A 144,179-nucleotide genomic window follows, 5' to 3' on the forward strand; every position below is an offset into this window, starting at 1 on the left:
GGTCTACACGTAGGCTACCTTCCGTAAAGTTATACTCTATTTCAAAGATAGCATAGTCCTAGAAATTTATTGCAGACGAAGATACGCTATTTTTCGGGAACAAATATCGACTGAATCTCGACCGCGCAAACACTGTAGGCCCTAAACGTCGTGCCTGACCCTGTTTGCAATGCGTACGGAGCCCACAGTATACGCACCCAGCTTCGGGTTCGTTTTTTTCCGCAAATTATTCACGTAATTCCTTCGGAATAAACAGGCGGTACACTCTTGTGTTTACATTGTTCGGATTAGTAATGTCGTAGTCTGTGAAAATATCGATTTCATTACATGACTTTTGATCGTGGGAGAAACATCGGCCGCCATGTTGTTTGTTTACATGTTTACGAGCACACCGAAGATCGACCAAAAAAAAGGTCTGACGCACCAAAATTGATGACATAGATGCGGGTTGTCGTGACGTAGAACGACCAGAGAATAATCCCGTATTTTTTGTTCGGACACGACAAACTTGGCTTGTGCATGTGATAATCTAATTTACACAGCATTTTACATACCAAGATTCATGCTTTTTCAATGTGTTTGGAAAAAGATTTGTATCTAATTTATGCAAAAAGTCCCTATTATAATCCCCTATTGCAAAAAAAGTAGAATATCTCAGCTCTCAAATGATGTATCAATCATTGTATCACATGAAATAGCTCCATCAAAAATAAGAAATAAAGTTCCCTCTCAACCAGTGAGTGTAAAATTTTTGCAATAGCGACCCGGCCCGCCGACAATCCTGTGGTCAAGGATTTACCCTACCTATCATGTTGAGTGAAAATAGAATGACATTGTGACAGATATATACTAATTATCAGCTTGATAATTATGTTGATTATTTACCTGTCTTTGTCAATGAATTAAAATATCAATGCTGCATACAGTGGGCACAAGTTACATGCCTGGTACTCTGTGCTATAATGTTACGTACATCACTGTATTCTAAAACAGGCAAGTTTTGCAGCCCGTACTATACTGGAACATTGTAGCACGAGCTGGTATAACAGTATCATGCAAAAATATGAAATTCTAGGCTATCAAGTTGGGATACAGACCATTCCAATCTATGGTGATCATTCTAGGTTGTCACACTGATCGTACAAAACCAAAGCAATATTGAAATGCAAAGGTCATGAAACATGTCATCCTTGTCATCTGTTTTTGTACTGTGGTCATACCAGTGAAGCATATTGCTAAAGATTCAATAAGAATAGTTTGCTGTCAATTTAATTCATTATTTCTATTTTTAAACCACAGAATGTCAGCCGATCACGCGCGTTATCAATTTCCATGGCTTGCAATTTGAAAGTCGTTGTCATGACTATCGCCATTACAATCTAGCAGACTTGAAATCAGGTCATGTAATGTGAAAATATGCTGTATCTGTGAATTTGCTCTCAGTTACATCTGGCTTGTACTCGTAAGTGAATACTTATGGTATAAAATTTAATAAAGAATGAGGAACGGGTTCTCAGTTTGATACCCATGGATGGGACTCATTCTGTTTCTCTGAGTTTGCTGCTCAGGGTTTGTTGGTATGAGTAACAACTTTCAAGTGACGTGGAGTGTCAATACATGACAAATAAGTCTAGTCAGAAGGTAGGGTTTCCATGCACCCCATGGATATATTTTTTAACCTACATTTTTGTAATCCTTAGGGTCTATAGTTAATGAATTTTGATGTTCCCAAAATTAAATATTGTCCCATGGGGTTCACTTGGTGCCATCTTGGCCGCCATCATGGATTTCAACAATGGGGTAGGGGTCACACATTTACCGCTCGACGGAAACAGAAACAATAAAATACTAAAAACTTACATTTTAGAAAGCCCAGATCATGGCCTTTTCATTGATGTATAACTTAACCCTTTACCTGCTGAACTTCCCCATTGGAATACATGTTATACACTGAATAGCCTGGTAAATTTAATGTGGTACAGGTGTACAGAATTAAAGGCATCCATGTACATCATTTCTTTCAAATAATGTCATCATATTATACATCAAATCGAAGCTCAGGAAATTTTCAATTCCACTATGATGTCATTTTATTTCAACAATGTAACATTAATCATAATCTCCAAGGATTTTGACCCAAAGTCCCGAAAAATTTTATAATTTTACAACAGGCAGTTACAGAATCAATGGACACTCACTTGCAGGGGACTCACATGCTAAAATTTGGAAGTCCAATCACATGAACACATTAGATGTGAATTTTGGGGTAAATTCTGCATTTTTCCCTCTGAAAGTAAGCTTTTAAAAACTGCCAGTTTTGGTCAAAAAATATCACGTATTAACCTTTATGTTCAACATATAGATATCAAAATCAAAAGATTCATGTACATCAGTTCTTTCAAATAATGTCATCATATTGTACATCAAATCGAAGCTTAGAAAATGTTTAATTTCAATATGATATTAATTATTTCAACATCATAACATTAATCATCATTTTCAAGGATTTTGACCCAAAGTCCCTAAAATTGTATATTTTCCAAGACTTGGAGCCACATTATCAATGGGCTCTCACTTATTCTAGAACCCATGGGTTAAAATTTTGAATTGCATTCACTTTAACACATATGTTTTGATGTGCATTTTGGGGTAATTCTGCATTTTCTAATAAACAATGAGTTAACTCTAAAGAATGGGCGGTTTTGGTCAAAAATAACATGTGTACGTGTTCACATCTTAGTCCCATATACATACCGGTATATACAACAGGTCAAACTGCATAACTATTCACCATAAGATTGGCTGCCAAATATAATTCCGGCAATTTCTAACAAAACAGAGTATTCTGGTCTGACTTTTCAATAACAGAATCATGCAATCATTGCCTAGCAACCCCTTGTGATTGACAGGAATGACATAAATACAACGGTTTTCACATCTCACAAATGTTCTCACAGCTTGTAGCTGTACAGCAGTGGAAATTATTTACACTCAAATTAAAGTCTGGCAAGATAGACTGATACATTGACAGTATTGAGTATGAGAAAATATACTGATAATAAAAAGAATAAAAATATTTTAACTAAAACAAAATATGATATGATTGTTATGCAAATGTATGCAAATGAGCAACCATCTCCAATGGTGCAAGTTCAGAGACTCAGCAAAGTTAAGGGCACAGGTTATTGACACGTCATTGCACAGGTTATTGAAAAAGCTTCATAATTGGAAATCAAAGTGCACAGAAAAATGAAACAGGTTTATAAATACAATTCTGAAGCAAATAAAATGACTGAAAACACTTCATAAAAAAATATCTTTCAATAAACTTCACCTCTGATTCATCAACATTCTGAAACTGTCACTGGCACACTATCATTTGATGACCTTGTGAAGTGTAAATAAAAGATTCAATTTCAAAAGCAATGAAGAGATTTAAACTTATGATACAATCATTAAAAATGTAAATATATGGTAAATGAATAAAGAGAGTTGTGACAAGAGAAAGGGATGGACAAGTTGCTTAGCAACAAAAGGATTGTAATCTTCACAGCTGATCTGAATGACAGTGATATTTTGAAAATACTGGTTGATATCTCTTGATGACCTTGAACCTTGTACTATTCCAAGAAGCTCAAATATTATATAATGATGTAAATGTAAAAAACACAAAAAGAATTTGGAAAAATGTAAATGGCATAACTACAAATACAAGGGCTACTGGCAAGAATAACACAAGGATTGGTTACTTACATACATCAACAAAAGGTTGCACGGCTTACCTGAATGGCAATCATGACATTTCAAAATGGACAAATGATATCTCTTGATGACGCCGAATGTCTTATTTCAGTAAAAAATTCAAATAATGCAAATAAATATAAAGAACCAAAAGACTTAGAATTGTAAATAAATTATTGGTAAATAAAGAGGCTCGTGACATATGGAGGACAGATTGAATGTTTAGCCACTATGTTATGTAACTGTGAAACCTTCATAGTTGATCCAATAGCTTTCAACTGACAAAGAGTTTTGAAAAACTAATGTGCAATTATTTGTATGAGAACTTTCTGGGTTCACAAATTCAACAAAACTTACACATGGTCATTTGTATCAGAACTTTTTGGTGAACACAATTCCCAAAAACTCACTTGTAATTATTTGTATCAGAACTTTCGGTGAACACCATTCTAAAACTTTACATGTGTAATTATCTGATATTGACAAGTTGGTCGGCTGTTGGAGGTTAAAAGCTGTAAAAATAAATGTATGCATGTCTATCTGTTTGTCTGTCTGTACATATGTATGTATGTATGTATGTATGTATGTATGTATGTATGTATGTTAGTATGTGCGGATGTATGTCCGTCCACATTAAAAACTCCTAAATCGCAGCACTTACCATCTTAGTATTTGGTGGACAGGTGCACCCAGGGGTGGAGATGTGACTTTGTTGAAATAAACATGTCAAAGTCAAAAATATGCAAATGAAGGGGAAAAAGGAAAAATCCTGCAAATTGCTAAAACTCTGTAACCGCTGGCCAGATTTGGTTGAAACTTGGTATGCAGGCTCTTTATAGTGACTTAGTTGCATTTCTTCAAATTGTGGTGAATTTCGAAAGTTGTATTTTTTGGGCCATTTTCCCATTTTTTGTCAAAAAATCTTTTCTGAAAGCGCTCATCCCATTGCCCTGAAATCTTTAATGTATGATCCTAGGATTGGCCTTTGTCAGATTTGTTCAAATTGTGGTGAAATTTTCATATTTGTATTTTGGGGCAATTTTTCCCATTTTTGTCAAAAATCATTTCTCCCAAAGTATTTGTTGGATTGCTGTAAAACATGATAGTCTTGATCCTAGGGTTTTTTTCCTGTCAGATGTGTAAAAGTCATTATGAGATGGAGCATTTCATATTGCTGGGGTATAAGATTAATTTGGACTTGCAATGGAATTTTTCTTAGTAATCAACCTGTAAGAATGCAATGTCATGTGTGTACTACTACTTAGTATCTCTGTAAAATGGGAGTACAGTGTCATTGACACTATTTTCGACTTTTTGGACCCAATTTAATTCAGTTTTTAACAAGGTTGTTATGTTGACAATCATACAGTATTTAATTCAGTGTTCACTTTGAGTCCCGCGAGGAAACAAAGTGTAAACTTTGATACCTTACTGTCGTTGTATTACAAGGTCGGAATATAAACTGCCAACGATCGGACAATGTAAGAATTCAAGCTACTGGAAGAGATGTCTGTGTAATTTTGAGACAAAATAACAAACAAAAGATGAGTATTTAACGAGGTTTTATGAAAACAATCACACAGTATTTAATTCTGTGTTCATTCGAGTCTCGCGAGGAGACAAAGTGTAATTTTTGATACCGTACTGTGGATGTTTTACAAGGTCGGATTCTAAACAGCCGACGATGGGACACTGTAAGAATTCAAGCCACGGTAGAGATATCTATGTAATTTTGAGACAAAATAACGGACAAAACAACAGTTTTTAACGAGGTTGTTATGTTGACAATCAAACAGTATTTGTTTTTCTGTTTTCATTATGAGTCCCGCGAGGAAACAATATGTAAATGTTGATACCGTACTGTTGTTGTTTTATACGGTCGCATACTAAACTGCCGACGATCGGACAATGTAAGAATTCAAACTACGGGAGGAGATATCTGTGTACTTTTGAGACAAAATAACGGAGAAAATAAGAGTATTTAACAAGGTCTTTGTGTAAACAATCATAGAGTATTTAATTCACTGTTCACTTTGAGTCCCGCGAGGAAACAAAGTGTAAACTTTGATACCTTACTGTCGTTGTATTACAAGGTCGGAATATAAACTGCCGACGATCGGACAATGTAAGAATTCAAGCTACGGGAAGAGATATCTGTGTAATTTTGAGACAAAATAACAAACAAAAGATGAGTATTTAACGAGGTTTTTATGAAAACAATCATACAGTATTTAATTCTGTGTTCATTTCGAGTCCCGCGAGGAGACAAAGTGTAATTTTTGATACCGTACTGTGGATGTTTTACAAGGTCGGATTCTAAACAGCAGACTATGGGACATTGTAAGAATTCAAGCCACGGTAGAGAGAGCTGTTTAATTTTGAGACAAAATAACGGACAAAACAACAGTATTTAACGAGATTTTTATGTTGACAATCAAGCTGTATTTGTTTTTCTATTTTCATTATGAGTCCCGCGAGGAAACAATATGTAAATGTTGATACCGTACTGTCGTTGTATTATAAGGTCGCATTCTAAACTGCCGACGATCGGACAATGTAAGAATTCAAACTACGGGAGGAGATATCTGTGTAATTTTGAGACAAAATAACGGACAAAACAAGAGTTTTTAACGAGGTTGTTATGTTGACAATCATACAGTATTTAATGCAGTGTTCACTTGAGTCCCGCGAGGAAAGAATATGAAAACTTTGATAACTTACTGTGGTTGCTTTACAAGGTCGGATTCTAAACTGCCGACGATCGGACAATATAAGAATTCAAGCCACGGTAGAGATATCTGTGTAATTTTGAGGCAAAATAAAGGACAAAAGATGAGTATTTAACGAGGTTTTTATGTTGAAAATCATACAGTATTTATTTTCTGTTTTCATTATGAGTGCCAACGGGAAACAATATGTAAATTTTGATACCGTACTGTCGTTGTATTACAAGGTCGCATTCTAAACTGCCGACGATCGGACAATATAAGAATTCAAACTACGGGAGGAGATATCTGTGTAATTTTGAGCAAAATAACGGACAAAACAAGAGTTTTTAACGAGATTTTTATGTAAACAATCATACAGTATTTAATGCAGTGTTCACTTTGAGTCCCGCCAGGAAAGAATATGAAAACTTTGATAACTTACTGTCCTTGTATTACATGGTCGGAATATAAACTGCCGACGATCGGCCATTGTAAGAATTCAAGCTACGGGAAGAGTTCTGTGTAATTTTGAGACAAAATAACAGACAAAGATGAGTATTTTACGACTTTTATGTAAACAAGCATACCGTATTTAATTCAGTGTTCACAAAATGTAGAACCACACTGCATGCACCAAATGAACACAGGGACTGACGTTTACGAGCCTAGTTTCCCACCGTTGGTGGCGCACCACAACTGGACGTGCGGGTATATCTCCCTCGGCAATAAAACACGTGCGTGTTAAAATTACTGCGTGTGACACTACCGCACTCGCGTGTACCATTACACGTTACACGCATTTCACACCTTAAAAACTTGCGAGTACATATATATATATATATATATATATATATATATATATATATATATATATATATATATATATATTATATATATATATATATATATATATATATATATTGCTTATGGATACTCTGCTGTGCCGTGTATGTTATATGTCATTTAATGCTAATGTTATATAATTATATTTTCTGATGCCTTATTAAATTCCACAGTACCACAGTCAATCTCAGAAGTTCCAGTTGAATACATTATCATAGGGGTATTCTGTGGCATTTTAGTTGTGGCAATTATTGTGTTGGCAATACTAATAAGAAGAAATATATATATATATATATATATATATATATATATATATATTATATATATATATATATATTGCTTATTGCTTATGGATACTCTGCTGTGCCGTGTATGTTATATGTCATTTAATGCTAATGTTATATAATTATATTTTCTGATGCCATATTAAATTCCACAGTACCACAGTCAATCTCAGAAGTTCCAGTTGAATACATTATCATAGGGGTATTCTGTGGCATTTTAGTTGTGGCAATTATTGTGTTGGCAATACTAATAAGAAGAAATTGTCTGCAAGCAAGTAAGTAGATCCTATCATGTAATTCTCTTTTAACAATAAAATCACACTAGTTATCCACTTTTGCATAAAAAACATTGTAATATACATCAATATACAAGTAATATTCCGATTGGAAGAGAGCTCATTTCACTGGATGCTGAAATACTGCTTTAGCGGCGCTGAAGTAGGCTGCTTAACAGCATACAGCATAAATGGGGTTGGCATTTAGCTAGCAGGGAAATAAACTTAACTCAATGGTTGAATATTTTGTAAACACACGTGTAGAATTTTCATCTTTCTTTCAGAAATGCCTCCATGTACTTTTGGCACTGCCATTTATTTATACAAATTACTTTTTGTCATCTGCTAAAATTCTCCATTTTATTTGTGTTGTAGCTTCTGATATATTTGATATTTAGTCAATTGGTTTCAAAGGATGCCCTAAAAATCAAATTGTTAACAAATTAGTGATGACAATTAACTTTAATGATGCTGCTTGTTATTGGTGGAAAATGTACAAAAAACAGTTTTACCTGACTGTGGTGGGGTTTGTTGCTATCAACTTGCATTTCTCTATTGTATTATTGAGGTATCATTGTCACTTTAAGTCCTAAATGCAGAAAAACAGACATCAATGAGAAATACCATACACCATTTGAAATTCAGCGTCTGAGACCGAACAGCTTTATAAGTTGGGATTATGCTGACAACATGTGCAGACAGTATCAAATGGTAACACATGCATTACGTTCATTAACATAGCATTTTCTTCACATTACATTCGAAGCAAACATTAACTTGATAAAATGACCTGCTACAGACACAAAGAATGGGTCCAGAGTAAACCAAAAAAACAAATAGCATCAATGACCATTTGCTCACATTTGATTTTGATGATATGATGATACTGTTATGTAGTTATTTCCCCCACACTCATGAGCTGAGTTTAATTAGTCTAGAACATTCTCAAGGTCACTGTCCTTCATGACCTCACAACCTTGAATTCAATTAGTCATGTTTGGAATGTTCTTGAAATTTAATTAGTTGTGTGAGAGAGATAATTTTAGAGCAGTAATTAGCATGTCAATAAAAGTTCTAGATTGTTCTTATATGCTCTTATATAACCACATGAGTATAAATAGGGGACCGGCACAGCTTGCAGTCAGAAATTCCACGCTGGATTTATACTGGGGACTTTGTGCAACGTCAAGCCTGCAAGCCAAAGGACTGTTCATTCATCTGACTTACTGATACAACTCTGACACTGGAGCTTTGCTGTCCCAGCTGCAATAAGTCGCCTGTATGAAATTATTACAAAAATAAACTAAACTAATCGCCAAGTTAAGGGACAGACTACAAACTGTAAAAGTGTTGTTTTATATGGAAACTGCTGAGTTCACTTTTTGTTCGTTTTCTCTCACGTAAAAAAAAATTGGGGGCTTGTCCGGGAGACTAGCATTTTGAGCCGGTTGACAACATTTTGCCAGCCTTTTCCAAACTACTCTATATTGTGAACTCAGCAAAATTTAATCATGGTGGAAAATAAACCAGACAAATTTATGGAGGACCTTGATCAGGACGCATTTATTCCCTCAGAAAAGACAACCTCATTGCACTGGCCAATTTGAGGAATCCACCTTGAAAGATTATGAGCCTGAGTCTACCTTTCAACTCACAAAACTAGAAATACAGGCAAATTTGGAGCTTAAGAACTACAATTACAAATAACAGAAAGACACGAAAAATTACAAATGGAAGAAAGACAAAGAGAAAAAGAATTAAAATTACAAGAGTGTCAATTACAGGTAGAAATGATACATTTAGAGCTTGGGCAGTCAGGGAAATTCTTTGCTTCATTCACTTGTCAGTAGAGCTGGCTTCAGATTATGATTCTGTGAAGGAATTATTACTCAAGGGCTATTAGTTGGTGCCTGAAGCTTACCCAGGCCTAGGTAAGAAATATTAGCAAAGCGTACGGTCCATATCGTCAGGATGGAATTCTAGATAGCTAAGCTACGAAGTCCCACCTATGAGATGTAAAACACAGATAGTTGATGACAAAATCTAGGTTGTCAAGACGCAATTTTGACGATTTTTCCGTCATACATGCCGTTTCAACATGGCGGCCTAAGATAACGTCGATGCGAAGGCAGCAGTCGTGGTAAGTTTTTACCGTTATTTTTAGTTTTGAAGTGAGAAATCGTAAAAAAATGTATCGCCTTCCGGGTCAAATATCATGGAAAATGCCCTCGTGAAGTATTTTTGTCGAACGTTTGGTATTTTTAGAGAAGATAGATGTTAATTGCGGACTGCTGTGGGTCTACCAGCAGATCTGTGCGATTTTGCAAATACTAATAGGAAATAGAGCAAACTTTGCATGAGTACCATTTAATAAGCTAGACCCTGCACATACGGTAATCTCAAAGATCAGATGGTAGAAGTCGCATGTTGTATACGACCAAGTCACGAGTTGAGATCTTAAATTGCACTGCACTGCACCATACCGTGTACCATACTTGTACTGATACGCACGTGGTTTTCTATGGATATCGCACAGATCAGCTTAGCAGACCCACAGCAGTCCGCAATTAACATCTATCTTATCTAAAAATACCAAACGTTCGACAAAAATACTTCACGAGGGCATTTTCCATGATATTTGACCCGGAAGGCGATACATTTTTTCACGATTTCTCACTTCAAAACTAAAAATAACGGTAAAAACTTACCACGACTGCTGCCTTCGCATCGACGTTATCCTAGGCCGCCATGTTGAAACGGCATGTATGACGGGAAAAATCGTCAAAATTGCGTCTTGACAACCTAGATTTTGTCATCAACTATCTGTGTTTTACATCTCATAGGTGGGACTTCGTAGCTTAGCTATCTAGAATTCCATCCTGACGATATGGACCGTACGCTTTGCTAATATTTCTACCTAGGCCTGTTACCGGCAGAAATTCAGTGATTGTGAGAAAGCAAACGACCATACTTATGTGTCTGATTATGGTATAATACCATAATCAAGGTTAATGCCAAGATGACCATGCCTCTTACCTTTCTACGCCTGCCTATCTGCTCGGCTCTGTCCCTAACCGTTTGCTTTTCCACAGGCTCACTCCTCTCATTTTCTTGACCTCTGACTTTTATTTTTCTCTCCTTTGTGGCACATGCCTTTGTTCCCTTATCTCTGAATGTAGTCTGTTCACGCCTTGACCTCTGACCTCCACGCTTCCCAGGCACTATAAGCCTTTCCATTCCTTCTCTCCCAGTGCTTTGCCTTATCCCATGCTTACCCTTTATGTCCCTCAGCTCTGTCACCTTCCACTCATGCCTTCCCCTCGTGTTCATATGACCTCTGACTTTTAGTTCTCGTCCCCCTTGCAGCTTATGCCTTTGTCTTCCCTTACCTCTGTTTATATTTCGCACATGCCTTGACCTCTGACTTTCACTACCCCTTCAGCTTTATATTCAGCTCACTCGCCCTCCTATTTCAATCCACCACTGCTTGCTGCCACAGAGCACATCGCTACGCTTTCTCGATCTTCCGGTACGTTCGATTCAGTCCAGATTCACGTCGCGACCAAGATGCCTCCAGCACGACCAAAGAGATCTGCCCACAGACCAGCCCGTCTCCAAAACTGTGTCACGAACACCTCAGCCCAAAGAGGTCGCAGTGGTAGAACCATGGCAAGCACCAGGGGTCGGTCCCAGAAAACATCGGCTCCAGCCAGCTCCGCTGCTCAGCGCACAATCACCACAGCAGACATCAAAGCTATAGTATCCCGATTACGATCCACAGATCCCGACGCCATACAGGTTACCGACCACGCCGAACAGACTGGTCCGGCCAAATCCACCTCTCATTACAGACCGTCAGCCAGAGCACTATCACCGGCGTCCACCGTTCCCGAAAGCTCTGATCAAACACAGCAGTTTCTTAGTCCTATCACAGAAACTCCGCTCACAAATAACATGCCCTGCTTTACCGCAGCTACGAACTTAAACCCTATCACCGTACCACATCCGGCTACAGAGGGCGCACACACTTCCGGATCCATTCGACCAAACATGGCTCCTCCATCAAACATGGCGCAACACACGAGTGCACAGCACGGCGTTTCTCAAAGTCGCATCCAAGTGCCTCCTAACGTTCCTCCACCAGACCGGCACCTCCCCTACATTGAGCAACATATGCTAGCAAGCCTATCCAATCGAGGTAAGTACATCAAACTCTCAGACCTTCACCCTGATAACCTACGACCAAATTCACTCAAATCTATCAACACATGTATATCACTGGATCTAGAGAATCCCTCCTTGCCACCGTTGTATCACAGCCAACCCGGAAGTCCATAAACACTCTCAGCAGCTGGTTAGCTACATTCAGGACTTTTGATCAATGCTTACCGAGCGTACTTTTTTCCTGAGGAAGCAATCCATCTGATCAATTACATGCGCTTCATTGGTATGAAGTCAGACTCCTACAAACCAGAGGCGTGGCTCTCATATGACAAGGCATTTCGGCTAGACGCTTCCAGGTACCCCGACCTTAGAAGCTGGAGCAGCCCAGACCCAGCGCACGACTATACCTTCTTCCAACGAAATCCCCATTTATTACTGCCACTTTGCTACGAATGCAACAACAGAGGCCATACCAGACCTGACTGCCCTCTAGCATCTAAACGTCAACTATCTTCCAAACCAACCAACTCACAACCACACGACGGTGCAGCTTACGAGAGAGTCTACAACCAGATTTGTAAGGACTACAACCGCGGCATTTGCAGAACACCTTGCTCCAGAGGTAGAATCCATGCCTGCAGCATCTACCATGCAAACGACCACATCGCCACCTACCATCAAGCCCAACCACAACAACAGCACCAATCTCGACAGCCCTTTCGTACCAACTAACAACCAACACCACAGCCCTTTTGACCAGCTGATCAAAACCCAAGACAAGTATCAAAACAACATTTCCAACAACACCTCTCAGAACTGAGGCCTTCGCCAGGGAACTCCACAACCACCCAGATAAACAATTTGGCAACGCAATCATTAGCGTACAAGACCATAAAGCTGTACCTGGGTGCGGTATTACGAATGAATACCGAAGCGGGCTACGGAGAACTAACGGACAAACCTTTATTACATGGAGCTCTCCAAGGTATCAAACGACAGCTAGGCGACCAGTCTCGACGAAGACTCCCCATCACCATTGATATCATGCGGACTCTAAAACACGCCCTACGGACATCCCGCGAATACAACAAACAAGACACCTTAATGCTATGGTCAGCCTTCACCATCGCCTTCTTCGGATTTCTACGAATCAGTGAATTTGCGTCTCCCACCAATACAACTTACGATGTCAACCGCACGCTAATGCCATCCGATGTTACGTGCTCCCTAGTCGTCAACATCAATATAAAGGCCACAAAAAAACGATCCCTACCGGCGTGGTCAGCAGATCAGCATCGCCCCATCAGGATCATCCATCTGTGCCGTAAGGGCATATCGCAACTACCTCGCAGCATGGAGACAACCAAGCCCACGCAAACCACTGTTCACTTTCACTGATGGCACCTACCTGACACGACAAACCCTGACAAGTGTCATCCGCTGCCTCCTACGACGAGCTGGGATACGTAACGCTAACCAATACTCCACCCACAGCTTCCGTTCTGGCACTGCCACGACCGCCGCCGATGCAAATCTTCCAGACTGGCTAATCAAAACCCTCGGCCGTTGGCGAAGTGACGCATACCAAGTTTAAATCCGCACACCAGAAGACATTATCCACGCAGTACCAAAAATCCTTACCATGTGCTAACGGACTCATTCATTGAACTCAAACCCACTTTGTCATTGCCGCACTCCCAGACTTTCTCCTTTTTATTGCTAGTAGTCATATACTGACCAGGTTTCACATACTTTTATTTTTGTGCTTTACACGTTACAAGGACTCATGAACTTGTGCTCTGATCCTGGAACACTAGACCACAGACATTTCCGTTTCGACCATTTTTTCTCTGATTTGTATTTCATTATACCCACTCATTATGAAAACTAGCCGTATTGCATGACATTGATCCTGCCAAGTAAAATTCTCTGCCAGTACTTGTTTTATCATCTGACAATCGTTCAGTCAATTCCACCTTTTGCAGTGTCTGCAACACTTGTGACTTTCAGTCACTCCCACCTCTACGTCTCGGTGTACTTGCCTTGCCTTCTCTGCCATTCTTAATTTGGGGGATATGCTGACCAGAGCACACGTGTCCCACTCAAGCACCAGCGCCTACACCATGAGGGAGTCAATCAAACATGTCTCCCATCATGGGGTCTTGGTTGCCATGACGCTGCTTGTGGGGCTTCTGTGTTCGGCAGGTATACTCAGGTAACACGCCATCACCTCATGATGCTACCTGAAAGCAGGGTTTCATCATGAGGGAGACCGAGGCTAAGACGCCTGCTTGTCATACCTAGATTCCCTCGACCTTTAACGGCATTACTTGTCTCTGTGTCATCATTCAGCATTAAGTTGAATTTGCTCAAAAGAACAACTGTTTGATCGTTGGTGTTCTTCTGAGAAAATCTGTAAGGATCATGGAAAATTACGTCAACTCATATTAATTGAGGAATTTAAAAGGTGCATTCGGAGTATCATCAAGACATTTATCAATGAACAAAAGGCTGATACATCGGAGGTTGCTGCACGTTTGGCTGATGATTCATTGACCCATAGAACCTCATTTGTCAGCAAACCATCCCAGTCCCTTTCATACCGAAACAATGCAGGGGAATTTAACTCCTCAATCTCATCTAAGAATTTCTAAGGAGAGTAGAAAATCAAATGACAACAGTTTACAGAATTCAACTAACACTCCCACATCATCAGATCCCAAGTCTCAATCTCTTTCTGACAAACAATTTTGTACACTTTCTTGTAATTATTGTAAGAAAGATGGCCATTTAATGTCAGATTGTTTGAAATTGAAAAGAAAACGTGAAGGTCATAGTGGTCAAAGTTGATCTAAGCCCACCAGATTTTTCTTCATAATCTCAATTAGGGTCTAATGATGTGTGTAACACATTTTCTGAGGTTAAACCCCTCTTATCGCCAATTAATGAGGTCAAAGTCAATTCTTCTCAAAATTGCATTATGGGTATTTTAAAACCATTTATTCACGATGGTTTCATATCACTTTCAAGTAATTTGTCTTCCGCTACCCCTGTCAAAATTTTCAGAGATACCGGGACGTCCGAGTATCTTTTGTTGGCAGATACCCTACCATTTTCTGAAAAGTTATTTTCAGGTTGTAAAGTTCTCATTAATGCGTAGATTGTCATGACTACATTCCTCTTCCTCTCCATAATGTCTATTTGTCTTCGGATTTTGTTTCTGGAACTGTGACTTCAGGTATTAAGCCTTTTTTGCCTTTTGAAGGGATTCACCTTCTCCTTTGAAATGGAGCTATGTAAGCGGACAAAAACTTGGCCCATTTGCCAAGCACATGGGTCTATGATTGCATGAACGACCGTACTCTATGCATTGGGAAGATATTCATGTTGCAGTCTGCCCGAAAAAAACAAACCCGAGGATGTTTAGGCGATAACAAAGTTGGTGACTCAGTTGAATAAAACAAAACTAAACTTTCAGACATCATATTTTATCTTGGCGTACACTTGTCAATACGCGACCATACGCAGATCGCCCATATTCTCCATAAAGCTAGTCATAACAATTCTGCGACAAATCTGTGATGTTTTCCTGTGAACATTCTTGAACCCGTAGCCGCGACCATTGTTTTTTATGTGTTCCGTGCTTGATGATTGGTAGAATGTATCAAAATTTGAAGACACACGTGACTGAATCCTGTGATTGTTAGACAATTGACGGTCCAAGGACCAAGCTAGGGAGCATCTTGCATGCTTTCTAACAATGAGCCGCGTGTTTCCATATCTATATACCATACGAAATCCGGCTTTGACCAATGTTCCTGTCCTGTTTCGGAGGATAACTTTCGAGCTGCGTAACCAATGTTGAGGTTCAGATATCCGAATATCTTTCAATGTGTAAAATACAGGCACCACCACCATACTTAAAATTGGGCTTACAACTTTCACTGATGCCACAAAAGGGGACATGATATTCTCAGTGTCAGTAGAGAACATTTTGATAATAATATACAAAAAAGAAATATTGTCCTCAGGCTTAAGGGACTGGTGTTATAAGATGAAGGGGAGGGCTTTGTTTATAATGTGTAATATACAGGCACCACCACCATACTTAAAATTGGGCTAACAACTTTCACTGATGCCACATAGGGGGACATGGTATTCTCAGTGTCAGTAGGGTACACTTTGATAATAATATACAAAAAAAAGAAATATTGTCCTCAGGCTTAAGGGAATGATGTTATAAGACGAAGGGGGAAGGGGTTCTGTGTACAATGTATAATATACAGGCACCTCCACCATACTGAAGACATGGCTTATAACTGTAACTGATGCCACGAAGGGGACATGATATTCTCAGTGTCAGTAGAAAACACTTTGATAATAATATACAAAAAGGAAATATTGTCCTCAGGCTTAAGGGACTGGTGTTATAAGACGAAGGGGGGAGGGGGCTCTGTGTACAATATATAATATACAGGCACCCCCACCATACTGAAGATATGGCTTATAACTTTAACTGATATTCTCAGTGTCAGTAGAGAACACTTTGATAAAAAGATGCAAAAAATAAATATTATAGTCAGCCTTAAGGGACTGATGTTATAGGGCGAAGGGGGAGGGCTTTGTGTATAATGTATAATATACAGGCACCACCACCATACTAAAAATTGGGCTTACAACTTTCACTGACGCCACAAAGAGGGACATGATATTCTCAGTGTTAGTAGAGAACACTTTGATAATAATATGCAAAAAATAAGTTATCGTCGTCAGGGTTAAGGGAGTTATGTTATAGCACCAAGGGGGAGGGCTTTGTGTCTAATGTATAATATACAGGCAAATGGTTATGATTGTCGAATATACACCATTTTCAATGCAATTAGTGTCATCACAGGAAGACTGTATGACATTATTGACAGTATTACAGTTAGAAGATGGGTGTCGACGCTAGTAATACGTCAATATGATCATATTTTTAAGTCCCTTAATCTATATCCAAAGAGCCATACCACAACCAATAAATTATGCGATATGTACACGATACTGACGGAGCTATTTCGTGTAGGAGAAGAGCCCAGAATTATAAATAGGCCCTAAGGAAATAATTCACCTGTTGTAAAGAAGACCTTGTGCTGAATAGAAATTTGTCTGTTTGTCATGCAACAATACGTCAAGGGAAGTTATCGTATGCAGAGGAGAGTATATGTTGTTCATGCAGAGAAGCTAAGATGTCATATTAGTTGTGTTTCGTTGAATCTCAACAATTCACCAGTGTATTACAAATGTATGTTATGTACTTGTCAATATTTTTGATGTAGCAAATGTAAATAGTAATATAGAGCAGCGTAATCAAACTTATTACATTAGTTAGAGTACTGTAGCCAGTCTCCATGTGAGAGCATGAAAACATACATTAAACTGATTCTGTATAAACTAATGCATAACTGTGCATTACATGTATGCACTATGTGTACATCTGTATTTTTCATAAAAAAACGAGAGACCACAACATTGTGACAATGTTGTGACTGTTATTTATATTAAGTACAAATAATGTAAATCTTTGTATGCGCATACACAAAATTTATAAGTAGGTATTCCAAGCGAAATTTTAAAATCACTAAATTGCTTTTTTGATGCATTTTCCAAAGAGTGCTTTGGAAATGATGAAAAATACTTTTTATTGGTCAAAATCGGTTCAGTCATTCAAAAGTTATGAAGATTTTTGTGTATGTAAAACCTCGCGGCCGAAGGTCATAGTATTGGAAAAAAGTTAAAATTGATGAAATCATAGATTTTAATAGGCTTGTTTTCCCTGAAATACATGACTCTGTAACAAATGTGATGCTAAAAGTATTTAAAAGTAAATTCTTTTTACAAAATAATTTAATCTTTGACCAAAGGAAATTTACTTTTTGATGTAAACATATGCAAATATGGCAGTTTGTCCAATTCTGCATCACGGAAAATTTATAAAATGACTGAAAAATACAAATTTTGGCAGATTTACAGTCATTCTGATGCAAAATAATTGGTGAACTTACAAAGCATTCTTTTTTTTTTTTTTTTTTTTTTTTTTTAACGTTTTTATTGGAGTTATCAAAAATTTTCAAATACATGTCTCATTAAATCTGAGAAAAAAAAAGACAATACAGAAATCAATAAAGTAGTGATCATACATCATTATTGTGTAAGTCTGTTGTGCTAGGGTCTTGGTGGATATTAGTACTGTAATTCTCCACTTTTTATTATGGGCAAAAATTTTGTCTTTTCTCAAGGCAATGTGATACTCAGTTTTTTGTATAGAGTTCACAAATCTTTTGTATGCTGTAAAGTTAGGCAAGGTCTTTTTACAACGACAAATATAAATGTACCTTTTACCAATAAGCAGTAGGAAATTCACAATACTAGAAAGTTTGGGATCACCTAGTATGATCTGCCATATTTTGGTCTTACTCTCAATTTTAACTTTTGTCCCCATAACATGAAAAATGCTTCCCAAAATAGTTGCACATGTTGACAATCATGTAAAATATGGAGTAAAGTTTCTTCTTTGTTCTTGCAGAAAGAACAAAGAGCATTATCAACTGTGGGTATGTTCATTTTACTCAGTCTAGCATTCGTATACAGGATATTGTGTAAAATTTTCTACATTTCCTACCATTGTGTACCTGGCAACCTTATCTGGACCTTTCCATAGAAATTGAAATAACATTTTGTTAATTCTTTTAGTTTGTTTTTAGGAACCATAGTCATACTCATAATATATTGAATTTGGGACAGGGCTAATGATTTAATTATCTGAATTTTACCCAGTAAGGTGAGATCTCTAGTTTTCCACATGTTTAAGGTAGTTTGTAGTTTTTCTATTGGTCCAACAGTATTCAGCTTGCCAGCTATCTCATGGTCGTGTGATACATAAACACCAACAATTTTTATAGGGCCTTTTGGCCATTTTACCCGGAGGGGAGTTTTCTTCGATTTTTTCATAGTACCTAGCCACATGGCTTCAGACTTATCATAGTTGATCTTCAGACCAGAAACTTTATGGAATTTTTCAAGAAGACCAAAGAGATGTTTTGCAGATTTTATGTCATGCAAGAAACATGTCAAGTCATCTGCGAATGTAGCATTTTTTATCTGTTGATTATTTATATTTATACCTCTGATATTGTTATTGTTACGAATTGAAATCAAAAACAATTCCGAACTCAGAATAAAGAGAGCCGGAGAAATACAGTCTCCTTGTCTGACACCTCTGCCCAATGAGAAGTACCCAGTAGATGTACCTCTATTCATTACACAACTGGAGATGTTTCTGTACAGTGATTTTATCCATTTTATGAAACTTTCTCCAAAATTAAAAGACTTCAATGAATTTATCAAAAATTTCCATTCCAGACTATCAAATGCTTTCTCGAAATCTATAGTTAGTAGAAGTCCGGGTAGTTTCCTCTCATCTGTATATGTCATAATACTTTCAACCAGTCTTATCACATCCCCAATGTATCTATTTTTAACAAATGCAGACTGTGTCTCGTGAATTATTTTTGGTAACACTTTATGTAATCTTTTAGCCAAACATTTTGTAGCAATTTTATAGTCTGCATTGAGTAATGACACTGGCCTCCAATTTTTTATATATCTACGATCTTTTCCTTTTTTCTCCAAGAGAATGATCACTCCTTGTCTTTGTGATGTAGAGAATTCCCCTTTTTGATAACTGTCATTTAAGGCATTCACTAAGTGATTGCAAGTAGAGGCCAAAATTGTCTATAAAAGTCTGCCGTGAGACCATCATTGCCTGGCGTTTTATTGTTGGGCATTTCTTTCAAAGCTATCCATGCTTCATCTAAAGTAATCAAACCTTCACAAAGATCAGACTCTTCCTGAGAAAGTTTTGGAATATTTGGATTGTTTAGAAACAGATCCTCAATTTCTGCAGTAGCAGTGGGGTCACCAGTCTGCGATCTAGATGTGTATAATTCTTTATAAAAACAACATTTCACTGTTTATGGTTTTAATATCGTTCAGAGGTGTATCATCTTCCATGGAAAACAACTTATTTATTTCAGATTTTTTCCATGTGCCCTCTCCAACCCTAGGAAGTATTTGTTACTTTTTTCCCCATACTCATACCAGTTACATTGGGATCTAATTATGCACCCTTCAATAATATGATCCAACTCAGTCTGGAGGTCATCCTGTGTGCTTTGATATTGATCAGTAGTATCATCAGTGGGGTTTGTTGCCAAGGTTTCTGCCAGCTTTTTCAATTTTTGTTCAAGATGAAAGATTTTTGCTTTCTTTCTCTTGCTTTCTTTTTGCTAAACTTCATAGTCATTTCTTAATTTTAAATTTAACCCAATCCCACTTTGTTCCCAGGTCAACGATTTCTTGATCATTCACCCACTGAGGAAAATTCTCTTCTATTAGTTTTATGTAGTCTGCATCTCTCAGCAAGCTATTATTGAATTTCCAGTAAGATGGACCTCTTTGGATTTCTTCCTTTGTAATGTCAACACAATGGCTGAATGGTCCGAGAAAACACAGGGCTCAATTGTGGCATTACTTATCACTGATTGCAAGCTATCATTAATAAGAAAATAATCTAGTCTACTCTGAACTAGAGTAGGGTTGAAACGTTTCCATGTGTAGGCTTTTTTGTGGGGTTTAAAACTCTCCAAATGTCAATCAAATCAAATGCCTCTAGGATTTCCTCCAATGCTTTCATTGAATCATTCCAGGGAGTGGGATTCCCTCCATATCTGTCAAGATTGATATCTCGTACAAGATTATGGTCCCCTCCCCAAATGATAACACTCTCTGGATCTGTAATAAAATCCTTTAGTTGTGTGAAAAGTGCACCCAAGAAGGCAATGTGACTTGTCTGGTCATTAGGTGCGTAAGAATTAATCAGTATGTGGTGTTTTTCATCTATAACAGCATCGATAATAAGAAATCTCCCCTCTGGGTCTGAATAAAGTTTATGTATATCAAAATTAATATTCCTAAAGATCGTAATAACTCCCTGCTGAGATTTGTACCATGTGAGAACTCCATATGTCCCCGCAATTGACTGGACCAGCGTTTCACAGTTTTACATGTGCTATGGGTTTCTTGAAACATTATTATGTTGGCATTACTGTCTCTCACCCATTTAAATACCTTTTCCGTTTTTTGTACCCACCGAGGCCCCTAGCATTCAATGATATTACTTTGATTTTAGACATACCAAATCTAGTTTTGTTTCTTTCATGTTTTCCCAGATTTTAGTATTCATAACTCCTTTTTTGTCATAAAAACAGAACAAACACAAAACAGGACTAAACGGACAAACATAAATCAGATAAATACCTGACAAAACTACATTAGAAAAACAACACAAAGTGTCTGTGGTTGATGGTACCACAGACGTGACCCATAAACACCTTTGGGTCTATATACCATGTCTCAGACACAGGCTCCTACCCTGATCATCATTACAATAGTAAAATTTTGTAAAAAACAGCAATAATAAGAAACTCTTTCAATAACAGTTTAACCTCGATTAGAAAATCTGCGTGCATCGTTTTAAAGGTTGTATTCGACCGGACGGCGTCGATCGAAAGACGAGCAAATAAATAGGAAACCGAAAGCGTTAACAACAGTTGGGTTTCCACACATTCTTTTCAAAGTTACATAATCTGTTGAGCAGCTACAGTGTAAACTACACAAACTACGCAATACTTTCCTGAAGTATCACTTTCATGTTCTGGCGCAAACTATTCAGTTCATGTTGTAAATCAGATGCAAACAGTCAGTTCTACATTTCTGCTCCGCGGCGCTGTAGTTCAATCGTATTGCTGACCGTTGATATAGAGTTTGCCGTTTACGAATCTTGGCCTTTTACCTTGTTCATAGGCTTTTTTCATCACTTCTCCTAGTTCACACTTTCGCTTGTAGTCAGAGGGGCACAGATCCTCCGTGACAAAAATGCCTGATCCTTCGAGTGCACGTCTTGCTTTCATCAACACCTTCAGTCGCTCTGGGCGCTTCATGAACTTTACGATGATGTGGCTCGGTTGACCAGCACCTCTCCTACTGTTTGCTGTTGCCTTTCCTGTGCGCGCTCGGTGTGCGTTTTCCAACATGGCGGTGGCGTTTTCGAATCCAAGTTTATCTTCAAGTAGATCTGCTAATATTTGTGTACAGTTCTCTCCCTCTCTCTCTTGTATCCCTCCAAAGCGGAGATTGAAACTTCTGGAGTACCTCTGCAAACGGATATTTTCTTCAGTGGTTGTTTTTAGCTTGGAGTCAAGAGCCTGGATAATGAGTTCGAGATCGTTGATGCGTTTCTCTGTGACCACGTGGTCGTTCTTCAATTCGTCGATGTCCTTGGCCGAGTGCTCTAATGACTTTTCAAAGTTATCTTGTTTTTCCTCGATACTTACAAGTCTTTCTCTGAAGTGTTTCTGTTCATTTGCGACTTTATCTATCTTTTCTTCCATCCTTTGGAGGGTGGCCTTGACGAACTGTTCGAATTCACCTTTGCTGTGGTCGTGCATCTTGTCGGTTGTTCTCGACTGCTCTTCGTCCTCCGTCCGATCCGAATTATCCTGTTGGTGGTCACGTGCTCTGGCAGTGGCATGGCTGTTGAAGTTGAGAGTCTTCTGTTGAGTTGTCTTTGTGCTCTCTTTACCTGATTTCCTTTCGGTGGCATGGTTTTCACTCCTTCAGTCGATGCTTGCTACTTTTATATGTCCTTTAGTGGTAAAACTGTTCTGGATAATACTGGTTGTGCTGTATATTTTACTGGGTATTTCGGAGCAACACGATCAGTGGTGCACGCTCATGTCGGTGACCCCTGACCTCTACAAAGCATTCTTAATCTATATGCAGTGCTACTGAAGTGTAATTAAAAAAAGGGAAAGTTCATGCAGGAAATGTAATTAGATAGTCAGAAATGTAGTGTTAAGTTTGACTTTACTGCAAAATTGTGCCTTTGCGGGCCACCAAAACATAGGGTAAAATATGAAAATTAGCTATGTTTGGTAAAGTCTACTCAAGAGCATTGATGTTTAAAAAGTACAACCAAAGCATATCAGCAAAGAAAAAACAATTTTTCAACAAGTTTCAATATAAATATGGTAAACTTACTTCCAGATCACTGTAATTTGACCAAAAATGTCACTTTGTACAAAAAATGACATTCACATCGGATGATGAAATATGAAAAGTTACCATGTACAAATGTATACGCAATGTCTGAGCAAGTATTTTATAGTGTCAAACCATCTTTTCTGGGTTTTTATCTCTAGAAAACCCTTTGTTATGAGCACCAATGAACATTCAGCAACAAAACTACTCTAAATGATAAAAAGTGAGTGACAGAAAACCATTTATGCAAATTTCTCGCTTTGAATGAGTCGCCACTGGCCCTGAGATCGAGAGCCTGCATGAATGTACTTTTGTTGGTTAACCACCGGCTACGAAAATTAGGAAATTTTTGAAAATTCATGAAGTTCATAGCAAAATTTTGATGAAGGAATATCTACTTTATTGAAAATAACCTATACCAAGTGTTTCCATGGCAACCATTCTTTTAATTAAATTTTTAGTTATCAACAAATTCCTTCGGTATGCCAATACAGCTCGTCTCAGAACCAGACATACTTATATACACACATGATTTGGCAACACCCTGAAAATTAAATAATTTTCAACAGCTCTGATTTACATTTTCATAATTTCCTAAACATTTCTTGTTTTTTATTAACGCCTCCAATTATATAATTAGATATTACTGTACCTTTAGAATATGTGAGGTTTTAATCTTACCATGATCCACAATACTTTTTGGTTGTTGGAAACATTCAAATTGAAAGTAAGTGGAATTTGAAAACTGTTGATGAAATGCTTTTAATTATTCTATGTGAAGTACTAGTTTCGATTGCAGATACTACAACAGAAGAGTTCAACACTGCCAAGATACGAGTACAGCACACTGAATTTTGAACTTCAGAGTTATGAAAATGACTGAAGTGTGTCGCAATAAAGTTTCTTTATAAATCAATCGTTTCATTCTTTTCAGAGATTGTAGAGACTAAGGACTATTAAAGGATATTAGTAACTTTCAACCAGGAAAAAATACCAATACGTGGAAAGGATCAAAAACAATCAAAACAAATCAACTTATTTATTTCGTTACATATTACAAAACCGGAAAGTAATAATTCTCATTTAAGTGATTAGGGCTAATTTTATACTTGTTGATGTTTGATGATGGAAAGGAACAGAATCATTATAAAAAATAGCGTCAATGACACTTAGCTCCCATCCTGGACTATTTAGTGTTTGTTCTCTGGTCAGATATTTGAACATGTGTGAAAGGGATAAAGTGCATGAAGTGAAAATACTTAAATGGAATGTACTGGAGACAGTGAAATATGTTTAATGTAATTATTCAGAATATAAAATGGAAAAAATACAGAATTGGATATATCGAATACTGTGATACAACCATTAACTCAACAAGTCATTTACAATGACATAGTCCCCACTTGTAATAGGAGTATTAGTCTTGATGGGGCAGGAAAATGTGGTCATTAAGAAGTATCACTGGGGTGTATATGTTGAGATCTATGGGCACATAGGTCTATGTTGTTGTTCCCAATTTGAAACACATGAGGCATGTCTAAGTTATGGTTCTAAATCGGGAAAAAAGATAAGACCTCTAGCAGTATTGGCCAGCCAAGAAATACATATGCGCATTATAAATGAGGTACAAGATGTGACATCTTAAGGTCTAATATCCTATCAAAATTGGAGGGTATAGAACTTGTGGTTACTGAAATATGCATATATATGTATAATCAAGGTCAAAGGTCATCGAGGTCACATGACATTTTGAAAAAAAAATTATATTGCTAATTAATCCCTATATGCCAAAAAATCAGATCTCTAGCTCTATTCGCTTGCCCAGAATTAGATGTGTACATAATTAATGAGGTAAAGCGTGTGTTGTCATAAGGTCTCCCATCCTACTAAATACAAAGGACATAGCACTTGTGGTTACTTATTTATTGACATAAACATATTTTAGGTAAAAGGTCATCGAGGTCACATGACATTTGGTCAAAAAATTTCTCTCCTATAGTTATCCCTATATACCAAAAATCAGACATCCAGCTCTATTGGCTCGCTCAGAATGAGATATGCGCATAATTATTGAGGTACAGTATGTGGCGTCATAAGGTGTCCAATCATACCAAACATGAAGGGTGTAGCACTTGTGGTTACTGAGTTATGGAAAAATATGTATATTTGAGGTCAAAGGTCACCGAGGTCACGTGACATTTTGTCAAAAAAAATTGTTTTGCTAAGTTATCCCTATATACCAAAATCAGACCTCTAGCTCTATTGGCTCGCTCAAAATTAGATATGTGCATAATTAATGAGGTACAATATGTGGCGTCATAAGGTGTCCCATCATACCATACATGAAGGCTAGAGCACTTGTGGTTACTGAGTTATGGACAAATATGTATATTTGAGGTCAAAGGTCACCGAGGTCACGTGACATTTTGTCAAAAAATTGTATTGCTAAGTAAGTTATCCCTATATACCAAAAATCAGACCTCTAGCTCTATTGGCTCGCTCAAAATTAGATATGCACATAATTAATGAGGTACAATATGTGGCGTCATAAGGTCTCCCATCATACCATACATGAAGGCTGTAGCACTTGTGGTTACTGAGTTATGGACAAATATGTATATTTGAGGTCAAAGGTCACCGAGGTCACGTGACATTTTGTCAAAAAAATTGTATTGCTCAGTTATCCCTATATACCAAAAATCAGACCTCTAGCTCTATTGGCTCGCTCAAAATTAGATATGCGCATAATTAATGAGGTACAATATGTGGCGTCATAAGGTGTCCCATCATACCATACATGAAGGGTGTAGCACTTGTGGTTACTGAGTTATGGACAAATATGTATATTTGAGGTCAAAGGTCACCAAGGTCACGTGACATTTTGTCAAAAAAATTGTTTTGCTAAGTTATCCCTATATACCAAAAATCAGACCTCCAGCTCTATTGGCTCGCTCAAAATTAGATATGTGCATAATTAATGAGGTACAATATGTGGCGTCATAAGGTGTCCCATCATACCATACATGAAGGCTGTAGCACTTGTGGTTACTGAGTTATGGACAAATATGTATATTTGAGGTCAAAGGTCACCGAGGTCACGTGACATTTTGTCAAAAAAATTGTTTTGCTAAGTTATCCCTATATACCAAAAATCAGACCTCTAGCTCTATTGGCTCGCTCAAAATTAGATATGTGCATAATTAATGAGGTACAATATGTGGCGTCACAAGCTGTCCCATCATACCATATATGAAGGGTGGTAGCACTTGTGGTTACTGAGTTATGGACAAATATGTATATTTGAGATCAAAGGTCATCAAGGTCACATGACATTTTGTCAAAATATCCGAGATATCTGCGTGAACGGATGGACTCACGGATGGACGAACAGACGGACATGACCCAATCTATAAGCTCACTGGACTTCATCCATGGGGACTAAAAATTGTGTCACTGCATCCTTTTTGCAATATGAATACGATGAGAAACTAAATTTTATTTTTTGTGGCCTTATACATGGGAGTCTATGGAGATCTGCCTTATACATGGGAGTCTATGGACGTGTAAACTAAAAATATGCAAATTTCACGACGATTTGCCCAAATTTCGGAAAGGTCACTCCTATGCACTTCCATACCAAGTTTCAAATCAATCGGACTTGTGGTTTCAGAGCAGGAGATTTTTTGACCAAAAATGGGAGAAAATTACAAAAAAATTCATGAAAAATAGCAAGTCCAGATACTGACCCAAGATGTGCACAATCATTTCATGTCAGCCCAAAGTACTTACATAATAATTTTCATGTAATCTGCTCAGTGGTTATTGAGTTTTTTCAATTTTGACTGTTTTTACATTTTTTCACTTAATTTGCATATTTTTGGCAATGACAACTTCATTTGAACAAAATCTCATCTACAGCCCATCATCCATGTACACACCAAATATCAAGATGAAATGTACAGCGGTTTTGGAGTTTTTGATGTTGACGGACAGACATACAGACATACAGACATACAGATATACAGACATACATACATACAGACATTTCCCTAGCCTATAAGAATAGCTTCCATTGCCATATATACATATGGCTATGGGAGCTAAAAACTACGAATGAACCTCAATTGCAACAAAGTTCCAAGCATAACATTCCACTATGGTTCAGAATGTTAATATACAAAGTTCACTCAAAATGTACTTTGAAAACGATAGTATTTTGACAGCCGTACCGGCAGCTGTCTGAGTCTTACTAAAGTTTGTTGAAAAATAGTACTAAATATCGTTGTTTTCAGGTCAACAAGTGATTGAAAAAAAATGTGTCATGAAATGGTAAAACAACAACTGATAAATAAGTAATTTTTCTCGAGAGTGTCTTGAAACGCCTCGCCTGAAAGAAAATTTCATCCCAATGTTTGACAGAAACTGACTGCGTTTTTCGAGCGCCGCTGCAGCTATGAACAATAGGTCTGGGGAATCCCCGCGAAAATCGCTCACACTCGTCCAAAACATTGATCGTTCGCTTTTGAGCTGCATGATTCACCTTGTCAAAAATATTTTTATTTTGTAGATACTTAATTTAATTTCTTATTTTTTTCTTTCGTTTGTTAATTAAAAGTCATTATAATGTCTTTAGATGCTTTAGAAAAATTCAAAACCCGCTAAAAAAGCGACTATTTGGCCAAAATTCAAACGAAAAACACGAAAATAAAGGTCGAATCATGGGCTATCTATCTATGAATACTTTCAGTGTCTTACGCTCAGGCTCAACTGCGATAGAACGCTGTGTATGCACAGGCTCAGTGGGCTAAAAATAGCGAGTTGAAAACATGGCCGCCGCTCTCGCTGATGCACGATTTTTGCATCGAAATTTTTCACTCATTTTCGTTCGTATGACTTTGAAACTCCAGGAAACGATTGAGAAGAAAGGGGACCTTGAAGTATTGAGGTATTTGCTGGTAATTTGCCAAATTAAACGAGAAAAAATGCTTCGAAAATTCCCACATGCTTACACACTGAGCGCTTTCAGAAGCCGTAGCATGTTCGTGTGGTATACCTATTATAAGTCCCTTCATTTAGGTCACTTTACACATAGAGAAGGTGACAACCTTTTGCCAAGAACATATATCCCAGAATCGTAAAAAACCATACTTCCGCATTCGTAAATTTCACATATTGATCTCTAATACCTCTGTATATACCATCTTATCCGTCAGATTATAACTGCAAGTCATTTGCCACCTACAGTCTTGCTAATATATAGTGGGCACAATATTTCATTCCTGCCTATTGTTATCAACACGATCTCCAACATAACTTTGAATATCATGTTCTTCAGGGCATTGATAGAAAGTTATTGCTCTCTTTGGTCTGGCAATTGTATATCATGCATTGTCCCTCACATCAGAGGACAATGTTTCGTTTTGGAATCTTGTTATTAAAGTGTTCTCTACTTAAACATTAAAGATCATTTCCCCGTTATCGCATCAAAGATTGTTATAGGCCCCACGATCTGTATGGTGCTAGAACTTTTACATATTGCATTGTATGTAGCCCCACCTCTTTCGTCCTGCACCATAAGTCCATTAAGCATGAGGACAAAATTTTTCTTGTGCAAGTTGGAATCAACCTTTTCTTTACTGACACTGTCAACATCATGTCCCCCTTCATGGCATAATTTATAGTTTATGGGCGCCGCAATTAGCATGGTGGTGGTTCCTAAATATTAGACATAATACACGAATACCTCCCCCTTTGTCCAATAAGATAAGTCCCTTAAGCCTGATGACAATAATTTAACTTTGCACAGTTCCCTATTAAAACTGTGAATATCAGGTCCCCCTTCGTGGCATAAATGAAAGATATCGGTCCCATCCTTAGCATTGTGTGGTGCCTGTATATTATACATTATGCACTAAGCCCTCCCCTTTCGCCTGACAACATAATTGCATTCAGCCTGAGGACAGAAAATATCTTAACTTTGAATATTTCTATCAAACAGTTCCCTACTGACACTGAGAATTCATGTCTCCCTTCGAGGTATATTTAAAGTTATAGGTCCTGTCTTCAGCATTGCAGTGGAGCCAGTATATTACACACTATGCACTTAGCCCTCCCCCTTCGTCACGTAAGATAAGTCCCTTAAGTGTGAGCACAATATTTCATTTTTGAAACTTTTATCAATATGTTCTCTACTGAAACTGAGAACATCATGTCCCCTTCATGGCATAACTGAAAAATAATCGCAACCATACCAATCCCTAATCCAATAACACTAGGTCAGAACCTGTAAGACAACAGTTGTAAGCATAGACACAAAACACCACAGAACAGACAGCTAATAGACGGTACACAAACAAAGTCAAATTCATGAAAGAAAGATATATGGACCTCTGGCCAAAAGACCAAGAAGTGATGTCAGGTGAAAGTTATAGGTCCTGCCTTCAGTATGGATGTGCTTCTTCAATATTATATATTATAAACATAGCCCTCCCCTTCGTCCTATAAGATATGTCCCTTAAGCGTGAGCACAATATTTCTATATTGAATATTGTTATCAATATGTTCTTTACTGACACTGAGAATATCATGTCCCCCTTTGAGGCATCAGTGAAAGTTATAGGCGTTGTCTTGAGCATTCTGGTAATGCCTGTATATTGTACATTATACACCAAGCCTCCCTTCGCCCTATAACATCAGTCCCATAAGGTTGACTACAATATTTCCTTTTTGCATCTTTTCATCAAAGTGTTCTCTACTGACACTGAGAATATCATGTCCCTTCATGGCATCAGTTGAAGTTATAAGCCATGTCTTCACTATGGCGGAGGTGCCTGTATATTATACATTGTACACAGAGGCCCCCCCCCCTTGTCCTATAAGATAGGTCCCTTCAGCGTGAGCACAATATTTCTGTATTGAATATTGTTATCAAAGTGTTCTCTACTGACACTGAGAATATCATGTCCCCTTCGTGGCATCAGTTACAGTTATAAGCCATGTCTTCAGTATGGTGGAGGTGCCTGTATATTATACATTGTACACAGAACCCCTTCCCCCTTGTCATATAACATCATTCCCTTAAGCCTGAGCAAAGGGTGCTCAGGCTCCGATGATGATGAGTTTGTTTTTTATTATTGTTGTTGTTGTTGTTGATAGTATTTGCAGAAAAGAACTAAGTATGCGCTGCGAAATTCAATACAGCCTAACTATACATGTGCGTTGCAGCCTAAACTATGCGTTGCAAATTCAATACAGCCTAACTATACATGTGCGTTGCAAATTCAATACAGCCTAACTATACATGTGCGTTGTTGCCTAACTATACATGTGCATTGCAAATTCAATACAGCCTAACATTACCCAAGGGTTGTCACTTCATTGCCACACACTTTTTTTCAATCGCCAAAAATGCACCTAGCAAGCATCGAAATCGGTAAAATTCGACGTAGGGTCAAAGCACATTAGTCCTTCTCAATCATACTCAGACATTTTTACTTCTTGCCGATGAAAAGTCGACAAATCGGCAGGTTTTTCAATGCATCTAGTCGTCTCTTGATTCCAGATTTAAAAGGCCCCGCGAAAGATCTAGTCACGTGGGCGCATTTCAAATCGAACCAATAGCAGAGCTGGATGGGCCCAGCGTGAAAACCCGGCAGTAACGTAAGTTTCTTATGTCTTTTGAAGACTATGGGTGACACTGTCTGCGTTCGTCTGCGTATGAAATTCTGGTAACTTTAACAGTTCCAGTTCACCCATAGCAAGAGAACGTTCTTTCCAAAGACGTGAGAAACTTACGTTACTGCCGGGTTTTCACGTCGGGCCCATTCGTTCAGTACGTGCTCTGCTATTGGTTCAATTGAATGCGCCCACGTGACTAGATCTTTCGCGGGGCCTTTTAAATCTGGAATCAAGAGACGACTAGATGCATTGAAAAACCTGCCGATTTGTCGACTTTTCATCGGCAAGAAGTAAAAATGTCTGAGTATGATTGAGAAGGACTAATGTGCTTTGACCCTACGTCGAATTTTACCGATTTCGATGCTTGCTAGGTGCATTTTGGCGATTGAAAAAAAGTGTGTGGCAATGAAGTGACAACCCTTGGGTAATGTTAGGCTGTATTGAATTTGCAACGCACATGTAAGTTAGGCAACAACGCACATGTATAGTTAGGCTGTATAGAATTGCAACGCACATGTATAGTTAGGCTGTATTGAATTTGCAACGCATAGTTTAGTTAGGCTGCAACGCACATGTATAGTTAGGCTGTATTGAATTTCGCAGCGCATACTTTGTTCTTTTCTGCAAATACTATCAACAACAACAACAACAATAATAAAAACAACAACATCATCATCATCGGAGCCTGAGGACCCTTTGGCTGAGGACAATATTTCTTTTTTGTATATCATTATCAAAGTGGTCTCTACTGACACTGAGAATATCATGTCCCCCTTTGTGGCATCAGTGAAAGTTATAGGCGCTGTCTTGAGCATTTTGGTAATGCCTGTATATTGTACATTATACACAAAGCCCTCCCCCTTCGCCCTATAACATCAGTCCCTCAGGGTTGACTACAATATTTCTTTTTTGCATCTTTTCATCAAAGTGTTCTCTACTGACACTGAGAATATCATGTCCCTTCGTGGCATCAGTTAAAGTTATAAGCCATGTCTTCACTATGGTGGAGGTGCCTGTGCCTGTATATATACATTGTACACAGAGCCCCCCCCCTTCGTCTAATAACACCAGTCCCTTAAGCCTAAGGACAAGATTTCTTTTTTGTATATTATTATCAAAGTGTTCTCTACTGACACTAGGAATATCATGTCCCCTTCGTGGCTTACGTGAAAGTTATAGGTCCTGCCTCAGTATGGATGTGAAGCCTCTATATCACACATTATACGCAAAGCCCTCCCCCTTCGTCCTATAAGATAAGTCCCTTAGCATGAGTACAATATTTCACTTTGAATCTTGTTATCAATATGTTCTCTTCTGACACTGAGAATATCATGTTCCCCTTCGTGGCCTAAATGAAAGGTATGGGTCCTGCCGTCAGTATGGATGTGCTGCCTCTATGTTATACACTGTACACAAAGCCCTCCCCCTTCGTCTTATAAGATAAGACGAAGTGTTTGATCCCCAGTGTTTGATCTAGAGTGCGCCATTGCGCATTTTGCGCAAAAAAATCAGCTATGGCGCTATTTTCACAGGCCATGGCGCCATTTCAGGCGCAATATTTCAAGACCGGCGCCTGATAGTTTGTTTCTGCCAGGCCACTATGTTTTACGCCCCTGCTCTACGACAACACGAGGATTTACCGTAACGTGGTATATATCAATCACGACTTTTTGCGACAATGACGTAAGTTGGCATGATGTCTTTGATGGGACGTGTGCAGAAGGCCATGCGTAGCTCTATGCCAGGGTACGATGCCAGCGGTACGATGGTTACTATGCCGTGGCTATTAATCTGTAAAGCTGTCGGGTTGTCTCCTCACCCACGCCCGACGATGAAGGAGGTACAACGATGGAAGTGTCAGAAACTGACACGCAGACCGATGCTGCCGGTTCGCAACACAACCGCACCCCGCAGGTGAATACAATTTTGGGAATTTTACCTTTGACTTCGATATGTAAGGCTACCATATGTAAGCTTAGACTGTAGTACGTTATGATCAAATAGCAAGCAATGCTTATACGGTATAACTATTTTACATGATGGAGTGGCCGGGACTGGTATTCAGTGCATGGTGTCGTGGACGCTAATTCTGACATTTCTTGGGTGATCAAAATATCCGAGTGACAGGGAATTGTTATGTTTGTAAACTGGCTGCAAGTTTCCGAGGACAAGTCACTTGTTTATTTATTCGTTTGGTAGTGATTCGCATACCAGCGTGGTAGCCACGTGGGGTTTCCAGTCGTACAAAAACGGTTTAGATATTTCATATTTCTGTCATCAAACAAATAGAGAAGAGAGTGAGTGTTTTTGTCTCAGTTTAATTTTTCTCTAGTATACGTAAATCTAGTATTTTACAGGTTTGATAATTTATTTTTTTCAACTTATTTACGTGAACCCCCAAATTTTATTTTAGTCCTTTACTCTAAACTTGAAATTTTGAAGAAATATAAGATAAAGGACACACTCTCAAATCTAAGTTTATTATTTCTCTGGATACCAAAATCTAGTATTTAACATTTTTAATAGTTTATTTTTAATTTATTTACCCTCTCTTTTTATTTTATTCCTTTACTATTTACTTGAAATTGATTCAGAAATGGTACATGTTAGGGTGAAATTTTTATTAAAATCAGATTTGGCATTTCAGTGTTTACAGCTCAATAAAAAAAATCATATTTTCTTCTCTCAGGTGAAGTGGCTGTCACAATGGCACTGGCTGTACTATGGACATGATGAATGGTAGCTGATGGTACATGTCTGCAATAAAACATATGCATAATCATCAGTATGTATTGAGTTGAGAAAATGGTCAAAATTTGAAAAAAAAAACGAATAAAAGTGTGTTATTAAATGTTGACTCACCTGTACGTCTGTCTTTTTGAAGAGATCCTTCTTGTGGGTGAACTGCCAGTCACTGCAGTAACTTCATATTATTTGATTAAAGGGACAGTAGCTGTCACTTTTAATAGGCTGCTTTCAGTGTTTTTATTCTGAGTATCAAAATGTTTTTCTTAAAAAATCAAGTTTGTCAACAAAGTCTGTGTATCCACTCTATTTCTAGCAGTGGTATTGTTGACAATTGAATCCAAATTAAATTGTGAACAATAAGGGTTTACTTTACAACTAAAACATAAATAACTAAAACGTAGTTGACAAACTGAATGCTAGTGAAATAACTTCAAGCTCAATAGAAAACTTCCATTGTTGGATGACACACAGAAAGAAAAATATCAACAGTTGCAGCTACTGCACCTTTTTGTCAATTCCTTTAGCACGCAGTGGAATCTGTCTTTGCAAATGTTGCCTGACAACCCAATCTGTCCATTATAAGCCTTTTAAAAACAATTAATTGCAATTTGAATTTGATTAATAATTCTGGGGGACCACTTTTTATCCGCTGGTTGGGATCAACAAGGGCCCTCTTTAAAAATTGCAAGGGGCCCAGCATGGCCCCCTTTTTTTGCCAATGGCCCCCTTTTTTCAAGGGAGTGGGCCCACGATGGCCCCTATTTTGAAGTCCTAATCAAACACTGAGTCCCATAGCAGTGAGCACAGTATTCTGTATTGAATCTTGTTATCAATCTGTTTTCTACTGACACTGAGCATATCATGTCCAGCTTCATGGCATCAGTGAAAGTTATGGGTCCCATCTTCAGCAATGTGGTGGTGCCTGTATATTATACATTATGCACTAAGCCACCCTTCATCCTATAAGATAAGTCCCTTAAGCGAGAGTACAATATTTCACTTTTAAATCTTGTTATCAATATGTTCTCTTCTGACACTGAGAATATCTTGTCCCCTTCATGGCATAACTGAAAGTTATAGGTCCTGCCTTCAGTATGGATGTGCTTCCTCTATATTATACATTATACACATAGCCCTCCCCTTCGTCCTATAAGATAAGTCCCTTAAGCGTGAGCACAATATTTCATTGTATAAACTTGTCATCAATATGTTCTCTTCTGACACTGAGAGTATCAAGTTCCCCTTCGTGGCCTAAGTGAAAGTTATAGGTCCTGCCGTCAGTATGGATGTGCTGTCTCTATATTATACATTATACACATAGCCCTCCCCTTCGTCCTATAAGATAAGTCCCTTAAGCGTGAGCACAGTATTTCTGTATTGAATCTTGTAACCAATATGGTCTCTACTTACACTGAGCATATCATGTCCAGCTTCAGGGCATCAGTGAAAGTTATAGGTCCATCTTCAGCAATGTGGTGGTGCCTGTATATACGTATATTCAACCCTTCCCCCTTCCCCCTTCGTTTTAGTTTTCCCTTTTAGTTGTGAATTTCGGAAGATTTCTCCAGGTTTTGGGTTTTTTCTATGAAACATGCGGAATTCGTGTCATTTTTCACATAGAATTCACTACTTTATACAAGAGATACTGAATTTGAAATTCATAACCCAGTCTACTAAATTGCCTGTTTGTAAAGTCCCATTATGTTGAAGGATCCACTCGAAAAATTGATCAACATGTGAAGGAGAAATCTAAGCTGAGATTCAAAATATTGTCCTTGGATTCACACATATTGTCTGATCGCTCAAGTAAAAGAATCGTTCAGTAAAAAAATTCAAAGCAAATTAAGTTTATAAATGAACAGTAACGGCCAAGTTATCCCGACATAAAAATAACAGAAACTATGAACTCGCAAATACTAAAAGGTGTCGACAAGCATGTCTTATAATTTACTCCAATCACAAAAGGAAATGGTCATAACATTCGCTAATTTTAAGGGGGTAAAAGACCTCAAGTATAAAACACTGCAAACACGTATACCATTCGCTCATGCAAGTGCCGGTCAGAACACAGTTTTCGCCAAACAAAACACACAACCACACCTCCCCCCGAAACAAACAAAAAAACCCCCAAAACATGAAGAATCGAGTCACTGATAAATTTACCCAAAGGCTAAAAAAAACTGACCACTCTCCCATACGAGTTGCGGTATAAATGTTGTCGCGAAAACAAGACAGATCGAAGATAGCTTTGATAAATCATAGACCCTCGAGGGTCTATGGATAAATCAGCGAAACCTGGTAGTTCTGCAATAGGGTATAAAACTATGAAGTTGCTATTTTTGTAGTCATGGTCAGTTGATTTCCCACAAATAATACTCGTAGTTCGTCACTTTTTCTAAGCGTATCGTTGCCTTACATAGCTTATATTATATCCTCCCTCAGTCCATTCTAGGCACGGTTGTTGATAGTACAGTTCTCGCGATGATAGGTTTGGCCACCTCACTATAAAACAGCGAAAAAGCATATTAAGTATGTCAGGGGGTCGGTGCAATCGCGAAGTCGAGGGTATTTTTGAGGAATATCAAACGTTAGTGGGGCAAATTTTATACACCAAAGCAAGAAAGCTACCCGAAGCAAACTCTCTTTGCCCCTAAGTTTCATGGAAAACTAGCAGAACGAGCAAGGGATAATCAGCAAAACATAGATTTATTCAGTGCACACCTCCAATCGCAGCATGCAGATAGTACGACCATGCTCGTAATGTTAAAGATTTTTAAAGAAGTGAAATTTGGGTGTTAAAACTTTATATTTATTCCCCTCGGGAATTAAATGAACTGGATACACATTTTGTGACATAGTATCCAACGATGGTCGGATAATACGACTGTTTTGAGAACGGGGAAAAATCGCCGTGTAAGTATCGGTACATTCACCACCAAAATAGCTTTAACCCGATAAAAAGACGATACGACGATGTAACATTTAAAAAGAAAGTGACTTTAATAGCGAACAAGGCGACATCAACACTGGGACGTAAAGTCCATGTCTCTTCATCGACATCATACATTTACCGTCTGAAAAACAGAAATTCGTTCAGTAGAATCATTTCCTAACAAAACATACGTAAATGATAACGGCAGTGTCCCGACATAGAAAAGTAATAATAAAAACCAATGGCATGTACTTACCCGTAAAAACATCGACAAGCATATCTTACAATGTATTCCTATCACAAAAAAATAGCAAGACACTGACAAACTCAAAAGATCTGTGTAAGTCGGGACTTTTTCACCTCAAAAATTAAAGGTTAGGTTATCGAAAAGTTCACCCAAAGACAATCAGACGGCAAGAGTAAGCGGCTTAGTGCTCTTTGAATATTTTTCGGTCACTACGCAAGTAAGCTCGTTAAAATATATTTTAAAACTCAAGGACTTGTCGTGTGACTTTTCAATTTCAAATGCCCAGGGAAAATTACTCGCCCTCGATATAACTGTGGCAATTCGTTGCTTTGATTATTATCATGAAGTTCCAAAGGTTAAAATGAGCATTAAGGCGCACTTGAAGAGAAAAGAAACTCAAACACAAACTACATCGTGTCAAAATGGATGTCAGAGAAGTCATCACAAATTTCTTTGATTTTTTCTGTTCTTATCTGTAAATCTGTGATAAATTTGTTCAACTTTTCAAAGTAGTTTTTAAGTTTTTTTGTTTTTCAATATTATGTAATCTCTTTGATGAGCTATGTTCAAGCTGATAAGCTTATATGAAACCACACCGTCCCTGGAGGGACGGTGATGACACAACCCATGCCTCCTCCGCACTCGGTGTCAATATAAGTAGGCCGCTGTTAAAGTTCAGGGGTCACAGTATTGTGGACCTCTGAGAAAGCACGTATAGAGCCGTCCACAGAAACTGACCGCTCCATGGGTGCAGGTTACTTCGACCCTCGTCCTTTAAAACACATGTAAATCACAATCTTTTGGTGCAGGTATATTGTTTTCGTCGTCCTCAACACAAAATAAATTATTGTCATAAGCGTCAGGCTCTAGCAGCAAGAAGTTCCGAGGGTCGGAGACTCTCGCTCCATGTCCACGCTGATCACGCACAGACGCTGTCATGGTGCTAGACTTGGTTCAAGTCTACATCAACCCTCCCAAGCAAGTTTAATATTGTGAAAGGTGACAAGGTCCAAGTGAATCTTGTACCGGGGCTTGGTCGAGGTGACCACAACCATGACACCAGTATACTTTGGTCAAAACAGACAGGGCAGTTTACTAGCCCTGCGTACGATGCTGTGTCTTACATTCCAAAATTGGACGAGTACAAAACTGAACACTTTCGAGAGGACAACAAAGTATCCAAGTTGTAAAATAAACAAATTGTTTAACAACGCCGGGAACATACAGCTACAGCATCGTAGCCAGGGCTGTAGTTACCTGCAGTGCTAGTGCAGGAGCAGCGGGCCTCGAGCACAAAACACGGGGACCGTACATCGCTGCATAAAACTCATCAGTCGCCATGTTTAAAAGTAAAGTTTATGTCTTGATCACTTCATTTATTACGTTTTCTATGACTAGTAAAACATATGATTACTTTCTTATCGTCCTGGACGTACTGTCGATGCAAATTGGAGGCCTCTAAGCTGTATGATCAGCCTAATCGTCTACGTCTTCAATTGTTCAAGTCCGATAATTAATGCATCGTTAATTTAACACAAAAATTAGGTAAACAGCGAAATCCAACCAAGAGGTGAGTTTGCTTTTGGGCTTGCCAGCTCGATGCATACGGATAAAGTTTTTCATTTTGCCTGTGGTACGTACTGTGATCGCTGCACATGGAAGCTGGGTTAGGTTCAGTGGTTGCAACGTAGCGAGGCCGCGCCGGCCGGCCGGAGTCTATAAGTCTTGCGTGGAGATTATTGAGGTAAATGTACTAGGTAAGTTTTACCATGGACGTCTTTCTTACCGTCCATGGTTTTACCTTTATGTAGAGATCCGATTCAGCTTACGCATGGCAGGGCTGTGTGCTGGCTATGCCACACGGCTTGCGGGACAGCCGGTAACAGTAACTCAGTCCCTTCAAATCTTACTGTCGGGTTCACAGATTTTTTTTTGCACATGAAAATTACAGGCGATCTTCAACAGGCCGTCCCGACGCCCGGGTCGCTAGAATCATATTGAAACGACAATTACAAGGCAATAATCTCCACTTGCAAAGTTCAAACTAACACACACATACATAAACTCCTATTCTCCGTGTATGCTCGACTGACAAACTCCAAATGCTGTGTTTCCGACCAGTGTAGAGGGGTTGATCATGATGATTGCAAAGTAGTACCAAGTAGTTGCAATGCATCGTACATTTAGTTTTGCTGATGAGGGCGCATTGCGCACGGGAATTATAAAATTTAACTCGAAAATTACCCTAGGGGGAAATGCCCGGTAAAGGCATGGTCGAGTAAAACATCCTCGCGTTCGTGTAAAGGCGCGCGCGTACACGGGTCGAGTACTCGAATTTGCCACGCAAGACTGCCGCGAGCGAAGGTTAAGTTTCCCGATTCCGGTAGGGTAATTGTTTTAAAGTCCGAAGCTCTGCATTCAAGATTACAGAATGGTAGGTATTCTTTAAACTTTGAGCAAACAGAACGATGAATGTAAGCAAGGAATAAACTAGAAATATTTATGTGTTATAACACGACACCAATGTTATGTCTTGTGTTGATAGCATTGTAGTTTTTTACTGAGTGATAGAGATATTGCAAATCTAGTTGGTGTGATCACTATGAAATATATAATCAGGAAAAATATAAATTATATCGACGTAGTTTACGGCCCTGCACGTATCGATAACCATAGCCGCCACAGGGTATGTGCTGCCTACAGACCACGCTTCTCTAGATAAAAATCGCTCTGCATTTTGATGATTTGAATGAATGAGTCTGTGGCTATTGTAGCTGCAACAGCCATAAAATGCCGACGTTTTGTCAAGCGACGCCGCTCACGGTACCATTTTTTGTATATCCATGGCGGTACGTAAGTAAGCCCACTGCAAGCACTGAAAATTCTGTGTAACTTGATTGTTTAAAGTCCCGTCAGCGTGGCTAAACTTGGCTGACGTACAGTTCCTATACGTTCATAATGATTCTACATAAATCAGACTTGTTACCCAAAGACTTTTGGTGTTGAAAGGTCAATTTAGACGTTACATTGACCTTGAAAGTACAGTGCGACTTTACCGTACATATTTTTTGAATATCAGCATCCAGCTTTGATGTCCAACATATTTCTGTCATAAAATCGATACTTGATGTGATGTTCGGTCTGTAAAATCACCAATATATGTCCGAAATTTGTGACTAAATGCCTTCCTTCTATCTGTCTGGAATGTATTAATGCCGAATGTTGGCCAAAACATAATTATATATCGAGATAGCAGTTTATGTCAGTGCCAACATGAAAGAGGTTGCGCCTTAATATCGTAAACATTGTAAAAAGCTGCCTTTGTGTTGTTGTATGCCGTCTGTATCTTCAGCACAGGCTTTGAAGTAGAGGTCGGCTAATTACAATTAACAAACGACAATCTTGTCAATCGAGAACAAAATAGTGCTGGTATATGGAAAATGCTGCATTGTCAACATTGTCAACCGTGATTTTCCATCCATTTGACATCACGCATTGCCGCACAATGTCTTATCATGCCAAATGTTTCAAAATAAAGCAATGCGAAAGAACGTCTTTCACCGGAAAAAGTGAAAGTTACAGCACTTTTTTCGGCTTCAGGCATAAGCTTATGATTGGCTCAAAACTTTCCAGCCTCGGTCAACCCATAGAGGTGTGCTGCCTCAATGGTAAACCACACCGGAAGGTTCGCAAATTTTAAAATCAAGGGCATCTTTATAAAGGATAAGTCGTTTTAATGGAAATATCGAAATACATGCAAAAATCGAAGCTTGTCTTTATGGAAATGACCAAAATATATTGAACCAAGAAGCGTAGCTCAAGGAGTGCTTCTAATTTGTGATCTGGACCGAAGGCCCGATGGCTTGTCAGTTTCGATGGCTTCCTGTGAACTCAACGCCACCCAGGATGCTCATTGTCAACCACTGCATTATTTTCTAGGGGGATTTCAAAACTGCTCTTGCAAGGAAAATATCAAAATCTTCTCTACAGTCCTAGCTACTGATTGAAAATTTTTCTGAACCGTTAGTACATATGATCCACGAAACCTCCAATCTCTCAGTATTTAGCAAACTTGACTGTCAGTTGCCGGAGATCACTGCTTGTTGCCGTTCCTTATACAGAAACTGATATAATGATATAAAATTATATAGAAAATGGTATGGCCTAGTTGCAGGGGTCCGCGTTCCGAGAAAGCCATTATGATCATGAAATGTAGGCCTACGATATCTGTTCAGTGTGACTCGGTAATGGTTGTAATTATCAGGGGGTCTTATAATCGAGCCATCCCCTGTTTTGAACTAACACTGCTAATTTATGCTAATTTATTCGCGCCAATTCAGCATTACTCGAGACATTCACATATTTTTTGGCAGAATGTACTAAAGCTTACTTAAAATAGCAACATCTGACAAATTATTCTCAAGAACACAAAGTTGAAAATACATGTAAATGGCAACCGTTCCTTCAAAGATAAAACACAGCGATCTAGCGATGACTTCCCAACCTAACTGACTTGTTGTTTTTTAATCGCTGTTAAAATTTCAACTGTTCAAACAATCCCTGTCTGATCAAATGACTTGTGAGGTGAAACAAAACTTTGAAACAATTCTTGAAAGACATAGACAATTCAAAACAGAAAGTCAATCATGTATTCACCGGATTGGCATCATGCAGTACGTGCTGGTATGGTGACAGTTTCATTTGCTATAGCCGCACATACATCCGGTATTAACTGGCTTTTATGCAAAAATGGAGTTGACTCGCCATAGATCCACAACATGCCATGTGCACTGTCTACATTACCAGCATGCTGCCTAAAGAAGTCCCAACCAAGTATAACTGGGTTGATCATATCACGAATAACAAACATGGTGTGATACAATTCATTGTTGCCTATGCGCACTCTGGTTTGTAGCGTCCCCATTATGTCCAATTCTGCCAAGAACTGAAGTTGCAACCATATTTACAGCAGTGTTCAAATGTCTCTTTCTCAAATATGGACTCTTCATCCGAAACTTTGCATTAATTGCAACACCATTAAATCATTTGTGTGAGCAAGAAGTAAAATTTCAATGGTCAGATGAGTGTGGAAATGCTTTCATATCTTAAAGACTGCTTTAGCCAATCCACCAGTACTTGGCTACCCTGACTTTAGCAAGCCATTTTACCTGCACACAGATGCATCTTACTCGGCAGTCGGAGTGATTCTGTCTCAGAAATCTATCAAGGGTGAGAGAGTGGTAGCATATGGAAGTCACAGTCTGAATAAAACTGAAAAGAAATGGGCCACGTATGATAAGGAACTGTTGCCATTTTATGGGGTATTCGCCATTTCCGCCCATACTTGTGTGGTGCTAAATTTGAAGTTGTGACAGATCACAAACCCTTGGTCGGACTGAGAGATATTAAAGCTGGTAATGACCCTACAGGACGAAGAGAGAGATGGGCAATAGAATTGAGCATGTATGATTTTGTCGTAAGACACAGAGCTGGAAAATCACACTCCAATGCTGACGCTATGTCGAGATTAAAACCACAGTGTGAGGCAGAAGATGTTTTCCCGGGACAAGAGGAAGATGATGAACAGGAAATCGGCTGGTGTATTCCGAGACCTGTATCAGTAAAACCAGTTCAGAAACAAACTTCCAGCGTTTACCAAATCAGAGTTCACATCCCTCTACCGGTATGTCACACGGTACAACCTTAGTGAATGACAGTGATTTAACTCAACTGAGAAAGGAGCAACAGGAAGATGAAGTGTTGCAGACAGTGTTCTCATGGTTACAGATTGGCAAGAAACCAAACAGACATACTCTAAAAGGGAGAGACTGGCAGTTGAGAGTTCTGTGGCGCAACTTTGACAAACTGAGAATTCGGCATGGTATAATGTACAGACAATGGATTTCATTGTCTTCCAGTCCAGTGAATCTAATACTGTTACCCAGTAAAATGATCAGGGGTGTGTTAAGAGAACTTCACGAAGGTGTTGTGTCTGGCCATATGGGAGTAAGAAGAACATTGGCTCGGTGTAGACAGAGATTTTATTGGCCAGGGATGAACCAAGACATTCAAGAGTGGATTCAGTGTTGCCAAATCTGTCAACGTAGAAAATCGCCAACACCAAAGGGAAGGGCACCCATGCAGAGTATATCAGTGACACGACCCTTTGAGATGGTAGCAGCTGACCTTAATGAGCTTCCACAATCTAAAAAAATAAATAGATATGCATTGGTGATCATAGACTATTTCACTAAATATGTAAATATCTATGCACTCCCAAACCAGACGGCTGTTACCGTGGCCAGGAAGATCTTTGAGGAATATATTACGGAGCCTGGAGTATTTGAAAGATTTCATTCTGATCAAGGACGCAATTTCGAAGCGCAAGTAATGAAGGAACTGTGTCAACTGCTTCAAATTACCAAATCACATACTACGGCTTACCACCTTCAATCGGATGGGATGGTGGAAAGGTTTAACAGGACGAGAGAGAGGAGATGTTGGCTAAATGTGTAGCACAGTATGGGGATGAGTGGGATGACCATTTGTCCAAAATTGCATTGGCATATAATACTAGTGTGCATGAGAGCACTGGGCAAACTCCGTATTTCCTTACTCATGGGAGAGAAGCTCGTCTACCCATAGACATAGTATATGGTAGTACACCTGATCCACCTACAATGCCAAATACTTATGCCAAACGTGTGGTTGATAAGTTGAGAACTGCCTTCAAACACACCGCTGAAACACTTGGTCAATCTCAACGAAGGCAGAAGACTGGATATGACAGGTGGGCAAATCATCACCCATATAGTGAGGGTGACAAAGTTTGGCTGCACGATCCTAGGGCAAGATGTGGCAGAGTTCAGAAACTAGGACTACCGTGGGTTGGTCCATTTACAGTCAAGAAACGCATTCCAGGCCCAGATGGAAACCCAGGTGTCATATATCGTGTGCAAGAAGACGGTCCAAGGCGGAGAAGGCTGGTAGTCCATCATAATCGCTTAAAGCCTTGTAAAATGGGATGTAATAGTGCTGTACAGATGATGTGCCATCAAGAGAGGCAGACAAGTAAACCAGAAAATAACTATCGCAATGTGCCGGCTGAGAAAGTTGCAGAAGAAATGTCCTACTTGCCAAATAGGGGAGTTGTAATTATTCCAGGTGGACAGCAAGAATGTCAAGAGGAAAACCAGGAAGTCGAGACACCAGGAGTGAGTGACAATGACCAACAGGAAAATGATGTAGAGATTGAAAATTTACCAGAAAATGTGTTCCAAGAAGAAGACAGTCTAGAGGAGGAAAATGACCAGCCCTTATTGCGCCCTCAAGTTACTCGATCTGGTAGAATCACAAGAGTACCTGCCAGATACACAGAGTAGAAGAGGAATGTGTTATATGTTGCAGATATGTGGAAAAGAAGAGGAATGTGGTTTATGTTGCAGATATGTGGAAAAGAAGAGGAATGTGGTTTATGTTGCAGATATGTGGAAAAGAAGAGGAATGTGTTGTTTGCAGATGCAATTAACAGTAGAGGAATAGGTGCCAGTGTCTTGTGATAGCAGTAGAATTGTGAAATAATTACTGCAGTGAAAATTTTATGATGTGTTTGATAACTGAAACACTTGGTACAATGTTTGTAAACTTTGGGACATGACTTTTGAATATTGATCTTATTTTTGAAAAGATATTTAAAAAAAAATCTATTTAGGAAAAGTATTTATTTCTGCATTTCAATTCAGTTTGATGACTTTGCTTTGTGGTGTGTCCAGGAGGACACTCCTTCATTGGGGAAAGTGATGTAACAAACAAAAGTTTATCAGTGCCTGTTTGAGGGCGCTCTTTGAACAGCCTCGCTCTGAGAGAGAGAGTGGAAAATTCCAAGAAGCTGTGTTCTTTTGTTGTGTTGAGTTTAGGCCGTGGCTTCTCTGTTTTGTCGATGGAATATACTTTACTGTGAGCTGTATCCTGGCAATAAAGACTTTAAACTGAACTTGGATGTGTTAACAACGGAATGATACAGAAAGAAAAGTACAAGGATAAAATTTAGTTTTGCCTGCTGTTCCAGTAAACAAATGTCAATGTCACATCATTTTAGCATCTCTAATGATTTTCCTAGGTCTTATAGGAAATTTTAACCATTAAATAATTTACAACACTATGCTCATGCTTACACACCGTGCCTACAAATACAAATAGTATCTCCATTACAGCTTTTCAATAGGCTCAAACAAAGGCCAAACGACCTTGAAAGTGTCAATGGGCAATCAGCAACACCAGCCGTCGTTCCAAATATGCATGGTGAGGCTCTTCTAAATCGTTAGATGGCCAGTCAGCAACAACTTCGTATTAGTGATCGTTGAAGTCATAGTTTGTCAATTTTTGAGTTGTTATTTGTTGGCTTTTTGAACTAGAGTAGGCTATGGCCACGGCCGGTCGACCACATAGCTGGCTGGATGTTCCTGTTGGATGTATGAAATAAGCCTCCCACTGACGCTTGGTCAGTCCACGGTCATTCGTGGAATTACCATGATCAGAAGTGACGAATGTCATTTATTGAGAAGTTGAGACAATCACACTGTGGCAATTTAGAGGTGAGAATGACGTCATTTGACCTCGCTCTGCCTGCCATTTGTAAATTCACGTACGTGCACACTACAGATAGTGATTGACATTGCTCCATCGAGGTCCGTCAACTAAGGAACTTGACTCCTATCTCTTATTCTTTTTGACTACGAAGAGTAAACTGTAATTATGAATAAACTGTAATTATGACACCAATATTGGGCCCGTAATTGTAAACATATTTTTATTCCCCAACTGACAAATCGTGCACTATCCAGTATGCGCTAACTGAGCACCCATGCAAGCTATATTTCGCATATTCGCTACATTTTAGCACTCGTACTCAGTTCAACACTCAGATCTTTATTTTCCCCCCAGTTTGACACTCACTTCGTAATATTCAAGGCTGTTTGACGCTCACTTTGTCATTTCCAACGCTCAGTTCAACGTTCACTTTGTCATTTCCAATGCTCACTTCGACGCTCACTTTGTCGAATTTGAGACCCTTACATACCTGCTCCGTGGCCCACTTAAGCTCTTTAAAGAGAAATTCCTATCAGACGATAATGATTGTATAATATTTTACGATATGTTTCAGATTTTCGTACAAAGCTCTCTAAGGCATGTGAATTGGCCAGAGAAAACCTTGAGTCATCTCAGCAGTCCATGAAAATCAAATACTATAAAAGTACCCCAAAACAGAAGTTTGAACCAGGTCCAAAGGTTATTGTTGTTCTCCTGGTTCCTGGCAAACCACTCCATGCTCGTTACTTTGGGCCATATCTAATTGATAAAATATTAGACAATTTAAATTACATCATAATAACACCAGACAGGCAAAAACACAGTTATGCCACATAAATATGCTTAAGCCATATTGGATGGGAATAATCCAACTGTAACACAACCTGTCAGTGCAGTGTCAGTCTCAAATCAAAGTAGCAATAGTGAAACTGACTTGAGTGAAAATACTCTAAATTCAAAGCTGGGCTCGGTCAAACTCCAGAATTCAGAAATCCTGGAGAATCTTGAGTCTACAAAGTTGGCACACCTCCAGCCGTCACAACAACAACAGGTGGAAGAACTGATCCTCGAATATAAACACCTGTTCCAAGATGTTCCAACGAAGACAAACGTCATCTATCACGATGTTGATGTCGGTGACAGTAAGCCTGGTGAAACAACATCCATACAGACTGTATCCAATGAGAGCAAAATACCTCCAGGAAGAACTCAAATATCTGCTAAATAATGACCTTATTGAACCAGGAAAAGTGACTGGAGTTCGGAGTGCATACTTGTGCCAAAATCAGATCATAGTTATTGTATAAGCACGGACTACGGGAAAGTGAACATTCTAACAAAGACAGACACCTTTCCCAATCCCGAGGATTGATGATTGCATCGATCGAGTGGGAAAAGCTACGTATGTGACAAAATTTGACCTACTGAAGGGATTTTGGCAAGTCCCTCTGACGGTATGTGCTCATGAAATATCCGCCTTTGTTACACCAGACAGATTGTTCCAATACAAGGTGATGCCATTCGGAATGAAGAACTCTCCGGCAAAACTTCAAACAGATGATCAATGACGTCATATCCGGACTAGAAGGATGCGGAGCTTACATAGACGACGTCGTCCTGTACAGTGACACCTGAGAGGAACACATCGAACTCATGCAGAAGTTCTTTGAGAGATGAGCAAAGCATTGTTGACAGTCAAACTTGCCAAATCTGAGTTTGGTTGGGCGAGGGTGACTTACCTCGGACATACTGTAGGACAGGGCGAGGTAAAAACTGTTGATGCCAAAATCAGTGTAATTTCGAGTTTTCCCATACCAAATTGCAAGAGACAGCTGATGAGCTTTCTCGGTATGGCTGGTTACTGCAGAAAATTCTGTCCAAATTTCTCTAAAATTACCGAGCCTTTCACTACCTTACTTAAAAAGAAAGTAAATTTTGTTTGGTCAGAACAATGCTAACAGGCATATGATACACTCATGGCCATACTTCAAAGTGCTCAAGTCTTGTTTGAACCAGATTTCAGTTTGCCATTCAAATTAGCTGTAGATGCTAGTGATACGGCTGCTGGTGCTGTTTTATTGCAAGAGGTAGTCATGGGATAGATCATCCTGTTTGCTACTTCTCATGCAAATTTAACAAATCCCAGAGAACTGCTCTACAATTGTAAAAGAGTGTTTATCTTTGATATTAGCTTTACAGCATTTTGAAGTTTATGTTACTTCTACAAATCAGGCATAGTGGTTTATATAAATCACAACCCTCTTGATTTTCTGCAGAAATTGAAAGGTAAAAATCAAAGATTGTAAGACGGACTTTAATGTTACAGGAGTTTAACCTTGATATTAGACATATCAAAGGCAGAGTCATATTTCGAGTATATTGTTGTTCACACTTTTAATATCACATTTGTAAAAGACAAATTTTTCTTTGAAAAATTTGCTTTTTTGAAGAGGGGGTGTGTTATGTAGGTCATTTTCCCCCACACTCATGACCTGAGAGTAATAAGTCTAGAACATTCCCAAGGTCACTGTCCTTCACGACCTTGAATTCAATTAGTCATGTTTGGAATAGTCTTGAAATTTAATTAGTTGTTAAAGAGAGATAATTTTAGAGCAGTAATAAGCATGTCAGTAAAAGTTCTAGATTATTCTTATATGCTCTTATATAATCACTTGATATAAATATGGGACTGGCACAGCTTTCAGTCAGACATTTGGGATCGTGTCTCTTCCATGTTACATCAAGACTTTGGAAACTCCAGCAGTATTAATTTCAAGACTTTTCAAGACCTCATTTTATACTGTGGACTTTGTGCAACTTCAACCCTGCAAGCCAAAGGACTGTTCATTCATCCGACTGACTGATACAACTCTGAGACTGGAGCTTTGCCGTCCCAGCTGAGATAAGTCGCCTGTACACTTTTACAGTTTGTAGTCTATCCCTTGTTATGTAGGTCATTTACCCCACACTCATCATGACCTGAGTTCAATTAGTCTAGAACGTTCTAAAGGTCACTGCCGTTAATGACCTTACAACCTTGAATTCAATTAGTCATGTTTGGAATGTTTTAGTTTATTTTCGTAATAAATTTTGTTTAAACGTTAACTGCTGAGTTCACCCTTTTGTTCGTTTTCTCTGCACGTAACAAATTGGGGGCTTGTCCGGGATACGAATATTTTGAGCCGTTTGACAACATTTTGCCTGCCTTTTCAAAACTACTGAATAGTGTGAACTCAGCGAAATTCAATCATGGCGGAATTCAAGCCAGACGAATTTATGGATGACCTTGATCAGGACACATTTAATTCCCTCAGAAAAGACAACCTCATAGCACTGGCAAATTTCCTTAAAGTAGATGTCAAAAGATCTATGCGCAAGCGAGAAATACAGTTCAAGATTGCAAAACATTTAGTTAATTCTGGCCATTTTGAGGAGTCTGCCTTAAAAGATTATGAGCCTGAGTCCTCCTTCGAACTCAAAAAATTAGAATTAGAAATACAGGCAGATTTGGAGCTTAAGAAATTGGAATTAGAAAAGGAAAAGTTACAAATGGAAGAAAGACAGAAAGAAAAAGAAAGGCAGGAAAAATTACAAATGAAAGAAAAAGAATTGCAAATGGAAGAAAGACAGAAAGAAAAAGAAAGGCAGGAAAGATTAGAAATGGAAGAAAGACAGAGAGAAAAAGAATTGCGATTAGAAGAACAGCGATTACAGGTAGAAATAAAACGTTTAGAGCTTGGACAGTCAGGAAAATTCTTCCCTTCAGACAAGTTTGACATCACTAAGCATTTCAGGTTAGTTCCCCCTTTCCAAGAAAAGGATGTTGACAAATATTTTCTCCATTTTGAGAAAATTGCTCAGAGTCTGAATTGGCCTAAGGAGTCCTGGTCTATGCTTTTGCAGAGTGCTTTGGTGGGTAAAGCCAGAGAAATTTACATTCAGTTGTCAGTAGAGCAGGCTTCAAATTATGATTCTGTGAAGGAATTAATTCTCATGGGCTATGAGTTGGTGCCTGAAGCTTACCGTCAGAAATTTAGGGATTGTGAGAAGGTGAAGGATCAAACTTATGTTGAATTCGCTCGGACAAAAGAACAACTGTTTGATCGTTGGTGTTCTTCGGAAAAGGTCAGTCAGAATTATGACAAATTACTACAACTTGTTTTGATTGAGGAATTTAAAAGGTGCATCAAGAGTGACATCAAGACATTATCAATGAACAAAAGGCAGATACATTAGAGGTTGCTGCATGTTTGGCCTATGATTATTCATTGATCCACAAATCTTCATTTCTCAGCAAACCATCCCAGTCCTTTTCATACAGAAACAATGCAGGTAAATTTAACTCCTCCTTTTCATCCAAGAATTCCTCAAAGGAGAGTAGAAAATCAAATGACAGCAGTTCACAGAGTACAAGTAACACTTCCACATCATCAGATCCCAAGTCTCAATCTCCTTCTGACAAACAGTTTGGTACACTTTCTTGTAATTATTGTAAGAAAGACGGCCATTTAATGTCAGATTGTTTCAAATTGAAAAGAAAACGTGAAGGTCAAAGTGGTCAAAGTGGATCTAAGCCCACCGGCTTTATTTCTTCATCAACTCAATTAGAGTCTAATAATGTGTGCAACACATTTTCTGAGGTTAAACCCCTCTTATCCCCAATTAATGAGGTCAAGGTCAATTCTTCTCGAGATAGCATTATGGGTATTTTCGAACCATTTATTCATGATGGTTTTATATCACTTTCTAGTGATTTTTCTTCCGCTACCCCTGTCAAAATTTTAAGAGATACCGGGGCTTCCCAGTCTCTTTTGTTGGCAGATACCCTGCCGTTTTCTGAAAAGTCATTTTCAGGTTCTAAAGTTCTTATCAAGGGGGTAGATTGCAATGACTACATTCCTGTTCCTCTCCATAATGTCTATTTGTCTTAGGACTTTGTTTCTGGACCTGTGACTTTAGGTATTAGGCCTTTTTTGCCTTTTGAAGGGATTCACCTTCTCCTTAGAAACAACCTTGCTGGGGACAAGGTCATTACTAATCCACTTGTGACTGATAATCCTAGTTTAGATCAGAATCCGGAGCCAATAGAGGAAGAAATTCCCGGCCTTTTTCCTTCATGTGCCATTACTCGAGCCATGTCAAAGAAAACTTCTGAGAATCAAAATACTCTCAAAAATAATGTCACAGATGTTGACTTAAATGACACCTTTCTCAGTCAGGTGTTTGACACGGATCATTCCGTTATCCCTCTGGATTTGAAACTTCCAGTAAAACTTCTGCTGACCAAAGTCAGACATTTTCTAGATCAAATCTCATTGCAGAACAACACAAACACCCAGATATTTTGTGTTTGTTTGACAGGGTAGATGATGAAGGTAAAACTTCAGATAGCTCTGTTTCCTATTATACAAAATCTGGTATTCTCATGCGTAAATGGAGACCTCCAGATGTTTTGGTTGATGACGATGTGGGCTATAAAACATCAAATTGTGGTTCCAAAGCCCTACCGTGCTGAAATATTGCACCTGTCCCATGAAACGCCCTGGGCTGGTCACTTAGGAGTCAGGAAAACTTATCATAAAATTCTCAGTCACTTGTATTGGCCTAATCTCAGGCAGGATGTAGCACATTTCTGTAAAACTTGTCACACATGTCAAATGGTAGGAAAGCCAAATCAGACCATTCCAAAGGCCCCTTTACAGCCAATTCCTGCATTTCAAGAACCATTTAGTAGGATACTAATAGACTGTGTTGGGCCCCTACCAAAAACAAGATCAGGAAATGAGTACATATTGACAATTATGTGTACATCAACTCGGTTCCCCGAAGCCATACCACTGAGAAATATAAAGATAAAGACTATAGTGAGAGCTTTAGTCAAATTTTTCACTTTATTTGGCCTCCCTAAATGTGTCCAGTCCGATCAAGGCTCCAACTTTATGTCTGGTATTTTTCAACAAGTAATGGATCAGCTTGGCATTAAACAGTATAGGTCATCGCCTATCATCCAGAAAGTCAGGGTGCTCTTAAGCGATTTCATCAAACTTTGAAAAACATGATTAGGACCTACTGTTTTGACACAAAGAAGCAGTGGGCATGAAGGAATTCATTTTCTGCTCTTTGCTGTTAGAGAGTCAATTCAAGAGTCTTGGTTTTAGCCCATTTGAGCTTGTATTTGGACATACAGTCCGTGGCCCACTTAAGCTCGTTAAAGAGAAATTCCTATCAGACGATGATGATTGTCTGAATATTTTGCAATATGTGTCAGATTTCCGTACAAAACTCTCTAAGGCATGTGAATTAGCCAGAGAAAATCTTGAGTCATCTAAGCAGTCAATGAAAACCAAATACGATAAAAACACCTCAAAACGGAAGTTTGAACCAGGTCAAAAAGTTCTTGTTCTACTTCCAATTCCTGGCAAACCACTCCATGCTCGTTACTTTGGGCCATACCTAATTGATAGAAATTGAGTGATTTAAATTACATCATAATAACACCTGACAGGCGAAAACAAAAACAGCTATGTCACATAAATATGCTTAAGCCATATTTGGATAGGGATAATCCTACTATAACTCAGCCTGTCAGTACCGTCAGTTCTGGCCATTATGAAGATAGTGATACTGAAACTGACTTGAGTGAAAATACTCTAAACTCAAAGCTGGGCTCGGTCAAGCTTCAGAACTCAGAAATCCTGGAGAAGCTGGAGTCTACAAAGTTGGCACACCTCCAGCCAGAAAGACAACAACAACAGCTGAAAGAACCAATCCATGAACATTTTTTCCAAGATATTCCAACTAGGACAAACATCACTTATCACAACTAAGATGTCTGCGACAGTAATCCAGTGGAACAACATCCAGACGGACTGAATCGTGCGAAAGCGGAATATCTCAAGGAGGAAGCCAAGTATTTGCCAAACAATGACTTTATCGAACTCAATAAAAATAACTGGACTTTACAGTGCATACCTTATGCCAAATTCAGTGCCATTTCGAGTTTTCCAATATCAAATTGCAAGAGGATAGTCATGGGACAGATCATCCTGTTTGCTACTTTTCACGCAAATTTAACAAATCCCAGAGAAACTACTCTACAATTGAAAAAGAGTGTTTATCTTTGATGTTAGCTTTACAGCATTTTGAAGTTCATGTTACTTCTTCAAATCAGCCTATAGTGGTTTATATTGATCACAACCCTCTTGTTTTTCTGCAGAAATTTAAAGGCAAAAATCAGAGATTGCTAAGATGGAGTTTAATGTTACAGGAGTTTAATCTTGACATTAGACATATCAAAGGCAGAGACAATTTAATTGCAGACTGTCTCTGTCGTATTTAGAGTTTATTGTCGTTCACACTTTTAAGATTACATTTGTAAAAGAAAGATTTTTCTTGAAAAATTTTCTTTTTTGAAGAGGGGGTGTGTTATGTAGGTCATTTCCCCCACACTCATCATGACCTGAGTTCAATTAGTCTAGAACATTCTCAAGGTCACTGCCCTTAATGACCTCACAACCTTGAATTCAATTAGTCATGTTTGGAATGTTCTAGAAATTTAGTTAGCTGTGTAAGAGAGATAATTTTAGAACAGTAATTAGCATGCCAATAAAGTTCTAGACTGTTCTTATATGCTCTTATGTAAACACATGGGTATAAAAAGGGACCTGCACAGCTTCCAGTCAGACTTTTGGGATCGTGTCTCTTGTGTGTTACTAAACTCCAGCAGTAGTCATTCTCAAGACTTTTCAAGACCTTCACTGCCAACGCTGGGTTTACTCTGTCGACTTTGTGCAACTACAAGCCTGCAAGCCGAAGGACTGTTCATTCATCCGACTGACTGTTACAACTCTGAGACTGGAGCTTTGCCGTCCCAGCTGAGATAAGTAGTCTGTACACTTTTAAAGCTTGTACTCTATCCCGACTTAGCAATTAGTTTTATTTTCGTAATAAATTTGTTTAAACTTTAACTGCTGAGTTCACCCTTTTGTTCGTTTTTCTCTGCCCGTAACACCCTTAACTTGGCGATTAGTTTATTTATTTTCATAATAAATTTTGTTTTATACGGAAACTGCTGAGTTTACCCTTTTGTTCGTTTTCTCTCACGTAACAATACTTAAACAGGAACTTCCCCAATAAAAGCCGGATTATCGTAAATCTAAGCAAATGCAAAGAAGCCACGCTACTGATCAGACATGCCATGTTTGGTCCCAGAATCCCACAATTTTGTCATGTTTCAGGCGTTCAATGTCATTGAATCTTGTGTATGATGTCTGTGAATATAAAGCAACTAAACTCAAATCAAAATTAAAATGAAAAACATGTTCCTTTTTTTGGTCACAGCACCTATGTTTCAAATTGTGTTCCCTTTTACAACCATTACGACCTCTCTTTGCATATGTCACAAAGTGCCCTTCATTATTACTCAAATTTATCATACAGACAGAGCGAGGCTATGAGAATTCAAAAACTCTCGCCCAGTGTGTGCAAACGGCCGCGTCATCAGTAATCCTCCTATTGTGCACCCACGGTCCTGTAACTTCCCGTTTAATAGCTTTTATGGGCCACAGCTCATAATATTCATAATGTCAACTTGTGCATTTGAACACATTTTGATGCACTGTCCATCAATACCCAGGCCAACGATTTAATGGTTGGTAACTGTTGCAATGGACACCATACATTGCGTCACTGAAAGCCAAGCTAAAAGGGAAGTTAGCAGTGAGTACTCTTATAAAATCCATTTTAAGTTCCAGGGATAAGTACATCAAAGTAAATGCAAGCTAGAGATTTAGATATTTAATCTAGCAAAGTCAAAACCGCCCAACCAAATCATCACCCTTAATAAAGTGGTTCAATATCTGAGCTTGTTAGAATTTTATTTTACTGCGAACCCTCCACTGGCTGTTGAGTTCATGAAACATACACATGCACGCACACACACACACACATTCTCTCTCTCTTGCTTTCACACATCACTCACAAGCTTTATCAAAGCTGAGAATACATTGCTGAACTGGAAGAAAAATTGCTGCAAGGACAAATCAGTCCACTTGCAGAGCTATCTACCTAGAATAGGAATTTAGAATAGAAAATTCAGTAAATTCTTGAGATTCAAACTCATAACATAGGGCACCCAGTAACCAAGAAAAAATATGAGGGTCAAAACGGTTTGGCTAATTCCTCACCCATAAAACACTACAAATTGTCCAAAGTCATGTCCAAGTACAGCTCCAAACGGACAGATAGACATAGACATGGAATCTGATCCACAAGTGCCAATCCTGGACTTCATATAGCAGGAAATAATGAGTACATGGGTAGCAAGTTCAAAAACACCAGAGTTTCTGAATAAACACTGCTAAATTAAAATGTTCAAAAACAAAATTTTGATACAGCCAATATATGATCACAAACAAAGATACAAAGCTTCCACAGCACTAACATAATGGTACTGACAATAATGTCTATGTAATATGTATCAATCTTTGTTTTATTTCCTCTGATTAGGACCTAAGTACTTGAAGGAAAGGTAAGCAGCACCATCTTATTAATTAAAAATCACTATCATGCCAGTGAGACTCAATAAGTGTGATTAAGTAACATTCGATAATCAAGTTATCAAATCAAATTGCTTTATAAGTTTACTTTTCCTGCATATTGCTATTACACTGCTCTCCTCTTCAAACAAAAATATGATCATAAGATCTAATAAACTGTCATTAGGGGCCCATGCCAACTCGGTGTGAGCCCCTATTAGTTTAGTTCAAATTCTATCTCCAACTTCTATTTGGTGCCAATTTGTCCTTTTACTTTGTTCACTGTGGTGAAAATTTTCCACTCACATTTTATGTTTATCGTAGGCAAATGGCAATATGCTTGACAAAGCCAGCAGCCTATTTGAATGCCTTTCACAAATTTGCTATCACACTTGCTATCACTAATGATCTCAGCGAAATATTTATTCAAAATGTCCATTGGTTCTAGAGAAGATTTTTATAGATTTAACTGAAACTTTTCAAAAATTCAATATGGCAGCCAAGATCGCATGACCACTCGCATTCTACACAGGAAGTGAATTACCCTGTTTTGACAATAAGCTGTAGCAATAGAAAAAGACAACTTTTAAGTCAGCGATTTTGTTCAAATGAAATTCTAGTAAGTAAGTCTTGGAGAAAGTTAGAAAACTATGCAAACAGTACTTAGCTTAGCTGGGACAGCACAAAACTCTTAAATTACAGTGTTCATGGAATTGAGTCCGGATCAATCTGATTAAAATCATATGTAGAGTACGGCAGCTTCTATACTTATGTGGTATTCTCTTGCTGTCGCCTCTCACTACATCTGACCATCTCCCACAGAAGGTCGCGTTCAAGTCTTGTGCTCTGGCCAGAACAGCCAACCTATCAGAAGGCGCCTTAGAGAGAAGAAGAGGTAGAGGAGTCGGTCATACAGTTGATGACAGTGTGCACGCTGTCACCAGACAAAGTGAAAAACTAATGGTCCGCGGCAAAAAATCGATGGTCCCGGACCTCTGGATTTGCTCACCCCTGATATGGTACTGACTGTTTGGAAATCCTGATTGATCACTTTGGAAAACCAAAGTGTGATGCAGCAGGCAACACTTTTGATGCCATGTTATCACCTGATAATGTTAGATTTGAGTGGGTAACATGTAAACATGAGTTGCTAAATTATCGGCACCTGTCAATGCAACAAGCATGGCAAATTCTGCTGAAAAGGAGGCAGAGTGAATATCCAGAGTTGTGCAGATTGGCTCAGATTGCTCTCCTAATTCCTGTAGCAACTGTTGACTGTGAGAGGGGGGTCAGTCAGTTTAATTTGATAAAAACTTCCCTAAGAAACAGGTTGAAAACAAGTAATGTTGACACATTGATGAGAATAGCTATTGAGGGTCCATCAATAGAACAATTTGACTTTGAAGGCAAAGCATTTACTGCCTGGACAGCAGCAAAGGATAGGAGGGTGTTTGCTCCAGTTGTGCAATATAAAGTAGATGAAAGCATACCCCCATCCCCTTTGTGAACAGTTGGTACACAAATTAGGAGCTGTTGTTGGAGAGCTTAGTTTTAGCAATTAGATGATGAAGAACCTGTAGACCTATCAAAATGTAAGGAAGTGTGAAATATGCAGGTTTGCGATGGAAATAAAGGTCTATATGATGACATAAATGTAAATCTTTGTGTAATATGCAGTGTTCGCGGTGACTTTTTCTCCTCGCGTACGGCATACGCATTAGTCTGCTAAAATTGCGTAATGGCTGGATTTGAGTGCGTAATTTCACTTCCGCACTCGATTGATGAAAAAACTGACTGCAAAATACAATGTGCCGTTGAATAAACCTACACTACATATTCGGATTGTACGATGTAACATTATTTTAATGAAAACAGTTTAACGAACAACTTGAACAATGTTGAAACGTAACAGCGAAGGGTATACATGCGACCGTCAAAACACATCGGGCAACCCAAAAGTTAGAGTTATGGCAGCTTATCCAGACGGTTTGTGGACGTTTCGGCACCAAGTCGTTTCGGCCCAAGACGTTTCGGCCTTCCAATATCAGGCCCCAAGTCGTTTCGGCACCGCAACCCAAGACGTTTCGGCACCGCTGAAGGCTACCTGTGGGAACTAGTGCTGGAGCGTAATGTTACAAATCAAAGTACTAAAAAGTATAGTGTCAACTAACCTTCACGTACATGCTTTAATCTTTGTGAGAACATGGAAGAGACCGTAAGAAAAACTTCATATCATTTCAAATCTGTGACACAAGTTTATCGATATCATAGCCGCCGACACGGCAAAAGTTTGAAGCGGTGACGAAACAGCACGGCAAAATTCACACAAAATGCACATAAAGTACTGGTCAGAACGCAAAGGTCACGCTTACGAATATGACGGATCAGTCAATTACTAAATAGTTTGAAAAAAAAATCGAAATACAGATGCCGAAACGTCTTGGGTTGCGGTGCCGAAGTGACTTGGGGCCGGAAATTGAGAGGCCGAAACGACTTGGGCCGAAACGACTTGGTGCCTGAACGACCAGTTACCATCCAGACACTTCTGCAGTGTTCAAAATTTATCGGGATTCCGACGAGCTCTACCGATGAATCATTTTTTTCACGGACTCGTAGAGCAAAGTTGAAAGAAAACAGATTTGTCTGCTTCGACGCCATGCTGCATGTGTGCTTGATCAAAATTTGGGAACAGCGAGACGCGATGATCGTGAACGGTTCGCATTTATACAATTTGTCGTAACATTTCTGTCAATCACTCACTTTCAGAAACTATCGCTCGCCTGAAAATTTGCAACGTAATTCATAGGCACAGCTGACATGATAACGTGCCTAACGTGATAACGTGTGGACTACGATGCCGATTTTTCAGACAACGCCCAGAGAATCCGAAACTTTCCACACAAAATGAGTGATTGACAGAAATGTGTTGCAACAAATTTCGCTGGTTGTCGCCTAAGCTCAGTCGTGGGGAGTGCTTTCGGTGTTATCCTTTGCGTATAGAAAACGCATTACGATGAAAAAAATGCGTAGAGAGTCAATTTCAATGCGTAAATACGCACTATTTTTGCGTAAACGCGAACTCTGAATATGTGTTTATTGTATAGTTATCTACTGTTATCTGTGGGTATAAATATTGGCCTGATAATAAACAAATTGTACATTGATGCAGGTTTGTCGGCTATGACTGGCTAATCAGTTTTGTGGTAAATTAGCCAGAATGGCTAACCATGAAAATTAGCCAGAGGAAACACTGAGATATGAACTGAATATGCTCACGTGTTTTAAACAGGTTCATTAATAGTAGTGCGCTTCACAGAACAATGAGATATATGTTATCACTATATGTAGCAGGTTTCTTTCAACTTCGCACAGTACTCTCAGAGTTTAATCACTAATTACAAAACTATATTTAATATGCAAATGAGCTGTTCATTAACTTGACACTGCTCAATGCTTTATGGGACAATTAGATATTCATCAGATCAACATTTGTAGCAAGTTTTATTTAAATTAATGCCATAATTTTAGAGTAATGTCACTAATTACAAAATTCATTTAATATGCAAATAAACCCTAAATTAACTTGACACTGTTCAATGATTCATAGCACATTTAAATATTTATCAAATCAATATCTGTAGCACGTTTTGGTGCCGAAATTTCAGAGGAAAACCTAATTACAAAGTTTATTAAATATGCAAATGAACCCTTAATTAACTTTACACAACTAAATGCTTTCCAACACAGTTAGATATCTGTCGTATCAGTATGTGCATTGTGCAGCAGTTTTCATCACATTTGATGCAGTTATTTCGGAGTTATATGACTAATTATAAGACTTCATGAAATATGCAAATGAGCTAATTATTAACTTGACACTGCTCAATGCTTCTCAGTACAATTGGATATTTATCAGATCAACATCTGTAGCAAGTTTCATAAAATTTAACGCTGTAATTTTGGAGTAATATCACTAATTACAAAGTTCATTAAATATGCAAATGAACCCTTAATTAACTTCACACAACTAAATGCTCTACACCACAATTAGATATCTGTCGGATCAGTATCTGCAGCAGATTTCATCACATTTTGTGCAGTTATTTTGGAGTTATATCACTAATTACAAAACTTCATAAAATATGCAAATGACCTATTTGTTAACTTTACACTGCCAAATGCTTCTCAGTACAATTAGATATTTATCAAAACAATATCTGTACCCAATTTCACTGACTTGGGTGCCGTTATTTGAGAGTTATATACCTAATTACAAAGTTCATTAAATATGCAAATGAACCCTTAATTAATGTCACACTACTAAATGCTTTACACTACAGTTAGATATCAGTCGGATCAGTATCTGCAGCAGATTTCATCACATTTGGTGAAGTTATATCGGAGTTATATGACTAATTACAAACCTTCATAAAATATGTAAATGAGCTATTTATTAACTTGACACTGCCAAATGCTTCTAAGTATAATTAGATATATATCAGATCAATATTTGTTGCAAGTATCATCAAGTTTGGTGCAGGAATTTCAGAGTTATCTCACTAATAACAAAAGTTCATTAAATATGCAAATGAGAAGATAATTGACATGACACTCACAGTATCATCATAATGTTCTGAGATTGTCATCTGTGAAAAGTTTCATGAAATTTTGTGCAGTATTTCTTGATATATGTCTACACTGTCATTACCGTCTCCATAGGGAAACCATTTTACCAGAAAAATCATATTGCATAACTTCATTAATACGCAAAAATCTAATAAGTTCTTGCAAGTAGCATATGGTACTTGTGTACCAGATCTGACTTGAATCTCTTAAGGCGTTTTTGAGTTATCGTGTAATAGACAGACACACACACACACACACACACACGGACAGACAGACAGACATCGCTATGCATTAGCCCACGTGTTTACCACACGTGAGCTAAAAATGATGTCACTGTAGCTAGGGCTGGAGGAAATAGGAAGGCAACAATTTTTTTTCATTCATCCTGGCAGCTGTTTCTTTCCAGAGGTTACCTTGAAACGATTTTTTCTAGAGATAGAGTCAAAGCAATTGTTTTTTTCAAAAGAAAAAAAATCGCTGATTGGCAAACTGGTATCACGCACACAGCACAGTATATTACCCAAAATGTTGTTTGATTTGTAAGATGAAGGTTACTTTTCTTATAACATTTCCTGCTCTGCATATAAGCAGCAACGGAAAGCATATGGTTTAATAATTTTAGCAAAAATGCCTTTTGATATTTCAGTTAAAATTTTAAAATAATCATTAAATTACCATTTAAAGTCACATATTCTGCAGGTACCTTTAGGAAGCACGTTATGATAGAGTGAAGGGATCATCTCCATTAAGGTCAGCAAGAGACTTACTTCTGTCATTTCCATTGGCCTTATTTGCTCACGTGTACACACGTGAGCATATGTCGCAGCGATGTGTCTGTCTGTCTGTCTGTCTGTTGGTCCGATATCTCAAAAACAGCTGCTCAGATCAGAATCAAATATGGTACATATATTCAGTTAGCAAATGGCAAGAACTGATTAGTTTTGGTTGGGTGTGGCTTACATACTTTTTACTCATTTGCATACTTAATGATTTTAGAAAAAAAAACGAATATATATATTAACCAGATATGAACTGAAAATGCTCACGTGTTTCATACAGTTATGTGTAAATTTGAACCTTTGCCACATGTTTGCAACTTCATTGAAAGTATTATGATCAACATAATGAACAATAATCACCGCTGATTAATTCTCAAAGGTCATGAAGTATACAAATATGTAATTAGCTGAAATAAAAATATTAAAGTTCTTTGACTGCTGTCATTAGGGAGTTCAGTGAAAATTTCAAATGTATGATAGCTGATTATTTTATCTTATGTACATTTATCAAGATGAAAGAAATAAAACAAAAATGTGGTCATTAAGAAGTATCACTGGGGTGTATATGTTGAGATCTATGAGCACATAGATCTATGTTGTTGTTCCCAATTTGAAACACATGATGCATGTCTAAGTTATGGTTCTAAATCGGGAAAAAAGATCAGACCTCTAGCAGTATTGGCCAGCCAAGAAATACATATGCGCATTATAAATGAGGTACAAGATGTGACATCTTAAGGTCTAATATCCTATCAAAATTGGAGGGTCATAGTAGGGAGTTCAGTGAAAATTTTAAATGTATGATAGCTGATTATTTTTATCTTATGTACATTTATCAAGATGAAAGAAATAAAACAAAAAAAAGATCATGAAAATCGGTCATCAACTTCTCATGATACATGCGTTTGAACATTCAGAAATTTGCGCATTTTTGGTCAAACTCAGGCAAAAATTGCCACAGAAGTGACATTTTCATATCTTTCAGTAGCATTATCTTAAAATACCATTTATCCTTTCATAATATTTTGTGAAAATCTGAAAGAATTTTACCTAATCAAAAAAGAAAAGTATGTGTTATGGTAGATCTGAGAGTATTTTAGAAACAACACTGATCAAAATATTTACTTTTTTTTGTCTGACTTAGTCATTTTTACCATGGCACCGTGGAAAAAACTGAAAATTAGCCATGTTTGACAAGTCCTAGTTCAAATACGCTTCATATGATGGTAATGAATGTTTGAGATATTGTTGTTTATAACCTAGATTATAGAAATGTACTTAATTTTTAAATTCTAACACTATCTTTCTTTCTCCATGGAAACAAAAATCAAAAAAACCTTACTTTTTTCATTTTTGGCACGGCGGCCATATTGGATTGCCATAAGGGATTACAGTATAGGCATGTTTGAGGTTTCTGCATGACTGTAAACTTCTTTATTATGAAAATGAAAGAAAACTAAAGATATGAAAATCCTCTACTCTTGCTTGAAATAGAAAAACTATTGTAATTTATCTTTCAAATACAATTAGTGACACAAAATGACATGCTATATGAAATTGCCTGACAAAGTATCTGAAATTGGAATTCCACCGATAGCACATTGAAATTGAAAACTGGTGAAATTCAGTTTAATTGTACAACACAGCTGTATACAGAAAGGTAAATACAGAAATCCCTTTAATCACCTAAACAGGATGAATGTGATGTTTTAATTTAATCAAAAATATCTTTTCTTAAAGGTATCATACATTGTATTAACTTCATTCATGTTATTAACTGTCCAAGCTCTGAGCGATGAGTCTTTAGGAGCTATTGTTATCTCTTGCAATATAAATTTTACATCAATTGTTCTCTCTATCTATCTCTCTTACAGGCCACTGAAAAGAATTCTGTGCTTTTCTTTGCAGAAATATTACATCAGCTGTATTCATTTCATGATCTACTTCAACAATTTCCCCTGCAAACCACTGTTCCTCATACGCAACTGCTACATACATGCCAACATGTACATTACATCGGCCAAAACATATATCAGAATCTTTTCTTGTTGTTTTTCTCCTTTTTACATGCACTTGCTTTTGACTCTCAGCCTTTCTTTTCTGTAGATTTTCATTTATTTCTCTTACAAATTCAGGCATTGCTGTGTTATTTACTCTGAGAATTGATTTCAAGTTTTCTACTAACTCTTTCACTGATAACTTTACTTTGTTACTTTGCCATTGGCCTAACTTTTTGTTTGGTATAATTGATTTCATAACCTGGATTCTGTATGTTATCTGATCTTTTATGGCTTTAATTTGTTGGCCTCTTCTCAGTTCAGACAACATTTTATCAATTTGAGATTCAGTTTGCCACACACCCCACTTTGTCTTAACTCTATGCTCTAGTTGTTGTCTTTTTTTTAATTTTCTCTGTAATGATTTTTGCTTTTGTTCCATTCTTTGTCTTTGCAATTGAAGTCTCTTCATTCTAATGTCTTTGATATTTACAAATTCTCTTCTCTTTCTCTCAGGTGCTATTTTCCTTGCAATTTTCAAATATTTAATCTTTATATCCCTCCTTAAAGTATTTAGATATTCGGTGGTTTTATTGCGACTGTAACATATACAACCAGCTTTTGATATTCGACTCTTCTGTGGAGCTTTTTTTATTTGTCTGTCTAAATCAGAGAAATCAGTTTCTGCTCTTACATTAGTCAAGGGTGCACTTTCAACCTCTTCACGCAACCTATCAGATGGTTGATTTTCAGCACCACCAGGCAACTGATTGGCAAGTTGTCTTTGTACCACAGGCAACATGGCTTTACACATGCATTTCAAGGCATCCAGGGTTAATGCATTCAGTACCGGATCAGAGGTTTCAAACAGAGTTGTATATATGTTGTCTTTTGTAATAGTACTGTTTGATATGTAAGTGGTTTCATCTAACAGTGGTTTGGCATCTATAGCATTGTCAGCAAGGCAGGTTCTAAGTTCAAGCCAGTGTGTGTTCATTTCATAGTAATTTATGTTTTTTTCTAGCAAACGCATTAGTGGACCAGTAATGAGTTTTGAAATAATGCCTAATGCTCTACACTCAGCAATGATGACTGGCTCATCTAACACAGCCTGAATTTGACTGATAAGCTTATTTGTTGACTCACACCTGCCTGATTTAAGGAAATTTGAAATGTGATCTTGATGATAATACAGGGCACCACCCTGATGAAAAGCCACATTAAATCTGTTGTGCTCAAATTTTATCAAATTATTTTTTTCTTTCAAAACATCTTCCAAATATGGGCCAAAGTCTGTGTACACGCCAGACTTCTGGCAGCCTTCCTCTGTAAAACCTTTCCCTGCCTGATATAGCAAATCAAAGCAGTATGACTGGTTAGACTTGTAATTACTTGTAAAGTTTATCTGGTCTTTCCTTTCATTTTCAAATTGCTTACAAGCTGAAGTGACAGCACTAGCCATATTTACAAGGACATGCATCCCACAGAGCAAGTGATTGATACTTTTCATTTTAGTTTTTTCATTTTCATCAAAATTATCCCAATTACTGTGTATTACAGGCAGTAAGGATTCCCTGACTTCTTCAAGTTGGGTTTTATACTTTTTGTTTACAACATGTCTGTCACTCATTAAGTTCTTACTTTTCAATAATAATTCAGCATATATTTTCTGTTTGTCCTCATCACTATCTGTTACGGATTCACTAAGTTCTTTAAATGTTTCTAATGTGGCTTTCAAATAGTCATCCGCACTACCCCTTAGAAGCTCCTGAAAACCTAATGACAATGATGATTTATCAGGCAAGGTAACTTGCAATCCTGCGTAATCGATGAATTTTTTACGTGTACCATCACTATGCAATGTATTAGGTTTCTCTTGTTCTAAAATCTGAGTAGCAGCTTGTGCTTGTGCAACAATGAGAGCTTCTACCTGTAGCATTGAGGTTAAAGACTTACTGGGCAGTCTTTCAACTTCAACATTCATTAAATTTCTAAGTACAGATTTAACAATTTGTGTACAGCTCTCAATAGATACATTATGGGCTAAAAGATCATAATACACTTGTCTTATGTTGTCAGTATACCTCCCATTGTGAAAAGTAATAATATTAGCATCATTTGACATCTGAGCAATTTTTTCTTCTAGTTCTAAGTTTTCGTTCTCTAGTTGACTTATTCGCTCATCATTTGTTGTGTCTGATTGCCTGTTGTTTACTTTCTGAGACTCTGACTTTCTTTTCCAATAACTTTTACTCTTCTGTAGATTTTTCTTGTCTTTTATAATCCGCTCTAGCTCAAGTTCAAGTCTCTGTCTCTCATTTCTCAGATCACCTATTTCCTTGACATTATTTTGCAAAGTCTGACTTTGTTCTTCAAGTTTATTCTGCATCTCTTCAATTTTCTTCTCTCTTCTTTTCAGTTTCTTATTTATGTTTTTTGGAGTGAGTGTTGACAGTTTAGCCTTGAGACTATTGATTTCATCTAATTTTTGTTTGTACTGTGATTTTAACTTATCCATTTGCTTGACCTTCTCTACCAGCTCAAATTTTTCCTCAGTTAATTCCTCCATGGCCTGTGTTAAATCACTCAGAGCTGCATATGCATCAGCTAAATTACTGGTCAACATTGACAAGACCTGTCTTTGGCTTTCAAGTGCCCTGTTCTCATCTCTATTCTCTTGGGCGGTGTCAATGCTACTTGACTTGGGTACATGTGCTACAGATTTTGGTAACTTATATATCTGTGATAGAAACATCTGTAATTCATCATCCTGCTTACATACTTTCAGTTTGTTACACTTGTCATAGAGCCTATTCCACTGAACAGAAATCGCATCAACACTTGGCTCTGTCTCAGGATTTTGACTTATTAAGCCTTTCATCCATGCTACAGTGTATCGCCATGGTAATCTGTTTCTAACAAGGAAAGCTCTCAACTCAAGGATGTGTCTTAGCTCTAAATTTACAGGGACATCTGTACACTCCTGAAAATTGCATGATTTTAAAGTCTCCTGAGTTATCTTTCTTGAGCTAAATACTCCTGATAATTCTATGGTGACCTGTCCACAGATGGTTTCTTGCAAAGCTTCATCTTCCCTATCATTCTTTCTAGCTTTCTCTAAGTATCTTCTGACTTTTTTGGTGAAATTACTGATCTTTGATGGCAGACTGATTTCTGGTTCAAACAGCAAAATGACCTCTGGCAAAGTTTGTTGAACATTTATACCTGTCTCCTGCAGACATTGATGCAAACTCAAGTAAAGATCATTGCTTAGAGGAATCTCATGAGCGGCTATATCTACAAGACTTTTCTTCCTTGCTAACAGCTCTGACAGATTGTCTACTACTCTAAGTGCTACGTCCATGTTTGTATTCTGTACGGATAAAATACCAGAAATTCATTAATATTGAAATAAATTATCAAAAATTATGATCAATATACATTTTTTAGGTCATGATATTGGGATACAATCTTGGCAAAACTGAATTAATTCCATTCTCAATTTTATTGTATGTATATTATACATATTAAATATTTAATATATTGATTGGTTCTCAAACCTCTAGTGCGGAAAACTCAACAGAGTGAACAAGGAGGAAAACTTTTGTTAAAATCATACAAACTGATATAGGTTAAATCAGTGTTTGTCACTTATCAAAAGAAAAATTTGAGTCAACAGCAGAAACGCATCATGAGGTCGATGTCCTCGGCAAAGGCTGATCAGTCAGTGTAAACAATACCATTGACCGCTGTCAAAACAAACTGGACCGGCCGTGATCACAAATAAGAATACTAAACCACTACATTATATTCTGAAAGTTGACAGAACATTCTTTAATTCCCATGAGAGACCTATGTTTTCAGTGAAAAGTGTTGATAGTGTCGCTTAACTGACGAGAAAACCATCGACGTACAGCCTACTCGTACGCAATCGAAATTCAATACGGCTGCCATTGCACAGACCCGGCCGGCCTGCCGGCCCAGCCCGGTTACCTCGGACCGTAATTCGAAAAGCCAAACTGGAGCTCGTCAATTAAAACTTAGTCTGATACCCTAAAAATATTCCTGAGATACTACATTCTTTTAAAAACCATGTTGTTTCATGAAACCTACCATTTTCACTGAGAAAATCGGCCCGGGAAAAGTTTGACCTCAGTTCATTGACAATTTATCGATGACCTCATGTACAAAACACATATCATATAACAGCTTATATCATTGGCTATCGGTTGAGACTGTTTTCAAAGCGTGTACGCTATTGGCTATAGCTTGGCTTTTGAGTTTTCTGAGTATGCTCCCTCCGATTTCTGGTGCCATGGCCGTCCGCCATTGTGTACAGTGAGCCCCGGTAGTATTTTGCCAGGGGGAGGAGATTCATAAAACGAAACGTTTTACGTGAATAAATTACTCTATCAACAGAAAAGTCATTTCAGTCAATGTTACGTGAGGAATTTGTACTGAACGATATCAAGAACGTAACAAAAACCAAAGTTAAAAAATACAGTATATTTACAGTGCACGCCAGTTCGTATGGCGGCCATATTGGATTCTGAACTCCCTATTATCATTTATATAGCAAGTGTAATTACCGTTGGCCAAGTCCTTCAAGCCATATATGCCGAGCTGTGAAAGCTCATTAGATATGCAAATTGTAAATTAGCTGACATGAAAATGTGAAATGACTTTCGATATTGTTTTAACCAGGTATAATCATCAATGTTGTCATGTTTTGCCAACTTTGATCAAGTAAATCCCAGTATATATCCCTAATAAGCAAAGTTCATTAAATATGTAAATTAGGAATTGACTTAAGTAAAAATGCTTAATGATTGTCAATAATGTTGTATCATGGTATCTGCAATATATGTAGCAAGTTTTGTCAACTTTGGTCGTCAATTCAGATATATATCTCTAATAGGAAAGTTCATTAAACATGCAAATTAGGAATTTGCTGAAGAGAAAATGATTAATGACTTTCAATAATATTGTATTACAGTGTCTGAAATGTACATAGCAAGTTACATCAATTTTGATCAGTCATTCAGATGAATATCCCTAAGTATGAAAATTCATTTAATATGCAAATTAGGAATTGGCTGAAGTAAAAATAGCGTCAATGACACTGTAGCTCCCATCCTGGACTATTTAGTGTTTGTTCTCTGGTCAGATATTTGAACATGTGTGAAAGGGATAAAGTGCATGAAGTGAAAATACTAAATGAAATGTACTGGAGACAGTGAACTATGTTTAATGTAAGGGGCGACGTCAAAAGTTCAATGTAGGATAAAAAACTTAATTCCCTTAATAGTTTCCCCCCAAACTCCCACCCCACCCCCCTAGAAACTTAATTGACTTATATTGAAACTATTGCAGGCTCTTTCTATGTAAAGCGAAGCAAAGGACCAGTCAATTATGGGGTGAAATAAAAAACAACTAAAACAATACTCCATTAACACTGAGAACACATTTTAATTTTGTGTCTTATCCAATGGAAATACAAAAACTTCATTTATTTATGAGTGAACAAGAACAATACGAATAAAGTCCAGGTTTCTCCTTTCAGAGGTAAGACAAGAACCATCTCCGACATTTATGGTTGTAACAGCTGCACACTGCGCATCCAGGAGGACTACCGTCCACAAAGACGACCACTTCTTTGTTTGGTCAAAGTACGTAGAAGTAGGCCTACTTCATTTTCAGGAAATTCTAACTCTCTTCTTCCTGACGAAGTGTTGGGACTGATGTTTGTGTTTTCTCAACTGATTGTAGGTTTCACCCCTGTGTAGAAAAAATTATACATGATAAGAAAATTCGGAAAATAAATAAATTATAATCCAATATGTCCGATGGAATTTTGGTGAAATTAGTGTGAACTGTAGCTTACCTGAATCTACATTCTGTGCCATCAGGCAACTTGTACGTGCAAAGCCAAGACTCAGGTTCAGCTGCTGTGGTACAGCTATCTTCTTCAGTCCAATCCACAGTAGTGAATTCGCTGCCCTCTTCTGAGCTCGCCTCTTCTTCTGTATATCAGACTGCCTTTCAGTTTAATGAACAAGGAAGTCATGTTTCTCGCCATCACTAACAGAAGAGATAACATACTGGCAGCCTCGTGGACAAACCTTGACATCAGATATAGATGGGCACCCTTTGTCGATACCTGACAAGATTAAAATGTGCGAAAACATCTGGTATTTTATCAAATTAATGCAATATTTGTTGGAGTTAACCTTCACACAAAATATGTGCCAATGCTCTCGGTGAAGATTTATGAAAATGCTTCAATTTTCAGAGAAAGGACGCTATATATAATATTGATGGCATTGTGTCATTGTTTGTGAATGCAATCTTAAAATACTATAATATTACTTTTTCAGCATGCTAAGCAATAATACAAATAATACTCACCAGCTACTGGCTGCTGCAAATGTTGTATGTAATTGTTCATTTCTAACCATGTCATATAGTGTCCTGCATGGATATGACTAAAACCTGGAGTTGGCAGTTTACCACCCATCTGCTTTATGTAGCTTATGAGATTTTTAGCACGGATTGGTTTACAAAAACATTGAGAGCAAGATGGGTCATTGCACTTGACAAATTCCAGCATATAAGTTCTCCGTACACAATGTTTTACCAAAAAGACATACTCTTGCCGGAGGTTTTCTAAGGCTGGAGTCGTAAGTATTTCACGTATTCCCTTTTTGAACAGTTTTTCAACATCTTCATGATCATTATATGGCATGTTGGCTTTCATACAAGGAACAGGGATTGGCGTTATAGGGAAACCGTCATGCTCCCTTCTCCAAAAATTATTCAACATTTTGATTGCCCCGTCAAAGACTTCAGCCTGCTTTTCCCGTCTTTCCTGCATGGATAGATTTGTCTGTTGAGTTGGAGTTGTATTTTCTCCCGGCAACGTATTTGGCAGTGTCACAGACACCAACATTTTTGACAGAGGAGACCATTTGTGTTCAATCGGATTCTCAGCACTGTGTCCCGGTGCATGGTTTATTATGGCTAAGTAATCAAAGTCAAGATCCCGCCACAGACGTCCTTGATACATAAGAGTAAACTGAGACTTAGCAGACCAGTCTGGCCCACCGTCGGTTAGATTTATCAAAGCACTTTTGCCCCTACGAACGTTTGGGTCTCCAAGTATGAAATGCAGATCATTTGCATGAGTCATTGCATTGGATGAATGAAAGCATCCTGCTCGATTTACTACAAACAGTGGTCCACTCCGGTTTACTTTGACATGCATTCGCCCAAGTTTGTCAACAACAAAATTAGAATTTGTAAACCTTTGTTGCCCTTTACCAGTCAATTCAACTGACCTTGACCTCCTCCTACTTATTCTCTCTGGGGTGCTTTCTCTTTCTAAACTGCGTGATCGGTATTGTTTTGTTGCACTAGTTTGTTTTGATTTAGTCAAGAGGTATCCCGAAGGAATAATTTTGCTATTGGCATATGGAAAAATCATGGTCATAATAATTCGGGCTATCATCCTGCAAAAAAAACCTACTTATTTGATGATACCTGCTTACAGCTAAGGTTCCCACATTGACTTTATTCTTATCATCACAGGAGAATTTTAAGCATTCCGCATCAAAGTATTCAGCAGTTTCACTAGCCATTGCAATCTGACTTCTCTGAAAATGCAAATCAGTGTGTTCTGTATGGGTAGCTGTGTTACACTTTCCAGGTACCTTTGCATCTACGAGGCCCTTATAATATAATGAGCTATTTGATGATCTATTTGGTGGGACCATAAGACGTCTTACAGTAGACAAGCTTATCTTACTCTCCTTAAGGCCAGGAATGTTAGTCAATAGATAATGTCGCAATTCAGGAATAGAAGTGCCCAATGCAGTTGCAGTGTTATTTCGCCGTCTACTATGGGCTGCAAATCCATGCAATTTCAGAAATCGAATACTCTCTGAAACAATGATTGGAAACTTGACATGTTTTGCCGGTCTTCCACCTGTCCCAGGCTTTGGTCCTGATTTAATGCGTGGTTTCTCAGGTGCAATAGATTTTTCAGGGACAACTTGTTGCAAATCTCTTGTCAAATCCAAATTAATAACCTCCTCAAAAAAGCTTTCATTCAGATACAGCTCATGAATATTAACAACTACCATACAAGTTCCCTTTTGAACAACCATGACAGGTAGCCATTCCATCAGATTTTTACTCAGGGTGCGTTTAATTGCATATGACTGCTGGGTTTTTTGTAAGTGGTACTCAAGCAGGTTGTCAATTGACACAGCATTGGTTTCCATTATTGTTTTGCCACACGAAATCATATCAGAAAAAGTGAAACATCCGGGAAAGCGGTCTGATTGTTGCGTTATCAAGTTGCTGAAAGCTTCATCCCATGACAAAGTACTGTCATTTGTACAGTGGATATGAAAGTTGTCATATCTCGGCAACGGATCAATGCTTGCTCTCTTTTGACTGATTTGTACCCTAATCCTAGATAATTGGTCATTTATAACAGTTTTCAAACGTTCAAATTCGATGATCATGATTTTTACAAGCGATGCCTTTTTGACAGCTGTCTCTAATATACCCTTCGAAACGGCATATATCTTTAATTCGGCCAATTTCCGAAACTGGTTTTTCAGTTCAGATAATGCTTGATTAATTGACAGCTCATTACGTGCTACTTTAGTTTGGTTTTTCCGCTTTGGAAAAAGCTGGATATATTCGAATAAAGTATCCATGTACAGAAAATACGATGCTGCTATGTCAAACAGAGGAAACATGAACGAGGTAGAATTAACAACATCTGGTGTCAAAATTTGAGAAGGGTCCAGACGAAGCTCGAATAAAAAGTCACGTGTGAGTGCCATCCTACTTTCACTGAGGAAGGCGTCCTTTCTCCCAGCATCACATCGAGTGCCGGATGAGTTTGGTACTTTCGAATTCGAGGGTATTTGGGAGATTTTTTCATCAAAAATTGAAGCTTGCGATGCAGGATTTGTGTTCGCTGATTCATTTTTGGCGTCAGGAGTAAAACATTTTGGTTTTACCGTAAAATACTGAGCGATTGACTGTTTTCTCGTGACGTCATGAGATAAGAAATTTTGTAACGATTTTCGATCCTCTCTGTATTTCGTCCTCCACAGACGACTCGCACTCTCTTGAACATCTGCACGTGATTTTCCCTTTTGTTGTTTGATGTTTATGTCCCAAAGCTTGTTAGTAAGTTTTTGGAAATCATTCGAAGGGTTTTTATACATTGTGTACGGAGAACTTCGCCAGAAATATGCAAAAAACTCACCAACTCTCCCTGCGCCTACCTCATGCACCACTCCGGCCTGTTCTCAGGACAATACAGTGACGTTACGCGCATGTGCAGTCCCCGAACTGGTCAGATCGCATGGCGATCGACATGTAAAATGTCGACACGTGCACAAGAAATGTAGCAAAACACAAATTCCGCGCGCAACAGAGGCCAGCCTGCATTGTTTGCGCTAACCAGGGCAGGGATCGTCGTACAAAAAACCTTCGTCTGCTGGCTTCAACACGAAAGTGCACATTTCTGCTGTATATTTTTCAAAATATTCATTCCCCCGGCAATTTTCACCTTAAATCAGTTTGTCGGATAGAAACTTTTTGGGGTCAAACCCCCCCCCCCCCCCACCCCCCCCCAACTAAAAGGATTAAGTTTTTTATCGACATCGAACTTTGAAGCCACCCCTAATTATTCAGAATATAAAATGGAAAAAATACAGAATTAGATATATCGAATACTGTGATACAACCATTAACTCAACAAGTCATTTACAATGACATAGTCCCCACTTGTAATAGGAGTACTAGTCTTGATGGGGCAGGAAAATGTGGTCATTAAGAAGTATCATTGGAGTGTATATGTTGAAGATCTATGGGCACATAGGTCTATGTCGTTGTTCCCAATTTGAAACATGTGAGGCATGTCTAAGTTACGGTTCTAAATCGGGAAAAAAGATCAGACCTCTAGCAGTATTGGCCAGCCAAGAAATACATATGCGCATTATAAATGAGGTACAAGATGTGACATCTTAAGGTCTAATATCCTATCAAAATTGGAGGGTATAGAACTTGTGGTTACTGAGATATGCATATATATGTATAATCAAGGTCAAAGGTCATCGAGGTCACATGACATTTTGAAAAAAAAAAATTATATTCCTAATTAATCCCTATATGCCAAAAAATCAGATCTCTAGCTCTATTCGCTTGCCCAGAATTAGATGTGTACATAATTAATGAGGTAACGCGTGTGTTGTCATAAGGTCTCCCAGCCTACTAAATACATAAACATATATTTTAGGTAAAAGGTCATCGAGGTCACATGACATTTGGTCAAAAAATTTCTCTCCTATAGTTATCCCTATATACCAACCAGATATGAACTGTAAATGCTCACGTGTTTCATTATATATTGAAGTTATGTGTAAATTTGAACCTTTGCCACATGTTTGCAACTTCATTGAAATTATTATGATCAACATAATGAACAATAATCACCGCCGATTAATTCTAAAAGGTCATGAAGTATACAAATATGTAATTAGCTGAAATAAAAATATTAAAGTAATTTTACTGCTCTTATTGTATCACCACTTTATATAGCAAGTGTAATTACCGTTGGCCAAGTCCTTCAAGCCATATATGCCGAGCTGTGAAAGCTCATTAGATATGCAAATTATAAATAAGCTGACATGAAAATGTGAAATGACTTTCGATATTGTTTTGATCTAGTACCTGGTATAATCATCAATGTACATAGCATGTTTTGCCAACTTTGATCAAGTAAATCCCGGTATATATCCCTAATAAGCAAAGTTAATTAAATATGTAAATTAGGAAGTGGCTTTAGTAAAAATGCTTATGTGATTGTCAGTAATGTTGTATCATGGTATCTGCAATATGTGTAGCAAATTTTGTCAACTTTGGTCAAGTCAATTCAGACATATATCTCAATTAGGAAAGTTCATTAAATATGCAAATTAGGAATTGGCTGAAGAGAAAATGCTTGATGACTTTCAATAATATTGTATTATAGAGTCTTTAATGTACATAGTAAGTTTCATCAATTTTTATCAAGTCAATTCAGATAAATATCCCTAATTATGAAAATTCATTTAATATTAAAATTAGGAATTGGCTGAAGTAAAAATGTCTTTTGACTTTCAATAATGTTATATCACAGTATCTTTGATGTATATAGCAAGTTTCAATAACTACAATCAAGTTAATTCAGATATATATCCCTAATTGGGAAAGTTCATTAAATATGCAAATTCGGAATTGGCTGAAGTAAAAATGCTTAATGACTTTCAAAAATGTTGTATCATAGTAACTTCAATACATGTAGCAAGTTTCATCAACTTTGGTCCAGTCAATCCAGATATATATCTCTAATTAGCAAAGTTCATTAAATATGCAAATTAGGAATTGGCTGAAGTTAAAACGCTTAATGACTTTCAATAATGTTAAATCATAGTATCTTTAATATACACACCAAGTTTGGTCAATTTTGATCGAGTCAAATCAGACATGTATCCCTAATTAGCAAAGTTCATGAAATATGCAAATTAGCAACTATCTTTCATGTCACCCCTTAATGGTACCCACTGCTGATATATCTTGGTGTGATCAACATTTGTAGCAAATCTCATCAAATTGTGTGCAGTCGTTTTTACCCGCGTGCGCATGCGCGCAGCGAGGTTATGTCGCAGCGATGTCTGTCTGTCTGTCCGTCTGTGTGTCTGTGTGTCTGTGTGTCTGTCTGTCTGTCTGTTGGTCCATTTTCTCAAAAACGGCTGAACGTATTTCAGTCAAATTTGGTAGACATCTTCAGAATTCAAATGGCTAGAACTGAAAAGGTTTTGGTGGGCGTGGCTTGGATATTAATGAAGTTATGAAAGTTTTAATTTTTCTGTTACGCCGCGTATGACAAGTGAAAACAATCGACTGTTTGAGGGCGCTGTGAAATGTGCTTGTCCAGGTTGGCTACAGCTGGATAGCTCTGGTTTCAACCACGGTCCCTCCGTGTTTCAACCTCGTATTGAACATTAAAAATATGATATTTTATTCTCATTCAACTCACTATTCAAGATAAAATATCGTTTAGCAAATTAGCTTCATCCTTGGTAATTGATTGTTTCCCTCGCTGCTCGATCGCCAGAAATGAGTACATACGTTCTTAGCCCTGCGTACGATGCTGTGTGTTCCGCTACAGCTATTAATAGCCCCGCTCACCACAGCCCTGCAAAGACCCGTACGTAGAGTTGGTGACTTCAAATCCATTTTTGGACTTGACGTAAAAGCCAAATTACTGCCGAAATTCAGCGTTCTTGGGCCCAAGTCGTATCCCTGCCTACCGCAGCTACTCGATCGCTTCCAAAAATGCCAGTCTTTTATTCTTTTTTCGTAATAACCGTCGATGTCGGCAACTCTCTCGCTAGCCCTGCGTACGTACGCAGTGTACGCTGTGCATTCCCTGTGTGCGTTCCTAACACACAGCGTACACTGCGTACGTAATACGTTCTCTACCTAGCCTCATGGCATGGAAGTGCTGATGAATAATAACTTTGGGTCAAAGGTATTGAAGTGTCCAATCAGGTTCGTGCACAGAGTCCAAGGCCATGACCTACTTCATGTACTGCTGCACTAAAACATTTTACACAAAGTGATTTCTGAATTCAGTCACTCGGCCGCGCTGATCGCTAATCTTGAGTTTTGACTGTTGATGTCGTCGTGTCGACGTTTGACTTTAAGAATCGTGTGGGTTACTCTGGACATAGCGAACCAAAAGCTAGATTATCGAAGGTTAGCGTCATAATATTTGATCAATGCATTTTTCTCTGAGAATGAGATGTAGAGTGACACTTTTCAATCTTGTGTGTGTGTCAGCGAATTTATATTCCGGCATGGTTCCGCTGAGATCAGCATAATATTATGGCGACGTATTGACAGTCTGTGTCTTTTAAGTTGCTTTTCAAGATGTATTAGCTACAGAACCAACAATGACAAATTTTTCATGAGATTTCCATGTTGGCATTGATGTTAAATCAGGAGCAGTAGGCTAGCTCCTGCCATGCTCCTGCGTACAATAGGTCTGCGTTTCCCGGCGGTACGGTGGTAGGCCGACGGCTTGTACCACACTGTCCACAGGACAGCACGTGGTAGAGGCCGTGTGCACAACCTGTACGCAGAGCTTCGAATACACTAGACAGAGTTCGTGTTTCCGTAAATTAGGCATTGAACTTGACAATATAGGCAATAACCAGAATCATCGACCATCGCCTGACAAGTGCACCATAGTCAGCTGTACATGAGTTGCGTGGCGTGGTGAGCAGGTTCCCATGGGTATTTATTTTTGAAACGCGTACTTCAAAGGTCACGAACTCATTTTGCTGCTACACGGCGCGGCACAGATGATTGTATCGTTTTTGGGCGCATTGAGATACTGTGAAGTAGGTCAACTCGTTCTACATGGCAATTATATGTGAAATATGCAGAATTTATACGCAAACGCGACCTCTGCCAGTTAAGAGCCTGCTCAGCCATTTGCACTTGCATCGACAGATATTGTTGGATCATAATTTTTCAAATGGTTTCTTTTCTTTTTTTTCATTGCGTAATACAGTGGGGATAATGTCAAATTTAGATAGATTGGATTAATTTCGGGAATAAAAACAATGTAATGTCATAAAAGCCAATACCCCAAGAAGTACTTTACAAAATGTGCGTTTTTTCTAAAATCCTTAATTATGCAAATGAGCAAAAAGTATACAAGCCACATCCACCAAAAACTAATCAGTTCTTGCCATTTGCTAACTGAATCTATGTTAGGGATTTGATTCTGATCTGATCAGCCGTTTTTGAGATATTGGACCAACAGACAGACAGACAGACAGACAGACACACAGACGGACAGACGGACAGACAGACAGACAGACAGACATCGCTGCGACATATGCTCACGTGTGTTAACACGTGAGCAAAAAATCAGACCTCTTGCTCTATTCGCTTGCCCAGAATTAGATGTGTGCATAATTAATGAGGTTAAGGATGTGATGTCATAAGGTCCCATCATACCAAATATGAAGGGTGTAGCACTTGTGGTTACTGAGTTATGGACATATACTCATATTTAAGTCAAAGGTCATCGAGATCACATGACATTTTGTCAAAAAATTTGTATTGCTAAGTTATCTCTATATACTTATTTTCACTTTGTTTAGAGTGATTAGATATTATTTTAGCTGAAAAGAGGGTCCAGGGAAAGTAAGGAAAATCCAGTATTCCACAGTGTAACAATTGGCTGAAAATATAACATTTCTTTCAGTCTCTAGAATCCGAAACCGAATCCAAAACCGAATCCGAAACCGAGTCTAATTTCAGCATCGTCTAGCCAGAGTGTAACGTGGGGATAGCGCCCTCAAACCACAGATACGGCTTCCCATAGACTACCATGTATCAGAAAAATTAAAACTGTGATAACTTCATTAATATCAAGCCACGCCACCAAAACTTTTCAGTTCTAGCCATTTGAATTCTGAAGATGTCTACCAAATTTGACTGAAATACGTTCAGCCGTTTTTGAGAAAATGGACCAACAGACAGACAGACAGACAGACAGACACACAGACGGACAGACAGACAGACATCGCTGCGACATATGCCCACGTGTGTAAACACGTGAGCAAAAAACGACTACACACAATTTGATGAGATTTGCTACAAATGTTGATCACAACAAGATATATCAGCAGTGGGAACCATTAAGGGGTGACATGAAAGATAGTTGCTAATTTGCATATTTAATGAACTTTCCTAATTAGGGATATATGTCTGATTTGACTCGATCAAAATTGACCAAACTTGGTATGCATATTAAAGATACTATTATTTAACATTATTGAAAGTCATTAAGCGTTTTAACTTCAGCCAATTCCCAATTTGCAATTTAATGAACTTTGCTAATTAGGGATATATATTTGAATTGACTGGACCGACGTTAATGAAACTTGCTACATGTATTTGGAGCTACTATGATACAACATTTTTGAAAGTCTTTCAGCAGTTTTACTTCAGCCAATTCTGAATTTCCATATTTAATGAACTTTCCCAATTAGGATATAATATATATCTGAATTAACTTGATTGTAGTTGTTGAAAATTGCTATATACATCAGAGATACTGTGATATAACATTATTGAAAGTCAAAAGACATTTTTACTTCAGCCAATTCCGAATTTGCCTATAAAATGAATTTCATAATTAGGGATATTTATCTGAATTGACTAGATCAAAATTGATGAAACCTGCTATGTACATTAAAAACACTATAATAGAATATTATTGAAAGTCATTAAGCATTTTCTCTTCAGCCAATTCCTAATTTGCATATTTAATGAACTTTCCTAATTAGAGATATATATCTGAATAGACTTGACCAAAGTTGACAAAACTTGCTATATATATTGCAGATACCATAATACAACATTATTGACAATCGTTTTACCATTTTTACTTACGTCCATTCCTAATTTACATATTTAATGAACTTGCTTATTAGGGATATATACTGGGATTTACTTGATCAAAGTTGGCAAAACATGCTATCTACATTGATGATTATACCTGGTTTAAACAATATCGAAAGTCATTTCACATTTTCTTGTCAACTAATTTATAATTTGCATATCTAATGAGCATTCACAGCTTGGCACATATGGCTTGAAGGACTTGGCCAACGGTAATTACACTTGCCATATAAAGTGGTGATACAATGACAGCAATCAAGAAATTTAATATTTTTATTTCAGCTAATTACATATTTGTATACTTCATGATGACCTTTTAGAATTTTTCTGGTGGTATTTTTTTGCCACTAAATTTTGGGTCATCATGTCAACGATCCTACGGCTGGAATGAAGGAACACTGACGGAACACGCGTTATCTGACGGCGGAAAACTCATTAGCAAAAAAAAAAACAAAGTAATTGCGACATTTTGGCATGAATGAAAACATAGTGTGAATCCAAACTTGTGATTGGCTAATCTCCATATCGATGACAGCAGCTTTTGTACACTTGACATGTTGTTGCCCTATGTGATAGCCGCATATGCAGTCATACGGCACGATGATAAAAAGCATGTTGTGACATTTTGAAAACAAAGCCAAACTGCAGCCTGCATGAATTAAATAATAATAAATACTTGCAATTCATTAGCCAGCACAGGGCTCAAAAATTCATATCGCCCGACGCCCGTGGCTAGTGAATTTTGCGTTCAGGCAAGTCAAATCAATATGCTTCCCGTCCGGCGGGCAAGTGCACCAGCGGTTGAATTGACTAAGCTCTGAAAAGCTTGAAAACGTATTTCATTAGGTCTGTACACGCCTACAATCATTGTAAGTCCTTCAACTCTCAGACGTTTTTTTCTGAAAACCCTTGAAAATCCGCCCGACATCGCAAAATGATCGTTCTTGCTGTTGTAAAGCACAAAAAGTCGCAAAATAGAGTTTTGCGACATGTTCTCTCCGACGACACGGAGTGAACTCACTGTTTTGTATGTGTGCCGTAAAGTGGTATGCTATTGACAGTGGTAGCCGTTCTCTTTGTGCAAGTGTATGAGTCGTATGACAGTCGATCGGCTTCACGCGATAGTGTAATTGCACCATGTGCTTGGTAAATGGATGTAAACTTATTCGAAGCCATGGATCTCGGCAATGCTTACTGTTCAACGTAAATCAACCCCCAGTTGAAAAAGTACAAGTTCACATCATAGTCGAAACGGACTCAGTCGATCAAGGAGGCCACATAATGCAGCTACGTTAGCATGAGACCATTACCCTACCTATTGCGTGAGATGCAGACAGTTTCAAATTACGTGACCTTGGTTGTTAGGGATCGGCTCTCACATCTGCACTGAATAGTAACGAAAACGAAACTTGAATCTGCTCTCTTGACGAATACATTTATCAAAATAAAACTTTGAAGGCCTGCTGTGCTCAGTGAGCAAACATGTAAACAGGTAAAAGGGTTGCAGATGTACATGTGCGTATGCATTTGCAGATAAACACTAGCAGAGCAGTTGTTTGTGATCTCAGCTTGATAATAAAGAGCAGCAGCCAGCCATGCACATTGTAAATCACACAATCTTATTAATCTCATGCAAAGATCTTAACTTGGATTAGGTTGTGGAAAAATTCCAAATTCAAAGATGTTTTCTAGATGGCCAAATCTATAGAAAGGACTAATGTGTTCTCACGTTTCTTCTGCGACATTTCGGATTTGGTAATATCCTTCATTTTAACAAGATGTAGTTCATGTTTGAATCTGTTTTTTCACTCTTTGAATTCATTTCATATGGCCAAACTCTTGCTCTCTGTTACAAATTACTGGTACAGTTATTAGAAATTTAGGGCAAGTAATTTTTCCTCTCGGGCAAGTAAAAATGAAATTCACGTGTCCCATACGGTTAGTAAGTTTGAAAAAAATTTTTTTGAGGCCTGCAGTATGGGTTGACTTTTTGTGACGTGTACTCACCATATTTTCAAGAATTTATAAATTAGAATGAGTATGTGGCAATGACAAAATGTTTTATTATACCGATCACATGATGTGTTAAACTGCCACCAGATTTTTCATAATTGCCACCTGATTATATCTGGTGGCAAACTTTTGCCGCAAGAAATAAAAAAGTATTTCTGTCCCTGTATCTGGTTTTGTTTCATAAAACTAGGTATAACACACGAACATGCTACTGCTTTGAAAACACTCAGTGTGTAAGCTCTAAAATTTCTTAAATTTGACAAACAATGCGCGAAACCCACAGCTTTTGATAGTTACGTTTGAGAGTTGCTATAGGCTTCTTTATGAGTATTTGCAAACATTAACTTTTTGAGTAGATTGAGGTAAGCTGACATTATCATTGAAATAAGCATCCTTAAAAACCATAATATCATTCATAAAATTGTTGTTTTTCATTGCGTAAGTCTGCTGTTGCTACGGCCATTTGAAAATCAACTGTGCTATGGTATGTCTTAGACGGTTGCCACGGCAAGAGATAATCACTTAATCTTATCCATGTGTGATTAGAATACCTGCTTTCTCATGGCAAAACTTCCCAAACATATGCAGCGTTCTCACAGGCCGCGATTCCGCGACATTCTCGCGTATTTTTCTGTTTTGTCGCGGATTTCTTAGGCGTGCGCACCAATAGTGGCGCGCCTTTGAAATTATAAACTTTCGTGATGCCAGCCGTACGGCGCTGCCGGCCGTATGAATACCTCTCACCATGGACGTAAATGATTGACGCGAGTAATTACACTTCCTGGTTGAAACCGAGGCAATCTGGAGGCAATACCCGTCAGAGGGCGTACTTAAGCCACAGTCACTTGAGATTCGATACATGATGGCCGATGTGTGCATACCACACAGCGGCCGTCGGGTATTGAACCACACAAGACTGTGGTAGTCTGACGCACTGGACGTGGTGTTCGCCTTGCATGCATACCGGTACATGTCCACGGAATTCGCGGAAGCTGGAGGCGTCATGGGCACGATAAATATTTCATAGGCTACGACAACGATAATCCGAACTACGAAAACACAAGAATGTAAAGCTTGTATATCCCTAAGGAATTTTTTCGAAAACAACGAACTCGAAGCTGGTAGCATTATACTGTGAGTTCCGCATGGCAACCAGGGTCTTGACGGGAACGACGTTATAGTGTTCGTGCCGTTGAGATTCAGTGAATTTTGTTCTCAAAAAATAACGCAACTTTGTCTGAGATAATTTTTAGGTCTTTGCTATGTTTGGAATCATGTATAAACTTCGCGGGAGATACGTGTTGTGTTATGTTATCAGGCATTTGCTCCGTTCCTCGCCCACGTGACCTAGTACCTACGACTGGAAATGATCGACAACTGGCCCACTGCCGATTGATGATATTATTCCAAAAGTAGTTCCGAGGTTTAAATGTGGAATAGTTGGAGGAAAGTTCTCTTATTATGCAAACAATTATCAATTCTTGGCTTGCGCATGTGATAAGTATATTATTCCAGGCGAACTTATACGTGAGAACATGGGCGTCTTTTTTCCATGCTTCAATCAATTGACAAAATTTGTAGCCTTGGCTGGCGACCAAAATGTCACGTCAAAAGTTGATGATTGTTTACAAACATCATAGGGATATGTTTCCTGATCTAAATAAATGCTGACTTGGCCTATTCCTTCTGCTGGTTGTGAAAGGGGTTTAGTGTGCGAAAAAAAGTAACTCATGACAGGAATCAACTGGGAGCTGAACGACTGGACACTCCAGCAACTACTGTTATTGTAGAGGGCCCCGAAATGGACTTTCACACTGGAAAGAATGAAAGTCCCATAGACTTTTCATAAAAAGGCACTGATATTCAATATCGGTTGATATTTTCACCGAATGTTTACAAAAAAGTTGTTAAGTTGAATGACTTGTTGAGTCCTTTATTTTTTCCATGCATAGAATAAGGTTCGTATTTGCAGTTTGACTTTTTTAACATATTTATATATTGTCTCACAAAAATCATCCGTTGTCCGCTTTTTTTGGTCAGCGGGACAAAATGTCCCACAAAATTTTTTTTCTGGTGAGAACACTGCATATGTCAATTTATATAGCACTACTGTCAAGTTTGCTGTTGTTATGTCTTCTATTTGACAACAGTCGCCATGGTTACTTACATTTCCGGTGACAATATGCAAAAAGTAATACCAATAATGAATTCTACTCCAAAAATTACCATTGAGGTGTGCAAAATGGCCAATTTAATGTAAACTAGGTATTATAATAAAGCCAGTCTTTCTGTTTGGTGCTGGACTTTGACAATTTCGTTGTGTGCAAATCAACGACAGAGGGTGATTTTTTGGACTTTTGTCAGAGTTTGAGGTCTGTTTATTCACTCCAAATCAGTGCAACCTACCTTTCACATTCTTTTTCCTGAAACGTTAGTCATTTTAACAAAATAACAAACTGAAACAAGTTTTAACATTTTCATTAGTATGTTATTGACTTCTAAACTTGTAAAATTGTTCAAATAGCTATTTTTGTGGATTTTGCCGGAAAATATGCTAAAATTTGAGAATTTCAAATCCACATATCTTGAGACGGAACAACCAATCCACATAATTTAAATGGCATTCAATTTCTTTTTCAAATCTCTATTAACCCTTTGCACCCTGACCCCCTGGTACTCTATGATGTCATCGAACATTTATGTCCGAGCCGGGTTCAAAGGGTTAAAGTACATGTAATAGTTAAAGTAATGATTTGCCTTTTTTTTCTGTGACCGCCTATGTTGAGCGCGATTGGAAGGTAGCACAACTTTTCCGCTGCAAAAATTTTAGCCCATGCTCCTTTGTTTGCCGTGTTGGCTATCGACATAGCGGCAATAATTGTAGTCCATGGGTCTTTGTTTGCCGTGTTGGCTATTCAGCCACGGGCCGGGGCTGAATAGCCAACACGATAAACAAAAGCCCATGGGCTACAATTATTGCAGCTACCAACATTGTGACATGAGTGAGGCCAGTGTTTTCGCTTCGCGTACAGCGTAGACAGTTTGGATGAGTGTATACTCGCATAAAAACAAAGTATTTATTCATAGTTTTGGAAAGTTTGAAACCACTTGTGATTCAGGATTTACTCAAGAGGATGCTTTTAAAAATGGGACTTGTAAATGTTTGTGAACGAATGGAAATGTGGCTATATTGTTTAAAAATGCTAATAAACATCGGTTGGCAGATCGCAGTATGGAAAATGAACTTTGATGGAAATCTTTGACCTCACGACAGCAAAATTGGGGGTAACTGACTTTCTGATGATAAAGTTCAGGGCTCGACGTAAGGTCAAATCATCCACTAGCCCGAAGGACTAGTAGCAGCTCATTTTTAGTAGTCCTAAATGAAATCTACTAGTCCTGCTCAAGCAAAGCCAAATGTTGCTCTCATGTTGTAAAGAGGTGTATATGACTATTCTCATATTTTTTGTCGCAAAGGTTTTTAAACCCAATAACTAACTTTCATGCAAGACTAGCACATTTGCTTACTGCAAAATGTTTAACTTTGAATCATATATAAACCACAAAAATAACCTGAATGAAATGTCCTGTGTAGGAGGAGAGGTCATGAAAATAGCCTATTGCCATCAAGAATAAAATCAGAGGTAGGGATGAATTTGTTGGAAAATCCTTCATAGCTCAGGTAGTGCGCCATTAATTTGCAAAGAACATGTTTGTTCATGGTGGGGACAGATTTGTTTCTCCAGAACTGAAATTCATACAGCCATTCACAAATGTTCCAGTGGAGTGCCTTCATATTTTGACATATATCATATTTTAAAATTGACCAGCTTGTGGGGAGGACCTCTCATTTGTAATAATGGTTTGTGAAAAATTTTGTTTTTAATAGTAAAAATGTTGCATGTCATTTTACCATTTCATGTGCTTGTGTCTTTTATGAGTTTTTGCCAGTTACTGGTAACACAATGTGATTAGCACAAAAATAACCAATGACTCCCAGAAGTGATTGGATACGACAGTCTGATACACCCATTTTATACGTTGTTTTTTCAGTACTGTTTTAAGGTTCACTTCACTGTTATTGCCCCAATAATTTACACTTTTCCACTAAAATGGCAAAACAATAAGTTGCTAGCACCAAGTTATTATCTGTGAGGAATTCCCTCACCTGTACAAGCAGTAGCAACTTGCCATAGCACTGTTTTGGCAAGCTAGATGGCTCTTTATAAGATCAGCTTCAATCAAGCTAGGGGGTCTTGACTATATATGGAGGTCAGCATGTGGAGGCATTCTAAAGCAGGGTCAAGCTGGCTACGAACTATCGGAGGTGTTGTTTGGGAATGCCCCTGAAGAAATCTTGAGAAAAATCTTCTTTGAAAGGCAAGGATACAGTGTTTGAACGAAATTGTGGGGTTGCTCATGTTTTTAGGCGAAGTGATGAGCTTCAAGCAAACCAAAATACACGACGTGCAGAGGTAACCGGAGAAGTCGGCCAGTTGCGAACTCGGCCAACGCCGGGCCGACCAACTCGGCCAGTGGGAGAACTCGGCCAGGAGAAGTCGGCCACTCACAACAAAGCAATATGATTGCATACACATTCTCTTAACAGTTGAATATGCCAAACAATTTAACTTTTTACTACCATAGTTTTTGTTATTTTGTCGGTTTAATACTACTACGAACATTCAGTAAACAACTCGAAGTCAAAGAGTACGTCCACCCTGCAAAACATGTACGGGCTGCCTCAGTGTTTCTGCAGATCGCGCGCGTACCGTGTTAAAGTTCAGGCAAACATTATGCCATTTCTTCAGTAAAATCATGGCTTGATGACTCTTAACTAATTTGCTTCACCATCTCCTATACTTTTTTAACGATCTTCGAGTGTAACTATGACGATGGCTGCAAAACTCGCTACCACGATCGTGAAAGAGGTCATTAGCTATTATAGAAGTCATGGTAGCAATGTTATCGTTACTTTTATGGATGCTTCTAAAGCTTTCGATCGTGTGAATCACTGGTCATTATTCAAGAAACTGATCAACCGTAATGTTCCTATTTGCTATGTGAGATACCTTTTAACCTGGTACAGAACGCAGGAAATCTCTGTTCGATGGGGCTCCTGTATTTCAACACATTTTACTGTTAAAAACGGTGTGAAGCAGGGTGGTGTAATATCCCAAAAATTTTCAATGTGTATATGGATCATCTTAGCCATAGATTGATTAATTCTAAGGTTGGTTGCAACATCGGTGGTATTTTGTTAACCATCTGATGTATGCAGATGATATATGTCTGATAAGCCCGTCAGTGAAAGGAACTCAGATACTTTTAAATATATGTAGCAATTATGGCGATATTCATGATATTGTTTTCAATACAGAGAAAACTGTATGTATGTGTATAATTCTCAAGCGATGTATGATGGAACATATGCCGGCTGTTTATCTCAATGGAGTTAAACTGCGATTGTTGAAAAGAAAAAGCACCTCGGCTATATGTTGGCAAATACCTTCAGTGACAATTCTGATATCGAGCGTCAGAGGAGATCTTTTTATATCTCTGCTAACATGCTTTGAGAAAATTTTCTATGTGTTCTCAGAGTGTTAAATGTAAACTCTTAAAGCATATTGCTATCAATTGTATGGTGGTAACTTATGGGTCAGCTATAATAAAAGCGCCCTGAAACAATTGAAAGTTGCTTACAATAATGCTGGTCGCATACTTCTACGATATGACAGACGCAGCAGTGCTAGTACTATGTTTGTATATAATAGGATTGACACTTTTGATGCTTTGCTTAGAAAGCAAATCAATAGTTTGATGAAAAGGGTTTCTATGAGTGAGAACCTAATTATACGTAAGGTGTATGATGTTGTGTACTTCACTTCTGACTTGAGGAAAAGATGGATAAATTCAGTCTTCTAATCTGTGTTCAGAAATATGTCTTTATGGTCTAACCCATAAATGAATATTTCTTGATGTAACCTTTTTTGTATCATTCTTTTTGCCAATCCTGTAACCATTTATATATATGGACATGCTCATTGTCCGAAATAAAGAATTAATAATAATAATAATAATACACCGCCATCTTTAATTTTACGTGCGTTGAAATGTGATCTGTGAAGTTTGCAAACATTACGCTCATCTTATGAATGACATTTAGATCGCTTTCGCATATAACCTTAGTAAAACTTCAAAAAAAGAAACACTATAATGGAGTATATATTCTAATTGGGTGCATACTGTACTGGCCGAGTTCGTAACTGGCCGAATTCGTAACTGGCCGAGTTCTCCAACTGGCCGAGTTCGCAACTGGCCGACTTCTCTTGTATTCCGTGCAGACAATTCCGTTTGATGCTCAGCGTTGCATTGAGCCATGTTTCCCGGGCATGTTACTGGCATGTACAGTACAATTTGATTCTCCGTAGCAGGTAAACTGTTTCATTTGAAGTTGGTGATCAATAAAGTTTGCTTCACTGTTTCACTGTCCAATTTGTTTGGGTAAAAGTTAGTTTATTTTTATATGAAATGATCGAGGCGTGGTTCATTCTTATCGAATGAGTGGCATGGCCCGGCGTCCCATTAGTTTTGTAGGGATAAACTTTCCTGGACAGCTACGGAACTTGAAAATTGCACTAGTCCGCAGGACTACCTCCGAAGACATTTTTACTAGTCCTCTGAAAATTACTAGCCTCGGGCTAGTGGGCTAGCGCTTATGTCGAGCCCTGAAGTTTAGTTCATAAGTAGTAAGATTGTAAAGTGTCCTTAAATTTGACAAGCAATTTTTTGCTCACGTGTTCACGCACGCAGCGTTTTATGTGTGTCTGTCTGTCTGTCTGTTGGTCCGATATCTCAAAAACGGCGGTTTCCCGTTACCTGCGTCTTTGTGCTTGTCACTGAGGCGGGGACCAGCCAACAGAAAGACACTGGGGATTGTCTTTAATCCGTTACCTTGTCCACAACACAATTAGGGGTTCACATCTAGGTCCAGGGCCCGGCCAGAACTAATCCGGCAGAATGTGAGAAGATAAGCTAATCTTTTGTCCGCGTTCACATTACGTTCAACGCTGTCCTAGCCTAGATCATTGGTAGCGTCTAGCCGACCGTTGACCTTATACAGGTCAAAATATTCATCAGATACATTCCAGTTCCTACATAGAAAATCATGTCATCCAAAATCAAACTTCAAGGGCCTAATCAAAGGCGAAACATTAAGGTACACGAGGACATGTAACAATGAAGAAGACTTCAACAACAAAGTCAAAACATTTAATGAAAAGCTATCACTGCGAGAATATCCACAACAAGAAATATCAAACATCAATGCGGAAACAAATTACGCTACACGAAGAACACATATAATCACAAATAAATACACAACAACAACACAAATAAATTGATATTTGCTACCAAATATAGTCCACACATCTAAAAAATAGCGTCAATGACACTGTAGCTCCCATCCTGGACTATTTAGTGTTTGTTTCTTGGTCAGATATTTGAACATGTGTGAAAGGGATAAGTGCATGAAGTGAAAATACTTAAATGTAATGTACTGGAGACAGTGAAATATGTTTAATGTATTTATTCAGAATATAAAATGAAAAAAATACAGAATTAGAGATATATCGAATACTGTGATACAACCATTAACTCAACAAGTCATTTACAATGACATAGTCCCCCATTTTGAAGTAGGCGGAAAATTCAGAAAAGTAGGCGGTAGCTTCTATGTGCAACCAGGTTCCCTGGGCGGGCGGGGGGGGGGGGGGGGGGGGAGACAGTTCTGAGCAATTTCATGCATTCTTATACAGTGTATAAAAGGTTATTTCAACATACACAAAGGGGGAGGGTTTCAGGGAGGGGGTCCCCTCCCTGTGTGCAGGAAATTTTTAAAATTTGAAGACATTTTGGAGTAATTTCATGCATTATTGATTGTATGAAAGACCATTTCAGCATGAGAGTGTTAAGGATTATATTTAAATTTGAAGACATTTCTGAGCAATTTCATGCATTCTTATACAGTGTATAAAAGATTATTTCAACACACACACAGGGGGGAGGGTTTCAGGGAGGGGGTCCCCTCCCTGTGTGCAAGAAATTTTTAAAATTTGAAGACATTTTGGAGTAATTTCATGAATTATTGACTGTATGAAAGACCATTTCAGCATGAGAGTGTTAAGGATTATATTTAAATTTGAAGACATTTCTGAGCAATTTCATGCATTCTTATACAGTGTATAAAAGATTATTTCAACAAACACAAAGGGGGAGGGTTTCAGGGACGGGGTGGGCAAGAACTTTTTAAATTTTGAAGACATTTTGGAGTAATTTTATGCATTCTTGTACAGTATTAAAGACCATTTCAGTATACAGAATAATCATTATCATTGCCAATTACAACATGTTTTCAAGGGATAAAGTTTAAAAGAAAAGTCAGAAAAATTAATTTGATCTCACTCAGGCCTGTCAACTGCATTCAGTTGACAAGGATAATAATAGCAAAATTCACCAGACTGTTGTGTAGAATTATGTTTAGCTCATGACTTGAACAAACATTTTGAAATACATCATAGAATGGGGCCTAGGGTTTTCACAATCCAGTAGATAATGATCCGCTAGAATCCTGACCAGCCTGGCTGTACAAAGTGTTTTACTGATTTAAATAAACTTGATTGACGATACAGTAAAACCAAAGAGTTTATTCAATTCAATGAATTATAGGAACACAATTTTCAGTGAATTAATTCACTGTACTAATTTCACAATAAAACGAATCCGCGAGCTGATTATTGATTTTTGCTGATGTTGAATATAATTGAAAAAGAGACCTAAATTTCAGTGTTCATGTTTGATAAAACCTCAAACGACACTGAACGCCAGCCTGTACTACGCCGTGTGTGTACAAAGTACCGGTAGTCAATTGTAACACAGTACACACAACGCCATCTCCACAACGCGATATCGGTCTACCTGAAATTTGACACTGTGATCGACGTAGCGTTTGAATAGTACGAATAGTGAGACCAAGTAATTTTTGTTTGATTTGATCTAAACCTCCAAAAACCAACACACAAAGTCAGAAAATCAAAGTTTTCAAGCGTCGATTTTCTCTTCCGCGATGCACACAACCACGGCCCCTCCACAAAACGCGATGTCGATCGACTGAGTTGAATATTGACATCGTGATCGACCACGGATAGATTGACGTGGCGTTTCGAAAGTATGAACAGTGAGACCCAGTAACTTGTGGTCGCTTTAGATTTGATCAAAAACCTACCAAACCCATCAGACTAGGCCCTACCCTTACGCAGAAAACCAAAGCTCTCAAGCGTCGACTTTCTCTTCCGCGTTTGAGCGAAACAAAAGTCGGCTTCATTCAGAAATGGTCGGCTATTCGCGGGCATAACGTAATTGTATGTTAGTCCAATGGTTCTACTCCGGAATGAAAAGGACGCGATGCGTTCTACAGACTCAGTACGCCCAAATAATCACGTGATGCCGGTACAAACAAACCCACATGTGTACGAACGCGTATGGAAATACACGTACGTCTATGCGCGTTTGCGCACATGGCTTTGTTTGTACCGTGGTCGATTCGAATTCCGGGTTTGGCCTATTTTCGGCTATACCCGATGTGAACGTCGGAATAATTCGGGCTGTGATCGGGCGAGCGAGGTTGACCTCGAGAGCGATGTCCAGTGTATAGTACAACACGTTCGCTGATCGCGGTACTACAGTGATAGCAACAAGTTCACCGCGTAAATTGCTAGACTACATATAGCCACATCGGCACTTCTGAAATATTATCTGCGGCTTGCAAGACCACCAAAAAAATCTAATTATTGTTATCAAAACCAGAATTTCCGGGCCAGAGAGCGAAACAGTGCTGTAAAGTAGCCGGCCAAATACGAAAGTAGCCGGTCAATTTGGCCGGCATCCGGCTAAAAATGAACACGCTGTGGGGCAGGGAAATGTGGTTGTTAAGAAGTATCACTGGAGTGTATATGTTGAGATCTATGGGCATATAGGTCTATGTCATTGTTCCCAATCTGAAGCACATGAGGCATGTCTAAGTTATGGTTCTAAATCGGGAAAAAAAGATCTGACCTCCAGTGGTATTGGCCAGCCAAGAAATACATATGCGCATAATAAATGAGGTACAAGATGTGACATCTTAAGGTCTAATATCCTATCAAAATTGGAGGGTATAGAACTTGTGGTTACTGAGATATGCATATATATGTATAATCAAGGTCAAAGGTCATCGAGGTCACATGACACTTTGAAAAAAAAATTATATTGCTAATTAATCCCTATATGCCAAAAAAACAGACCTCTAGCTCTATTCGCTTGACCAGAATGAGGTGTGTGCATAATTAATGAGGTAAAGTGTGTGTTGTCATAAGGTCTCCCATCCTACTAAATACAAAGGACATAGCACTTGTGATTACTTATTTGACATAAACATATATTCTAGGTAAAAGGTCATCAAGGTCACATGACATTTGGTCAAAAAATTTCTCTCCTATAGTTATCACTTTATACCAAAAATCAGACATCCAGCTCTATTGGCTTGCTCAGAATGAGATATGTGCATAATTATTGAGGTACAGTATGTGGTGTCATAAGGTGTCCCATCATACCAAATATGAAGGGTGTAGCACTTGTGGTTACTGATTTATGGACAAATATGTATATTTGAGGTCAAAGGTCACCGAGGTCACGTGACATTTTGTCAAAAAATTGTATTGCTAAGTTATCCCTATATACCAAAAATCAGACCTCTAGCTCTATTGGCTCGCTCAAAATTAGATATGTGCATAATTAATGAGGTACAATATGTGGCGTCATAAGGTGTCCCATCATACCATACATGAAGGGTGTAACACTTGTGGTTACTGAGTTATGGACAAATATGTATATTTGAGGTCAAAGGTCACCAAGGTCACGTGACATTTTGTCAAAAAAATTGTATTGCTAAGTTATCCCTATATACCAAAAATCAGACCTCTAGCTCTATTGGCTCGCTCAAAATTAGATATGCGCATAATTAATGAGGTACAATATGTGGCGTCATAAGGTGTCCCATCATACCATACATGAAGGCTGTAGCACTTGTGGTTACTGAGTTATGGACAAATATGTATATTTGAGGTCAAAGGTCACCGAGGTCACGTGACATTTTGTCAAAAAAATCGTTTTGCTAAGTTATCCCTATATACAAAAATCAGACCTCTAGCTCTATTGGCTCGCTCAAAATTAGATATGCGCATAATTAATGAGGTACAATATGTGGCGTCATAAGGTGTCCCATCATACCAAATATGAAGGGTGTAGCACTTGTGGTTACTGAGTTATGGACAAATATGTATATTTGAGGTCAAAGGTAATTGAGGTCACGTGACATTTTGTCAAAACAAGCGACCTAGCGGCCGATATAGCTCCGCTGTGTTTATGTAGAGAATAACTATTTTTGAGACATGTTGATGAAGAAGGGTGGAAATCTTTGATAGCTCGATGCAGTGGCCAGAAAAAAGTGGCTAAAATAAGCTGCAAAAATACGCAATTGAAGATTTCATCATACTTTGAATGTATCACATAGGATCATCCCTAAGAACATGTCAACCAAAGCTATCTGATTAGTAATTTTTGAGAATAAATTTTTTGACCAAAAATGGCAACAATTGCCTCCAAAAGTAAAAATTGCAGATTTCATCATAATTTCAAAAGATCAAATTTAGTTCATCTATAGAAACCTGTATACCAAATTTCAAAGCTGTTAGACAAGTACTTTTGAGAAACGCATTTTTGACCAAAAATAGGAAAAATTGCCCCAAAAATTCAAAATTGCAGATTTCATCATTATTTCAATAAATATCATTTAGTTCATCTATGGAAACCTGTATACCAAATTCAAAGCTATCATATGAGTAGTTTTGAATATACACATTTTTTGAACAAAAATGGCAAAAATTGCCCCAAAAATACAAAATTACAGATTTCATCAGAAATTCAATATATATTACTTAGCTCATCTGTAGAAACCTGTATACCAAATTTCAAAGCTATCAGACCAGTACTTTTTGAGAAACACATGTTTTGACCAAAAATGGCAAAAATTGCCCCAAAATTACAAAATTGCAGATTTCATCATAATTTCAATAATTATCATTTAGTCATCTGTAGGAACCTGTACACCAAATTTCAAAGCTATCAGATGAGTAGTTTTGGAAATACACATTTTTTGACCAAAACTGGTAAAAATTGCCCCAAAATTACAAAATGTAGATTTCATCATAATTCAATAACTATCATTTAGTTCATCTGTAGGAACCTGTATACCAAATTTCAAAGCTATCGGATGAGTAGTTTTGGAAATACACATTTTTTGACCAAAAATGGCAAAAATTGCCCCAAAAATACAAAATTACAGATTTCATCAGAAATTCAATACATATTACTTAGTTCATCGATAGAAACCTGTATACCAAATTCAAAACTATCAGACCAGTACTTTTGAGAAATAAATTTTTTGACCAAAAATGGCAAAAATTGCCTTAAAAATGCAAATTTGCATATTTCTGCACAATTTGAACAAATCTGAAATGGATCATCCTAGGGACCTATGTACCAAATATCACAGCTATCTGACTGGCAGTTTTGAAGAAGAAGATTTTAAAGATTTTTTTACCAGAAATGACAAAAATTGCCTTAAAAATACAAATATGCAAATTTCGCCATGATTTGAACAAATCTGACTGAAGGCACCCTAAGCAAACTGCATATCAAATTTCAAAGCAATCGGACAAGCGGTTTCAGAGAAGAAGATTTTTTTACCAAAAACACCAAAAAATGCCCCAAAAATACAAATATGCAAATTTCACCACGATTTGAACAAACTGAAGTGAGGTCACCTTAAGTGAACTGCATATAAAATTTCAAAGCAATGGACTTGCGGTTTCAGAGGAGAAGGCAATTGTTGACGGACGACGACGGACGACGGACGACGACGACGGACGACGACGGACGACGACGGAAAATCAACCTATTTGATAAGCTCCGCGTCGCTGACAGCGGAGCTAAAAATTGTATTGCTAAGTTATCCCTATATACCAAAAATCAGACCTCTAGCTCTATTGGCTCGCTCAAAATTAGATATGCGCATAATTAATGAGGTACAATATGTGGCGTCATAAGGTGTCCCATCATACCATACATGAAGGCTGTAGCACTTGTGGTTACTGAGTTATGGACAAATATGTATATTTGAGGTCAAAGGTCACCGAGGTCACGTGACATTTTGTCAAAAAAATTGTTTTGCTAAGTTATCCCTATATACCAAAAATCAGACCTCTAGCTCTATTGGCTCGCTCAAAATTAGATATGCACATAATTAATGAGGTACAATATGTGGCGTCATAAGGTGTCCCATCATACCATATATGAAGGGTGGTAGCACCTGTGGTTACTGAGTTATGGACAAATATGTATATTTGAGATCAAAGGTCATCAAGGTCACATGACATTTTGTCAAAATATCCGAGATATCTGCGTAAAGGATGGACTCACGATGGGAACAGATGGACGAACGGACGGACATGACCCAATCTATAAGCCCACTGGACTTCATCCGTGGGACTAAAAATTGTGTCACTGCATCCTTTTTGCAATATGAATACCATGAGAAACTAAATTTTATTTTTCGTGGCCTTATACATGGGCGTCTATGGAGATCTGCCTTATACATGGGAGTCTATGGACGTGTTAACTAAAAATATGCAAATTTCACCACGATTTGCCCAAATTTGGGAAAGGTCACTCCTATGCACTTCCATACCAAGTTTCAAATCAATCGGACTTGTGGTTTCAGAGAAGATTTTTTTGACCAAAAATGGGAGAAAATTACAAAAAAATTCATGAAAAATAGCAAGTCCAAGATACTGACCCAAGATGTGCACAATCATTTCATGTCAGCCAAAAGTACTTACATGCTAATTTTTCATGTAATCTGCTCAGTGGTTATTGAGTTTTTTCAATTTTGACTGTTTTCACATTTTTTCACTTAATTTGCATATTTTTGGCAATGACAACTTCATTTGAACAAAATCTCATCTACAGCCCATCATCCATGTACACACCAAATATCAAGATGAAATGTACAGCGGTTTGCGTTTTGGAGTTTTTGATGTTGACGGACAGACATACAGACATACAGACATACAGACATACAGACATACATACATACAGACATTTTCCTAGCCTATAAGAATAGCTTCCATTGCCATATATACATATGGCTATGGGAGCTAAAAAGACATCAAACAAGCACTCCTGAAGAACTGGGAAGAAATAGAAAAAGACCAAACACTAAATAATTTATTCACGATGAAACCGATCATCGCTTACAAAAGAAATCCAAACATTGGCGACACACTCATAAATGCACAAGTACACAATCTTAGAGAAACGACCGAACAAAATGAAACACAACAAACTGACCCAATGGCAAAACATAAGTATTCTAGCCTCCTTGCTAGACGAACAAAACACTGACAATAATTAAACCACGAACAGTGAAACATAAATCTAAGGAGAGCAATCTCCAAAGAAAACCAACTGAGGAAAGAAACCACACACTGGTTTCGAAACGTAGCGTCAAAGGATCACCCTGTCATTCGACAGCGAGATTACGGCTACGTCTCGCCATGGCTTATATCTACACCAATAGCCAAACACACAAAATCAAACACTAACACAGAGAACGAAAAAATAGTGCAGGCGATGTGTGCAGCCACTTTCCCTTTATTACAAACGCTGTGAGATGATATTGTAGGCGATTCGATCCCTTGACGTGCCGTCCATCAGATTTTTCACCATATCTTCGTTCTTCGCTCCGTAGCCCAGTTGACTCCTCGACTCGCCATGTCTAAAATGATACTGAATCGTCGAATAGGTCAAAGACTACACTGCATGTCAACTACAGAGGGCGTCAACTGGGACCTGAGTCGGACAAAACGCGTTCACATACGCTGTTTACTGCTCGGCCAGAGACCTGGGTCGGCCACAAACCACCCCTCTCGACTAGGACAGAAATTGTCCGGACAGTGGCGGCCAGAACCGTTCACACCTGTTTTTTGGGTCGGCCACGAACCTGGCTAGGACAAGGGCCTAGTCTTTTTTGGCTAATGTGAACGGCCCTAATCTTAATTTTCTAATACCGTGAAAATCTCTGAACTTTGCATGATTTATTATCATCCCACATTTTCAAGCATAGGGACATTCCCTCCTTGTATGTGCAGAAAACTCTGATATATTACGAAGTAAGTCACGTGATTTGATCTTCCATCCATCTGACAGTTAAGTAATCAGATAGAATTCCTTGATTTCCGTTATCTCCCACAATGCACTGCGAGCAGACAGATACTGCGTGGAGTGTTGTGGTTGTGCGGGCAGAGACTCGGTCTAAGGGAATTAGTGCTTCTTGCCAGTAACCAAGACGACGTGGTTGGTCTTTTTGCATGGCTTATGAACTTCTAGGTAGGTTTTCACATTTGTTGCAATACTGGATTTGTAACGTGTTTTCATGGTGTTTTTTTGAAGTTTGAGACCACACCCATTGTGAAGCAGATTGGAGAGGCCATGTGCTTTCCCAATTGGACTGTGCATGTGAGCCATTCTGAATCTCATTAAGCTTCCATATTAATAGATTGATTTGTTGAGTAGTTTTGTACTTTTTTTTGATTCTTGAATACCAATAGTTCGACAGAAAATGAACTTGTTCACCTTGACATAAAGTGACTAGAATGGCATTGCCATGCCAGGGATTAAGACCCAGTTGATATCACGATCTGCTGACTCTAGAGCGGATGTAATTTGTAAGTGCTTTTTGTCTTTTTGCATGGCTTATGAGCTTCTAGTTTCCTGACATACTAACCCATTGACGGAAGCATTTGGACTGCTAATGAGATAATCCCAGGAGAACTGTCTGGAGGACATTTTGTATGTATCAGTTTCCCACTCAAACTGGAGGAGGTTACATCAAGGAATTTGTAACCGTAGCAACAGGATCGACGTGGACTCTGAATCCTGAACAATCCTGGAGTGTCTATTGAGTGAACACTGTAATTGATATGAACTTGGATAGGGACGTATCTAGAGTTTCTGTTTGTATAAACAGTACTGCCGGCTAATCATTGTAGACTTTTTATCATCATTAGTGTGTAGTGAAATAAACCCCAATATAAACTGCAACGCAAATTGTACGATAATCATTCTTTCCTTCGTTGTTGATTGTGTGATACAAACTTGGGCCGGGTTTATTGCTGGCGCAATAAAACTTGGAACTCCGAAGTCCTATATCATAGGGAAACCGCTAGGAATATCCCTATATTGCCAAGTAATCAGCCAACAGCGGTATCGCTAGTGCATTGGATCATCTTACAGTTTGTTTGTCAAAAACACTGCGGGGTGCCCATGCTGTGTCTCATAGACAAAACACCATAGCAGAGGCCGTTCATTTTGAGTGAACGATGGTACAATAAAGAATGGACGTTTTGAGTAAAGTTACATTGGTAAATTTCAATGACCAGGGAACCTACATCTGATTTTAATCATATTGGCCTGAAACCAGCTCGCCCGTTGTTTGAGATTACACGTTCGTACCGCGTTCCTAGTGTTGCAAATTCACACCACCACCACCCCCTGTCGATTTAGTCTGTAAATATCAATTATGGATGGTAGAATCGATACTGTCTATGATTTCAATTGGAACAAAAATTTTTCGATAGATTGACTAACACAACCAAAATTTTAAGCATTATCTTCAACTTCAAAAAAAATAAGTCATCGCCTTTCCTTAACATCGCCGTTTTCGTTGAAAATGCTCCATTTGGCATCAGTCGATATGAACGCTCAGGTTTGCCTTGGCCGTACTGCCTGAGAGATGGCTACTTCTTTAGCTATTTTTTTTGAGTTTCGGTAAAGATATCGCCAACTATTCCTTTCAGTGCACAGTGCAAGTCTGTTTACGTTTGCAGGAAAAATATATAGTTGCCTCGCCCAACAAATTGAATTTGGGCGAGTTGGTATCGGGCGAGCTGAAATCGGGCCAGATGGTTCTTGGTGGTTTGAAAAGGTACCCGTTTTGCACTGGGTAGATTAGAAGCAAAATGTAGGTTATCAACACCATTGATGATATGACTTTTTTCTCACCGTGTTGTCTCATTTCTCTGTAATTTTTTGGTGATGGCGATTTGAAAATATCAATTTCTTGTCCGCTGATCATGGCGATTTGATGTAGCTCTCAGAATGTACGAAACGCCGACGTCACTTGCTGCCTGCCAGGCCACGGGAAATTAGAAAAACACATTTTCAAACTTTGGGTCAAACCAAGTTTACTTTCTCGATCGGATACGTTGAGGTCAAAAAACAAACTTTGCCATAGCGATTAAAATCTGCAGCATTTCAGCGTTCTTTGCAATTGATGATATGATTGAAACATTTTATTCAGACTGTCCTTTTACATCGTATGTTTTGTGAGAATAGTATGTGCCCACTTCAATCGGATACCCCTATGAATAATGATACGTCAAGGCCGAGACTCAGACAGGGCTAGGGTGAACTTTGCCTTTGCCTCTGAGGATAGGTTTTCAGAAACAAAGCCGAGAAAAGGTTCTGGCTTTATCTACGGTTTACTTTATTCTTCAAAATCACGAAAGCCATCCATGGCGACCGGAGAGGTTATGGCCGACAGTTGAAGGATGCTTGTAACAAATTCCCCGCCAGGCCGTGCGCCAGCAGCAACGAGTCGGACTATCCATGCTCGCGCTTTATTTCAACTTGATAATCAGCTGATACACTGAAACTATCCGAAAACCGAAACCTTGTCTGTATTAGTTCTCACAGAATTTCGGTACGACATGTCGGATAAAAGAATGTCGGAGCCTGAAAGTTTTACCTAGCAACTTTATTAGAAACTACATCGGTGCACGGCCGATAAAATACACACCGGTACCATACCATTGGTCACTTACACAACCATCTATTCCTCACTGTCACACTTAGAATACGCATCCACTTTAAACCGGTCGACAAACCGGTTTCTTCGAACGAAATTAGAAATTTACCGACGTTGAATTTCATTCAATGAAACACTGTCGGTTAGACGGGAAATTGTCGAAGTACATGCTCGAGGTAAGATGGCATCAGGCGATGGGTGTAAAACGTGAAAAAGGTTCATGTACAACATTATAAGAAAGAGACGCACATTGTAAACCTCGACGTAAGCTGATCACTTTATAAAAATAAAAGTTAAAAATACAGATTTCACCTCAATGCCGGGCTTAATTTACAATTTTTGTGAGATAGTGAAAATGACGGCATTTATGATGACACGCCTGCATAACGAAACGAAGCTAAACGATAGCAGTTAGACCTCCATGACAGTATACATATACCGTTTTCTCTCCTGGTCCTGCACTTTTTCTTCATTTTGAAAGTCTGTCAAAAATACGGTTGCTTCAACAGGTTCTCTACTCATCGAAATTTACCAATGTAACTTTACTCAAAATTCAATCCTTTATTGTACCATCGTTCACTCAAAATGAACAGCCTCTGCTATGGTTTTTTGTCTATGAGACACAGCATGGGCACCCCGCAGTGTTTTTCATAAACAAACTGTAAGATGATCCAATGCACTAGCGATACCGCTGTTGGCTAATCACTTGGAGATATAGGGATATTCCCAGCGGTTTCCCTATGTATATAGGGACTTTGGTGTTCCAACTTTTATTGAGCCAGGAATAATTGACTGGCTAAATTTAAAGTCAGTTTAATTACCCGGTTACAAAAATGTTTATTCCCTAATGTTATATGGATGCCATATGTGTGAGTTCTAACCCGATTGAAAACACCATGTTTTCTACCCTAGGCTGATAGCTCTGCTGGTAGACAGAATAATCCATGGGGCTGTCTTTTGCCCTATTTCTAACGATATTTGTTAATTGCTTCGATGACGTTTGTGTGCGATGTGTGATAGTGAGCGTGCGAACGTGAGTGCTTCTGAACTCTACAACGTGTTTAGGGGTCTCAATAAGAAAAATGTAACAACTCAGCTGGTTATTGAACCACTCTTTTTTGAGAGTGGGGATTTGGCTGCACTGTTCTGTCTGTTGCTTCTCCACTAGATGACTGGATACTGTATGTTGTGAGTTCAAACCCAATCAAAAAACCATGTTTTACATAAAATATAATGTTGTGTTTTCTCTCGCTTAAGGTAGAATGTGCTTCTGGAAAAGGTATTCTGACTCTCAAACTGTGACAATATTCTCGTGACCTGGCACTTTTGGGAGCTCATTTTGAAGCTTATTGAGTACTAAATTTGTAGCTGCTTTATTTTGTTAAAGTGGGGAAAATTTGTTTTCCCTCATTGAGATAACAGGAATGGCAGCCATTTTGCATCTAAAATATCAATAAATATTGGGTAATCTGTTTCTCTATTACAAAAAGTTGCACGCTGACCTGTAATTTTTATTTTTGATTTTGAAGTCTGCATGAGGAAGTTTGCACAAAAGTAAGTATTTCACTTCCAAGGGTGAACGACCTTAAAAAAATTGCTGAATATTTACTATATGCAGTAATTGCATGAAGTTTAGTTATCATCACTCCATATGTGTGGAGTTTACAGTAAAACTGACTATTTACTGTAGTTAATGTATACCTGTCTGCATCTATGAATAATTGCAATGCAACCTTTGTATGACACTAGGTCTGTCTCAGAGACAACGTTTGATGGACTAGATAATCCAGCCATAACACAAAGAGACACCAATATCCATGGAGGACACAGCCATGAAAGAGAATCAACTACAAAAGGTGACTTGTTTATGTTGTCTTCATTGCAATCTTTCCTGGTAAATGATCTTTCTAATGTTGATTCTGTGCTTGATATCTTTCTGAATATTAGACAATCACAAGAAGATGCAGATTTCACTGATTCTCAGTTAACCCTTTGAGCCCCACTGCAACGATGTTGCAAGAGTTTTGGAGAGCCCACCAAAAATTTGCATACTGGGGTCCTCAAATCCCAAATTCTTTAATAACTGAACACCTCAGTGCAAATACAGTGAACATATTTTTTTACCTAAGCTGCAAATTTCTCAGTGGATTTTTTTATGATTTCTTTTACAGGCAAGAACTTGAAAATAAAAATAAAATGATTTTCTTATGATAAATGTCACGATTGGTTTTTTTTATGTGTGACAGAAACAACTTATTTGAATAGTTGAAAAAATGGTTTAAACATCATTAAACTTTACTGTGTAAAATTTAAATTTGAACACCTTATCAAAATAAATAATCATGAGCAAAGGCTTAACTTATATGCTATACCCAACCCGAATCAGAAACCATTGCCGCGGTATATGCACGGGAATTTCTACTCTTTTGATATTACCTTTCACTGGATATGATTTGTAATGGCAGTTATCTGTCAAAATCTGTTATTTACTTTGTGTCATATGAGGAAATTTAGGTCTTTAATGTGCAAAATTGCATTTTTATGTTACTATTCCATCAATATTTATGTGCGTCAATTCATGAGCAACAATGGCAATTGATTCTACAAAACAAAACATAAAGAACATTATCGTCAATTCAACACTGATTCTTGTAATATTCACTGTTGTTCATCCAGAAGGAAATGCTTACGTACGTGCATCTGACCAATCATATAAAGGCCAAACAAACAAAACAGAAGAAGCTTCAACATCATTTGCCGTATATGCTGCTCCTGACCAGGCAAAGAAGAAGAAGAATTTAGGTACTAGTATCTCATTAACCCTTGAAACATGAAAAGTAAGATTTATGTGCCGTCTTCACTGAAATAACTTGCCTTTTATGTCTGAGAGTTATCTTGAACAATAATTTTACAAAGTGCTTGTACATATTGATGCTATAATCATCTTGTAGATTTACCCAAATATCTTACGTGATCTAACTGTTTGAAAGTCCTTCGAAATAGAGAATATATCTGACTATAACAAAATGTTCATCAACACCCATGTGCCTTTTCAGCCAATTTGATATGTAACTGATTCAAGAAGTTTTCATTGACATAAAAATATATTTACTCATGCCATGTACCGACAAAAGGCTGATTAAGCAAATTTCCAGAATCTCCCATACTGCTGCCTCATTAATCCTTAGGAACGTTTTAATTTTGAGGATATGATCAGAAAAATTGTAACAATATAGCTCATTTATAGAGCCACTCTTTTTAAGGGTGGAGATTTGGCTGAGCGATTTTAACTGTGATGCCTTCACTGGGTGACTGGGTACCGTATATTTTAAGTTCATATCGGATCGAAAATCTCCATTATCAACTATTGCTCATTGTTTTATATACTGTATACTTTCAAGTGTCTGTACAAGTCTAAGAAATTTGTAAACTGTTTTCGAAACATCACCACTGTCAGCTTGCAGTAGGTCCTCCTTCATACAGCAATTATCCTTATAAAATCTCACTTCATGTTTGTTTCAGATTCACATCCAGATGAGACACCGTACGCCAATGTGACTGGTCCAAGTACACAACATGAACCACCATTTCTTACAAATGGGACAGGTAATGTATAATGAATTCAAATCACACACAGCATTTCAAATACATCCTAACATCTTGCTCTGATAATTTATTGCATGCTTCAATGTCTCATCTGTATTGTAAACTACATAAACTAAACTTCAGATTTTAAAAAGTTTTATTTCAATAATTTTCAAAATATATGAACCTCATCTCACAATAGACATGAATTCAATTCCACAACTTTCTTAACCATTATACTAAGATTATGACATCATCATAACAGTAGATATTTAAGAAAAACAGGAAAAGTATACATGCCACATCCGTGTAACTGAAACTTAAACAGGAACTTACAGGACCGTGGGCGCACAATAGAGCGATTATTCATGACGCTCATAATTTACATACACTGGGCGGGATTTTTCGAAGTCACGTGTGGACGATGGTTAATGGAGGGGTAAACACTATCTGTTACCGATTAAGAGGGATTTCAATTATCACCTTCTGTCTAAATGTAATGGAAACCTGAACAAGGAATTTGTCTCCACGGGTAAAATAAACTGAATGCGATCATTTTATGGCCGCAGTAAACCCCGTCCAACTTGAGGTCCCGGGCTTGAGGTCTGCCTAACTGCAGTCAGAGTGAACGTCGACTAAAACTTTGTTGTATACTACAGCATGATGACATCTTATGTATAACTAATTCAGTTGTTATAAGGAATGAATCAAAGGCAACATTTTCGCCTTCTATTTGAAAACATAAACAGCGCTGGCAGCGTCCGACAACGTCCGCAAATTCACAAACAATGGAACACAACACCGACCATAACGAAGTGAAGCGTGAATGTCACTGGCAGGATTTTGACCCCGGGGTGACGTAATTGAGGTGAAATGTACGTTGAGGTAATAACGTAAACTTTGACTGCACACGATACGATATGCCTACAGGAATTCGCACGATGCATAAATTTTGTGACAAACAGAACTTAAAGTTTTCCATTGACATTGAAACTTAGACTTGTAATACTGTAAATCCGAGCGTTGATATTTCAATTTTCATGACGCTGTGGTGTAGTTCGCCGCGATCGCGCGAGTAAGCTTGTTCGGATCGGATACATCGCCGTCAAGAGTTGTCTATACTCGCGAATGACGCTTGTCTGTCCATGCAGTTTTTGCATTTTTCGTTTATCTGGTGACTTAAGTTCCGAAGCCTGATAACGTTTCGACACTGTCGAAAATGAAAAGACAGATGCGTCTTTGCCCGCTTTTCGTCAATCACTAGTAACATTTGTCGACACGGATCGACTGGCATTGGTATCAAGTTTGATAAACGGTACAAAGAAGCACGGTCCCTCCAAGTTGGCAATCTATAGACGCAAGCTGAATGTGTGAATCGTTTCTGGAACATGTCCTGTGTCACGAGTAGGGTATCCAAAGCTCACATGTTTATATCTGTGTCTTGATTAGGGTACACAGGTGTAATTTGTTGTCTCAGACCACAGTCCCCTGGATAGAGGGACTGTGCTCAGACTAATAGACCGTAAGAAAATTGGACGTGAACGGAAAAGCCGAATGCCCAATAGCATCAGCTGGCAAGTCCTCCATAATTTCAAGTTATGGTACGAGAATACAGTGAAGTAGCATTTATATATTGTTTTTTTTCTTTTTTCTAATTTTCTAGGCCTTACGTTTTTGTCATGCTATACCTCTATAACTTTTATCTAGTAACGACATGGTAAGACTTGCTGTCACATCTTGCAATAAAACGTGTGCAATCTAAACGCTGGTGAACAGCGAGCATGGAGCAACAAAGACTGAGTGGAGCCATGATTTCTCATTTCCGCTAGCCGGACAATTTTTCCTGAATGTTTATTCTGATGAATGAACGACAACTGGAGTAAACTGAGGCGACTCCAACCCAATTTGAAAAGATGGTCTACATTTTACTGCCACTGGCGTTTTCTACAGACAAAACACACAGACAAATGTCATGATGATACTGCAGTATGATGACGTTACCGGGACTGACTTTTTTTGAACGTGTTGATTTCATCATGGACGTGTAAGACAAAGATATCCAGATATTATTTGATTACAATGTCGGATCATCGGATGTATACCTGACTGAGACCTAAATAGGGTCATAACTTTGACCCTGAGATCACATTTTATCGACCATTTAGGGTGATTTCGGTGACATCGTCTAAGACTCGAGACTTGCAACTTTTGGTCAAGCCCTGACGTCACATACTCTCAAATAGGCAATTTTTGTTCATTTCGATATTATCTACGCTATCATCAAGCTTACACTGTCAAACTCCGTGTGACAAGAAGCCGTGACACGACCTCTGCTAGGATAATGTCCTATCATTTTGAACATATGATCTTAGACAGAACTAAGACTGTACACTTGTTTCGCACTTGCCATTGGTGGATGGAAATGACGAGAGTGATATCAGAACACATTTCAAGCCTTTTAGCACCCAAATGTCTTGTCACAGGAAGAAGCATAGAAAAGTTGCGCAGTACATGATCTCCCTTTGATGTCCGTCAGTGTGAAAAAAAACGGACGACATTCTGGTGGGGTCCTGGGACCCGCCGTCGTCCAAGGACGAAAATTTTCCGCATTGTTCGTGAAAAAAAAGGGCCCTTCTCAGGACCAAATGCCAAACGGTCCTTTTCAGGACCACTACATGCTCCAAAAGAGAAAACCGTGTATCGTTGACTCCTTCCCTGGATGTATGTATGCGTGTTAGTATTTGTTGTTTGTAATCTTTATCTAATTGCATTGCTCTGATAAGTCGGTGCGTTATATTTGTCTCGGCCATTGGGGTAAACATCGCTCTGACCACGTGATAATTTGAATACTCATGATTGACAGTGTCGTGACATTTGCAAATAGGGGTCAAATGCTCGTTCCGGAACACGCTGTTGAAAATATATGCCGGCGCTGACAAAAATTACGACATTTTCAAAGTTTATTTTCGACCTGACTGCATTTGCTGTATATTCATAGACAATATATGCGACATTTGGTGACATCAAACAGCTTGATCACGGTAAAATGACACGATTCTTGGACCAAACACGGCACGTCCGATCAGTAGCGTGGCTTTTTGACATTTGCATAGAATTACTGTAATCCGGCATTTATAGGGGAAGTTCCTGTTTAAGTGTGCACTGTACAACAATTGTAGAAAAGACTGAAATATGTTTTCTGCTTTTGCAGGCATAAAATGAAGCTGAAGACATTCACAGGGTTCGCGGTAGAGGTCGCCACAGTCGCAAAATGCGACAAAAACTTGTTGTGGCGAACAAAACCCATCGGCAATCGCCACGATCTCAAAAGCGTGGCGACAGCTGATTTCTATAGTCGAAATTAATAAAACTATTAAAACAGTCCAAATCTTAATGCTTTTCCACTGATATGCTAAAGACAACATAAAAACCTTTTTATTTAAAGCACTTACTTGAAATTGTAAAGGAAGACAAAATACAGAAAACAGTTACAATACATTCTCGCGACCTCGATCTCCATGAACTGGCATTCCGATCACGTTGATACTAAGATAGACAACCATAGCCAAAAGCAGCAAAACTCAGCGACGATTCCGAGCTTTATTGACACAGTATTACATATCGCAGTATCAAATCAAACTGATTACACAATCCCTGGATCAGCGGCATTTGAAATTTCGACATTAATCGTAACTTGAAAAAAGTAAACGTGAAACAAAGACGTCGTGTATGCTGTCGATCAACAGCATAGTGTGAACCGTAAACTAACTGGCATGGCATGTGCATTGACTGCACATAAAAGCAAGTCGACATTGCAATATCAAACGGTCTACATCTTGTGAAAACAACGAGATAGCATTGAAAGTTGTAATAGTCACCGGTAAAAACTCTTCACTGATGAAAGGATAATAGCGTCAAACAAATGAAATTGCATTTAGAGAAGGAAAACCAACGTCGCATCGCGTCGTGGCCTTGAGTGAGAATAACAATGGCGGATGTGCGGAGTGGGACTATTCTATTTAGGTAACGGGGGTACGGAGGGACACAGATCATGAAGGTACTGGCAAAACGTGCCATTTCCTAACGATGCTGTCGCGGGAACTTCAATGTCTCATTGTTGTTGAAGTTCTAGTCGGAAAAGATCGGAAAAGTAATTTTACTAACTGTAATGATCTATTATAGGCTCATCACCTTTCTGTATCGGGGTTTAACTAGGGTAGGCAGGTAAAGTAAAGTGAAGTAAGCCTTTATTGAAATCCTATCCCAATTGGGGATCTTGATCATAAAGTGCAATACAGGTTTTGCAAAATCAACAACAAAAGAGTATATATAGATGATGATGTAACATGTTCATCAATATTTTACTCTTTTTCATTTTTATTTTGGTCTGAGTTCAAACAATTTTCCCAAATCACATAATGATGATTTGACTGTTCTTGAAAAATGTTTATAAGGTCTTGTGTGTCTCTGAATGTGTTTTTACAAATGTTTAGTTTACTTAAACATCATGACTACTGTCTGTGTAGCCTTTGCAGTGAAACAAGAAATGTATAGTCTCATGTATCTCATATATATATATATATATATATATATATATATATATATGTATGCATTTATGAATGTATCACATCAAAAACTTGAAGACTGAAGCATGTTTCTACCAGCATTTAGTATGTGTGGCTAATGAAAGTTGCGTGTGGCTAATAAAATTAGGACCAAATTAGCCACACTGAGTAAGTGTGGCTACTAACTTGAAAATCCTACCGCTAACCCTGACACTGTACAGAATAATACATTCACCTACTTTCATCCACATTCTCTGTAAACAATCAATAATACATGAACTCACAAGCTTTTGTTAGAGTCTCTTTTATAGTTCTTGCTGAAAAGAACAAAAAATCGTAATATTTGTATTGCATGTGGATATCAATTTGAAGTCCACTGAAATGGCGACACCGTTTTTTTTTTGGTCCAAAAAATAATTGATTTGCAATTTCACTCGACTTCAAAATTTATTTTCAGATGCTTGCCAAACACTGTGGTTCTTGTTGTGAAAACAACATTTCTTCAAGCACGGGCAAAGACAATTACAGTTCAAAAGAAAAAAATTTTAAAAAATAATGTCATCACTCGTGTCTTGTGTCAAGCAACTCAAAGCAAGAAACCATCAATTAATGTAAAAAGTTATGCTGTTTGTAATCAACCATCATGAGTTTGAACCCAAGGATCTACATATAGAATGCAAAAAACTGTTTCCACAAAAAAGAAAACCAGCTAAAATTTGCAAATGTCCATGTACATGTCATCAATTGAACAAAAACTGAATGAGGACATTCTTGGAAATGTGCAAACCAGATTTGAGTACCATTCGATGAACAGATTGAGAGAAGAACATTTCAGAAATTTGAGCAAAAACTGAAAAAGCAAATTCACAAGGTCAGATGTACATTGTTCTACTTAATTTTTGTCATAAGCTCTGTACCGCTGACTGCAGAGCTGTATGCCTTCATGCATTCTCTTTTCTTTACAAAGATGGAGCTTCTCCATATGCAAATTTTAAAGAAATGAATGGTAGTAAGAAAGAACCAGACACAGCCTATGCCGATGTGCAGATGGCCAAACCAGAGAAAGGTAAACCCCCGGCTGGAGGGAAAGGCAAAAAACCCCAAAGAAAGGGTAAGAAGGCTACAGCTTACCAGGGAGACAGGCCCTATGATGATGTACCTGATGAAACTGCAAAAAATGTGAAGCCCCTGAGCTCATCACAAGAAAATCCCTATGAAGTTGCTGCCATGACAGTGCAAAAGGTGAGTGTAAAATTTCTCAAGTTCATCACAAACAAAAATAAATCATACAAAAAATCTGTGTCATCAAAGCTTACCTTGCCCTTGACTGAAAAGAAAGCCACTCTAAAAATTGGGCATCAGATTCCATTTGAAACAACCAACACCATAGATGATTTGTTCACAACAAACTGTTCAGTGAAGGCATCTATGAAAGACAATTATACTCTGAGCTCGAGTATGTTAGGAATAGCAAGGAAAATCTAGGGGATTCCCCAATGTTTACCAAAAGCTTCTCCGCTTTCATCAGTATAAATAAGGGCATTGTATTGCGTGACAATGCTACCTAGAACTATTTAAGCCTAATGTACATGCCAAACTACTTTGGAACAAAATGCATGCAATATCCACTTTCCAATCATTTGTAGCAAAAGTACATAGAGGCAAGCAACTTAAGGTAGTTCCTATAACTTAATAATTTACTCAAACTTGCCTCTTGAAAGCAAACTTTCAAAACCATTCTCTTCCAAAATCAACTTTTAAAATTGGGGTCACTGAGCATATTTCAGCCACCATCAATATGTTATGTCTATGGGAGAAAACAAAATTCCCGAAAACACGAAACTAAGGTGGTGAAAACATTTACTCCCATAAGCTTCAAAATCACCCATATACGTATGCCAAAAATATATTGTAAAAGTTTTAGAGTCTAAATATTATGTCCTCAAGTCCCATTCTACCTTACACATTGTTTTTCAGCTATTTATTAACTTTCATCATCTTCAAAACAGCCAAAGCCTCAAGATGCCAATGTTGAAGGTTTAACTTATGCTGACTTGGACTTCAAAGGAGGACCAAAGACCAAAACAAAACCAAAGCCACCAGTGAAACCAACAGAAGATGATGCTGTTGCATATGCAGCTGTTGACTTCAGTAAAAGCCAAATTAAGTAAAAACCATACACCACTAAACATGTGTACTTGGTGTTTGACATTACTTTAATTTGTATGATTTTTACAGATGAATAAAGTTGTGCACATGAAAGTAAAAAATATGTAGGAATATTTACTGATATAAAAATATCAAATTAAAAAAGACAGCCTGCAAATAATTTCCTTAACCTGATACTATAATTTAAAGAAAAAAATTATGATGACTGAAAATTACTTTTCTTTGTACAAAATTCAGCAATTCTGTTAAATGGAAAACAAACTTTGGGTGTGAGAAAATCAAAGGCTTATAAATGAGCTGGTGGTTTAAATAAACAAAAGGTAAGCAGTCTACTACTTCTAACAGCCCTATAACTGATGAATTACTCAGCTGGTAAGGAATCTGTTAACAGGGGATGGGTTGGTGATTTCTTGCTTTTACTAACTGATGGACAAATTAGTCTGAAAAGTACTGGCTAGATATTTCTTTAAAAATTAGAGATAATGCATAATTCAAAGTTAACTAATTTTTAATCTCAGACAAAAGACAATCTTGCATTTTCTAATAATGCTAATGAAAAGTGCACAGAGGAAAGTTATTTTCTCATTATACAAAGTAAACCAGATGTAAATCATGACAAGCATTTAATATATCAGTTTTCAATGAACAGTCATCAGTACAAGAATTTTTACCCATTACTCTAATCAACTTAAAAAGAGAACACTTAATTATTTTAACTCACTGCTTTAATTTGAATTTAAGGTGATACAATACACCATTTAATGCAGTGCTGAGTATGCACCATAATAAGAAATCCTGTTTAGTATTATTGAATTATAACTGAAGCCAACATCATAGTTCTGTACTTTTCAGATGGGGTATTCCATTTGCAGACTAGGTAGTAAACCACTGCCTTATATCAAATAATATTCAACAATTACATCATATTCAACAATTGGCTATTTCTGCAGTAAAAAAGATTAAACTATATAAAATGTGGTTTGCTGAAATTTGTGCATCTTGTAACCATTCCATATTTCTGACACTTGATTTTATCAGCAGGTATAATCAAATTACTTTGCGCATCAGGAAAAAACCACTATTCTAGCAAGTTTATATGTCTGTAAGCACTTTACATATGAAGTAATAGTTCCCTCCGGAAAATTACAGGTTGTTTTTTTTTACTTTTTTATCGATAAAAAACTATAACAATGATAATGTACAAAATCAGTGACAGACAATGTGTACTAGTTAAAATTTTAGTGATAAAAATGGTGTAAGTACCCTACACAATTGTGAGAAAAATCATAAAATATGATTTTTACATGTCAGTTTTTCTATTCTTGTGGCCAAAATTTTAAAAATTGATTTTTTTACGCTTTGGCAGTATTCTCATATATATTTTCATACAAATAGTCACTGTATTTCAATGTCTATAAACTTGTTAAATTAAGTATTGTAATTAGCCCTCAGCACAACAGCAATGACATTTATGCACTGATAATATTGTGATAACATTTACTCAGTTCAACATGCTGTGAAAATGTAGAGACTGTGCACTCAAAGTTAGCATTTGAGAAATGTATTAATGCAGACCTTTGTGTAATTTTTCAATTGACGTCTTCAAGTTTGCATCAGAATCATGGTATGGGTGTCAGACTGCTGGATCAGTTTGGCTCAAGTACAAGGAAAAAATTACATATTATTAAAAATAATAACCTCAGATATATCTGCATGTTTGCCTATCCATACACACTGGTACCACTGCCAGTGCCCAGACTCTCATGTCAATATGATGAAACTTTCCTAATCAGAATTATTTACATTCAACTTCATAGTATTCCATATATACTTTATTAACCATGACATTGATAAATGCTTAAGAAGTGGTATGATATGTTCCTGAATAGATGTTGTTTTGCTTCAAATGTTGTTTTGTTTCTTGTTGAGTTTGTGTGTAAAATGCCAATAGACAATCATCAATAACTTGAAACATTCCAGATCTGAAGTTACTTTTCATAAATCACAGCACTAAATCCTGTCACTTCATACTTTAATTTGGTTTTAACATCTGCAAAAAAGAGCAAACTCTCAGACATCTACTGATTTTCATAGTAACCAGGAGCTTTATTATGTTTGGTAACCCTAGTATCAGCTGTTTTGGAGCAATATCAAGGATTCTTTCAGACACTCTTTTCATTTACGTATTAACAGGATGATATAGTTTTAGAGACAAAAAATGACTTTGAAGCAAAAATGTCAAATGATATAACTCTCTGAATCAAAAAGGTAATGCCATTTATGATATTTACTGTGTGAAGGAAAGAAAACTTTAGCTTTTGATTTCTATGTATCAGTATTTGTTATATTTTGGTGAACATTGTGTGTTAGATTGCTTTCAAATTTGAAAAACACCACAGATATTAAAATTTTATCAAAATGTTGGTGCTAATTACAACAATTCATTGGACATAAAAATTTAATTGACAGTTTTAATAGAAGAAGCCATTCAGCAATACAGTAATCATGATTTATTAAAACAGAATTGTTGTTATATTTTCATACTACTCAAGATATTTACAAGCATAAAGAGAACTTAAACAATTTAGTATGTAATCATAAGGAATATTCATATTTTCATACTATTCAAGATTTTTATATCGACGAACATATTCCGTGCAGTGCCATACAGTACTTATCCAAGATACTCTGCCAAATTCAGACTGATCTTTACAGAGATGTAAACACAGACCTGATAAGGAATTAAAGAATCCAGGCTGTAATTGTACATAGTGTGTACGATTGTCAAAATATGGCAAAGTCAAAATAAAATCATTTATGACAGGTTGAAATGCTTGTAAAAATTCCAATGATGATATGGTGCTTTCGAAATGACTGGATTCTTTACTCCCTGAAGAGGCCTTGTCTGTCTTCCGTAAAAGTTTTTTAAGTTCTATTGATGCTACACCTTACAGTACATACTTTTCTTTATTACAGTTATTTGGATAATTCCTTTACTACTTTTTGTTCTTGTTGAATATTTCAAGAAATTATTTGGACTCTGAATCATTGTATACAAAGACTATCAGACTAGTTATGTTGTTTATTACTCTTATTTCCACAATTTTTTTATATTTTAACCAAGATTGAAATAAAAGCATTCAAGAAAAAACTTATGTATCAATGGTATTTTTATGTGACATGAGAGCAATAAAACTGAGAAAGTCTACTGTTGCTGTAGATTATTATAATGCATTGGTTTTAGAAAGAGGTTCAATCTCCAATGCTACTATCAAATTCTACTTGTTTAAATGAATATTGGAGCATAAAAAACTTTTAACTTCCAACAGGCATCCTGGCATGCAACTGCTCAATTGAGGTAGAGTCATTTTTTTTTCAGTTTGTCCATTGTGAAGTCCACAAGGTTTATGCTGACACAATACGGAAGAGACAAGTGATTCTACGAATACATATTAGTTGCTTGATTATTTCCTAATTGCCTGTTTCTTATTTTGATATTTCTCATTTTCATGTGATCCTTATAATTTAGGATTTTGATAGCCATAAACAACAATTAAGGTTACTGCTTCAATGTCAATTTCATTTGACATACGTGTAGTATCTAAATATAATAATTATTTCGGAAACAGTTTTCAGTGACAAATATAACTTAGACTATTGATAGAATGGTTAGATCACATCCATCAAAATCCGGAATCCTCTTTTTAATTTCCTTCAATGGAGTTGACTCTGACGTCTTCACTTGGTGACTTAGTGCTGTACGTTGCGAGAACATCAAGAATTTGGTAAAGCACTCACTTGCCATGAATGTTAGTATACAGACTATCATGCTAGTGTTTGTAATGGACACGGCACACTCTAACATGAATGTAGCAAGATTCAAGGGAAAAGAAAAGTAAGTGAAAGTAAATAAATAAAGAGTGACTCATCAATTCCTAGAACATCCAGAATTAAAACACAATTACTCAGAAACTGATGACCTGACATGACCTATAAGTAATTTTTATGAGCAATAATGTACACTTAATGCATATTTAAGATTTTGTGAGTAATTTTACCAGGGTTTGGTAACAAATTTGTAAAGCATGATAGTTTGACTTTGTGAACAATCTCCAGTGGTACATTTTGAAACAGTGTACTCACAGAGGAGTGAGGTGAATAACTTCAGTTAGAGTCACCAACATGGCAGCTGCCTTTTCTTTGGTCAAATACCAAACAGGTCATGCAGAAATTTTTGATGCTACTTTATATACTTCTGCACTAATTTATCTTTTACTACATTTTCATTCTCCAAGAAAGAAAAATACTTATGTAATTATATTGACTACAGATATAATTCTTAAAATTATAATAAGTATGTGTTTACATATTTAATTGCAAAGTGGTTCTGGCACTGTTATTCTGAATGTAAAAATTCTTGAACCTGTAAAGAGATATTAATAGTACTACTACATCTTCTGAGAAATATACTCTTTACATGTATTACACATTACAACGTCACCTTCATGATTATACACTGAGTTACAGAAATATTGTATCACAAGTTCCCATTATGTCCACATATGTGTGTTCAGTTGAGTTGCACTACATTTGATTAAATTTTTCTCATTCTTTGTCTTATGTTGATATTCCAGTAACACACAAATATTTCCCTCTAAAATTTGAGCAGCCAATTAATTATTGCAATGACTTGTTTGCATGGCATTTGAATTTGTTTCCCCTGAAGTTCATATCATAAATTCTTTAAAAAATGGGGTACATGAAATTAATTATATGAAATGAACAAAACTACGTAAACACTTTATGATTTCAACCATCTGCAGTGGCTGTTCTACTTTACATCTCACATGATATTCTGTAGACCTAAATCAGGAGAATCCTGTAACTTTTTGATGTCTTGAATTTGTCTTGATTCGAAAGCTCCCCAATCCTGTGCTTTTCAAATTTAATCACAAATTAAAATGAAGGTCAATATTGAAGGACGATTTGTTTGTTCATATTTATAATGACCTTTTAATCAATTGCAGTACTTGCATTGGGCTCAGGAAAGAATGAACTGTACTACTGTAGTACATGATAAAGATATTATCTTCAAAGAAAGAATTGATTCCCACAGGATTTTCATTTCACAATTTAGACTGTCACATATTCAACACATAGTGAGAAAATGATCTGCATGTGTGACACATCACAAATTTATATTAAGTATCTTGTGAGTATACTTCAAGCAAAATGTCAAATTGTTCAAAGTGAAAGCAAATGTGGACACAGTGACTCATCATTTCCTAGAAATACAAGCTTGAGGGCAATTATTAAGAAACTAGTGACCTGTCCTACACAATATTGATAAACCTTAATTAGCACAATGGTACAGCAATGATCTGTAAAATATATTGCAAGGAATGGACTAAATTTTTATCATTGCTTCAGACAGTTACCTAAATTTGACGGTATATCAGAAAGGTATTGGACAATAAAAAGGTCAGGCATACTTGGTCCAAATCAATAATATGCTTAAAATGATTGATTACCTATGATAATACAAGCACTGTAAATGTATATCAATATGAGAAAGGAAAGACTGAAATATGATTCACTGTAACAATGAACAGTGAGCCGTGCACTATAACAGAGTCTGGGAGGTGCAATGTGTATAAAGTTCATTTCAGGTCAGCTTTGACAAAATGGCTGCTAACACTTCTCTTGGCCAAAAACAATAATAAGACATGTATAAAGGCTGTATATTGCTCATCATTGTCTGTGAAGACTCCATTTTCATTAAATGATAAACCAAAATACACTTTGACTCATTTACAGCAGATTGCATTAACATTGTGGGTTTCATACATCAAAAATTATTAAATCAATGATGATTTAAAATACCATTGTACATTTGTAAGACATGCAGGAATATAAAACTGCACTTCCAGTAGAGACAAACCAAACATGAAGTTTGTGATTCACGTTGCCTTATCATGATATTTCCTGTTCACAATTCTACATTTATTCTCATGTCAATATGAATCTGTCCTTGACTGTAAGAGAGATACTTGTGTTTGCAATCACTATTTACAAAGACATAAGACTAGAGTCACAAGTCACTCATTACCAAATTCCCTGTACAAGCGTAGAGAGTAGAGGGTCATAATACGTTCAGTCTGTGGTATCAGTAAAAACAGAACATGTATTCACATGTGTTGACTCAGGTTTCTGTAGTCGTGACTGGCTAACAATTGCTGCTTCTTCACGCATGACATGACATGAATGTTGACTAATATACCTCATTTTGTAAAACTCAACATAACACCAAAATAAAATAGGAAAATTGTTTATCATAAGTGTGTTGGCAAAATTGCACACAAATAAAAGGCCAGAGCTGACAAAGAAACCACCTGATTATTATTTATTGTCCAAACTCTCAATTTTTCTTTAAACAACCTACAAATTGTTTTTTGAAAAGCTCACAACTACACCATATTTTCCATTGGGGTGTTTGTCCATGACAGCAGCATGCATGGACACATGATATTGAACAAATTGCTTGAACATATATTTTCCTGGTTGGACAACTGCCCAGATTGTTTCTATGGCAGTTTAAAATTACTGTACACAAATACCTAATAAACATTTGTCATGGTCAAAAAAGAGATATCTGATCATGCCCTCCAGGTGCAATTTTAAACTCATAGGGCGGCACCACTTTTATGATATGTCCTGTGACTTGTAACCATGCAAACTTCAGAAAACAAGTACAAATTTAATCTCACCAAAATTACTAGAGTATGCTGTAAATCCAAAAATAAATTTCCTGTCAGTTGACAAACATTCCTCGTTTGCCTTGTTTCCCTGTACCCAAGTTATCATATTACAAAATTTCAATAAAATAATATGACAGTGGACAAAATTTCCCATGGCCTATAAAATTATGAAATACAGGTGAAGGACAACACATAAACTTTGCTCTACTTGTTCACATTAAAACTACTGAACACTACACGTTGTATAGGTCTGGTATGTCACAGGATCAGATTAATCTACTGTTGAAAATCACCTGCATGTACTATGTTACAGATGCAAAAGTGAACACCCTACAAATTATACGCCTTTGAATTAGAACAAAGTCACAGATGCATTTGAATTCGAAGGCAGATGTTTTACCAAGCTCTTCAAGTCAGGTAGATGGTTGCTGATATTATGAAATCTACTCCCAAGACATCTGCCTTGAAATAGCTGACTGTCCTATCCCGCAGTTGATGGAAATCATACTGGTTATAATTGTGGTTCTAATTTAGTAGGGTGACATCTTAGAAATTATTCAGATCTACCCGGTAGGTGTCTCATCTTCACCACCGTCCTCACATTGGGCCTGACCCACACAGTAGAGCTGCAAATTGCTGTATACTAATACACTACGTTTTCATCTTGTTTATAAACGTGTCTTTTTCATGTTTGTCTACATGTATGTCACCCATTCAAATGTAACATCTCCTGAAATTTTAAAACATCTCATTTGGAAATTGTCCCGTATTCAGCTATAAAATAATTGAAGATACTATTATCAAAAGGATTATCAATATGTGTCAGATCAGATAAAATTAGAAAAAACCCAAAGAGGGAATGATATGCAATGGTAATTCTGACATCTTGAATGATGATGTTGACAATTTTTATTGATCAGAACTGTACATTGTGTGCATTAGATCTTAAAAAAATATACACATTTTACTGTTGTGCATAACAAACTGTTATATTCATACAAGTTTGCCAAGTAAAAATCACAAAAAGACTGATATGGCTTGTCCAGAACAAAGCATGCACAGTTGAGAAACAAAAAATTTTCATTTTGACATGACATTCCACAATTGACAACATTCCACAATTGACAATATTCTGCTGTTGTTTGCCACTAACAGCGAGCATTGACACATTTTCAATGTACATTGGTTAAGCATACTTTTCCTGGTTGGACGACTGCCCAGTTTGTTTCTATGGCAGTTTAAAATTACATTACACAAATGCATTCCTACCATTTCTCATGGTTAAAGAAAAGAAATTGGACCATGCCCTTTGGTATTTTAATTGACATGTATGGCATGGCACCCTGAAGGATGTGTCCTGTGACTGGTAACTATGCAAACTTTATAAACATAAACAAACAGAAATTGCAACAAAGTTATTAGAAAGTGTGTTATACCCACAAAAAAATTTCCCCTCAGTTAACCAACATTCTAATAGTTTATCTTTGTTCCCCCCTGACCATTTATTGCATTACAAAGTGTAATTACAATTGTATTCTAATAGAGTCCCATGAAGGCAAGATTCCCAAAACATGTCAGATCATAAAAACAGCTTTTTCAGCTAAAAAGAACATGCTTTGAGTCACATTAAAATTTATTCCTTTGTTTAGTTTTTCTACTTACATACCACTGGAGCCTTATCGTAAACAATTAACTTTGACCAGTTCTACAAGTAAAAAGTTATTCTGATGCAGTTTGCACACAATAGAATGTGAGCCACAGGCCTTCAGCATGGACACATCTTTTCAGATTGTAAATTTCCTCTGCACTATCATATATCAAAATAAAATACCACAGAGTCAAAAATATGCAAAAAGTAAAATTGTCAATGTCATCAGTACACAGCTTGTCTTTGACTGATTCAACCACAATAACAGTAACACCTTCCTTGGGTTAGGATTGCAGAGCTGTGTTAATGACTGCCCTCAATTTCAACATGGCGGACTCACGAGCACATGTATTTAAATCGCTGATGAAGGAAAACAATCTAATTGGAGACTCATTCAAAAATTAGGTTTTTTTCCTATATTTTTATATTTTTTTCCTCAAAGTGATTTTATGTTTAAATTCTAAATCTGACAAATAGTGATGGTCTTATCTTATATATTAAAACTAATTGTGGGAATGATTTAATGTATTCAACACATAATCCATAGAAAGGAAAATTTAAAGAAAAATTTTATTCACACCATGATCCCCATGCAACAAATTTGTCAGTCTGCATTATGAAATCTTTCTCTTTCTTTCTTTCTTTCTTTTGTTTATTTTTTCTTTCTTTCTTTCTTTGATATGATTTATTTCTCAAATTATTCAGGACAAAACATGTAAATTTCATAAATGTAAATACAAGAAAAGATAATTGGAGGATTACATAGAAAGGTTAAAAACTGTTTCCACTGTGATCCTCAAATTTAGATATTCAGAAAGACACATCAATAAAGCTGACTTGATTAATACCAGGAGAAAAAAAAATTTGTATAGAACAAGACAATAAATTATTGCAAGGAAATACAACAAGAAATGATTAATTTGTTGATTAAAATGGGTACTAGAATAGTGAATGTCACATATTATATTTTACTAGTCTGTCTCCATACAATTGACACTACATATGCTGGAGATGCTAAAACATGCAAGAAAAACAAGCAAATATGGAACCTGTCACTTGTATGTTCATGTGACAATTGCAACAGTAAGGAACTGACAATCTCAAGCACCAAAAAATTTATTGTAAAACGTGAAATACTAGGTTTCCTATATGGAATACAGAAAATGCTTTTTAGAGCTACAAAATTAAGAAGCTTTATTTCCTTCAAGGACTTTGAAAAGCCTTCAAGTATTATCTAGGTTACAGTAAAGAGGTCAACCCTGGTGGTGGTTTTTCCAATGGTGTCCTTCCTCAGCAACCAAGGTACCGCAGCTGTACTTTGTGATAATCAGACAAACAAGCTTTATCACTTCCTTAAGGCTAAACAAACCCTCTTTCATTGCAGTGACTATAAAGAACATGCAAACAAAAGATTTCCATTTGAATGATAGGCTGTAAACTTCTAGAGACCTTTACAAAAGAGTTCATTTGAGTTCACCAGTGGTAAACTGTCATCTGATAGCACAGGGCAATCAATAAGAGTGACAAACAGCCACAATGTCCCAGTTCCATGCCTGACTACTCTCCTGAAAAGTGGCTACGAAGCACAAACTGAGCTTTCTCACCAAAATTATAAGGAACATTGAAGACTTTAGTTTGAGTAGTTTTGCAAAGGATAATTCCTTCTAGGAATTTCTAGTTTTATTTCCTTCCTATAATTTGATCTCCAGTATGATGTTCAGTTTCTATTAATAAATTCCCAACAACAGTGCTCTAGTCTCACCAAGCTGTTTATTCATTTGGGTGTTCCCTATTCATTTTTGAGTCAGCTTTGCATGACATCACTTGTATTTTTTGCACGACTTTCTTCCTTGTAGAGGACATAGGTGAAGGACACACCTTGTTGCCATGACATCTGTTTAGCAAGAAGTAAACAGATAACAGAAATGCCAGCCTTCCCACCTTCTTTATCACAAAGCAGTCAAATACAACCTTACAAACAGCTCTGCAAACAATACTGCATGGTATCATTCACATGATTGATTACTCTGTCCATTGATAATTAGCAGACAAGCACGTATACAGCTGCATAAATGAAATCTTTCCTGAAAGTGGCTCAAGAGGGCGCAAGTGTCAAACTTTCACAGCCATGAAACACTTGATAAAATTTACAGATTTCCACATATGATGTTGATATTTCTATACTAAGCCAAATGTGGTCAACATTAAAATAATCTACACCATTTTATGCATAGCAATCACATTAACCTATCATAGGTACAAATCAACCATCCAAATATTAATTAGACTATTTGGCTGCAGTCAAAATAACTGTTGAATATCTGATATTTTAAGCTGTAAAGCATTTGAAGCTAAATTGAAGGCCAAGTAATTTGAAAATTTCAGATTTCCTTCACTTTTGACATGTTTAAACTATCTACATAGTCTCCCCTGCTCACAATTTCTTGCACTTCCCTTGATAATGTTATTTGCATAGTCTGACCTTTTCACCTACAAGCTAGACAGGCAATATAATATGTCTGCGTATCATGTGAAAGGTTCCCATGGTGAATGTTAAATTGGCTCAGGGACAACAAACAAGACGGCAGCTGTTGTACGCATAAATTACTGCGAAGCATGTCTGATATCTAGGTCATGCATATAAAGAAAAGTCTTACAAAGGAAAATCACTATATTGCTTTCTAATTTTTTTCAACATTTGTAGTGGATCTTGCTTCTATCAGCCTTTGTGGTTATGTCTGGCTTTCTTCTTTGCTATACATGGTTGTTTTATTTGGCTTTTTAGTACATAATACATACATAATCAAAAACATTAACAACACAATTCAAACATGTACACTGTATAATGAGTGTATGTAAGATGTTCTCTCCAAATTAATCTTGCCTTTGGACTGCAATTCTCATGTGATCATCAGTTTGCTTGCCCTTTTCTATTGTTGTAAGAATTTCCTGTTTTTCTCTATTACTATTTGAAAACCTGTTCATTTCTTTCTTACCCTGTCTCCTAATTTCATAAAATTTGTTTTAGGACTTTGCTATTTCTCTACAGCAGTTTATGTATTTGTGCACTACTCTGAATTTAGTCTTTCCTCCTAATCCTATTTTCTAGAAAGAAACTTCTCTACAATATAAAATTAAAATCATAAATGTATTATCATCATTGTTTGGCATGGCTCTTCCAATACAGAGTTGGGTGATATAAATATTTAATCAATTTGAGTAGTATTTAATACTATGGTAACAAATACTTATGTGAGAAGCACCAGAGTAATAGTTTAAAAATGTGTTAACACAGAAAAGATGTTAACAACACATACAGCATAAATTAGTCCACGTATGATACTGGGCTAACATGGTCAGAACATTTTCAATCATTGAAGCACAAGGCTATGGTTTTCATTGATCTGTTAAAAAAATTGAATTTTTGTAACAAGAAAGATAAAATCCTAAAGTAGAAGCAATGACTGACACATACCTTCTCAGACAAGGCTCAGCAGTGAATAGTTCCTTTTGAGCTTGACAATTGCAAAAAATTTATTTTACTTTTAGTTCAAATCTGTTTTTGCCCCAAACACAGGCACCACAGATCAACTGAAATTATACAGCTGGCACAACTTGCTGTTCAATTCACCATCAGTGAAGCGTGGGACACGGATGAAGGAAAATTTTTCACAGGACATGTACATTAAAATTTTCATATTTTTGTTGGTTTTACCGCCACACTTTTTCCTCTCTGTAAATAAAAAATGCAGCTCCAATTGTTGATACTATAAGACATATTTGCAATCTGCAATAATTGCAAAAATTATGTAAAATTAGAACTAGAACCAAGAAAACAATGAACTTGAAAGAATTCATTATGGTGATGAAAATCCAACTGAAATTTCACACAACTGTACCATCAGAAAAATTTATAATAAAATACCCAGTATACAAACAAACAATAACGAATAAAAATTGAAGCAGCTTTTTTATAAATTCTGCCATTAAAAGTGACGGAAAACTGCATCATTTTAATTTGTTATGTAGATTATGTATTCAGAGGCAGTTTGAGGAATCTCTCCGCAATGCAATTTGAGAAAGTGACCTTAGATGTCCAGACATACATGAGATACAAGCAGACATTTTCAATTGAATTCATTTACATGTCTGGTCATATGGTTGTTAGGAGGCCCTCCGGTAGTGCATAGCAAGGGGCCTATAACCAATAGAGCCTAGCTTGCATTGAAATTATCTTACTTTGCCTTTAATTATTGATAAAACATTTAGCAAAAGTAATTTATCAGGAAGAAACATTTGACATATTAAATTCACATCACATGACGATTCAGTCTAATGATTTTAACTGGTAAACAAGTTTTCCTACTTCCTTGTACTAATTAATCAAGCTTTTGGGTGTGTTTTAAAGGCAAGCAGGAATTCAGGTGATTTTCACTGATAAACATGGCTTCCTTCTTCTGTGTACTAATTTATTAGCTTTGTAAGTGAATGCGTGACCTGAAGCAGGAACTTGCAAAATTTTGACAATTTTTAAGCACACTTTCTTTAGCATAATATTCAAAACAATTTACTTCTGCCATATTTTTGACTGATGTGTAGGTTCTATCATATACAATACATGCTGTTTTTCAGAAAAGTTGGTAAACCAAATTTTGCACAACTTGACATTCAATGTGGCTGACCAACAGCAACAGTTTAAAGAACACCTGGGAACAGCTACATTTGTTCTGAATATGTTTCATTTTCATTCTCTCCATGATGCAAAAAACAGAACTATCCTCCATGAATTTTGTTCTGTTCAATTAAATGTATTTTGGAAATATTATCGGGGAAAAAACAGGTTGTCAATATCAAATTCTTAATAGTGATCATATGACAGTAATAAAACAGAGAAATTAATTTATGAGAGGGAAGTCATTTGAACACAACTTATCTTTTACAATTCAATTGTAAAAGAAAGAAAGATATATCTCCAGAATTTGAAAGACCTACACAAAATCTACACACAGTGGCAAGTTCAGGCACAGATAATAAGTCAACACTGTCATGGCTGGATTTTTGACACTTGGAAGGATTACTGTATATAGTTGAATCAAGCCATACCATGTATCAGAAGTCAACAAAAGGAAATTAAATTTATGAGTACAAAGAAATGGAACTGTACAGTTATTGATACATTTTTGATCTGTTAAGGATGTAAAGTATTTGTGGTAAGTGTGTACAAGGTGAGGCATAGAATGTTATCTTGACATTAAAATATCATAAGTATAATTTATTGGCAAAACTGTCAGGTCAAAATGCCAATGTTTGCTCACTGTGTATTTACTGTTGACAGAGGGGAATTTATTGCCGTGTACTTTAAGGTACTGAGACATAGATACGGATTAATTAACACAAACAAGTCACAACAACACCAGTAGTCAAGACTTGGATTGCGAAATACCCCTTGGCAACCCCTCAACACAGTAACCTTCTCTTCATGGTACCTGCTATATATTTAGGAGTGTTCATACTTCCTTATGGAAACAAATTGAAATATTTGTGAAATTACTTCTGCAAGAAGTGAAAATCTACGTAATAAAACTGTCATGTTGTGAATGCTTTTTATGTCAGTGCCTCTGTCACTCTTTCAAATTTTAATGACAAACACAACTGGCTGGGATGATATTTTTAGGATTAATAGTTTCCAATGCCCTGTTGTAATTTGAAGACTATGTATGGGCACCATGACTCATTCTTCTCAGTAAGCATTGTAAAGCCATGACGTAGTGAAATCAGGCCACATTCATAAAGTGCCAGCAAATTCCCCTAAAATTCTCAACTTTGGCAAGACACTCCCTACATACCAAAAGAATAGAAATTAGATCTATTTATCTTTCTTGTCAAATAAAATGACGCAGTCTAAATTAAGTCTAGGATAAGCAGACAATTAGAATTTTCACCCCAAAACATAGATAATCATTTCAACAAAGAATTTTTTCAAATCTGGCAATAGAGGGCAGTATGATGCAGAAAACATGCGGTATACCAAGAGAACAAGTTAAATCCTTATTGACTATAACATAATCACAGTATTCTGTCACTTCTGTACTCTTTTATTGGACAAAAGTCTCCATGAATTCAAGCAATGTATATTTGCATATTTATTTTTTTAAATTACTACATATTTTTACTGATTACGCATCATGAAATCCATTGATACACATTTCTAGTGGTACACTTTCAAAGTATGCATGATCTTTCTTGGAATCCATTTAATTCATTATCTTTTATAAACTGCTTAGTTTAAAACATATAGCAAATTTTTATTACGATCTTTGACGTTAAAGTTATCATCATATGAGACAAAAACAAAAAATTAACAGAAAAAACAAAAGCAGTCTCTGTTAACAGCAGCCTGACTGAGGTAAAAAAGTTACATAAACTTTGCAAACACAATGATTGTAAAAAAATATGAAAATTGGGCAAACGCAACGAAAATTTGATCAAAATGTTTTGAAAGCGGAGTGCTCAATGATCTGATATAGGAATGTTGTACTTCATTCAATTACACAATAATGAGAGCAACCTGTCCCAGCTTAATATTTCATAATTTGCTTATTAAGTTGGAGATGATTGTGCACAAGTTAAAAAATAATGGTTTGTTTTTTTGAATTACAGCAAATTTCCTGGTAAGAATAGATTAAAAGCTGATCTTACTAATTTCATGCACAAATGTTCTGAGAATGAAAACATTAAATTCCATCAGAGAGTGTAAGAGTATCATTTCATGTCTTTTCCTTGGACCGCAGTAGACTGAGTAGAAACACGTCTTTCACAGCTTCATATGTTATCAAACAGCATGTTTGTTTGTTACAGGGTTTTTTTGTATTTGGTAAACTGGTATTAGTCTACATAAATTAAAAACAAGAGAAACACTTTTTCAGATCAGATATTTACAACTCTTTTCATAATCAGATCTGGTGCACCCAATATAGTGCAAAATTGATCGATCAAGACGCAGTAACCCATCTAGCTGTTCTAAAGATTCACCTTCTGTTTATCAGAATCAACACGACCATTGAGTAGTAGTACATTAAGAATTCAATCATCTGCTGACCTAAACCTTCATGTACCTTTGTGTATTATTATGTCCGACCCTTTTTCAATGTATCAATACATCCAGATGTTCTTATCACAGCATGAAACCTACCACCTTTAATCTTCTAAAAATTTTGAATTTACATCAAAGAAAGATTTAGCTTGGGTGCAAGCTATGACTACCATGAACAGTGAACATTCTAAAACACAACATCACAGGTTGACCTTGACATCACTACCTGTACCAGCAGAAATATTATTCATTTGCCACTTATCAAAGAATACTGATTGTGTGTGTGCTATTTATAAAGTCAGCAGTGGATTTCTAATGAAAACCTCCATCTATGATATCTACTGCATTTGCAAAGCAAGAGTTTACACAGCTACAGAGACTCTGTCTGTCAGACATAAATAACAAGTCAATGTACAATGACCTTGAGTCAGATAAATTAACCACAGATATTCAATGTTAATTTCTATCGCAAGAACCTAGCTGAGACATATGTAATCACAGGAGAACTCACTTTCCGCAATGAAGATTAATAGATTCTTTTCTGAACAAAATTGAATTTGAAAAAAGATATCAGAATTTGAGAATAACCTTGACAGAACCCTTTGGTTCCATCAACAATAACACAGAAGGACAGGAAGTCAGTAGAGATCACACAATCTGGTAGCAATCACACAAAAGGAGAGTGATTTAGATTTTCTATCTTTACAGCAAACAGAGGAAAAAACGCTCTCACAATGAACTCCACACAACAACAGCACTGACCTTTAAATTTGTTTACTGACTTTTACAATATAAGGAGCATCACAGCGTGAAATATCAAAGGTAAAATAACTGGAAAGTGATTAGTAATACACAGTATGTTTAAATGGCAATACTACAGCTAAATTACAGGAGTACTAAGATGTTGGCATGTACTCACAGCAGCTTAAGTATCTGTGCAAAATGTTCCAAATATGCTGACGATTTAAAATGCTGGGATATTCTGCTATAATCCAATTATTTTAGTATTGCTCAGCAATACTTTCACAGAGCACTAAGGCATATAAATGCAATGAAATTCAAACCCAGACATAAACAACATGACATTCATATGCAAATTTTAAGAGGTCACTTAAGGCCAACCTAGAATTCAAAAGAAATATTGATCTGACCACTAGATGGCAGTATGACAGGAGATGGCAACAAGTATGTCTGCCATGTGTAGTTCCAATTGAAACAGTTGAGATTCGAAATAAATATTTGAAAGAGTGCTTAAAAAATTAGTCACTTTTCTTCTTGATCAAACAGATTTGATAAAGGTAGAACAATCACTGAGGGAAGCAATAGTGAAATTTAAATAGGTATGGGAAAAAGGTCTAAAACTAACAACATCAATTCTTGACTTAGCCTACTAGTCACAAAATTGGCATTTGTCTATGATTGTATATGTTGCTTAGGCGTACTCTACTGGCTCACTAGGTTTTGGCACCACTATCAACATAACAGGGTTTGCTGAAGTTAATCACCTTATATTACTTTGTTAAGCCATAGACAATAGGGGTGAGATATTAAAAAGCCCACAGTCTCAGAGTAAATCCACATTAACTCCAGACTGCACATAGATGCATTTGTCAATTTATTCTGTTCCTGAACCAAAAATTTCTCTCCACAGAACAGAGCCATGTAGCCACAATATACACTCTCTTTGATTCATTCAAATGACTTACTGGTAACAATTTTGAAGGACCAGTAGCCATGGTGTTTATGATCTTTTTATTCCCCACCTTTCTTTTTTATATCAACTACAGTATCTTGTTCTACTCAAAGACTAAAAACCATGTTGAGATCCACAGCATTCAGCTGGTCAACACATGTGTTGCACATGTGTAAATTTCAAGAATATCATAATGATTTTGTTTTTCATGGTACTGCCATAACATAAGGTGGGTTAATAAAAATTTAGTACAAAAAGTATATTCATTTGTACCGAACATTGTGTTCTGAGTGCTGTTTATGTCCATGACCAAATGACTTCCATGATATTCGGTGAAAACTTGCAATCTTCAGTGCCCCTCAATGCATTATATTTTTGTATACTGGGTATTTTATTAATAAATTGCACTGGTGGTACCACAGGGGCTGCATCCACTAGCTGCATCTTTTAGCATTATTTTTATGACCTTACTGTCAAGCTAAAAAAAGTTTGTGAAATGTACTAATTTAGGTGTGTGCATACACTTATTAGTAACTACCTGCTGGGACTGTATATGCAATTTTGAACAAGATAAAGATTACACTGCAATTAAATGTTTGCCAAAACATTGAATCGCAGCCCCATCCGGAAAAGCAAAAATGATGGATCATACTGTGCATACATGCGCTGAAATCTTCACATAAACTACACAGAGTAGTCCAATGTAATGCATACAGGTGAATGTTTTCAACTGTGACATTGTATGTTCTATTTCCTTTGTAATATTACCAAGTTTTGAAAATGCTAGGAAATTAAAATGACCGTTAAAATTTGAATTTACTTGTCACATGTTTCACAATGGAATGGTTTCCTAGTGCTGTAAAAGCCCATATCCCTTCAGAAGGTAGAATTCAGAGAAAACCAGGAGAGAATATGGAGATATTTTGAAGTCAACAAATTTCAAGAGTTATGTACAGCTACTGGGGCTTTAACATACAGTGATAAAAATTAGGGCGGCACTTTTTTAAAATTTTGTAGAAATTATTTCAATTTGTGGAATGAATAACATAGTCAGTTGGCAAAATGGAGGAATCTTTGGGTTTTCTGTATTCTGAGAAAGTGGCCTCAGATGTCCAGACATCCATGAGACTCAAATGAATCGAATTTATTTACATGTCTGATTAAGTGTCTGTAAGCAGACCCTTAGTAGTGCATAGCAAGGGGCCCACAATCAATGGAGCTTTGCATTGAAATGATGCCTTTAATTATCCATTACACCTTAGTAAAACTAGTTTATCTGGAAGAAACATTCGGCATATTAAATTTCACATCACATGACGATTCAGTCTGGTGATTTTCACTGAAAAACATGGCTTCCTACTTCCGTGTACTAATTAATCAACTTTCCAAGTGAATGCATGACCTGAAGCAGGAACTTTCAAAATTTTGACAATTTTTCAGCACATTTTCTTTGGCATAATATTCATAAATATTTACTTCTGCCATACTTTTGACTGATGTGTAGGTTCTATCATGTACCATACATGCTGTTTTTCAGAAGACTTGTGAACCGAAATTCTGCATATCATGACATTTAATATGGCTGATCAACAGCAACAGTTAACATAAAGTTCTAAATCATGTTATTTCACTTTATACCTGTCCCTTCTCGCCATGATGCGAAAAGACAGAACTATCCACCATGAGTTTTGTTCAGTTCAATTTAATGTATTTTGGAAATATTATGGGGAAAAACAGGTTGTTGAAATCAAATGACAAACAGTGATCATATGACAGTAAAAAAATGTAGAAATAAATTTATGAGAAGGAACTAACTAATCTTTTTCAGTTCAAAAATATCACACGGACAATATACGGTATCATCAGAATTCGACACTTTTTGACAACACCACACACAAAATCTACACACAGTGTTTGGAACACATATTGACATTAGAAGTGGCAATTTCAGGCACAGATAATCAGTCAACACTGTCATGGCTGGATTTTTGACACTTGGAAGGATTACTGTATACAGTTGAAATTGGATCAAGCTATGCCATGTATGAGAAGTCAACAAACTGAAATTAAATTTATGAGTTCAAAGAAATGGGACTGTGTAGTTATTAATACATATTTGATCTGTTAAGGATGTAAAGTATTTGTGGTAAGTGTGTACAAGGTGAGGCATAGAATGTTATCTTGACATTAAAATATCATAAGTATTATTTATTGGCAAAACTGTCGGATCAAAATGGCAATGTTTGCTCAATGTGTATGTTCTGTTGATACTGGGGAATTTATTGCCATGTACTTTAAAGTCTTGAGGCATACATGTAGATACCGATTAATTTACACAAACAAGTCACAACAACACCAGTAGTCAAGACTTGGATTGCGAAATACCCCTTGGCAACCCCTCAACACAGTAACCTTCTCTTCATGGTACCTGCTATATATTTAGAAGTGTTCATACTTCCTTATGGAAACAAATTGAAATATTTGTGAAATTACTTCTGCAAGAAGTGAAAATCTATGTAATAAAACTGTTATGTTGTGAATGCTTTTTATGTCAGTGCCTCTGTCACTCTTTCAAAATTTAATGACAAACACAGCTGGCTGGGATGATATTTTAGGATGAATAGTTTTCAGTGTCTGGTTGTAATTTGAAGACTATGTATGGGCACCATGACTCATTCTTTTCAGTATGTATTGCAAAGCCATGACGTAGTGAAATCAGGCCACATTCATAAAGTGCCAGCAAATTCCCCTAAAATTCTCAACTTTGGCAAGACACTCCCTACATACCAACAGAATACAAATCAGATCTATTTATCATTCTCATCAAATAAAAATGACGCAGTCTAAATTAAGTCTGGGACAAGCAGACAGAAACACTTTTCACCCAAATACATAGATAATTATTTCAACAAAGGTGTTTTTTTCACAACTGGCAATAGAGGGCAGTATGATGCAGAAAACATGTTGGAAACCAAACAAACAAGTTAAATTCAGATTGATTATAACATAACTACAGTTTTCTGTCATTTCTGTACTCTTACATTGGACAAAAATTTCAATAAATTCAAGTAATATATTTTTGCATATTTATTTAAAGGAATTATTACTTATTTTTACAAATTATGCATCATGAAATCCATTATTACAAATTTCTAGTTGTCCACTTCTAAAGAATGGAATTCCTTATCTATTATTAACTGCTAAGTTCAAAATATCTGGCAGATATTAACAATCTTTTACAGTAAAGTTATCATCATATGAGACAAAAACAAAAAATTAGCAGAAAAGACAAATGCAGTGACTATTAACTGCAACCTGGCTAAGGTAAAAACGTTAAATAAAGTTGCAAACAGAATCACTGTAAAAATTATAGAAAACTGGGCAAGCACAAGGAAAATTTGATCAGAATATTTTAGAAAGCGGAGTGTTGACCTAAACCTTCATGTGAATTTGTGTATTATTATGTCCGACCCATTTTCAATATATCAATACATCCAGATGTTCTTATCACAGGATATGATCTACATGTACCACCTTCAATCTTTTAATAATTTTGAATATACATCAAGGAAAGGTTTTGCCGGGGTTAAGCTATGAACTGCCACAATAAATGAATGTTCTAAAACACAAACACATCATAGGGTGATCTTGACATCACTACCTGTACCAGCAGAGATATGATTCATTTGCTACTTATCAAAGACTAGTGATTGTGTGTGTGCTATTTATAATGTCAGCAGTGGATTTCTGATGAAAACCTCATCTATACTATGTACAAAGCAGGAGTCCACAAAGCTACAGAGACTTCTTGTCTTTCAGACATAAATAGTAAGAGTCAAAACCACAGATATTCAATGTTAATTTCTATAACAAGAACCTAGCTGGGACATATTTAATTACATGGGAACCTACTTTCCTCCATGAAGGTTAGTTAATATAGTCTTTTAGGGATAAATATAAAATTTAAAAATAGATCTCAGAACTACAGAATAACCATGACAGAATCCTTTCAATGGTTCAGGGTTTTACATCACTTTTTACTTTTGAGAGTCCCTGGGACCCCTGGTGTTAGAAAATGGGAGTCCTACATCAAAATATGGGGGTCCCAATTTATTTCACAAGAATATTATATTGTTTATCCATGCGATGGTCTTCACTGTGTTCAATTATTATAACACACGGCAAATGGGTTGCACATTTCTTAAAATAATTACTACATGAAAATTCAAGTTCATACTGAGGGCCCTCATTGATCAATTCAAAGAACACTATTCATGATTGAAACTATCTCATAACTTTAATGACAAGTTCACAACGTTGTGGAATTTGAACAGTATTCAAATTTGGCAAATTGACAAGAAGGTAAGTAACTTCATACTCTGAAATGGCATTCACCTAGTAAGTCCAGTTCACACTCTGCCAGCAGCTCCTTCAGCAAATAACCTAGCAGTGTTCATGAAGTCAAAATCATCTATGATGGGGCCAACCAGTTTGATGAACATTAGTCTATTAAGCCTTTGAGGATTGAGTCTATTTCGTGCCCTCTGTTTGATGGCATTTTGTACTGAAAAGCCCCTTTCACATGGGGCAGAGGACACTGGTATGACAAGAGCAATTTTAGCAAGAATGGCAAAATCAGGATACTCCTCTGTAAAATCAGTTAGCAACAGCTTGATATACATGTCAAAATTCAGTGCGTCCCTATGAGATCTTGTGAAGTGTTTGTAAAACAGAAAGTGTGCCTTAGCTCTATCGCCATCAATACCTGGTGTATTGTTATAATGATTCAACAGTTGATCAAGCTGGTTGACCCCATAGTTAGGTAGGTTGGCCACATTTCCAGGATATCTGTGTGGGTTGAGAATCACATCAAAACGTTCCATAATATTCATCTCATCATCTTGAAATCTGTTATCTAAATTATGCACCAGTTTGTTGATATAATTTTCTCGTACACTACAGAACCTCTGTCTGAGTGGCTGATTGTCAGTGATTTGAATGTTTTTGTATGTGTTTTTCTGACCATTGCCAGGAACATCACCCAAATCATTAAATACTTCTCTGACAGTGTGTGAATCATTAGTCATTGTATTCAATGTGTCCCTAGTAGACTGAACACTTTTTTTGATATGGGATAGGTTGACAGAATCTTTCTGAAATGTAAGGCTCAAAATTCCAATGACAGTAAGGACATCAATCAATAAGGCAGTGAATAGCAGAAACAATGAATTGGAGACAAATTTCAACAGGCCATCAGCCTTTCCCCCTTTTTTGTCACTTGCAAGTGCCAAGGCAATTGGCTCAAAACTGATGAAAATCATCTTGACAGCTGATTCAACCGACAACCAACGAATAGATGTAGGCTCAGTAATTTGTTTTGCCTTCCCATTCAACAGTTTGAATTTCTCTAAGTTTGTCATATCTCACACTAGAGTCATTGAAGTATTTATACAATGAATGGATTATATTATGATATTCTTTGCAATATTCAATATCTCTGCCTGCTTGGGAAGCAGCAAGATTCAATCGATGTGCAACACAATGCACTTGAACAAGGTTGGGATTTCTGGCTTTTAATTTTGCACCCAACCCGTTCAAACGACCGGTCATTACGGCCGCCCCGTCTGTTCCTAGTCCGTATATTTTGTCTACGGCCGCGTCACAGATTTCTTTCCTAGTCAAAAATTCAACCAAGGCGTTTTCAATCCCTGCAGCAGTGGCATCTGTAATTTGCTGGTTACCGAGGAAAGAAACATTCGCCTCGCCATTCTGAATATATCGAACATATATGGCAAGTTTCTTATGAACGGTAATGTCACAAGTCTCATCCAACATTTAATACCGATGAAGTCACTTGCATGTATGCTATCAATCAGGGACTTCTCGATCACACGTTGAATACACTCTTCAAACTCCATAACTATCTGAGGACGTTTGTAATATTCAATGTCTAAGCCGTTCAGATTCTGTAGATGCATGATGTCAGTGAATACATCGCATGGAAGGTCACGTTTAGCGATCAGATAAACAGTACGTAATTGTGCAGCGTACGCCTCGAGTTCGTTACTCTTACCCTGCAACTGCCGGCCCTCTGCAGATTTGCTAGCAGCAGTAAATTGCGACCTCAAGCTTAGGATTTTAACACTTGTGAGATGACTTTTCGAGTCCTGATGACGAGTGAGAGTTGAATGTTGAAAATTGGAACAACCTTCCGTGAACGGGCATGTGACATTCGCTTTCAATCATACATGTATCGCATTCCATGACGTTTCGCTCTTCAGAATATCGAAGCCATTTAAATCTACCTAGCCAACTTCTGTTGAATGTTCGTAATTTCGCTGATGTATCAGTATCGCATGGCGTAGCTGCTGTTTCGGCCTCGACCAGACCTGCATCGTGCTGGTTGCTACGGCCGCCGAAAAACTTTCACAGATCGGCCTGTTTTGGGTGTTTGACACGACCCGCCATGATGCATAAACATGTGTTAAACGACGCAAACAAGAAATCGACCGATTAAGAATCAGTTTACATTTTGAAAGTCACTTTTTACGGTAATAAAATTTGTTTCCATTGTCATCAAAGAGTGGCGGCCAATGCACTACGGAGCATTCCATTAAAGTATGGGGTCGGTAAGGTTTACTGGGATGTGTTTTACGTGTTCAGCAGCTTCGCGAGATATACACCAGCAGCAGATATTTCTGCGTCCCAAGGGACGCATAGTTTAGTTTTTGAGGGGTCCTGCGTCCGGTTTTATGCGTAAAGGACGCAGAAATGCGCGTCATGTAAAACCCTGATGGTTCCATCAACAATAACAGCAATAGAAAGGAGGCCAGCAGAGGTCAACACAGTCTGGTAGCAATCACACAAAAGGAGAAGGATTCAGATTTTCTATCTTTACAACATACAGAGAAAAATCGCTCTCACAATGAAACTCCACACTACAACAGCAATGACCTTTAAATTTGTTTACTTACTTTTACAATATAAGGAGCATCACAGCGTGAAATATCAGAGGCAAAATAACTGAAAATGATTAGTAATACACAGTATGTTTAAATAGCAATACTACAGCTAAATTACAGGAGTACTAAGATGTTGGCATGTACTCACAGCAGCTTAAAGGCAGGGGAGCCTATAAATACCCCCTATCTCCCTGGGGATTCATAATCCAACATGAGTGGCACATGGTAACAACGTCAACGAATGCTCCCGAAAATCTGGATCTTTCAACAACCATGGTGTAAATTAAAGCACTGTTCCAACATATTACGTTTTGTGAATACTTGTGGCATCACCCTGTTGGCGAAATTCTCTCATTTTTCCATTTTAAGTTGATTTTTTATGCCAAAACTGCTTCGATGCTGTGTTCGAAGCGTCAACGAACAATAGATGAAAGCATTCAAACAGCTGCCAATCACGAGGGGACGCGCAAAGGTGCAAACGATCAAACATTTGTTATGTACATCGGATAGATTACGATGTCAACAATGAATAAACGATTCTTACTACTGAACGAAAAAACTTGACCAACGGTTACTGAAAACGCGCCTCAGATGAATTCAGACACAAACGGACTACTTCATGGTTTCAAGCAGATTGCCTCTCCCTTTTTGTTCGTTGATATGTGTACCTGTAGGCCTATGAATGGGTGATGTTTTTGTTGACCTGCAGTACGATACTTTACGATAGATCGCCTTTGAAGTATGTTGTGGCATAGCCCTGCGTACGATGACGTGTATTCCCGGCGTCATACGGCCTCCCACCACAGCTCTGCTGATTACCATGGACAAAACCGGCAACATGCGGATCCAATTTGGACGGAGCACGAAAAACTACTTTCTAACTCTTTTCCGCCGAAATCAACTCGATTCCGATCTACATGTATGCAGCCTACCCAAACCACTCAACCGCTCACAGACTGCGAAAAAAAATGCTCTCGTGACATCCAAAACCGTTGTTTGCTCGCGATGCACGGTCAATGGCTCATGCAGTGGACGGGCATTGGATACGTTCATGCCACGATTACATGTATACAGGTGCCCATGAGCTTCATTATTTCCTGTCGGGTCGGGGCGATGAAACTAAATCGTGATTGATTCATCTCTGTCGGATTTGACCAAAAAGAGACACTTGACATAGATTATAGCATCAAATGTTGACCGTTCAGACTGAAACATGATAAAAGATCTGAAGATCGCCGTGATCGGTGATGTCGTTCTTCTCTATACGTTTTTCTGAGCTAGTTTTTTACTAAATTGTTCGAGTATTAGCTGACGTTTTTTTGAAAACTTAATCAACTTTTCTTTCCCAACCAGGGCACAACATTACCTTTTTTACTTTCATGGTAACCTAGGATGAATTAAATCGCAGATTAATAGACTCTTGTGTTCTTCCTCGATTGTCTGTGCTATCTCCATATCGATATTGCGTTCGCACTCGGGTGTCTTGAAACATACGTCATTCACTGAAATAGTTTTCGGACAAACTCAAGAAATTCGACAACTACTAACGAATAGTCGGCAAAATTTACAGAGACAAGCAATAATAATTATGGTCATTTTACCGTCTTTTTTACCATTTTTGCCGTCTTTAGATAAGCGGACTCGTTTGACGGAAGCAGTATATAACGATCTGAGTTCCCATATTTTTTACCCTACCGTGTGAGTGTAGTATTCGAATGAGTGAGATCATAATCTTACGCTGTTCCGAGTGGTCTGGAGATTTTTTATAATATACAATAAATTGACCTTATCAAAATTATTCTTTTACATTGCTTGGATATTGATACTTTTTCCGTACGTTTTGACTGTTGATTTGAAGTCTTTTGATTCTCCATTGGCAGCAGCACATGTACGGTTACAACCGCCATGTGATGACCAGAGTGTGATTGTAAAGTTGTCGGGAAGTTGTTCAGAAGAAGAATCATTTTGTATTTAGAGGCTTCAGTTCGGGATTTTTCAAGATAAACAAATCATTATACATTTCCTACGTCTTTGAAACGGGGATTACGGTAATGTGATGAATGTGATGAAAATTTTGTGAACGTCTTTGCAATGTGTTCCCACGATGAGTGTGAACTGATTCTTTGTCAGTAATCGGAAATGGTCCAGTGACCGTGATAAAATAAACACAGATGCAAAACCATTGCGAGGAAGATAGTAAGAAATTCACATTGCAATATTTGCTGTCGTATTTCTCAGCAGGAATAATCAATTTTACACGTTGTGTATAAGATCAGCAAGCAGGTGTTCGGCGGTCAATTGCTTCTATCATAATGATCTTGATCGCAGCTATTTGGCGAGAAGACAGCGGGTACTTATAATCTCGCAAAATTATTGATATCATGTCTTTGTGTTGAAAATTTTCGATCGGAGGCAGCTCAAATCAACAGCCGTGATATATTCGGAATCGTGTTCTCACTGGACACTGAACTACCTGCTATCAACAATACGTTATGTACCATCGGCGCGTAACACATTGGTCGTAATCTTGTCTAATTCTGCCCCGCCGTTTCTACAGTCCAGAAATTTCAAAGCTAGATTTTTCACCCTGACATATAATACAGCGACCTTGCACACTAATGATCATTCCACTGTTTCTGTTGGGGTTTGTTGGTTTTTTTAATTTGCTCCGTGGCCCCGGTAAGATTTTTTCAATACGATACAAAGTTTGAAATTTTTTCAAGGTAAATTTAGTATATTCCCAGTTTGTGGGGTAAAGTTTTCTGGAGTGAAAGTTTGAGTTGACGCTGATAGAGTAGACGTCGAGCCCGGCACAGTTGACTGGGACCCGGTCGGTTTGGGGTCGTTTAGTCCAGAAACCTGCAGCAGAGTTCTGTATGATCACCGTTCGGCATTTGGGTGATTTTTTGGTCAAAGTAATGCAGTAACATGTACGCCAGATTTTTTGTGTTGTTTTTGTCACAACTGTCATGTGCGTATACGGACGGTTTTCGATTAAAAACGGTAGTAATATCCAGTGCTCGTAATGCGTGCAAAATTTATTCAGTGACTGTTTACGCAGCAGTCGTAAATACGACTAGGATTTACCACTACGTAACAACTGTAAACACCGCATCAATAGTCCATACGAAAATTTTGTGCTGAATCGAGGGAGATAACAATTGCGGTAGAAAAGGTCAGTCCATCATCCGTCAAAGTTGTTGATCGAAAAATCTTCACTGAGCGCCAACTACATGAGTGGCTGTTATAGTTGTACACGTAGTTCTGTGGGCTTTCCGCTGTCACTTGTTACGAGCTATGTTCAAAGTGCGTCAAGCTACGAATATTTTCATGTACTGAGTTACAGACATCGGTGAAGTACCGGGTACGGTACATTGATTTTGTTCAAAACCACTGCCTGTTTGTTCCTCGTGTTGTTTTTTGTGTCCCTAACGTCGACTGGCTCTATGTGCGGACAAACATAGCAGTCGGGATTAAGATTTCCTGGATAAATAGATTTATTCCGCCTCTGACGCAAAGATACACACTGTTTTACATGTGCCACTCCTAGGCCCTGGGATCGATTTCCATACCTTTAAGTATCCGTTCAAAACGTTCCAAATATGTTGACGATTTAAAATGCTGGGATATTCTGCTATAATCCAATTTTTTTAGTATTGCTCAGCAATACTTTCACAGAGCACTAAGGCATAAAAATGCACTGAAATTCAAACCCAGACATAAACAACAGGACATTCATATTCAAATTTTAAGAGGTCACTTAAGGCCAACCTAGAATTCGAAAGAAATATTGATCTGACCACTAGATGGCGGTATGACAGAAGAGAGCAACAAGTCTGTCTGTCATGTGTACCGTTCCAATTGAAACATTTGAGATTCACAATGAACATTTTTGAAAGGATGCTAGAAAAATTTGTTGTTTTTTCTTCCTCATCAACTCATATGATAAACGTAGAACAATTACCGAGGGAGGAAAATGAGGGGTGGAACTTTACTAGTCAGTAAATTGGCATTGTGTAATAATTCTGTGTTGTACGCAGTTGCGACTGGCTCACTCAATTTTTGGACTAACATCAACAGCACAGAGTTTGCAAAGTTCATCACTTCATTTTAGTTTGTTAAGCTATAGACATTACAAATGAAATAGTTCAGTCTCATGAAAAGTCTACATCATCCCTGAAGATGGCTTTAATTACACCAAAGACAGTACATGAATGCATTTGTCACTTTGTTCCGTTCCTGAACCAAAAAACTCTCTCCATAGAACAGAATCATGTAGCCACTCAAGTCTTTGATTCACTCAAGTGACTTTCTGGTAAAAATTTTCAAGGACAAGTAGCTGTAGTGTTTGATGATGACTTTTGTCCACTACTTTTATTTTTATGTCAACAACAAATTTCTTGTTCTAATCCAAAAATCATGTGGACATACACAAATACTCAGCTTTTCAACTTAGCCTGTGCATGTGTAAACTTCAAGAATATCACGGTCATTTTGGCTTGTCTCAAAGGTTACTGCCCCCAAATGGCATGTTACATGAAGTAGAATTTTGTCATTTGGAGTAGAAACTCTGGATGAAGCTTTGAGATGGATTAGGTCAAGTATTTTCAATATGGAAGCATTGTTGTTCTTAGTTTTATAGACAATGAGAAATATCTTGTACTGGATTCTGTAGAGTACAGGTAACAGTATAATTCCTACAGGATGGGAGTAAAATGGTCCGATTTCCAGGTGCAAGGCATGATTCTGACTGAAGACTTCGGCCATGCCAAAGTGGTAGAATGGGAGCTGATGATAAACCTCACACGAGTGAATCGCCACAATCTACCGTAGCTTTGATGTGACCAGGGATTGAATCAACATCTGACAGACTTCCTCGCTTAGGTACTGACAAATGTGGCTTCTTTCACAGAGACGGAAGTAAACTGATCTGCATATCATGTTTTTGTGCTTCCATAAAGTGAAGGTTTCATGAAATATCAGACCACTATTAAATGCAGAGTTGACAATGTTAACAGACCAAGATCAATTGCTCATGTGGAATAAGACAAGGAGATTGGTTGAAGTGAGACTTTATTGCAGCAACTTCTGTTTTACCTTCACTGTGTTAGAATTAATCTCATATTTATAAATCACTCTTTAGATCTTGTGTACTGTGAAAAGAGTTGATTGTAATAGACATACTGATGGAAGTTGATACTGTGATGATGTTGAATGAGCTGTAGCAAGTTGGTTGGCTGAACACATAGAACAAGAGTAGACCAAGCAGATGAAGAGACTCCAATGTCAAGCCATGTATGGATATTTAGACATTATTCCCCAGTATTTTTCTTCGTTCAGCGAAGGAAAATACGAGTGATGAAATGACCATGTCACCACGAGTCTAACATGAAACGGTCATTACATCATGAGTATTTTCAGAGCCAAACAAAGAAAAATATGTGGGAATAATATACCTATCACATGCACAAGCCAAGAATTCATTATATTTTGCAAAATCAAAGGAATTTCCACAACAATTCAGTGTTAAAACTTCTGAACTACTTTTGGAATAATACCAATACGCCTAGGGTGAACTGTCAACCATTTCTAGTCGTTGGTTGTGTGAGCCAGGTGGGGCACGGAAGATTACAGTTGCATTTGTGTACGGAGCAAATGCCATATGACCTCACACAAGATAAACCTTCCACTTCAATGGTAGCATAGGCCTAGAAATCTAACTCCGACAAAAGTTATGTTATTTTTCGCGAACAAAAATCCACTGAATCTCAATAGTGTAAACACTGTGTAACCTCGTGCCCGACAGTGCTTGTACTCTGTGCGTCTAAAGTTCAGGCGGTGGGGTCTATATGGATATGAACCCCCATATTGGTAACAAAACTAAAACAGAAGGGCTCATAATTTGCTAAATGGATGTATATTGTCAGACTCCAAAAAGAATGGCTGACTTTTATAACTTTTCACGTCACACAAACTATAATAGTGGGAGAAATACAGGCTGCCATGTTGTTTGTTTACATTGACAAGTACATTGTGATGCATGGAAAATCAACTCAAAAAAGTTCCAACACACAAAAATTGATGATATACCAGTAGACTCCGGTTGGTGTGACGTAAAACTACCAGAGTATACATCCCAGTATTTTCTGTTCAAAGACGACAAACTTGGCTTGTGCATGTGATAAAGACTGATCAGTTCTTTAAATACATTTTACCATTGCAATGGGATGTTGGCTTGTTCCAAATTTATGAAATTCTCTTTCCAAAATAGATGAGGAAAGAAATACCCATAGTTCTTACATATCAGCATTAAAATATTTTTATACTTGAAATGAGAAGTAATGCAAAACATACATGTAGTTACAAAACCAGATTAACCAGATTAAAAACCTCATGGGATCTCCCTGGAGTTTTCTGGCATTGAAGGTGTTTGGTATTATTCATCATGGCACCAGAAATTTCTGAATTCCAGCAAGTCAAGGAATTTAAGGGTATATGGGTATGCTTGATACACACCAATAAGAGATTCTAATCACAATACTCTTATGTCTCCACTGCTATTCTCAGACACTATACACAGAAGTCATGTAACTTCTCTCAGAGTCAAAAACAACAAAAGCATTTTACAAAAAGTCAGATGCAAAGTAAACCATAGAAAAAAACTATTCTGGTGTTCATAAAATTGTATACCAAACTGTTGTGGTGTGCAAGAAAAGGAAATAGAATTCTACACTGTACCCATCTCTTTGGTGTAATTTTACTGTTTCCAGTATTTGAGCTTTACATGTCTGCCATAATAACTCGCTTTGCAGGTTGTTGGTCTTACCACGAAATACTAGTATTTCATCGGCTTATGTAGAAAATGGTGTAAACAACTTTTCTATACTGAGAAGGAAATCGGCATATAGTTTTATCTTGAGACTCCAGACTACTGAAAATGTTTTATTAAAGATTATACTCGCATCTGATGTCCGTTACTATGGATTACAAGATCATGGGTGACAGCTTCTGTACCTAAGATTTTAATGTGTATATTTTTAATGACTTTACTGTATGTCCGGGTTTTTTTTCATAGTTTGATGTTTGTGTTGTGTACTTGAGTTTTTGTGGTTGTTTTTCTTCTCTATGAATGGTTTTTTCCAGTCTGAAATAAAGTTATACTAATAATAATCATCATCATAATAATAATGACTATCTACAAGTTAAAAGGTCATCTTGTAGTTGTACTTGTGAATCAGTAACTTCTTACATTGCCACAGTTTTAAACATCCACATCCCTAAATAGAATATTCACACACTGTTAACACAGAGAACCTAAGTTAATATTAAGTTAATATTAATACCGAAGTGATTGAATTTGTATTGAACAAGGTTACCCAACATTTACTATCTTGTAACAAATTTATCCACAGCACTCTTATGAAAATATTTCTGGACTCCTGAAATATGACCCTGTACATAGTCATTTTCTTTCATCTATTTTCATGTTTTCTTGCATTTTTGTAACATTGAAAGGGTCCACTATACCCACTTCTCTAAATATTTTGTTTATCATTAACAAGACACCACAACCTTGCATGGTATATATAATCTACCTGGCAAGATAGATTTGATGACATTCTGTGCACATAGATAACACCATTCAACTCCTATTGCTTCATTCACTTTGAAAATAGCCTAATCTGTGCTTGAACATTCTGCAGCAGTACTCCCCTGGTAAATGCAGTACTGACAAGGAGGCCATCTTTTTTTACATTTCTTTCTTTCTATGAAAATAGGATTAGATGGTAGCTATATCAGTGATGTCAAGACTCTGTATTTAACCCATTAAGCAAACACTCTGGGTTACCTTTGACTCTCACTTTCCTCGGGCCTGATTTAGAAAATTGCTCTTGTTGTAGAAAGTTACACATAGAGGGCGCTATTCAGTGTGCAATATTGCACACACAGGCAAGTGAACACAAGAACAAAATGTTTCCTAATAGAACACGAGAACATGATCATTATGATGTGAAGGATTTGACTTACTGGCTAATATCAAGAAGATGCTTGTTTCTCAGACAGGGAAATTATTATTTTCCCTGCATCACAACTCCAAACGTTTGGAATTATTTGTATGTGTGTTTGTGTGTTAATTTACTTTACTCGACAAGTTCCAAATAAAACACACAATCAGTGTACAGGGAAAGTATTGTAAACCTTTGAGAAATTCTAAATAATCTGCAACTGCAGGATGCTTTGCCTTAAAGTTATACATATTTAACTTCAAGTACTGAAAACTTTAAACGACCAATTATCATGTATGCTATGCCTGTTTTGCCATTCTCTTACAGAGTACTGATATGGATCAATCAATATTTTAACATGTTAAAATATGAATCATCATTTTCACTGTAACCTGAACTACTTACTACTTACAGCCCTGAGTTGTTCACATTAAAACAACAGAACAATACGCAGTAAATCTCTGACATGTCAAGTTATAGTAATAATTTTATTGTTTACTTTCAGTTTTAAGCTATTGCATTTCAGAGCAAACAGTGTTTTATCAAAGCTAAACACCCATGGAAACTATGTGAGTGCTCTGACATAGTGACAAAGAGTGACAAGACCTAATACCCAAATTGTGAAAAATTTTACATTTAGAAAAACAATCAATAACCCAACCAAATCTGACAATAGCACTGAATATATACCAAAGAGAAAGTGTACTGATTCATAGTACAGTGATGGCTATAGTGGCTACAGCTATGAAAATCAGTTTGTAAGTGTGGTAAGATGGGTTGATCAACAGATTGGGCAAGCCATAACTCGACCATGTAGATATAAATTTAACTTTGAAATACATTAGGTGTACTTCACAAAATCTCACCAATAAATAATTCAGAAGTACCATACAATGCTAATCTCATGTACAAGCACCATCAACATCGTACATACAAGTTTCTTTCAGCAATAAAGTAAATTTGACATGACGTGTACACATAGGTCTAAGAGCACATCTAATTATCTCAACCAAAATGATCGACAGAATTTTTCCCAATACTATAATGATCAAATACAATTTTCAATAAATCACGAGTTATTTCCTCCAAATCCTATACTTTACTCTTGATACTTCACCTTGTTTCAAGCACTCTCCAAATTGTGGAAACCTGCATTGATAGCATGGCATTGAGAGTTGAAGTTTGACCACAACCCTTCCCATGAAGTGGTTTAGTCCCACCTCCAAGTTCCGATATTATCAATGTGAGAAATGGCAACCACAACCTGTTTTGCTACCAAAATTATATAAATTACAGAGAGAAATTCAGGGTTTTCTTTACTATTGTGTACATGCGAAATACGCAAAATTTAATCAATGACTAGTCAATCAAGCCAGTGGCCTGCTAAAAGTGAACACTCTGGAATTGCCAAAATTTTAAATCGTTCCTGCACAACTCATCAAACAAGTCATCAAATCAAGTTAAATTACATGGAATTAAACCTACATTGTAACTGCCTGTAACTAATAGCCCCTTAATAGAGTTCTCAATATTTACATAGGAAACTTTGAAAGTATTTTTATCTGACACACATATATTGCTATACAATACAATGCAGCCGTACCTTAGAGTTACATACAAGCAATAAATATTATTACCATATTATACACCTGCCTCTGTAACCTACGGAGTTTCATCGTACAGTAAGTTTCGGTACCAAAGGACACGGAGTCCAATAACTTTGATGAGGAGTACAATAACTTTTGGTGTTAATGGGCATTATTTGACCTTTGACCTCCTAATACCTTTACGTCAACACACAGGGAAAAATAAGATCTAAATTTTTTTACAAAAACATACTTCGAAACATTCAGTACTTCACACAGTGAATAATGGTCATTCCGAAACCAGTAAATTTGAGTGAAATTATGATTCTGTTCTATTACGTGCACTGCGCTGTGCAGATTGAAATTTCGTTCTGTGCGCTTAGCAGAAGCACTGAACGCATTCCCAGTCTGCTCACGATCACTCTGTGCAGTGTGCAACTGGCATCCTAAAAACGCCTTAATGTTGACATTTTTCTGGTAAAATTGGACTAAAATGGTGTATGATAATAAGGTTATTCACAAAATACCAGGACATCTTTCATATTGTCCTCGACGCTACACGTCTCAGACAATATCTCCTCTGCACGATGTACTCGGACATAAATCCTGGTATTTTGTGAATAACCTTATATTATCATAATTACATCACTATTTTCAACTGCTTCATCAGTGATATTTTTTTTTTTCACCTAAGTACCACAGATTACTTTTTAACGGAGCAAGTGCATACTTCGGTATTGTTCTGCCCTATTCTTTCCCGCCGTGATTGCATTAAAAGGCTCGCGTGAGACCTGTTCCGCAAATACACGAACCTTTGACCCATAAGCATGTAAACAACATTTTACCAAATCAAAACCAGGCATGTGGCTTTAGAAGCCAATAAGATGTCAATGACATTGTATATCAATACTAAGTATTTCCATCATTGACTACAATTTAAAACTACAATGACGGCAAAAATGTTCGTGCTAAGCAAATGCGAAAAATATCCTAAATCATATGTGATGGTAAGCCAGATTACAAAGTAGAGACTGGTACAGTACATATCATTCCACAAAGCCTCAGATATCAAACACATACTACGCCATCAGTTTGCTTGTTTTCTGTTGTGATATGTACATCTAAATGTAATAATAAGAGAACCCCATGGCAACTTGCTTGGTCAGGAGTGAGAGAGTTAAACAAATGTTGTCCTGAGTCAAATTGCTGAACCCTGAACCCAGTGTGACCTTTGACATCATGGAGATTTATCCTCAACCAGGGAATAAAGAGTTAAAGGGAAGCAAAATATCATGCAACTCGCAAGATGTGTCCGAGAGCTCTGAGTCAATTTAGGAATTTCTGTAAATTTCTTTGCATCACAACCATGTATGTGTGATAAAAAAGTTTCCTGCCCTGCAGAGGAGGATCACATCAATTTAGCTGAGAAAGAAAACAGCCTATTGTGTAGTATCTTACCCTACAGTTTCAAACTGAAAAAGTATAAGTAGTTCTGACTTCAAAGTTTGAAATGAGAACAAGATATTAGATCATAAGTTCACACTGCATTGAGTCAGAGTTCAGGAATCATAGAGGCCACACTAGGAATACCTATTCCTGTTTCTGGTGAACAGAGATACATTTAATGATATAGTTACATGTACTCACCTTCAATAGATTTAGTCTGTTCTCACCACCATGGCGGAACCTTTCTCCATTTTGTGCTTCATAAAATTCAGTCTTGTCACAAAGACTGCAGAGGCTGACGAAGTTGACTCATTGTTCCAGTTACATACATTTGAGCTCCTGAGACAACCATAAGTACAATGTTGTATATTCTGATCCTGAATAAAAGATGGTAATGAGCAAGATGATAATCTTTTACCGGTGTATGAGGATAAGTGGTGAAAAGCTTTATCACAACTGAACAAATCTAGATTCTGAGATCAAGGATATAACTAAGTTCTTTGCTAAAGACTAGTAAATTTAGTGCACACTAATGCACTTCTATGCAATGAATGTATACAGAGCTAGAAAAGTAGAGTGCAATGCTTGCAAGACTTACCTTCATAATGGTCTGAGGATCACAAAAGACGTCATGGGTGGATTTCCTTGCCCGGCAAGTGTTAAACAACGGAGGCTGTACATGAGCATCTTTCATTGTTGGTAACAAGAGTTTTTGAGTATGAGCACATTTCATAAACATGCCAGCATGTTCGAGAGGTGAGAAAATCCAGTTTTGTAGATTGTGATTACAAAGTTGGTG

The 144,179-nt window shown here is 37.4% G+C and overlaps 1 protein-coding gene and 1 long non-coding RNA gene across 2 annotated transcripts; both read left to right on the forward strand.

Moving 5' to 3' along the window:
* The first annotated feature begins 7,729 nt into the window (after positions 1-7,729).
* LOC139125666 (uncharacterized) lies at positions 7,730-99,725 on the forward strand. Its single transcript, XR_011550328.1, has 3 exons — positions 7,730-7,851; positions 54,855-54,876; positions 99,619-99,725. It is a non-coding gene; the product is annotated as an uncharacterized lncRNA (long non-coding RNA).
* A 732-nt stretch (positions 99,726-100,457) lies between these two features.
* LOC139125197 (uncharacterized) lies at positions 100,458-111,333 on the forward strand. The gene is made up of 4 exons (XM_070691300.1): positions 100,458-100,671; positions 101,392-101,475; positions 106,987-107,261; positions 108,029-111,333. Exons 1-4 carry the CDS (start codon positions 100,458-100,460, stop codon positions 108,188-108,190), a joined length of 735 nt encoding a protein of 244 aa, XP_070547401.1. The 3' UTR covers positions 108,191-111,333.
* The last annotated feature ends 32,846 nt before the right edge of the window (positions 111,334-144,179 follow it).

The sequence above is a fragment of the Ptychodera flava genome, assembly GCF_041260155.1.
Source record: "Ptychodera flava strain L36383 chromosome 3 unlocalized genomic scaffold, AS_Pfla_20210202 Scaffold_25__1_contigs__length_14229661_pilon, whole genome shotgun sequence".
Taxonomy (NCBI): Eukaryota; Metazoa; Hemichordata; class Enteropneusta; family Ptychoderidae; genus Ptychodera; species Ptychodera flava.

What these genes read in the sequence shown, in the direction of transcription:
- LOC139125197 (XM_070691300.1), top strand. Translation starts at nt 100,458, where the DNA reads ATGGCAATTGATTCTACAAAACAAAACATAAAGAACATTATCGTCAAT. An exon ending in ATTTCTTACAAATGGGACAG is followed by an intron (nt 101,476 to 106,986) that starts GTAATGTATAAT and finishes TTCTTTACAAAG; the next exon opens with ATGGAGCTTCTCCATATGCA. An exon ending in CTGCCATGACAGTGCAAAAG is followed by an intron (nt 107,262 to 108,028) that starts GTGAGTGTAAAA and finishes TCTTCAAAACAG; the next exon opens with CCAAAGCCTCAAGATGCCAA.